This window comes from Myxocyprinus asiaticus, chromosome 28, assembly GCF_019703515.2.
Source record: "Myxocyprinus asiaticus isolate MX2 ecotype Aquarium Trade chromosome 28, UBuf_Myxa_2, whole genome shotgun sequence".
In the NCBI taxonomy this organism is placed as follows: Eukaryota; Metazoa; Chordata; class Actinopteri; order Cypriniformes; family Catostomidae; genus Myxocyprinus; species Myxocyprinus asiaticus.
Window position 1 is genome coordinate 13,992,791 of NC_059371.1, and position 144,179 is coordinate 14,136,969.

Sequence of the window (144,179 nt, forward strand, 5' to 3'; positions counted from 1 at the left end):
AGCATTCCACAGAAGTTAGAGATAAAGTAGTAAAAATGCATAGATTAGGGAAAGGGTACAAAATAAAAAAAAGAATATCCAAATGTTTGGATATCCCAGTGAGCACAGTTGGTTCACTAATCAGGAAGTGGAAGCTGCACCACACCACCCAGGAACTGCCAAGAAAAGGCCGTCCCTCAAAACTCAGCACTCTAACAAAAAGGAGACTTGTGAGAGAAGCCACAGAGAGGCCAACAATCAATTTGAAGGAGCTACAGAGTTTAATGGCTGGGAGTGGAGTAATGGTGCACCAATCAACCATATCAAGAGTACTGCATAACTCTGGCCTGTATGGGAGGGTGCCAAGAAAGAAGCCGTTTCTCAAAAAGTACCATCTGAAAGCATGTCTGGAGTTTGCCAGAAAGCATATGAGTGACCCAGCTGTGATGTGGGAGAAGGTTTTGTGGTCAGATGAGACCAAGATAGAGTTTTTTGGCCAAAACTCAAAGCGCTATGTGTGGCACTAACCTAACACTTCCTATGCCTCAAGACACTATCCCTACAGTGAAGTACGGTGGTGGCAGCATCATGCTGCGGGGATGCTTCTCATCAGCAGGGACTGGGAATCTTGTTAGAATTGAAGGAAGAATGGATGGAGCAAAATATAGGGAAATACTGAGAGAATCTGCTTCAGTCTGCTAAAAAACTGAAGCTTGGGAGGAAATTCACCTTTCAACATTGGAGTGGCTCAAGAACAAAAAGACAAATGTCCTACAGTGGCCCAGTCAAAGTCCTGATCTCAATCCTATTGAAAATCTGTGGTACTAATTGAAAATTGCAGTCCACAAGCGTCACCCAACCAACCTGAACAACCTGGAGCAAATCTGCTGAGAAGAATGTGCCAAAATCACTTTGTCACTGTGTGCAAAGCTGGTACATATGTACCCCAAAAGACTTAAAGCAGCTCGACCAAATATTAATATGTGGGGGTTGAATACTTATGCAAGCAAGATATTTCAGTTTTTTTATTTTTCATAAAAATATTTCCCAACAAAAAAAAACAATGTCACCTTACAAAAACTGATTTTGAGTTTCAATGTTTTAAAATAAAATATCAATCAGAATGAAATTTCAATGTACCATTTGTAATTCGGTAATATGAGAGAATTGGTCAGGGGTCTGAATACTTTTGCAAGGCACTGTATATATATATTGTGTTGTTTGTTGGAGAATAAATGCAACATTACTGAATAGTGCAATATTGTTTGACATACAGGTTTGAAAGTGGCATGAGGTGGATTTGTAAGTCTAGCAGGCCAAGCCATGGAAAAGGGCTCAAATCTAATCTAAATTATTTTATTTTTTTTATTTTCATGGGAAAATATAGATATTGTGTTGTTCGTTGTTAACTTGAAACAAAAACTGCTAAATTTTTATACAGTATATTGTTTGATGTACAGCGGCCCCTGGGAATGCGTGTCAAAGGGAAACAGATCCTGCGATTTCGTCATGGGGCAGTCGTGTTTCAGTCTTTGAATAAACACCAACCACTAATGGTTAAGTCCAGGGGACTGCAACCTATGTCATGCGTGTCACCATTGGCACATGGAGGGGTAATCACTGGCAGGCGACAAACAGCGAGAGAGAAGAGTATGTACTTTATTTATTTGAAGCATGCATGCCAATCAACCCCTTGATGCAATCCTACCTCTGAGTGCTTTTACATGCACTTTAAAGGTGTGATTTCAGTAAAACTAAAGCAATAATTCGTCTTTTTAAAATGTCATGTAAACGCGTTAGTCAGACTGAAATCGTACTGAAATCAGTCCGTTTTTTGCCAAATGGAACTAAGAGACCAAGATAATGCAATTGTAGATTGCAATTGTAGATCTGTCTAGCATGTATACACGTCAGTCAGACAGCAATAGGCCTCGACAGCATTATGCGCATGTTCTGAGAAACAGCTGTGCCGCGCAACGTGTATGTAACCTGGAAGTTGAGCTAAACACAAACAGAGAAGAGGAAGAGCAACAACAACAACAACAACAACAGTGTGTGTGTTTCATTCAGAAGTGATCATCCCTATGCCCTATCCCTTTCGCAAACTTTTCAAGCCACTGTGAGAGCTTTGGGGGGCTGAAAGGTTTGGGGCTCAAAAATAAAGTTTTTAATAAAGGAAATTCAGTTTGAAGCGAACTTACAGAATGGCTACTACGACTGTTCTCCCTTCCAAGTGCCCTCCGGAGGCTGATTTATCTCGTTTGTAATGCAGAGACACATGGTGAATGCTAGAAATTTTCATTTTTGGACAGATCAGCAGTCTGTAAACCATTCACACCTGTGACACATTGATGTGCCTCTGATTACTTCTCTTTCGTCCATTGACTAATCCTTCTATCTGTCTGCCATAGTAACACTCATATCACACATGTAAATGTATATCACCCAACACCAATCTTTGCTGTAGCAATAAATGTCTTTCTTTAATAAAACAAGTATATACAGTATATATATATATATATATATATATATATATATATATATATATATATATATATATATATAATATAAATTTCATGATCTTTCGTGGAATATTTTCACACATTCCATTGTAAAATAACAATAAAAAAGGGTCACAGATCAGATGCATACTATGGCCAAGGATAGCATGCTAGCATTAGTGCCATGAAAGCAGGATGTAAACATTATAAATTACATATATCTTACTTTCAATTATCATCGAGTGGTTATAAAAGCTTCTTTTACTGATCTCATATGGATTCCGTTCATAGAATGAGGCAGAAAGCATAATTTTTATTTCATATGCAGCCTGAAGCAACTATCAGGTACAGATGAAGAACTGTTTAAGTATACAAACAACAAGTACCAGCGATCACTAGGAAAATATAGACAAACCATATATTTTCTTAACTGTGTATTTATTCACAACATCTCTCCTCAGTCTAAACTTTATTATGCTTAACACAGAGTTTTTAAGGATGAAAGTGAAACAAAGCAGAGCTCGTATAGTTAGAACCAGCACCATTGAAAAAGAGAGTAGACTTCTGTTGTAATAGGAGAATGCTGAAGTGACGCTTGTCGTGGGGCAACCGATAGTTTCAAACACTGAATAGTTCCAGCACTGAATCCCCATTCATTTCAGTGTTTCTCTAGCACACTCGCTGGTAAGTTGATGAAATGACTGCATTTTATTTTATTTTATTTTTTGACATTTTAATGCATTAGCTGACCTATCATGAATCTAGTCAATAGTGGTATTTTATGTAGCCAGCTCTAGTTAATGTTTATCGTTAGATAATAGCTAGTTAGATTCTAATTGCAGTTAGCTAACGTGAGCAACACTTCACTAGCTACCATAACCATAACTCAGTTGGCCTACATTTACCTCAAATTAATTGCAGTTATTGGCGTTCGTTAACATACAAAGACAAGACCGTACCCTATTAGTACACCTAATTTCAATTAATGGTAGCTAGCTCAACAAGATAACATGGCTAGCTTGTATCTAGCAAGGTTGTTCCTTGGTTAATTCAGTCATTACAAACATCGTTTGTTAGACAGTGTATCAGTGATGGTGATGATCTTATCACATAAATGTGGATGATCATAGTAAAAAGAAAGTACAACTGCAGATAGCTAGTTACTTTACATATTTTTCTGTTGAAGAGCTGACATGCGAAACCATAGGAGACTGATTTTGATAACCTAGCAAGCCAGTTATCTACAAATGATCCAAAAAGCTGTAAGATATGTAATTGTCAGAAACAGCTCTCTGTATCCTCCAAAATAATCATAGAGTTGAATCAGTGCCTCTAAACAACAAAAACTGAACATTATAAATTTGATGAAGGCAGGATTTATTGCAGGACTGTTAGACTTGCATAAAAGTGTCCCATATTTGACTGAATTTATTTAATTTCCCTCTGACCACATAGGTTAATTTCTCCAAAGCAAGGCAGATCGATCTATAAAAGTTAGATGTTATGAATACTTCAGTTTCCAGAGAAGTGGTGCCAATTAACCCCTCCCTGCCTTACATTAATTCTAGGGCGAGTTTTTCCCTATATCTTCATGCTAAAATCGACTGTAAATCCACATTTTAAAGCTGATATTTAAAAAAGTTTCTTCCCAGGGGACCATGCCCCCGGACCCCTGATGAGTTTGCACCCCTGATAATGAATTGTTTCTGTGTTGTTACTTTTGTGATTAGGGAGATTGCTTGTCACAAGGCACATCCACATGGTGTTGCCTAGCAGTGGTCAGGAGTAGAGGGAACTGCTGAAATGTTGCCAGGGATTAATTGATTCCTGATGGTGAGGAACACACCCCATGTCCACAATCTCTGAACCCTTGTAGTTGTAGGAAGGAGAAGTTTAGGTGTTGGGCTAGCCTACAGGTGTAAGTTTTGTTTGGGATTTATATAGATTGGTATAATTATTTGGACAATCACACAATTTTTGGTTATTTTGGCTCTGTCCTACAGCACATTGGATTTGAAATTAAACAATAATTAAGAGTTTCAAATGCAGACTTTCAGCTTTAGTATGAGGGTATTATTTGGTCATCAAATTCAAAGAATCTGCAACCAAGTACTAAATATGATCCTTTTATTTAGGTGTATAGGAACTTGTACAATAACTTTTGATCCTCTGAAATTGGCAGTCTGTCAAATGACTATAATTAGTACATGGTTAATTTGATACATCTGAAAATACCCACAAATTTAAGCTGAGAGTTTGCACTTGAAGGCCATAGTTATTTAATTTCAGATTCAATGTATTGGACAGAAATCATGACAATGTCCAAAATTTGAGGTACTTTACTTGAGTATTTCCATTTAATGCAACTTTATTATATTACTCCACTACATCTCAGAGGCAAATATTGTACTTTTTACTCCACTACATTTGTCTAACAGCTTTAGTTTCTACAGTAGTTACTTTTCAATTTACAATTTTTCATACCCTTCCTGTCCAGTGAAAACAATGTATCTCCAAATGTGGTGATTTTGAATGTTTGTGATAAACTGAAAGATTAAGTGTTCCTTTATGGGTTGAGAAAATTCTCCTACTTCTTAAACTAAATAAACTATTTTAAACCCCCACTGGATTAGCTAGAAAAGATGAAAACAGGGCTGTTTTACTTTTTAGATACAAGTTTACTTTTTAGATACATGGTTCTCACAGGACAGCAAAGCTACAAACATATAATGATAGGATATGATGATAGAATATGATGCATTGCTGTAGATTAATCTACCCATCAGTATATAACAGATAAAATTAGCTCAAGCTTAAACATCTACAGCAGTAAAATGCAAGATACACATTAATGCAGCAGTAATATTAATCCAAAAACATCATATATAAAAGTAAAACACTGACAGTACTTTTACTTTTGGTACATTAAGTAAATTTTGCTGATAATACTGACATACTTTTACTTAAGTAAGGTTTTGAATGCAGGACTTTTACATGTAGTGGAGTATTTTCACAGTGTGGTATTAGTACTTTATTACTTAATTAAAAGATCTGAATACATCTTCCACCACTGTCTGCTTCTGGCAGTGTAATGCCCTTACCCAAAAATTCAAGTAACCGTAGCATTACTTGTGGCATGGAGATTGAATGTTTTTGCTATCATTGTAATGATAAGAATTTGACTCTGTTGTTCTTGCATGTGTGTCTGGAGATGTTTTGAGCAGTCATCATCTGGTGAAGTTTATTGAGCACTCATGGCCATGTGTCCAGATCTCCTTTTCTTCCTACTCTTGCAGTGAAAGAAATAATGCAATGGCTATTTTGAACAATTTTATGCCTTTCCTGGCCTGCTTTCTGCCACGTTTCTCTCCCTGTAGGAGGTCGAATGAGTTTCAATGAAAACTGCCCATTAAAGGAAAAACTTATCTACCCTCTCCCTGGATGTATTATATAATACAATGTTTTGTTAAATGCAGTTGGTTGCCTTGTTTATTTTGCACTATTGACCAAACTTCTTTCTTGGGTTAAATTGAGCAGTTACTTGTATTCATTGATATTCACTTGTTGTGCATGCTTATGTGAATGTCTTAACATAAGATAACATTAGGATGTGAGTAATTATGACCATAGAAGCACAAGAAAAATATTAATACTGTACATACATACTGTAAATGTATTCTATGTTATGGGAGCAATCCCCCTTCCCTGCAAAATGAAACACAGAAAAACGGATTAATGCTGTCTCTCCATCACGCCCCAGAAAAATGTAGTCAACGTAGTAATCATCAATGCACATTATGCGTTAATATTTACTGAAAATTGCTACAAATATAGTCGCTTATGCTGTCTGTCCCGCTTAAACCCATTCAAACATGTTGACAGCACGGATTTGTTTGGAACTATTGAGAGCTACATGAGCTGTGTGGTGGCGAGTTCAGTGTTGTAACTCTCTTTTTCAACGGCGCTGGTTAGAACAATCCAGTAGCAAATAGCGTCATCTTCAGCCTTCGGACATCACCATAAACACAACGGATAATGTCCATCTGATATGCACCAAAATCAACGAGTAAATAACATAAGAAATGCATGTGGCTGTTTTGCATGTTGTTGTCCTGCTTGTTGTGTGGGTCTCGCTGTAGTGGACTTCTTCGATGTGCTACTATGATGCAAAAGGTCAACCAGAAAATGTCTACGTCACTTCCTCAGCTAACGTCCTTTCTTCAGCTATTCAATTGCACATGGTTTCATGTATACTTGGACAGAGAGATGAACATAGTAGTAGCTTGACAACGCGAAAACCTGCGGTAATTTGATTATAACTGCCCATGTTTTATTTAGTTTTGAACTGATTGGGAAGCTGAGGTGTAATCAAACTGCATCAATACAGGCAGCACTTCACTTTTGGTTAATTGCTCAAGTATATGCATCCGCATTGTGCCAGTTGTGCTGTGCAGTTGAGCAGATGACTGCAAACATTCTCTTGTTTTATTTACTGCTTTTTGCTTTCAGAACAACATTTAATGAAAATTAGAATATACCATTATAAATGTTAAATCATATAAATAATCCCAGCACACACGTTTTTTTTTCTACAGAAATACTGTAGTATACAGTAACTATGGTTCTACTATAGTAATATTGTAGTAACCATGGCTGCAGTAACTAAAGTTTAAAGGACATTCTAAAATGCTTAATGTGGCTTAATTCTACTTAAAACATCGACCAGGAAGAGAACAAATTTGACCACACTTTCCTTGTCTTATGCACTATTTACTGTCAAAAAAATGACACCGTAATGTAAGGAGAAAGGAATTTTTTTTGTTAAGCTTCCCCATGGAATATTAAGTCATGTTAAGTTTTCTCTACCATAGAAACCCATTAAAAGCTTTCTTACGCAGTGGTCGGGGAAGACACCTTTTTTGCACCTTATTACTGTATACCAAGACAAAGAGCCCATGATCTTAATGAAAAGTGCAAAGTATTACATCAAGCTTTTTTTCATAGAAAACCGTTATAATAAAAAGGCTTAACATACTAATACAGTGGACTATTTACGTGTAAATATTTTTTTCCTTCAAAGAGAAACGTTAAACCACGTTAAATGTTTCCCTTGTGGACTAGGAATGAAAGGGATTAACGTTAAAAAAAATATTGTCTTTCTCCTTGAATTATTGTGTAATTCTTTTAGTGGTAGATAGTGTTTATATCAAGTGAAGTAAGAGAAATTTGGTTCTTGCTGGTCATTGTATTAGTCCATTAAGCTATGTTAAGTATATTTCACAATAAGCGTTTTAGTGTGTCCTAGATTAGTGTGATAGTGTTTACATATAGTAATTTGTCCTAAAAAAATAGGCTTCATTTAAAGAGAAAAAAACTTTTATGGAAAGTACTTATTTATTTCTTTTTTTCTTTTGATTTTGGGGTGAAATGTGACAGACATTTCTTGACAGTTTTCATGAGATTCGCCCAGTTACATTTTAATAAAAGATAAGAGAAAAATCCAAGGCACTCACGTGTTGAAGATAAAAAAGCTTTTATACATATAGCCTTTAACATATACGCAAATTATAACACTAGACATTTCAAGATGCATCACAATTCAACTTTTAAGTAATTTATATTTTAGGTATTTAAATTAATATAGCAACAATTTTTCCATATGTAGGCTACGTTTTTCACTTCTTGCAGCAGCAAGAATTTGTTCTGAATCACAGTTTTGTAACTCACAACACAATGTATTAATGTTCATAGTGACAAACAGCTCACTGTTCATGAGTTCTACAGTTTTCATGAGTTTAAGAAATATCATCCTCAGATTTATACAAGATCTGATTGTGAAGTGGTGGGGGGAGAAAAAAAAAACGCTGATATTTGAAAGGTAGATCTTTGAACTAGTGACTCGTAAAACCAATTTAATGTCAGAAACTCAGCTAGTGAGCAGTGAGATCGTCTTCTGAGATGCTGATCCCAATGAAGGAACATCCTCATGTATGTATGTGTAAATCTCTCCAGTGATTGCTGGTTGAGAGCAGACGAAGCACATATATGTATAAGCATCACCCAAGTCTCCACGGCCTGATGGCGAATGGCCTTCTTGGGCAGGATGACAACAAGGAGACAGTGAACCCTTGAATATCTGTCAACTTTTTGCAAAATCGAACCAAATTCCTGGTGAAGAACTACACTACCCACAATCTCCATTTGTTCAGGGATACATTTTTTTTTTTTAAGCATTCCAGAAAGTTTATAAACCTTAAAAAAAAATTAACCAGCTTTGAAATGAGTCACTTTAAAATATTAAGCCTAATTCCTAGCAAAAAATATTTGAAAATGGAAATAATAGCCTACAAAACCACAGTATGTGATTAGCATCTTTAATGAGGGAATGAACTATATACAAAAACAGAATGAAATGTGAAACAGAATACTTTACTGTTCTTTAAAGGCTTTAAATAGCAGCATCATATAAGCAGTCTTTTCTATTGTAATTTTATAGGTAAATGTATTCATTACAGTTGAAATAAAATGGGCATAAGTGTTGTCAATTAAATTAGTGTGTAATGTGGGTACGTATTTGAACACATAGATACCGCAAGATAGTGGCCCATTTTATCTAATGGTGGTTTGCTAAAATGGGCCAGCAACTAAATCGTCTTTTTCATCAAATAATGAGGTTGTTTTGCAAATCACATTTTTTTGTCTAATAGAGACTATTATGACACCTTTCATGCCTATGTTTTCCCATCCAGCCTCTGTAAAATTATTTGCCCTGCATATCTTTTATTCTTAGACTGATATCTCCCTAACATATTCTGATCGGTAAAACTATTAGGCTATCTTTTCAACCTCAGTTACATGTTTTTAAAATTCTTGATTGATGTAGTGCAGACGAGGGCCGCTTGTCACTATTCATTTCTTTAGGAGTATGGAGTGCCACAGGGATCAGTTTTAGGGCCTCTCCTTTTCTTTTTATATATGCTTCCCCTGGGAGATATTATCAGGAATCGTGGAATAAGTTTCCACTGTTATGCCGACGATACCCAACTTCTTCTTTCTTCGAAACCCAATGAAATTTCGCAATTCTCCAAATTAGCAGAGTGTATAAATGAAATCAAAGATTGGATGGCCATAAATTTCCTTCTACTCAATTTCGACAAAACAGAGGTACTAATTATTGGACCAAAAACCTCTAATAATAAGATGCTAAAATATAATTTGACTCTCGATGGATGTACTGTTACATCATCTTCTACAGCAAAGAACTTAGTTGTTATATCTGATACCAATCTGTCCTTTTGAAAATCAATTTTCCAATGTTTGTAGAACAGCATTCTTCCACCTCAGAAATACTGCCAAGATGCTCTCTGTTTCTAATGCCGAAAAACTAACTAATGTGTTCATGACCTCAAGACTAGACTATTGTAATGTATTACTGGGAGAATGTCCTGCAAGATCAATAAATAAACTTCAATTGGTTCAAAATGCAGCAGCCAGAGAGCTGACTAGAACCAAGAAATATGATCATATTAGCCCCATTTTATTGTCATTACATTGGCTACCTGTTCAATTTCGTATTCATTTTAAAATTTTGTTAACGTACAAAGTTTTGAATGGTCTAGCTTTGTAATACTTAAGTGACATTCTACCATGCTATATTCAATCACGTTCATTACGATTGCACAATTCTGGCCTGTTAATAGTTCCTAGAATATCAAAATCCACAAAAGGAGGTAGATCCTTTTCCTATTTGGCTCCTAAACTATGGAATGGTCTCCCTAACAGTTGACAAGGGCGGATTTAGGCATGGGCGACATGGGCAGCCGCCCAGAGTGGCATCTTGCTGGGGGCGGCACAAGGCGCCCGTGCCCGCAACCCCCGTATTTGTTTAAACACTGACCCTTAACACTTAGTTTAATAATATTAAACCATGACTTGCTCTATACATAAGTAATATTGACATTATATTCATGTTGTTTAGCCAGAGGGGAACTGGCCCCCACAGAGAGCCTGGTTTCTCCCAAGGTTATTTTTCTCCATTAACCAACATCTTATGGAGTTTTGTGTGCCTTGCCAGTCGCCTTCGGCTTGCTTCTAGAACTTCACGTAGCAAAAAGTGCTCTCATATATTAGCGTGTTTTGACAACCGTCAAACTGACCGCGGCCCGCGTCCAATGTTTTTCCACTGTTCACAGAGACTACAGCTGTCACAGAGGTGTGATATTTAATTTCAACTATTTCATTGATATCTTTTATCAGTGCTGGTCCTCCCTATAGGCAAACTAAGCAAGTTTCTTAGGGCCCCCACACTGTCAAAGACATTATAAGTTGTGTTATGAGCATACTGACGGCCCCCCATACACAATTTGTTGCTTAGGGCCCCCAAAAGGCTAGGACCTTTCATAGGGACATTTTCTGCTTGTCATTTCACAACACCTTTAGCGATGTAGAAGCCTTTTTCTTACGCTCTCCCTCTTCCTGTGCGTCTCTCCAAAGATTGAAGACCGGACCACAAAAAAGTCCTATTCAAACCTTAAGATGAAGCGTTCATCTTCATCAACCGTACCTTGGTGGCAGTATTGCTCTGCGCTCGATCCTCTCCAGTGATCGTTCGTCACGGTCAGAGCCGCTATCTGGGCGGGGAGAAAGAAACCCAGCCAACACTCGAGCCAACACTCGCCAGAGAGAGAAGCTGCAATTCCAAACTGAGGACGCATACGGGGGAATATTCAGAAAGAAAAGAAGATATAAGCAGCGCAACTAAGGCAACCTTTGTTTTTCCTCTGGGATTCGACTAACTCAGACGGTTTTATTGTAGGTTGAAGCTCCGGTGTGAAGCTGTTTCCAGTTCAACTTCTGTGTTTTGGAGAGAGGCGATACATTTCTGCTTCATTCGTGGCTTGTAAACGGAATGAATGACCAAGACAAAGGTTGACACCGGTTCCCCGACGCATTTTGTCTCGAGGCAAAAGCAGAAAATGGAGAGCTGCACCGGCGCACGAGCGCAGCCCGAGCAGCAGCCGCCCGAACAACCGTTACAAGTCAACGACAAAAAGAAAACACACAGGGCACCGTCTCCTGCGAGACCCAGAGATGTGCACGGATGGTCCCTAACTAAAATCCGCGGCGGTATCGGCACGCCGACGCTGAGCGTTAAACCGGGAGCCATATATTTAGGCGGTCGCGTGTCCAGGCGCAGCCCGGTCGCCGGGAAAGAAACGAAAGCGGAGAAGAGTAGTAAACCGACCGGCAAACCCGGGCCATCGGCGTCCGGTGCACAGAAGAGCAGCGCGAATCCTAATAAAAGCAGTCGGAGGAAAGTTTCGGACGCCAGCATCGGATCGGATGATTTGAGCAAAGACTCCGGCTGCGCTCCGGGGAAACTCTCACCCACGGACAGCAGCTCGGAGCTCTCGGATTGCGCCTCGGAGGAAAACAAAGTCTCCACCGACGCGCTGAGCAGTGACACTGAGACCAGCAGCCGTGGCGGGATTGAGGGGGACAAAGCGGGTGCAGAGCATGGACTACCGGACAAGCGCGCTCGAGCCAAGACCAGCGAGGAGAAGGACCGGCTCTCGCTGGGAATGGAGACCGGGGAGGGGCGCATCTCTCCCGGTGACGAGCGCTCACTCACCTCGTTCGATAGCAGGATGCCTGCCAGCACGTCCTTGGCGTTTTCAGACCTGACTGAGGAGTTAATGGACGGGATGCATGAGGAATTAGTCAGGGAAATCGACGAACTAAGATCGGAGAATGATTATTTAAAGGTGAGATTCTTAATTTAGCCTTTTAATGTAGATTAATTGACTATAAACCACTCAGATTTCACTATTTCAGGATAAAGTCTTAATAGATTTAGATTCCCACAGCGCAGATGACTTATTATTGGCAAAAGTCATTAGTTAAATGTTTTCCAGTTTGCTTTAGTGGAATTTAATCGTGCAGTTGACAGTGCTGACAGTGCAATGAAACATCGCCACCATTGAAACACACCATGTTGTGACCAGTGCATTCCAATGCCAAATAATCACAGATATTTAATACCGTTTCCAGGTACTGCTTTGCTTTGTTTTCCATTTATCCCCTTCAACGGTAGGTTACTGGGTTCGTGTTGCAAGTCAGAATTTTTGTGAAATATGAATTATGCAGAGACAAACAGTGATTCTTTTGTGGTCTTTCTTTCATGTAGAAATGATCACACGGCCATGCACGACTAAACCTATCTAAATATAAGGTGTTAAAAAAAACAGGCCAGTGGTTTGACTGGCTGCATGAACTCATCAGGTGTTTTTCTCTCGTGGACTCCTGTGATTCCCGTGTGCTTGAATAATGCAGTCGTTTGTACAGATGCTGCAGCAGTGCGCCCGCGCCCACTTCTCACTCCATTGTTTATCCGCGCGCTGAGCACGTGACGCTCGCTGCAGTAGTTGACCTATATTCACCAGAAATGTGTGGCAGCACGCGGTGGCCCACAGCATCCCTCTGTCTCTGTGAGCGGGATGCATTTTTTATCCCGTTTGAGGTATAAATAGCTTATTAGAAGTGTAAGTGTGGCTGCGACGGGATTTGAAGGATTTAGAGTTACACAACTGCTTCATAAACGTTGTTTTATTATGGAAACTCTGCAGAAGAAATGAAATTGATGCAGATATAGATGCCATCCCAAATATTCCACACACACTCTGTGTCTCAGCAACCTTGTGGACCATTAGCTTTCTCACACTAGGCTTAACCCTGTGTTAATGTGTCTTTAAACCTTCTTGGGTTATTGCTCAGCAATGGGTTATAAGGCCAAGAATCGGAGTGCAAAAGATATATAATGTGGATTACTAACAAAAGGTAAAATATGAACGTTGTGCAGCCTATCATGTAGCAACAAAACACAGAATTGCATTATTTCAGTGTAAAAATGATCCTGTAAGTAAATGTAATGTGCTTTCCACAAAGTGGCTTAACCCTTAGTTTAAAAAAATCATGAACCCAGGGTTAAAGGAATAGTTCACACAAAAATGATAATTCTGTCATAATTAACTCAGCCTTCTAAAACTTGTATGACATTTTTTTTTCTTTGCGGGTAATGCAGAACACAAACAAAGACATTTTGAAAGATATATGATGTGAATTTATCCATTCAATGCAAGTCAATGGGGTCCAAACTTTCAAGCTTAAAAAAGGGGCATAAAGGCAGCATAAAGGCAATCCATACAACTCGAGTTGGTTAATCTATGTCTTTTGAAGAGATATGATCCTTTTTCACTGTAATTCGTGACATCTGCAGACTCCTTGGTGCGATCATGATTTAAAGCTCGATTACACTTCCTAGCAATTGGCTTGACACATGCGCAGGGCGCTGTGAACAGATTTATAGTCAAAAAGGAGTTACATTTTGGTCTGTTCTCACCCAAAACAATTGTATTGCTTCAGAAGACATGGATTAAACCATATGAGTTGATTGGATTACCTTTATGCTGCCTTTATGGGTGTGTTCACACTTGTAGTTTGGTTCTATTGGTCCTCTTGGTCTGGACCAAAAAAGAAAATGATACATTTAGTCCTGGTTTGCTTAGCGTTCACACTGCCATTTTTAACACTGAACCTAACGATACAAAACCAAAGGCATCAGGAAAAAGTCAAGACCTGATTGGACAGCTTTTATGACGTATATTTTTTTTACGGAACTTGCCGATCATCCAAAACAATGCTGGCTGCTGGGCAAAATGCGCTCGTTAGATTTATATATGTATATATGGTGGTATTTTTAATAGCTGAGAACAAACAAAGAGCTAATAAAATGTGTAAAGGAGTCAAAACAACACCAGGAATTCCTCCGTTGCACACACAAACTAAGATATGCTGCAAGGATGGCTGACGGCGGTTCCGACGCCTATACCGAACTGTAATGGGCAACATAGCTCCTATGATGAGAAGAACCAGGTATGCTTGAGGTCAGTATTAGGCAAATTACTTTATGTTTTTGGTCCGTTTAGACGTCTTTGGTCCATGTTGCATTCATATATCAAATGAACTGCACCAGAGTTTGTTAGGAAGCGGACCGAGACCCACTATTCAGGTGGTCTCGGTCCGCTTGTTTGGTGCGCACCAAGGTTCGGATGGCAGTGTTCACACTTATTCAAATGAACCGCACTAACACAGCAATCGCACCAGAGTTCGTTTTAATCGAACCAAACCTGCCAAGTGTGAACACACCCTATGTCCTTTTTGAAGCTTTAAAGCTTGGACCCCATTGACTTTTATTGTATGGATATATTTACATCATATATCCTTCAAAATATTTTTGTGTTACATGGAAGAAAGAAAGTCATACGAGTCTGAGACGGCATAATAGTGAGTAAATGATGAGAGAATTATCATTTTGGGGTAAACTATACCTTTTTAGCACAGTGTGAAAAGGTAGGTTTATGTGTGATAAGCCCAAAAATGTGTATAAAGCTTACCAAATGAATTGGCATTTCTAGCTTTATACACTGCTTGTGCGTGTATGTGTATCAGGACGAAATGGAGGAGCTCCGGTCTGAGATGCTGGAGATGAGGGACATGTACATGGAGGAGGATGTTTATCAGCTTCAGGAGCTCAGACAGCAGTTGGATCAGGCAAACAAGAACTGCCGCATCCTGCAGTACCGCCTCAAGAAGGCCGAGAGACGCAGCATCCGCGTGGCCCAGACTGGACAGGTGGATGGGGAGCTTATTCGCACACTGGAGCAAGATGTCAAGGTAAGAGAGAGAGAGAATGTGTTACATATGTTTCAGTAATTCCTGCTTGTGTTCCCCATAAAATATCAAACCCCGCCGAACAATTCTGTCCTCTGACTGTTGAACCAAGTAGTTCAGTATTTACAGGAATTGTCATAGATTGTTCCTTAGGCTGAGTTTTGGTTTATAGGTAATGTGGGGATTATCTGTTTGTCAAAGAGTGGAAAACGGGAGTATTCAGGAAGCCTGTTTGAAAACATTCATTAGTTTTGCAAATGCATTTAGTGATACTAATGGCGCAGAAATTACACACTTCACTTTTAAGACTGACTACTCTCTGAATCTCAAGAAAATAAGCAGTGGTGGAATTTTTGTGGTAATCTGTAAGGTCATGCTTTGGTCTGCTTGTCATGCACTTAGAGTGGTGACACACAGGCAACTGTCTCACATGGCTGAGGACACAATACTTATTTTCTCTGTTCTGTCATTGAGAAGAGAAATAACCATGATGTCATTCCCTTCGGCAATGGCCTGCTGTCTGCATTCCTCTTTTTTACGATGGCTGATTTGTATACAGTAACAGAGAGAGGAAAAAAGAGGGTGAGAGTGATTTCCTCTGCCAAGAAAATGTTGTGACTCTTCATGCCACTGCAAATTAAAGGAATAGTTAGTCACACTATATTTTACAGTATTCTTGTTACAGTGTATTAACATAAGTAATTACAGAGTAATAATTATGAACTACATGTACTTACATATTGTTATTACTGTAATAGTTAAGAATCGTAACATGTACTGTAATATGTGTAACATGGACACTGTAAAATAAAGTGTTACCCAAAAATCAGAATTGGAGATTAGTGTTGTCACGGTACCAGCATTTCAGTAGTTGGTACCGTTACCAGTGAAATTTCACGGTTCTCGATACCAGTTTCGATACCACAGCAAAAATATGCTAATATGATAATGTGCTATTGAACACACCAGTTTAGTTATTTTTTATAATATAATAATTATTTTAATAATTATAGTTTAATAATTATTATTATTTTCCAGAACATTTTTTAAAGTTTAATTTCATCATCAAAATGGTGTCTAATCAATAAAGTCTTAAGTTTTAACAAGTGGAAATAGAACTTTTCAACATGTCATTGCATTTTTGTTTTGCCAAACATTTATTCAGCAGCAGTCTCCTTGTGATATATTGCTTAGTTGTTATTATTATAATTATTTTTATTATTATTACAGTGAATATTACATTTTACTATACAGTAAATTGTTATTGAAATTTTTATTAAATTTCTTCAATTTCAGGCATCTAGATATTATTTTGAATCATGCTTTTATTATGACGTGTGTTTTTTGCCGGAAGATTCACTTTTCCGGAAAAGCAATTCGCGACACAGCCCAGTGTGATCGTTGAAGACTTTTAAGTAACGCCTGAAATCTCATCTCTTTACAATGGCCTTTGAGTCTGACAAATGAAATGTAGGACACAGTTTTGGAGTGTTTGGATTTTAGATTACTTTGTGTATGTGGTAATTTTTAAATGTTATGTTTTACATTTTATTACTGTGAAGCACTTTGGTCAACTCTGTTGTTTAAATGCTATATAAATAAAGCTGAGCTGAGAATAAAGCGCAAATGCTGTGATTTAATTATATAAATAAATAGTTTACATGTGCTGCGTTGTTCACAGTGGATTAGTGCTCTGCTATGTCATCTGATACAACGTGAATGATTCTCAGTGTCTGTGGAGTTTCTAGTGGATGAGCGGTTGGATTTATTTAAAGTACGCAGCTCTTCCACAGTAAGATTGCAGCCTTTAGCAGTTTAATAAATCAGACTACGACATGTCACGATTTTAATTTAATTAATTGTCCGTTTCAGTGTACAAGGAGTAACAGAGCATGCCTTCATATTAAGTCCGTGAGCATTTTAAAGCTGTCATATGTCAGTCATACTGCGTGCTGCTACCGGATAGAGTTGGTGCTCGGTAGTACTGGAACTGCAGAAACACTGGTATCGTTACATCTTTTTTATTTTAGTATCGACTTGGTTCCCGAAAGTACCGGTACTTTTGACAACGCTATTGGAGATGTTAAGTAGAATAAAAGTGAATGGTGACTGAGGCGATCATTCTGCCTAACAGCTCATTTTGTGTTCCACAGAAGAAAAAGAGGGTGAGTGAATGATTGCAGAATTTTCATTTATGTGTGAACTGTACCTTTAATATACAATGGTCTTTAACAAGTAATGTTGTCACATACTTAAATTTTGCCAGTCAGAACACAGCTGGTGGGGCTTAACCTCCTGAGACCCGAGCGTGACTGCTGTGCGCATTTTCCATTTCACTTTTTGATTTGTAACCAGAAGCAAGTAATAAACAAGCAAAAAAAAAATAAAAAAAATAAAAATTGTATGTATTACATTTTTGTAATTTATGTAATCCTAAAAATGTATGTCCAAATAGGTGGACAGCGGGACTAAATTGTGAAAATGTAAATAATACCAAGTTATAGAAAGTCAGATTTTTTTAATGAAATTGTTTATTATGTTTCCAGGAGTGTTGGTTATTCATGTTTTTGAGACGTTACAGACATTACAGCTGATTTTCTGTAAAGCTGAATAAATAATTCTGATTCAAAGTAATGGTCAGCATCATCCAATCACTGCCAACCATGTTAAAATAAAATTTAGCATAAAAAATTCTGAATCTAAGTTCTGATCACCATTGTCCAATGTCTGCCAAACATGTTGAGTGGTCCAAATGTCCTCTGCAGCCTGAAAGTGAACTTTTGGTCAGATGTTGGGAGTCAATGCTCTTAGCGGCATAGAAAGCTATAGGATGTCCCCTTGCTCCCTATTTAGTGAGTGACTTAACCTCCAGTCTGCTGTCTGTCTGCACTGGTCTCGGAACATTTCGAAATGCACCTTATTTTCATCCTTACTCCATATAAAGCCTCTGAAAACAAAAATTTTCAGCTTTTGGATGAAATCATTGATTCATCATTGATTAATGTGAATATTCACAGTAAATATAGGAATGCATTTTCTAATGTTAATGAATAGAATCGTTTTGTACAGTGAAAACAAAATAAAATATAAAAAATGTATATTAAAATGCAGTGAAATGATAGTTATTCAAAATAACTAACATGCTTTTTCAACTTTTAAAGGAATAATGTCCCAAAATCCATACATGTGGACATCATGTTTATCTGACACGCTGACATGCAAAAAATGAATGAATTTTTAAAGCGAAATATCAAACGAAACTAGAGATGCTACACTTTACACCCAAACAGGTTTCAATGAAAAAACTTAAAGAGGTTACCAGAGGCATTTTTGTTGGCTCTGTGCCCGTAGACGTGCTTCACGGAAATCTACACCATGCTGTTGTATCATTTGACTCGGTGCACCTGAAGTTTAACCCTTAAATTACAGTCTAGTGTTGTGAACAGTATTCAGTCGATTTAAGTTCATTTAAATTATGCATTGCATATAGCAAAGCCAAAATACAACGTCCATCCAGGGTTTTTGCTGAAAGTGGCATTCTGAAATTTCATGTAAACGAGAACCGTTTGCTGTATAGCACTTAAGGGATTAAGAGAAAGTGGTTTAACACACTCAGGTTTCTTCTGGAGAATGCAGCTTGTGTGGCCATGTAAACGCATAAGTAGCATCCTTACAGGTTTTTGAGTCCACATATGCATGAACAGACCAGATAACAAACATCATAGGAGCCCAGCAACAAGTCAACACAGTGGAAAGAATTCAACATTTCTGGGACTACAGTGGGAAAAGCACATACACTATAAACTATACCCATTTAAACACACTAATGTAAAATATTGACTGTCCCTCATGTTCACGTATATGCGCTCGTACATTGGGGGAATCGTGGAATTTCATGTAAGAGGGAAACCCCACCATTGCAGTGCAATTCCACTGCATGTTGTGATGGAAAGTGAAGGAAACAAACAGCAACAACTCTGGAATATATGGAAATAAAACGAAGCATTGGAGAATAAAACAGTTAAGTCTTCCTCAGATGCCTTGTTTGTTATTTACACAAGCGTTATGGGGAAATTACATTGCTGTGGAGAAAGCTGCTTACTGACCGAGCCGCATGTATATGGGAGTAAAGAGTATGCCTTTTATAAAGAGCATGTAAACAGGAATGCCACTTTCTCTCATTAAGCCGCTTTCTGGTGTCCATGTAAACATAGACACAGAAGGGGGATGGTATCTGCAGGAAAACATCTCAGTCTCTGCTGAATTCTTAAACTGCTAACAGGAGTCTCCTAACACTGGGTCAATTGTCTCCCCATGTTACCGGCACAGCCATGTCAAATTACACTGCTCTCCTCAGCACTTGTGCATTCAGCTGATTTAAATGCTCCATTGCGGCCGCTGTGACATGCGTGCTACAGCTTAAGGAAGAAGGACATTGTTTCTTTACATTAAGCTTAACATAGAAACAAAGCACCACACAGAGCTAAGTGCTAACTCAGGCATATTTGCTTGTAGCCTTACAGGGTTACGAAGATACCTAGTATGATGATCAATCAAAGCACTAAGAGTTACACTTTGAATAATTGCATAACATGCCGAAATGCATAGAATAGTGGTAGACCAATATTGAATTTTTAATAGCCGATAACAATATCTGAGCAGAGTTGCCAATGGCCTATACAATACCATTATATAAAATATGTAAGGGATAATAATGATTGGTAGACAGTACATTATTCCACTTATTATCTGGATAATTACCAAATAAATAAATGGACATTAAATATTGATTTGAGTTAAAGAGCACCTATTATGGTTTTTTAAATATTACCTTTCATGTAGTGTGTTATATAGCTGTTTGTGAATGTAAAAAAGTCTGCAAAGTTTCAAAAATCAAAGTGCACGAAATATGGAGTTATTGACACCCAAAAGAAAGAACAGATTCTGAACACCTGAAACATGTTGTTAGTAATTCCAGACTTACTTCCTGTAGTAGCCTATGTAATTTGGTAACAAAAAACCCACCTCTAGTCTGTTAACATTTACAGCCAGTGCAAGCTGTTAGCCTGTTAGCTGTTAGCCTCTGCTAACCGGCTAACTCACGTTATTGTCAAACTACATATAAACTTACCACTGAGAAACGTCCTATTCTCGTTGTGCTTGCGACGGTGGTTCGGGTTGATCTTCCGATGTATCACTATCGTACTCGGGCTCAAATTGGTAAGGTAAAACAGACATTTTTTCAGACGGAGCTGAAACTCGGATATGGCAGTGGCCATTTCCTTTCTGACATGCGCTGTAAGCGGTAGACCAATCATAACAGACTGGGACATCTGACAAATCAGAGCAGAGTAGGCTCTCTGAAAGGAGGAGTTTAGAATGAATCCTTTAGAATGGATCACTGAAGGAGTCGTTTTTGACACTGGGAAAAAAAGGTAATGCTGCAATTTAAATTATGAGCAAATTAAAGTGTTTTTTGACCTTGGATGCATGTAAATCTATTGTATGAGACCTTTAAAAAAAATTAGGCACGTTTAAAAATCACAATAGGTGCACTTTAAAATTATTTTACTAAATGAGAAAAGAGAGACCAGAGTGACACTAGTGACATGAAACTATGTAGAAAATTGGTTGCCTAGGAAAATGTTTAATTTCACAGTTGTCTTACAATGGTCTTACAAAATATTGGACCTCAGAATGCCGTAATGGACCTAACCCTAACCCTACAAGTCCTCAGTCCAGCCTCTCTCAGCCTATTGCGGACAGTCTGAGCACTGATGAAGGGATTGTGCATTCCTGGTGTAACTCGGGCAGTTGTTGTTGCCATCCTGTACCTGTCCCGCAGGTGTGATATTCAGATGTACCGATCCTGTGCAGGTGTTTTTACACGTGGTCTGCCACTGCGAGGATGATCAGCTGTCCTTCCTGTCTCCCTGTAGCGCTGTCTTAGGTGTCTCACAGTACGGACATTGCAGTTTATTGCCATGGCCACATCTGCATTCCTCATGCCTCCATGCAGCATGCCTAAGGCATGTTCACACAGATGAGCAGGGACCCTGGGCATCTTTCTTTTGGTGTTTTTCAGAGTCAGTAGAAAGGTCTCTTTAGTGTCCTAAGTTTTTATAACTGTGACCTTAGTTGCCTACCGTCTGTAAGCTTAACGACCGTTCCACAGGTGCATGTTCATTAATTGTTTATGATTTATTGAACAAGCATGGAAAACATTGTTTAAACCCTTTACAATAAAGACCAGTAAAGAGTTAATAATTTTTACAAAATTATCTTTAAAATACAGTGTCCTGAAAATGGGACGTTTCTTTTTTTGCTGAGTTTATGTGTGGCAAAACCTTTAATTATAATTTTTTTTTTTTTTTTGATGTGTATGACCCACTTATTGCTTGTTCTGTACTTTCCAAAGGAATGAACACATTCAGAGGTCAGTAATATTCTAAATAAGAGGCAGTGCAAGACAAATATTTTTCCCCTTTGACTCTTCCTCTCATAGAAGAGTTTCCCATGTCCAATTTCCTCCCATCTTGTTCTGATCTCTCGGGACAGGGGGGAGGAGATGATGTCATGGTCAGAAGGGGATGGGGGTTAAAGAGTTGAAGGGAAAATCTGTATGTTTGTGGGATCTCTGCACCATTTCCTGCTCTCTAAAGCACTGGCCTCATTTCTCAACCAATGAGAATAGCCTCTCCCAGATCTGTTAGGGGAAGGACAAGAGCTCCACACCTCATCAGCTGCTTTGGCTTATTAAATTGTGTTGGAAAAACAGTGTAAGATCCTCTCTCCCTTTGTTACCCATGTGCAACATCTGAGGAACAGTTGAAAAATTGGACCTGCTTTATATTAGGTGGCCTTAAAGGTGCTATATGTAAGATTGACAACAAGCATTTGAAATGGGCACTGCAGTCCAAATTCAAAATATTGGACAGTTGTCTGCCCCGCCACAGACTTGAAGCTCATGCGGGTTGCCAGAATGTTGACAAGCAAATTAGCCAACTCAGCATCCGTTTTAAAGGATTTCTGGGCTTTAAGCTGTCTCCATCTTCCAAAGGCATCAAAGGTCATGGTGGTTTTTAGATGGATGGCGAGGCTTTTTAGGTCAGGTGGAATCTGTTATCTCTGATCCAGTTTGTTTGCTGGCTTCCATGGTTGCAGCACGCAGTGTTGTTTGCCTGCAAACTTGTTCAAATCTGGCAACCCGGCATTGTCGAAATACTATTGGTGAGTGGGCAGTGGGCGGGATCAAACAGGCCAAGACATAAACAGAAATTCCAGCTAGGAATGGAAACTCAAAGTAGAATATACTGGCTGTAGCATTGTTATAGGAGAAGCCAGTATTTCAGCTTAGCATGTTTCCTAATTCTCTAATGACATATTATGGTCTTTTTATGATTTAGTACAGTAAAAATATTAAATATAGCACCTTTAACCATTTGATACAATGTACTTATTATGTACATACATATTGTTGCATTGTAATTACATTTAAAGTACCTGCATTTAATTACATTTGTAGTCACACTGTTAAATTTACCCCGAACCCAACCCTTACCCCAAAACCTAACTCTAACCCCTAATCCTAACCCTGTCCTTACTCCTGCACCTACCCATACCTTAATCTCAGTAGCAGCAAATGTGAATATTTAGCAGAACAACATGTAGTTACACAGTAAATATATAGTCTTGTATGTATTTAATGTTACTACATAGTAGTTAAGGCCACCTGATTTAAAGTGTGACCGAAAAATATTCAGATCTCAGTCATAGGGGAAATTAAAGTTTTTGCTATTCAGCCGCAATGGCTAGTTAATGCCCAATGCTACCAGCCATTTTTATATATCCAATTCAATTATATAAAGTTACTCACTCTATATATGTATGCAATTGAACAAATGCAAAACAAAGTTCTCTTTGCATTTGCACTGTCACTGGATTTGAAAGTGGACTTGGATCTGTATTTGGTTTTTCACACTTTCAGTTGTGATCTCAGTTAACATTCCATTTACATTGTTATGTTTCATCTGTTCTCAAAAATGTAATTACATGTGTTACTTTAAGGGAATGTTGTCTAAGCAACTCCATTTAAAATGCCAATTGGATGCATCTTATGGTTTGCCTGTACTGATGTCCAAAACTACCTGCCAATTGAGTAAATAGTACCTGCATTTGGCTGGTGTGTGGTGTTAATTTCACACCCTGATCTTAAAGGCCCCGTGAAGTGCTTTGACGAGCACGGTTCGATTTGGTGTTTTGACGTATTTCCTATTGAAACGGGAAGTGGGGGCAGGACATGTAAAACGACTTGTCCCAATTTAAATAGCCAATAGGCTTTAGTTTACAGACACCCACACACAGACACACACAGAGCCCTTTCCACCATGCTGCTAATGTCAGACCGGCTTACAGGGGAAACTTGAGAAGCGATATCAATACCGGACAGCTTTTCCACTGACTTTTAGAACCAAACAATGATCTGATAGCATTAATCCATAACCAGCCCACAAATACACATCACAGTCTTTGCTTTCGACGAGGCTGGAGCCATTTTGCAAGATGATTAAAAAAAAAAGTAAAAGATAATATATCTATGTTTTGAATCACAATATACTAAACATAAAGAATAAAGAACACTTAATGGTGCTGTTCATCCCAAGATACATCCGGCTGCACACAAAATTTAATTAAACTCAAGCAACGTCTCTCGCGTCCAGCTCCCACGTTGCAGCGTCCAGTTCACAAGTGATCATCCCTGTGCCCCATGAAGACAATTACCCTCCACTATGAGAGCTTTAGATGGCTAGAAAAGTGAAAACAGTCAGTCAAAACTCACTTTTTAAGTGATTCTTATTGGGAAATCTGTTTACAACAACCCTAAAGCATGGAATGTGTTCCTTTCGAAGTGCCCTGCAAAGGCATGATCAGCACCAGTTAGAACACAGCCGGGTGCGATGAACAGATGTAGGAGGAGGGTCCATTTTAGTTCTAGAAAGCATTTGATTGGACAAGGTTTCTGAACCTCTATGTGACATCATGGGTGTTGCTGCGTCTGTTTAGCCGGAAGAGAGAGACGGCAGAATTGAAATGCTTATAACTTCTGAAAACTAATTTTGTTAATGTTTAGAAGTACACTAGCATAAAGATGACCTTAAAGCCTGTAGATATGGACTAAAACCAGAAAAACTTTAATTTTGATTTCATGGGGCCTTTAATTGTTTTTTTTTTCTTTTACATGAATGAAATTAAAAGGAGAGCAAATGGAGACCTGCATCTCTGATTTTACTCCTGAAAAAGCAGTCTTGCATGTTTCTCTTCTAGCATTTCAGAAGAGATCTCAACAATGTCACAAACTGATTCGATACAATTCAAAACAACATTTTTCATTAAGTTCTTCAAAGTCTAATCTATTTGACCTATGCTATCTACATAATTTTTTTTATTTCTATACTCTTATGGTATATCAGTAATTGTCTCATTATCTGTCTCTATTTTTGTTCACATTTTTTTTATTTTTTTGTAACTTTAAGAGAAACATCTAAGACGAAGCTAATTCTTAAATGTAACACAACTGAAATCTCCTGAGCTATGGAAGTGCAAGCTCTGAGCAATAAAATTCTCTTCTGGGCAGAATGAGAGTAAAAAAGGGTAAGGGAGGATGACAGATGTTGATAAGGAAGGGAAAATACTGTTTGGTCAGTTTGGTTCAGACATCAGCTTAGCATTAGCATCCTGGAGATAAGAAGAGAGAAAGAGAGGTATAGTAATGCACCTCCTCCTAGTGTAGCTGGCTCTTTTCCCTCCACCTCTAACTGCTCTGGGGATTCCAGGAAAACTCACTCCCTTCATTATTGTCCATGCGAGGAGTGCACATGCATAATCACCCATTCACATGTCAAAATAAACTCAAATAGCCAGCAATGGAGCAAGACAAAGCCCCTGTCTCTGAAACACTGAGAGGATAGACAACACATGGCCCCAGAAAATGCAGAACAGATCGACAAATAGTGCTAATACTTAAAGGGATAGTTCACCCAAAATTAAAGATTCTATTATCATTTACTCACCCTCATATTCCAAAGTATGACTTTTTTCTTATGTGGAACACACACAAAAAAGTGGTTTTAATGAATATCTCCATCCATTTTTTCAATATAATGGCAGTTGATAGTGCCTCACTTTAAAGCTTAAAAAGGTAGTCCATGCAATTCATGTGTCATATTCTGAGTCTTCAGATGGGATACAATAGAATTTGGTGAGAAACGACTTGAAATGTAAGTTATTTTTCAGTGAAAATCTTGATGTACTTTACGTGTTCATGAGGGAATGAGAGAAGATTGTTCACAGTGGCATGCATGTTCACGTGAGCAATTGCATTGTTTTTAGTGCTATACAACCAGAGACTTTGCAAACAATACAAGTTCTTGTTTGAATAACAAAATGAAATTACATCTTTAATTTTTTGTTGTTACGAGACCTAGGCTGGAATTAATGGAGGTCATAAAACAAAATTTCCTTTTTATAGATTGTTTTAAACTCGCATTACAGTTAGGCCCTACATTTTTTAAATCTGAAATATGACTTTAAGATTCTTACTTGTGAGTCACAAAGACAGGATTTAGAAGATGAACAGAGTGACATGGGCGGAAGCTGAGATGGACTGACAGATAAAATAAAAGTGTCAGGCTGTTTAAAGAACCTGTAAAAGTGTGCTAATTGGTTTCTTTCAACACAATACTATTTGCTGCCCTTGAGCTGTCTTCATATGTCTGATCTGAGCTGCATGAGTGTAGTAGAGGTTAACTGAAGGGCAGCTTGCTTTTTCCAGGCAGAGCAAAGTTGAGTTTACAGTGTTATTAGATCTGGGCTCCCGTCCTGCAGATGCAACCAGATACAATTGGTAGTGAAGTCATTAAAACCGCCGTTTTCCTAACGTGGAGGAGGAGCAATCCTGAAAAGCAGGATGAGAGAGGAGTCTCACTCACAAACACACACACACAATCAAGCGTAAATACAAACAAATTGCACAGAGCCATTTACATATTTGACCAAGTACTGCCGACAAACAATTATGGTCACTTGCAAACACTCTTTGATGTGTAATTGCACTCCTTTGATTTCAGTGCTTGGTCAAATGTTGCAGATATGGCAGCTTGTTCCACATCAGGCTGTGGGGAGTGGGTGGACAACAAGACACATAAAAATGTAATACCTCTTAGCACACACACAGTTTTGCATACAAACAATGCCACTGTGCATCATCAGCGAGGTGCCCACCATCTTTGGCTTGTAAAAGCGTCAACAGGCTGTGACATTGTCATGCAAAAGCATCTGGATGGTGTCCAGACAGAATTGGGGGAGGAGTGGATTCAAATGATCTTGCAGTAACAGACACATTTGAAGCTCTGATAAAGCTTTTGTAGGAAAAAACAGATGCCCAATTACCATAAAACATTCACCCATGGTTTGGAAATTTTCACTATCACTAATGATGACATTAATTTATACAGCATTGCAGTCTGCCTATAGACAGATTAATTTATAGATCGATTAGTTAACTTATATTATGACACAAATTAAGTACACATTTCTTTTGATGGGACTTCAGTAGGGTTGTAATTATAAAGTGAACTAGCTATACCTGTGGGTGATAAAAGTATTGCGTTAATGGAATATGGGAGACATTCCTCCTGTTCCAACACCAGCCAACTCTCCCCTATCATAGTGAAATCTATCCATGAAGTCAGAGCTCTCAGGTTCGCAGCCCAATAGTAATAAAGAAAATTAGGTAGGGCGAGCCCATCCTGTATTTTGGGTTTACATAGGTGCTGTTTAGAAATCCTATGGACTTTATAGTTCCAGACAAAAGGAACCAGGATAGAGTCCAATTTTTTGAAAAAAGATTTGGGCAGAAATACGGGAATGTTCTGCACCATGTACAAACATTGTGGGAGAAATATTATCTTAATTGCATTTACCCTACCCAGAAGAGGAATATAAAGCATTCTCCAGAAACTGATCATGGATTTAAGTTTAACCAACAGGGGTTGAAAATTAGCCTTAACCAAATTGGAAAACGTTTTTGTCACCTCTATTCCTAGGTATGTGAATTGTTCTGAGGCAATCTTAAAGGGCAAGTGATGAAGCCAAGAAGAACCTCTGATAGTGACTGTCATCAACACACTCTTGTCCCAATTAATTTTATACCCTGCAAACGTACCACAGAAATTAATCAAATTAAGGATATTTGGAATGCTGCTATTCGGCTCAGAAATAAATAAAATGATATCATCTGCATATAACGCTAATTTATTATCAGTATTTCTGGTTTTATAGCCTTTTATACCAGAATGGGCTCTAATGGCTTCAGCTAAATGCTCAATCGCTAAAGCAAACAAAAGTGATGACAGCGAGCAACCCTGACTTGTACCTCTATGTAAATCAAAATGAGAGGATATTGTTTGATTTGTGAGAATTCTTGCGCACGGACTTGAGTACAACAATTTAATCCATGAAATGAAATTTTCTCCAAGATTAAACTTCTTCAATACCACAAATAGGTAAGGCCACTCAATTTGATTGAATGCCTTCTCCGCATCCAATAACAGAATGGCTAAATCTTGCGCCAGGCCTCTGGAAGAGTACATGATGTTGAAAAGATGCCGAAGATTAGAAGAACAGTTACGTTTTGGTATGAAGCCGGTTTGATCTGGGTGCACCAAGTTTCTGATTACAGTATTTAGTCTACGTGCCAAAGTTTTTGCCAGAATTTTTTGATCTGTATTTAGGAGTGAGATCGGCCTATAAGAACCCAGTTCCTCTGGGTTCCTTCCTTTTTTTGGGACTACAATAATAATTGCCTCATCTAGGGAGGGCGGCAGGGACTGATCTATAAATGCCTGTTTGTAAACCCTATATAAATATGGTGAAAGTAGTTCGTTATAGGCTTTATAGAGTTCATTACAAAATCCATCTGGACCAGGAATTTTACAGCCTTTTAGAGATTTTATAGTATCTGATATTTCTTTAATAGTAATTTCTGCACCTAACTCGTCAAATTGTTCTTGATTTAATGAGGGAAGATTTTGATGGTCTAGAAACTGAGCCATAGACAAAGGATCTATACTTCCTTTAGACGAGTATAGTGCCTCATATAATGTCTGGAACCTACTGTTTATATCCCTAGAGGAAGAGAGAATTTCTCCTGTGTCTGATTTAATTTTGTGTATTGTACGTTCAGACGCTGTTTTACGGAGTTGTCGAGCTAAAAGTTTCTGAGGTTTATCACCGAATTCGAAGTATTTTTGCTTTACATACTGAAAGGATTTTGAAATTTTAGAAGAGAGAATTTGATTCAGTTTGTATTTAAGTGCACAATTTTTTTTTTTCAATACATGGCTGTTTAGCATTTTCCATATCTAATTCTCGAATTTGAATTTCCAATACCTCTAATTCAACCCTACATCTTCTTCTTTGAGATGCTTGATAGGAGATAATACAACCCCTAATGTATGCTTTAAATGTGTCCCTTAGCACCCTTATAGACATGTCAGGCTTGTCATTGAAATCGAAAAAGGTTTTTATCTCCTGTTTTAAGTGATTAATAAAGACTTCATTTGTAAGTAAATGAGAATTAAGCCTCCAATTTATTTGTGGTTTCTCCATATTATCTATTTTAATAGAAAAAGTCACTGAACTGTGATCGGAGATGACAATATTATGATATTTAGCCGTTCAGACCTGGGGCATAAGTTTACCATCCAGAATGAAATAATCTATTCGGGTGTAGACATTATGGACTTGAGAATGAAAAGAGTATTCCCTAGCCGTCGGATAAAGAATTCTCCACACATCAAACATATTAGAATTGCTTATATATGCATTCAAAAATTTACTGGAATTGGAACTAACGTATTTTTGTCCAAATACGGGTCTAGGACACAATTAAAATTGCCACCAATTATGAGATTTGTATCTGAAATATCAGAAATTAGGTCAAACAATTTTAAAAAAAACTCAGGTTTGTCACAGTTTGGTCCGTTGCACAGAAAATACCTCTCCAACAACTATCACATATCTCCCTTCTTTATCTGAAATAGTCAGAGTATTTTTAAATGGAACTCCTTTGCGGATAAGGATAGCTGTGCCTCTAGATTTGGCAGAGAAATTTGAATGATATATTTCTCCAATTCATTTGCACCTCTGTCTAACGTGGGCAGTACGTTTCAAATGAGTCTCTTGAAGGAACATAATATCCGAAGACAGCGATTTTAAATGAGATAGTATTTTCCCCCTCTTAACTGGTTCATTCAGACCTTTAACATTCCAAGTTGAAAAATTTTATGAAGCCCCCTTTGCATTTAGATTATTAAACATAAACAGTGATTATAACACATCTCTGCTCCAACCAATTACCTACACACCGGTAGTTGTTACCATGGAAACCTTTAGCACCCACCTTTCCAATAGAACATTAGATAACAGAACAAGTTTAGCTGTTACAGGAACAAATATACAGCACAACTTATCACGAAGTAGAAGGCAAGTAAAGCATAAAATAAAAGACAAAAAGTAGAAAAGAAAAGCCAACCTCCGCATATTACCTTTCAAAGACTTCACAAAGGTCCAGCATTGAGTCCACTAAATAAAAGAAACTTCAACAAAACAACAGGCATTCTTCTCGAATTATTGTTCAACATCTACTTTTCTGCCCCAAACTGTTCGATTGCAAATTTCCATGGTTCGTTCGCATCGGTGAAAAGCTTTTCTCCCTCGCTGTATGTCACCCGCAGCTTCGCAGGATACCGAATGCCAAACTTGTCTCTGAAGATCTGGATGGGGCGACCGTTAAAGGTTAGCTTTCTTTGTGATGACACTTTGCGCATGATGTTTTCCATGATATAGCCATGGTGCACTCGAGCGATGAACTAATGCGGCGGGTCACTGTCCTCAGGCCGGGAGCGAAGAGCTCGGTGCGCTCGGTCCAGAACAGGAAGCTCATCTTGTCCAAGCACCTCCATGAGCAGCTTAGCTACAAATTCTCTAGCACCTTGACCGCTTTCCAATCCTTCTCGGTCTCCAGCGATTCTTCGATTTTGCCTCTTAGAACGGCCTTCCAGATCTATGCATTTCTCCGTTAATTCTGACACTTCCTCAGACAGACTTTTAACTTGAGCTTGTAGTTTCGTAATAGCATCTGACAAGGCCGTAGAGGTCTGTTCAAGATGTTCGAGAGTTGTACGGTGGTCATTTATAGTTAACTGCATTGCATCAAACTTCGCATCAATTTTCCTCTCCAGCGTCGCCATCTCTCCTTTCAAGCTCTCTGTAATATCAGTTTTAATCTTGCCCAAATCCACTTGGAGAGATTCAATTGCAAGCAGCACCGGGTCGTTATTCGCTGTTGAGCTGGCCTCTTCCAGGGAGCCCGCGGTCTCGGCCAAACTTTCTCCCTCAGCAACATCTTTCTTCCCTTGTTACTTCGACAGCATTTAAACAAGCAAATTACAATTGGTGTTGAACATATGCAACACTATAAAGGTTTCGAGATCACTAGCGAACTTTATGTTGTCTTGTTTTAATGAAATTTGAGTGAGAGTCAGCGGAGCTACAAGAAACACGTCTTACTCCATCCTCAACCCAGAAGTCCCCCCTGAAGTTACAATTCTGTATCTTGCTTGCCATCGAATTTCAAATTCAATTAAAATTCAGAAATTTGATTGGAATGTAAAAGTAATCTCAATTCAAATCTGAATGGTCCTGATGGATGTATGTATGGATGGCTGTATGGGTAGATGGATGGATGGATGATGGGCAGATTGGAATGATGGATAGATGGATGGATGATAGATAGATAGATGGATGGATGGATGGATGGATGTATAGATGGATGGGTTGACGGATGGATAGATGGATGGATGGATGATGGGTAGATGGATGGATAGATAAATGGATGATAGATGGATGATAGATGGATGAATAGATGGATGGATGGATGATGGATAGATTGAAGGTTAGATGGATAGATAGATGGATGGAATTGAGTCAAAGCACACAGAGATGTTTACAGTCCCCCACAAAGAGAGGAGTACTTGGAAAGAGTGATGGAACTAGACAGAGAGGATGCCTGAGGGAGAGAGAGGGAAAGAATGAGAGAAGGAGGCTTCTGATATGAATTAGAGCATGGTGGTGGTACAGAGAGTCATTGTGGATACCAGCTGCACTCTGGCTGTGGTTCAGACACAAAAAGAGAGGAGGACCCACTCTCACGTAGCACAACTCACAAACAGGGTCTGTGTTCTCTGTTGACTCTCACAGTCCCCATGTACCTCTTTCAGTGACTGTTGCCCTCTCTCTTCTTCATTCCCCTCACACAACCCTACATCCTTCCGTTAAACATCCCCTAAGGAAACATGTAAATGTTGTCAGCAATAAATGATCAAAAGTGGAACCATTGATAGAACTGTAGAATGTAGTTTTTGTAAGCAGGACTTTTAGGTTTAATATGTTTGTTTGTTGTTTGACAGACATTACTGAAGCAAAGTTAATGTAATGTAAGAAGTATGCCTACATGAGTTGCCGAAATAGTTTTGTCTGTGATCACCATTACATGCCATTGTGTATGTGTGTGTGTGTGTGACAGATTTGTGCATTTCTGTCTTTGTTTGCTCAACACCAGCACGAGCACCAGTCCCGATCCAAATGCTTACTGTGCCACCATTACTGGAGTCTATATTACCGCTCAAACAAAGAAATTGCAATTCTGTTTGGTGTCACTGCACCTTAAAAACACATAGCTGATCACCCTCCCTGGTCACTGTGGTTTTTAGGTGGCGAAGGACGTGTCCATCCGTGTCCACAACGAGCTGGATGCTGTGGAGAAGAAGAGATCTCGTCTGGAGCAGGAGAATGAGGAGCTGAGGGTGAAGCTACAGGATCTGGAGGTGGCCAAACAGGTCCTGCAGGCAGAGATGGAGAAGACCAGAGAGGTGAGAGAAAACACAGATCATTGTAGAAACTGTCGCAACTCCTCTGCCAAGTCATCTAGTTTATTAGCCAAAAGCCAGGTGCACACTGTATGATTTTGTATGGTCCTTTATGATTGTTGCTTGTCAGACTGAATTATATTATCCCAGTGAGGTCTTGGATAAACGCTATGGCACACTGAGTGACTTTATGTCAGACTTTGCGATGCACATTGAAGCCAAAACTTTGGTTCCAAATTTTCCTGATTTTGACACTGCCAGAACATTGTATGAGGCTAAGATTCACCGTAAAGTCAATTAATCAGCTGCTGGTCAACATGTCACACTAATCGATCAAAGACTGACGATTTTGCCCTATGACAGGAGAAATCAGGAGAAATCACTGAAATTTGTCTCAGATGGCAAAACTGTGGCCAAAATCTTACATTATGTAAGCTTATAGCTTTTTTAAATTATTTTTTTTATATAGAATTGAAAGGATGTGCAGTCTCAGTTTTTGTGCGTAGTTTGGCTATTTTACAACATCTTCGAATATGGCTTAGCCAATACAATTTTTGAGCCATTTTATAAGCCATTTTATGTGTACTATTTTGCCATTTTATCTTGAGTAAGAGAAACTAATGAGAGTTCTCCAGGTAATGTTGGGACAATTGGAACAATTAATTAATTCCATATGCTCTGAAATTCTGCATGGCTTCATTAGGAGCTCCTGGGAATAATTCTAAAAGGAATGTGTTTATATTTTACTTGATTGGCTAGGGGCAGAACTCAATGTTGACACTGTAGTTTATCTTGAAGCACAGAGCACCACTATAGTCCAAGCTCTATCTGTGTTCCGGCAGGAGCTGAGAGCCCTGGGATGGTACTGATCTGTTGACTCTCTCCCTGTAAATGTCAGCTTGGCTGGGTGGGTTGGGTGGTGGAAGGGGAGCACATGAATGTATCATTAGATTTTTCTTTAGTGACAGTTTAACAAGGAGGAACATAAAGCAGGCTTCTTGTGTTTGGTTAATTCTGTTTTTTTTTTGGCCTGCATTCTTTCCTTCTCTCTTGCTAATACAAGTTTCTTTGTCTTATGAGTAATAGATTGTTGGCTGAATTGTTTGCAGTGGTTCAATGGTTCTTCTGTAATCTATTAACCATGTCTGTTGCATGACAGAAAGTGATGATGAATGCATTATTGTATAAATTAACTGTCACTATTTAATGGTCAACGGTTTACTCATTGCTTTAAAAATAATTTTACAGGGTGTTTTATGCTGCTGTAATAGTCAGTGCCAGCGTGCTGATTTGCTCTGCTGCACTGCTATGGGTGGGTCACATGTCTGTTCTGCGTTCTTATTGGCTGAATGCCCAGGGCAGGTTGTGTGGCATTCTCTGTTGTTGAGGGCTGAATTCTTGACATAACAGGCACTTATGATACAAAGTAAAAGAGTGAGAGGTTTCATACTAAACTGAAATTACAGAAAAGATTCAATAGAACTTTGCAGACAACAGATCACTCAAAGAAAGAACGAAAGGATGGATCATCGCAGGCATGTAAAAAAGGTGAGAAAGAGAGGGTTGGGTCTGAGTTATTGATTTTGAAGTGCAAAACATTTGTTGCAAAGCAGCAGATGTTGGTTAGATGATCTCACTCAACATGATATCTTCCAATTACACACACAAACTCAGTTCCCTATCTGTCACTCACTCAACGTTGTGTTGATGTAGTGACACTAGGGGTCACTCTTGGGAACCCGAGACACCTCTGGTCTTTGATAAAAGGCCAGTGAAAATTGGCAAGTGGTATTTGCATACCACTCCCCCGGACATACGGGTATAAAAGGAGCTGGTATGCAACCACTCATTCAGATTTTCTCTTTGGAGCCGAATGGTCGATGTTTACTGAGCTGACTGTTCATTCGCCTCTGCTGGATCTGACGGCGCATTTCAGCGGCTTCTCCCTCCTCTGCACTGGTGCACTGCAGAGAACTCCCCTGGGCGCTTCAGCAGAAAAAAGAGAGTATATTTTTATAAAAGAGTATATTTCTCTAAAAGAGCGGCACACATGGAACGTCTTTTTAAAGACGCGTCTTTTTAAAGACATGTCTTTTTAAAGGTGCCTTTCCGTTTGTGTGTTATTCCTGGTTGCAGTCGTTACCTCTCAACTTCTGACGGTCACGATCACTGTCTTTCGTGTCTGGGCATGACCCACGTGGAGACAGCATTCGTGGATGGATCATGTACTCACTGTGAGAACATGACCATGGCAACGTTGCGGTCGTGGATTGCTTTCGTCCTTCTACCTACGGGTATGAGGCAAGCGTGGCTAGCACTAGGGGCGATTTGGGGACCCCAATGGGACCATCTCCACCGGGTATCCCCCCATGGACCTCCCATTCCCCAGCACGCTTGTCTGTCCCGATCGGGCTTCCGGATGAGTATGCCGGCTCGTCTCATGGCGAGTTCGACCTCTTGTTTGGAGCCCGTGAAGCTGATGAGCTCTCGAGCGCAGCATCGGAGAGCGGGCTCATCCAGTCGGACGCAGAAGCCTCAGCTGGGCTCCCCCCCTCAGGTACGGTTGCCCAGTCACAGGCTGATGCGGAAATGATGGACATGCTTTCCCTCCGCTCTCCCCTGAACCCTCGCAGCTCGATGATTGGTTCCTGGGCTCGCGGCGCCGCTCAAAGCAGCCACGCCCCGCTCCAGTCCCTTTCTTCCTGGAAGTGCATGAGGAGCTGACAAGATTGTGGGAGGCACCTTTTACTGCCCATTCCTGATCTTTCAGCTCCCCCGCCCTCACTACCCTCGATGGTGGGGCGTCCAGGGCTATTCGGCAATTCCCCTGGTGGATAAGGTGCTCACGGTGCACCTATGCCGCAGAGCGCCGCCACCTGGCGCAGACGCCCAAAGCTCCCGTCCAAGGCCTGTAGGTTTACATCATCCCTGACGGCCAAATCCTACAGTGCCGCTGGACAAGCCGCCTCTGCCCTGCATGCCATGGCTCTCCTGCAAGTCCACCAAGCCAAGGCGCTAAAGGAACTGCATGAGGGTAGTTCCACCCCAGATTTGATGCAGGAGCTGTGCTCGGCAACCGACCTCGCTCTCCGGGCGACGAAGGTCATGGTGCAGTTTCTCGGGCGGGCGATGTCCACCTTAGTGGTCCAGGAGTGCCAACTTTGGCTCAACCTGGTCGAGATGGGAGAGGCCGACAAGGCACGGTTCCTTGCTGCCCCCATTTTCCAGGTTGGCCTATTCGGCGACACCGTCAAGGACTTTGCCCAGCAGTTCTCGACGGTGAAGCAGCAGACGGAGGCTATCTGGCACATCCTGCCCTGGCGCGGCTCAAGATCCCGCACCCCGCCTGCTCGTCCCAAGGGCGTCCCCCTGCGGTGACTGCACCGGCTCTGCCGCAGCCCGCCCCTTCGGCCTGGCCCCGGCGTGGAGCCCACCGTAGGAAGCAGACGCCACCTGTCTCACGGCTGGCTGCCAAGAACCCATGGAAGGCTTCGAAGCACCCCTGAGACGGGCGACCCAGGGACGACGAAACCCACCTTGGAGCTGGTAAGTAGACCACTCCATCCCCTGGTGGAGGGCCGGGAGGAGAATCTTTTGTTGCCTTTTCATATAATTTAGCCGCATGCCCTAGTGGCTGTGGTACCCAACAGTTCAGAAAAAGAGCGGTTTCCTCATTCCCTGGGTCATGTACCCGGTGTGCACGGCCGTCATCACGACCACCGTCCACCTTTTCATCCTTGCAGATTTGATGCTCCAGCGGCGGTCTCCCCGCCCCTGCGTGCCCTGCTGTGGCACAAATCCGCCCCCGATGTGACAGTCTCCACGGGTCACGAGGACAGGCCTCTTCCTCCCCAGTCCCAGGCTGTTCTGGGGGTGGTCACAAGGAGCCAGGTAAGTGCTTCGATGTCCCTGAACTCAGCATGGCCACAACATGGTGTGGCAACTCGGGCTCTGCCCTGCTGCGTGGCCCCACCTGCCGGTACGTCCGACGAGATGCGATTCAGTTCGCCAGGCATCCGCCCAGGTTCAGTGGCATCCACTTCACCTCGGTGAAGGGCGAGAACGCTGGTACCTTGCGCGTGGAGATTGCTACCCTCCTACGGAACGATGCGATAGAGACTGTCCCTCCGACCGAGATGAAGAAGGGATTTTACAGCCCCTACTTCATTGTACCGTAAAAAATGTTGTGGGTTGCGGCCAATCTTGGACCTGTGAATACTGAACCGGGCTTTACACAGACTCCCGTTCAAGATGCTGATGCAAAAACGCATTCTGCCGAGCGCCGGCATAAAGATTGGTTCGCGGCGGTAGACCTGAAGGACTTGTACTTCCACGTCTTGATTCTACCTTGACACAGACCCTTCCTGCGGTTTGCATTCGAAGTTCGGGCGTATCAGTACAAGGTCCTCCCTTTCGGTCTGTCCTTGTCCCCTCGTGTCTTCACGAAGGTCGCAGAGGCAGCTCTTGCCCCGTTAAGGGAAGTGGGCATTCGCATTCTCAACTATCTCGACGATTGGCTAATTCTAGCTCACTCTCGGGATATGTTGTGTGCACACAGGGACCTGGTGCTCTCGCACCTCAGCCAACTAGGGCTTCAGGTCAACTGGGAAAAGAGCAAGCTCCTCCCGGTTCAGAGCATCTCTTTTCTCGGTTTGGAGTTGGACTTAGTCTCATTGACGACGCGCCTCACGAACGAGTGCGCACAGTCGGTGCTGACCTCTTTGAAGGCGTTCAAACAGAAAACAGCGGTTCCACTGAAACTCTTTCAGAGGCTCCTGGGGCATATGGCATCCTCAGCGGTGGTCACTCCTCTCGGGTTGATGCATATCAGACCGCTTCAGCACTGGCTTCAGACTCAAGTCCCGAGATGGGCATGGTGCCGCGGGACACATTGCGTGGCCATCACGCTGATCTGTCACCGCCTCTTCAGCCCTTGGACCGACCTCATGTTTCTACGGGCAGGTGTTCCCCTAGAGCAGGTCTCCAGGTGCGTCGTGGTTATGACAGACGCCTCCAAAACGGGCTGGGGCGCTGTTTGCAAGAGGCACACAGCCGCTGGCTTATGGACGGGCCCGCGGCTGCGTTGGCACATCAACTGCCTCGAGTTGCTGGCAAATCTGCTCGCCCTGCGGAGGTTCTGGCCGTTGATTCAGGGCAAGCACGTGTTAGTTCGGACAGAGAACACGGCAACGGTAGCATATGTCAACCGTCAAGGCGTGCTGCGCTCCTGTTGTATGTCACAACTCACCCGCTGTCTCCTCCTCTGGAGTCAGCAGCACCTCAAGTCGCTGCGAGCCACTCACATCCCGGACGATCTCAACACTGCAGCGGACGCGCTGTCACAGCAGGTTACCCTCAGGGGAGAGTGGAGACTCCACCCTCAGGTGGTCCAGCTGATCTGGAGTCGATTCGAACAGGCACAGGTAGACCTGTTCACCTCCCAAGAATCCTCCCACTGCCCGCTCTGTAACGCCCTGACCGAGGCACCTCTCGGTATAGACGCGCTGGCACTTCGCAAATATGCGTTTCCCCCAGTGAGCCTACTTGCACAGACCCTGTGCAAGGTCAGGGAGGACGAGGAGCACGTTGTCCTGGTAGCACCCTACTGGCCCACCCAGACGAGGTTCTCGGACCTCACGCTCCTCGTGACAGCCCCCCCCCCCAGCAAATTCTCCTGAGGAAGGACCTTCTTTCTCAGGAACGGGGCACCATCTGGCACCCGTGACCAGACCTCTGGAATCTCCATATCTGCCCCCTGGACAGACGCGGAAGACTTAAGCGGTCTACCACCCGCAGTGGTAGACATGATCACTCAGGCAAGGGCCCCCTCTACGAGGCGCCTGTATGCCTTTAAGTGGCTTCTGTTCGCTAAGTGGTGTTCTTCCCAACGCGAAGACCCCCAGAGATGCGCAGTCGGATCGGTGCTTTCCTTCCTGCAGGAGAGGTTGGAAGGGAGGCTTTCCCCTTCCACCTTGAAGGTGTATGTAGCCGCTATAGCAGCACACCACGACACAGTGGACGGTAAGTCCTTAGGGAAGCACGACCTGATCATCAGGTTCCTGAGAGGCGCCAGGATGTTGAATCCCTTCAGACCGCGCCTCGTTCCCTCATGGGACCTCTCTGTAGTTCTTCAGGGTCTACAGAGAGCCCCCTTTGAGCCCTTGGGAGGGACACCCCCCCGACAAGACCTGATGGCCCCAGTCGGTTAAACCCCTTTTTTGGGGAGAAGAAAAAAAGGGGATAAGAGGAAACGACGGGACTAGCCCGTCTCTATCTTTTGGGTAGTCAACTTGTCCCCAAAGTGCCGTTCGACACTCATAACAGTGTTGGGGGAGGTTTAAATTTAAATTTCTCTAAATGACAGAAAGAAGAGCTAGATGGATGGGGAATAGCTCCTTGTTTGTATTATTCAAACAGAGCATGTATAAAAATGTATTGGGATCATGTGTATGCAGCTTGTTTGTTGACACAACAATCTTTACTCTTTGAGGCTTTAAATTCTAGACTGTATTAGAGGAAGCAGTCCTATAAGACTGACTGGATCTGTAGTTATATTTTTCAGGAAGCTTTGTTTTGCTCTGAGGGGAGAAACCCTGAGAAAGGAAGGAAGTGCGAGGTCACTGGGTCTGTGTTCACTAACTTACTCTCATCGTCAGCCACTTTGATCGAAACAAAGCGACAAACACATCAGCTTAGAGATAGCACAGCCAGCAAAGTCATGCACCAGGGCTATTTAAACTTTAAAACACCCGCTTACTATAAGTTCAAGGAATGGAGCATTTGAGGAGAATATTCGTAGCATTCCGAGAACTCCCTGAAAGTTTGAGGAATGATATAGGATTCATATGGTGGTCATGTAGGTCTGTATTTTAAGACCTAGAGCAATGAAATGCTGATTGGTAGTCAGGGCTGATTCACGGAACAGTCATAGGTCAGTAAAAACAGCCCTGTGAGCTTTTATAAGAAACTGTTTCCAGGTAGTTGAGCCATGTCATTGTTTTACAAAAGGTTTTATATTCCTCTGTGGCAGGCCAGGCGGGGCGGGGTGGGGTGGAGTGAGGACGGAGAGGAGCGAGGCCGAGGTGTGCACCTGGGGCGAATGATCTCGCCCAGCTGTGAGTGATGATGCCGTGAGTAGGCGGGGGATAAAGCCTGTAGCAGAGTTGCAGTCGAGAGAGAAAGAGACGCAGAGAGAGAGACACCTTGAAGCTGTGTGTATGTGTCGTTATGTTTCAGTTTTATGTTGTGTCTGATTAAAGTTAGTTGAATGTGCATCCGGCTCCAGCTCTGCTCCCAGCTTTATCCCCCACCTACTCACGCCGTCATCACTCACAGCTGGGTGAGATCATTCGCCCCAGGTGCTCACCTCGGCCTCGCTCCTCTCCGTCCTCACTCCGCCCCGCCTGGCCTGCCACATCCTCTTATATTTCACTTACAAAAAATTACTGTGATGGAATCATGTTATAGTAATGGAATCAGTTGATAATACAATGGTATTGAATGATTACTTCTATATTCATGTATGATTACTATGGTATTCACAGATAACAATGGTATAGGGCTGTTCAATACAGAGAAAAAAAAAAAAAAAAAAATACCTAGATATAGCCATATGAACCATATGAAGTTTATAATGTATGGTAAGGTGTTTGTTTAAATTCCCTACCCCAATCATTAATTATCCCTACAATCAGAGGAAAATGAAAGCTCTAAACTTAACCCTAAAATCTGATCGGTTGATTGGAATGTTGCTCCAAGACCAACAAGAATGTTGATGCCGGAACACGTCCTACTTGGCGAAATCACAGAAAGCATCCCATTACACACACGTTTTATTTCAGTGCTTGTAACACCTCTAGACATCCATTGTTCCCAGCAGACTGTCAAATCATGTAAGCACAAACATCCCCAATCCTTTTAAAAATCCCCTGTTCTCCGACCAACATGTCACACTGGGTCTGGTGATCTGACATTCAAAAATAGCTCAAAAACAGACTGAATAAAAGAGGAAGAGTTGATGAATGGCAAAAAGCACCAGTCGCGTGTTAGACCAGTCAATGAGTCGAGTCCACTGTGTGCATGTTAGAGAAGCACAAGTAGATATCAGGCACACACATATGTGTTAGTGCATTTGGTTTGCACAAAGACTATACAAGTGTGCAGTATAAGATAGAAAACTGTGTTAAAACTGTTGGTTTAGAGATATCAAGGCTGTAGTTTAACCTATTAGCCTATGTGATGCAGTCCAGCCTGTGTGCAGGAGTGTTGAGTTTTGCATGCTTGAGTCTTATGTGTCTTGTTAAGTTTGTTACCCTATTTTTCATTTTTCATGCAGACCTTTTCTGGAGCATGAAATCAACTCTCACTCCCTAAGAGAACAACATGTATCTGGATGTGTGACACATTAAACCAGTGTTTGGCTGGACCTAATGTAATGAAGGACTGGTGTAGGTAATAGATTATTTGTGGTGTTGGCAAGTGGAAGCATCACTGTTGCAATAGCTCATACTTGGGGGATGGATTGGGATAAGGTTAGAACCAGGGTCAAAAGTTAGCTTTGGCCAATGACAATTTAACTGAGAAAATGTGGCCCTATGACAACGGAATTATCTAACTATTTTTTCCTTGTATGTCTGTCTCCTTCTTGTTCACAAAAACATAACAAGACCTGTGATTTTGTTGCTTTTATTTTTGTTTTGGTGGCTTAAAGTGTCATGAAACCCCCTTAGTTCAGAACCAATCATTCACACCTCAGACTGAAAAAAGACTCATCAAATAGGCAGGAAAATGTAAAAATGTGGGAGGGGAAATGGGTGGGAAGTGGGAGGACGGGAATTAGAATGAAGTCCGCTGTAATGTGAGCTCATGCATGAGGCAGCACTGTGATTGGATGGAAGCGTTCCTTCTCATGAATAATATGGATAAACGCTCAGAATCTACTGAAGTACATGTTTACTGTCCTAACAGTCATAACTGGATCTGTTAACCTTTTAACTGGATCTGTTAAAGGTTTTGTGATATTGCTTCAACTATTGTTTTTAAACCGGAAGAACGAAATGGCTCAATAATCCGAAAAAATAACCAGTTTCCGCTGAACAATAAACATAATGAGTGATATCATTGTTTTCAATTATGCGCAACCTTTACATGTCTGTTAACATCTCCAAAAATGTGCTTTGGGCTCCATGCCCCTTTAATAAGAGGAAATACTTGGTCATAGATCAGGGGTCGGCAACATTTTTGACATGGAGTGCCATTTTTATTTTTATTTTCAATGGCTGTGTCCTACCCCAAAACCCCCACCCCCCACCCTCTCGCCGAAAAACAAAACAAAAATAAACAACATGTAACTTTCAAAAGTTTTAGTCCACTTGTGAAAATTTTTCTGTTTTGCATTTTTCTATTTTTTCTAATTTAATAGTTTATTTTCCATTACAAATTATATTATCAGCATAACAGTTTAAATGAAAAGTTTGTGCAAAACCCAATGATTGTGATATAATCATGAATTAGCAGTGCTGGGCGGGTTACTTGTGAATTGTAATCCGGTACTGATTACAAATTACATGACAAAAATGCAATCAGTAATCATTTTAACATAAAAGTACAAAGAGGGAGAAAATGTATTCCATTCTTTATTAACAACAAAAAGAGTCTCACAAAAAGAGCACATTATGACATTTTTAAAAAGTGCATTAAACATTGCATGAATGAAATAAACATTAAATCTCACAGCAATGACAGTGAATGGCCAAAGTTTATAATTCAAAACACTGAGACATCAAGTTCATTTTTTAAGTGCATAAAACAATAGTATAAATAAAACTACTCCTTTCTCGCTGTTGCTTGCGTGCCAATGATTACCCCTCGTGCCGTAGGTTGCCGATCCCTGTCCTAGATAATTTTCTAATGGTAAATTTTCCACTGAGGTAAAAGTTAAGTTGCCACAAATGTTTTCTGTATTAAACCGTTTGTATATCTTTGATTTGAATTGCAAACAGCACTTACATCAGCAAGGGTCAGATCATCAGACTTACAATTTAACGTAAACCATGTACCATTCTGGTTCCTAATTAACTTAGTGGCCAGCTGGCTAGTAACTTTTATATACTTGCAACTTACTATTTACAAACACATTTTATTTGCATTTAGCAAGTGTTATTTTGGACCTAAACGATGCTGATTCAAGAGTATGACATACTGTATAATCATGGTCACTGTGTGATATTTAGGTGTGCACCTTTAAATCAAAGGTGGCTATTTGTCTAAAACCAAGGCTTTGATGTCTTAACCAGAACTGCTCTGTTTGGGCCACCTAATAGCTCGTGTCTGTTTGTACAGATTAGAGAGAGAGTGTGTGTAATCTCCAACAGCTTCCACTTGACAATAACATGACTGAACAAATGGCACAGGCAAAACAAACAATAAGAGGATGTTTGGGAGGGAGTGAATATGCCGCAAGCAGTTTTTCTTTTTTATGGAGCTCAATGCTCTGCAGAACTGACAGACAAAGAAAAAGCAGAAAGAGAAATGTGTGTATGACTGATGACCCTGTATTCTGAAACACACACACACACACACACACACACACACACACACACACACACACACACACACACACACACACACAGGGCAGAGGTTAGTAGATCTGATAGTGACAACGCACTTGTCCTTGCAGGTCATTTATAAAACCCATGCACACAGGTACACAACACACACATACACACATCTCATGTTTGGCAACAGCCTGTTCTATTTCTGGTTTTGATGGTGATCTAATTGTGTTGTCTCCTGGATACGTCTCCACACAAACTCCATTACGTGAACATCATGTCACGTATTGAGATTGTGACCATGGAAACCAGCAGAGCTCAACTCTTTGACAAAGTTTTGGTACGTCTGACAAAAATAGATCTGTCGAGGTTGACTTGAATCAATTTAACTTGTTAAATGAGCAAGTAATCTTGACTTTCTCAGTTCAATCAGCTTCATTCTAATTCAATTCAAACTGTGTAGTTCAGTTACTTATGTATATTATCATTTTACTTTGTTGATTACCATAAAAGTTGGTAGGGCTATCCCATTGTCAGAGGTAAAATAAACTGCCATTTGATGGTAAATTAAGCAACCAAGCGTAAATTCCACCAATGATGGTGACAACCATCAAATGCATTTTTGAGTAAAAAGATGAGCTTTGAATTATTGCTACATGACAAATAACTGAACGTAACAACAAACACAACAACCAACAGCATAAATAAAAGGAGCAAACAGCAAAAAAATTAAAAGACAGTAACACTGCAATTTGCCTAATTTATTCATGTCGCAGTGCATGCTGGGAATCTGTATACATGAGTGTGAGGTGCGTAGATCTCTTGACTTATATTTTTCATTTCATTTAAATAGTTTTTCTAAGTTCAATAACTTATCACAATTTCAGTCAACAAACTTGGATAATTGAGTTATCTCAACAAGAGAGAAGTTATTCTAACTGTACATTTTAAGTTATGATAACAAAAAGGCAAAATCAGTTAGTTGTTACACAGTAGTGATCTTTTTTTTTTTTTCTGGCAGTATTTTACAACCTTAAACAGTAGCTATAGGATTTATAATCAAGTCAGCAGAATATAATTTAACATTTAATATAACATGTGACTTTGTATCAGTATAAAGTCTGGCATCAACTCACAGTCTTTATCGAAAAGTAAAAAGTCAGCATTTTTTGAGAAGGCAGCTGACCTTGAGGCAAGTGCTCCTATCTTTTCAATTCTATTATCATGATTTCTACAAGCTATAAAATCAGTGCTCGAACTGAGGGGGGGCTGGGGGGATATAACCCCCATAAGAAATAAAAAATAGACTTTGGGGGGTCCCCAAATATTTTTATTTTAGTAAAGATAATAATGACAAGTAAAAATGTAAATGCCCCTATGTCACAAGATCGCTAAGCGCCCCCCCAAACAACAAATATGAGGGGTGGGGACCCCCCATAAAACAGTACAAAACATAGATTGCAACCTATGTAGTCCGCTTCCTGAAGGAATAACTCTTACGAGCCGGTTCTTTTGAATCTACAGCACGAAACATGAAGCGCGTCCAGTGTAGTCCGATTCCTGACCAAATGACTTATGAGCCGGTTCTTTTGAGTCAGCAGCACGAAATATACAGTGCGTCCAGTGCTGTCCGATTCCTGAACAAATGACTCTTATGTGTCGGTTCTTTTGTATCTACAATGCAAAACATACAGCGTTTACTAACAAATGTCTTGTATCAGCTGGTTCTTTCTAGTGAATCAAAAACTTGCTGAACCACAAGGCATTCATTTTGTTTTCTGTGTTATATTTACTTAATTGGGGTTGGGAATCGAGAACCATTCTTAAAAAATATGTAATCGTATGTAGAGCCCGACCGATATGGGATTTTTGAGACCGATACCGATTTTAGAGAGGGAAAATTCACAGATTACCGATTTGGTTGCTGATATATATAATTTTTGAGCTGGAATGAAAACAGACCTTTTCTATGTGGATTTTTCACCGATATGACTATGCAAAGGTACTCAGAAGGCTGATTTCTTAAACAAATATTTTTTTATCAAAGAATATTTGACATTATTATTATACATTGTCAACAAATTCTAGAAATGAACACTGAGAAAATAAAGAATAAATAAAAATACAATAAATAGCTAAATAAACATCAGTACTGTTTATTTAGTATCAGTCAAATGCTGACCATTAAAAAAAAGAATAAATAAAAATAAAATAAATAGCTAAATAAACATCAGTACTGTTTAGTATCGGTCAAATGCTGACCATTAAAAAAAAGAATAAATACAAATAAAATAAATAGCTAAATAAACATCAGTGTTACTGTTTAGTATCAGTCAAATGCTGACTATATTAATACTGCTGAGTCAAGATAAACAGATAACAGTGGTGTTACACCATATTCTGCTATACAAGTTCAGGGGAAACTTTCAATGGTGGAAAACCAGACTTTTAAATATTACATTTTGTATATGCAATGACTGGAATTGTTTGGCTGAAGGGGGTACCAAACTGTGAATCCTGAACAAAACAGTTTGGTGAATACATGGTTACTCATTAGCTTCCACTCCGCTGATAACAATAGCCTTGTTTCCATCCAGTTTTCACGCTATTTTGTTATCGACAGACATGAGTGACATGGTTGTCAGGGACAAGGTTAATGTTATATTAGTTACGGTATATTGAAAAGGGAAAATGATGGAGTCATTGTTTATTACGTTTCCAGTATGTATTTCACAAACTAGTTAACTTACCGAGACACCGCTTAACTCCGCCCTGTCTGCAGAGCCACCCTCAGCTCAGCTCTGTAAACAATGGAGTCGGAGCACGCTCTGCTGGACAAACTATGCTATGACACAAATTGTAACGCATTGTTTTCTGCATCATATGTTCTGAAAAAAGTTTTCATATTAGCACATATCGGTCAAATATATGCCGATACCGATATATCGGTGAAAGGCTAATATCGGCCGATAATATCGGCCGGCCGATATATCGGTCGGGCACTAAACGTATGATCTTCGTGACTTTCAGTTCCATTAATGGTTCCATAACGTGCAATTTCCCGCAGATGTGGATAAAACACTGTACTAACTGCAGTGTTTCCAGCAGCGCATTTCAGCCGCAGTGCTGCCCTCTACTGAATCTACAGCACAAAACACACAGCGCTACCAGTGTATTTTGATTCCCAAATGATTGACTCTTATGAGACGGCTCTTTGAATCTACAGCGTGAGGCATACGGCTCTTCCGGTATAGTCCCGAAAGAATGATTCAAAGGAACTGAAGCCTGAAGTACAACATTAGGCTACATAACAGAGTCTATCTTTCTCTTGTACTGTTAATGTTGTGTAATGTTTCTTCAGACCTGTGAGACTTTAATCAAGCTGATTCAAGCCATCACATTTCTTGTTTGTTTAGATTTTTTTTTATATTTAAAATATAATTAGGATCAATTATTGGATTGTATGTGTGTCTCAAAGTTTGCAAACACTCCTTTTACAAGAATCGTATTGAAGTTATTCCTGATTTGTTATATCTGCTTTGTTGAAATCTGAAACGAACACATCATTTTGCAATAGACTGCAGAGGGCAGTAAATACAATAAGAATTATATTTCTCTCCTCAAAAGTACTAAAAGAATGACTGGAATCGTGACTGGAACCGTCAAGGAACCGGAATTGTTAAGAGGAATCTGAATTGTAACCGGAATCATTACATTTCTTACGATTTCCATTCCTTAAGGCTCGTCGTGAAACTTAAATCAGAGTTATTACTGGATGGTTGCTGATATGACAATGTGTAGTTACATATAGGCTACACATTATGAGTTTTGCCTGTGTAAACACCTTTTCCAAGAATTGACATATCGGGGCACTCAAAAGTGCAAAAAAGAGCAATGGTTAGAAAGCATCAGAATGTTTATGCTTACAACTTACGAATGGCTTACTTTCCATTGTCTTTCTACATTATCACACTGTTGCATGACATGTGCTACAAAGTCGGGTTTTGTTCTTACAAAAGACATGCTCTCAGAAGAGTCCTTACTCCGGTTAACCAGATTTACAAGCATGTTCTGGTCTCTGCACTGCACAACACGGCTAGCGCCTTTTACCCTCTAATCGAATTCACAAGTCTCTTAGGTGAAGCTAATTGGTTGGCTTGGATCAGAAGCTTTTTCCTTAATCAGATCAGTGAACTGTTGCTTTGATTTTGTGTATTAGACAGCTCTTATTTAAGACATGTCTCCTCACACCCAGGCTCTTGGGAACTCCATGTCTCCTCAACTTTATCTGTGTCAAAACAGCAAACAGTTATACACACACACAGAGCACTAGAAAAGTGTGTGCATGCTCTCTGGTACATTGATTTATATAGAGCATGGATAACACTCTTCGCTTCATTGCCTCTGCATAAGAGCAACTATCAATATTAATTTTCTGCTCTACACCTCAATGACTTGTTAAAGGCTTATTCATTATGGGTTGTTGGAATCTGTAGACTCTTATTATTTTAGCAGGGTTAAAAAATGGGAATCACTAGACTGAAAGATAGATTAATAAGTCATCTTCAAAATTTGAAGGGCTCATTACAAACGGAGCTCCTAAATTGCTTTTGGGGAAGTGCCCTGTGTGGGAAATGTTATTACAGTCAAGATCTGCAGTTTTAAAGATAATTGGGGTGAGAACTAAGTTGAAAGTGAGATTGATCACTTAATCACATGAGAATCACATCTTCAGTGACTCTCTTCTGCAAAATGATACTGCAGCCCAGTGACCTGCCCACCCGAGAGAGAATAAGAGATCAATGTAATCTGTCTAGAATAGCCTGAGCTGATATGGCCAGCAGAGACTTGCTGCACAGTATATACAGTACAGTATACTGGCTACTATTTTCATATACAGTACTCAAAAATAGTGTCTGAAACGGTATTCAGTATGCAATGATATACTTGTATACTGCACATTTTGGCAAATCTTGTAGGTTGTGCATATCGAAAACGTACTATGCACAGTACGCATGCAGGATACATAAGAAATAGGGTAACTCTTTAAAATAAGGTTACATTTGTTAACATTAGTTATTATTTAATTAACATGAACTAACAATAATTTTAAAGCATTTATTCATCTTGGTTAATGTTAATTTCAACATATAGCCTGCTAACACATTTTTCAAAAGCTTTGAATTAACATTAGTTAATGCACTATGTATTAACAATATCTAGCAATGAACAATTGTATTTTTGTTAACTAATATTTACAAAGATTAATAAATACTGTAAAAAATATATTCATGCAATGTTTCCTATTAATTACTTAGACTATGTCTAATTTGTCCCGCCACAGTTTCATAATGAACCGAAAATATTTTTACACTTCTCATAATAACATGAAGATCTCTAACATTGTGTTTTGTGCCGCCAAAGCATCTCTCACTCTCAGTCAGTGCTCGACATTAACACTTGTCAGTGAAAAGTGCATTTTTGAAGGGGCAAGTGAAAGAGAATTTGACTTGCCCGACCAGACAAGCAGACTGATTAAAACGTCAATAACAGAAAAATAACTGGCTATATTTGTGATAGCCTAGGCCTGTGTCACTTATTAGAAAGTTCATATTTTTATTCTGCTGTTGAAAGTAATCCAGAGCACGTCATTTTATAATTCGCTAGCGATCTAGCTGCGCCCTGTTTGACTGACAGGCGGTGTATGTGTGTGTGCTGAACATGCGTGTGTTCTGAAAATGCTCGCGCTAATGCGCACCTGAACAGTCAAATACATTTGAAATTTCCGCCAAGATGAAATTTTGGTATTGTGATAATGTATATCCTTTATTGAACATGGTAGATTTTGCTGCAATAACATGATGAAAAAGTAGATCTCAATCCATAGAAGTGTGAGCACCCCTGCTGTAAATGGTGGCAATGGAGGCTTTCCTTTATTTGACTACCATACGTGACATAAAATAATTATCATATGACAATAGCCTCCTCCCCTACTCAGTGCAGTTTACATTTCTGTCACAGAGAATTGAGTTGATTGCATAGGTACACTATTAGGTTGGGCATCGGTCATAATTTTAGAAAAATATACAACATTAACCATGACATGCTATTTGAGCTATGTAATTTAAATGTCCTTTTTTCTCTCCGGACAAGTATTTGTTTTACTCGGACTAACAAATTGAATGACAAATTCACTTGTCCGGAGGACAAGCATATGACAATGCTTAATATCGACCCCTGACTCAAATGTATTCTCTAGCTGATTTTGTGTTTTGACCATTTGTGAACTGCGTTAAACTCCGTCTCATTTATGCTTTGTGGGTGTGACTTTTTTGCCGTGTCATCACCATTCATTTCTATACAACCAATGTGTTTATGATTAAATTACTACTAGAGAACAAATTGTTTACAAGAGCACATATTTCTTCATAGATCTAGCCTCTTAATTTTGCTCTCAAAGTGCACCAGACTGATGTATTTAACTTTAAAATGTACAATATTTTCTTACGGGCTCACCTAGAGGGTCTGAGGTCCACCCACCACAGTCTCACAAAATCCTGTGGGAAACACTGTTCATAGTACGTAATAGTGGTCGACCGATATATCGCCAAGGCCGATAAACCGGCTGATATTAGGAATTTTTTAATTATCGGCATCGGATGAAAAAATGTCCCATTTGTCCAATTTGTTTTTTGAGGGCGCTGAGAATCGCCTGCTTTTATGTGAAGTGACTGAGACATGTAAACGACCAGTCATGGTTTGTTTTGTTGTTATTTGCCATCGTGTCACTACAATAATAGGTCGGTGTGCAACACAGTCTCATTTAAACAGTCCACATATCAGAGACGCAGCAGATGCGTTTGAGCTCATAATGTTTGAGTCATAAGTGCTCACCTGTTTCATTCTCCCTCTCTCTCCTCAACAGTTCCTTGTAACTTTTAACTGTCTTGTCTAATGATAAAAAGCAGTGGCGGGCCATGCATTTTAAGTCTAGGCCTTCAGTGTGATTTATGCCATTGTTTCACAGTGAATAAGACACCCTATGCCTTTGGGCATCATACATTATGTCACAGCTAACTAGTACCAATTGACATTTTAAAAACACATCCATGCATGAAAGCCAGAACTTGAAAAGACACTTAATGCTCAAGCAAGCATCATTTTAACTTCAGCATGACATTTGTGAAATGAACGTCTCCCGAACAGACATTCAAAAATCATAATTTTTCATATGAATCTACCAAGGAGGTCTATAATACATGGAAAAATGTATCTAATAATATCTGCGATTTAAATGTTGCTTGCAATAAATTTAGTTTCATCAGGGTACACGGTTATGCTGCATTCCATTCAAGTTGGATGTGGGATATTCCTACTTGATATCTCCGACCATAAATGCATTCCATTCCCTGATATTCGGAACTGCAAGGCTCCCGTTAGTTTAGCAGGGGTTTGACTCTCATTAGAGATGTCTCCTAGTAACCCAACTGATAAACAATGCTGCAGCGCTAGCATTTGTGCTTCAGGTGTACGATTATCAAAAGAGATTATAATGTTTAATACACCTGTTTATGCAGGCGTTTGTTAAACAAGCTTTAATATCATGTAATGTGGAAACAAACTCATTTATCGATATTATTTAATAAAGTGAATGTTTATCACTTACTTTGTATATTTCCCTGAGTGTTGACATGTTTGTGTGACATCATGCCCCTGCATCTTGGCGAAAGCGGAGTTGAGAATTTCTGCACGAGCCTACAAGTTGTAATTCTGACTTCAAGATGCATTCCATTGCACTTTTCCTAGTAGGAAGTTGTAAAATCCGACTTTCCGAGTTGAATGGAACGCAGCACTACTTTTCAAAACTTGATCCGACACTGAATTCTCAAGCAGCCTAATTTACACATAGAAAACTCCTAATGTTGCTATAACAATGCAAAAAGCACTTACCAATTTGCTTGAAGTGAAAATCAGTCCTCCTTTCCTGTTTAATTAATCAATTGCATGACAATGCAGAACATCTCAGGTTTTTAAAACTATAAGGATCTCTTTCTCAACGGCATTACCAGCAGTGATGACAGCCGACTCGTCAGACAGCTTAACCTTACTCTTTTCGCTCTTGAATTACGTACATCACTTAAAGCGATATTGCGTCACTCAAGGCCAGCTAGAAGGCCTCGACCAGGACATATCCTAAAGATCACACCCACCAAGAACAAAAAAATTAATCTAATTGGCTGATGAATCTGACAGTCTGACTTTAGTTGCCCATTCATTTGCACTGTTGAGGGATTCTGAAGAAATTCTGAAGGCCTGACAGGGTGGAGTCACTGTTAAACAGTTGTCACACTTTGCTTGTAAGTATCAAGGAATAAATTCTGACTGGATAAACTTTTAGTTTTTCTCTATTTGTTTGTAGAATAATTAAGAGTGGAAAGCGATTAGAAATATATAGGCAAAAAGGTGACTGAGAATGAAAGGATGAAAAATATTTATTTATTTGATATGTTAGGCCAGCAGAGAAGGCTTTGCTGGCCCTGACAAAACGCCACTGAAAAAAAGTCAGTTCCCTATCTGTCACTCACTCGACGTTGGTGTCGATGTAGTGACACTAGGGGTCACTCTTGGGAGCCCGAGACACCTCTGGTCTTTGATAAAAGGCCAATGAAAATTGGCGAGTGGTATTTGCATGCCACTCCCCCGAACATACGGGTATAAAAGGAGCTGGTATGCAACCACTCATTCAGATTTTCTCTTTGGAGCCGAACGGTCATGCTCATTGAGCTGAATACTACTGTTCATTCATCTGCTGGATCTGACGGCGCATTTCAGCGGCTTCTCCCCCCTCTGCACTGGTGCACTGCAGAGAATGCCCCTGGGCGCTTCGGCAGAAAAACTAGAGAGTATATTTTCTGAAAGAGCATTTTTCCCCTCTAAAAGAGTATATATTTCTCTAAAAGAGCGCACACACGGAACGTCTTTTTAAAGATGCGTTTTTTTAAAGATGCTTTTCCGATTGTGTGTTATTCCTGGTTGTGCTCGTTATCTCTCGCCTTCTAACGGTCACGATCACTGTCTTTCGTGTCTGGGCACTGCTCACGCGGAGACAGCGTTCGTGGATGGTCACATTCTCATTGCGAGAATGTGTCCATGGCAACGTTGCGGTCGCGGCTCGCCTTCGTAAGGAAGCGAGCCACCCCAGAGGCTCCCGCCTCGGTCCTTTTACCCACGGGTTTGAGGCCAGCGCGGCTAGCACTGGGGGCGATTTGGGGACCCCAATGGGACCGCCTCCGCCGGGTATCCCCCCGCGGACCTCCCATTCCCCAGCACGCTCGTCTGCCCCGATCGGGCTTCCGGGTGAGTCCGCCGGCTCGTCTCACGGCGAGTTCGACCTCTTATTCGGAGCCCGCGAAAGTGATGAGCTCTTGAGCGCAGCATTGGAGAGCGGGCTCGTCCAGTCGGAAGCCTCAGCTGGGCTCCTCCCTTCGGGGTCGTTCGCCCAGTCACAGGCTGATGCGGAGATGACGACATGCTTTCCCCGACAGCCGCGAGCGTCGGTTAGAGTGGATTTCACCGCTCTTCCCTGAACCCTCGCGGCTCGGTGATTGGTTCCTGGGCTCGCGGCGCCGCTCAAAGCCACGCCCCGCCCCGTTCCTTTCTTCCCGGAAGTGCATGAAGAGCTGACAAGGTCGCGGGAGGCACCTTTTACTGCCCGGTCCCGATCTTTTCAGCTTCCCCGCTCTCACTACCCTCGATGGTGGGGCGGCCAAGGGTTATTCGGCAATCCCCCGGTGGATAAAGGCGCTCGCGGTGCACCTATGCCCGCAGAGCGCCGCCACCTGGCGCGGGTGCCCAAAGCCCCCGTCCAAGGCCTGTAGGTTTACGTCGTCTCTGACGGTCAAAGCCTACGGCGCTGCTGGACGAGCCGCCTCCGCCCTGCATGCCATGGCTCTCCTGCAAGTCCGCCAAGGCGCTAAAGGAACTGCACGAGGGTAGTTCCGCCCCGGGATTGATGCAGGAACTGTGCTCGGCGACCGACCTCGCTCTCCGAGCGACGGAGGTCACGGCGCGGTCTCTCGGGCGGACGATGGCCACACTAGTGGTCCAGGAGCGCCACCTTTGGCTCAACCTGGTCGAGATGGGTGAGGCCGACAGGACACGATTCCTTGCTGCCCCCATTTCCCAGGCGGGCCTATTCGGCGACACCGTCGAGGACTTTGCCCAGCAGTTCTCGATGGTAGAGCAGTAGATGGATGCTAGCCGGCTTGTCCTGCCCCGGCGTGGCTCAAGATCCTGCACCCCATCTACTCATCGCCGAGGGCGTCCCCCTGCGGTGACTGCACCGGCTCCGCCGCAGCTCGCCCCCCGGCCCAGCCCCGGCGTGGAGCCCACCGCAGGAAGCCGACGCCACCCGTCTCACAGCCGGCACCGAAGAACCCACGGAGGTCTTCGAAGCGCCCCTGAGATGGGCGACCCAGGGACAACGAAACCCACTGCTCTGGAGCTGGTAAGCAGATCTTCTTTTTGTTACCTTTTGCATTTAAATTGCGCTGCATGCCCAAGTGGCTGCAGTACTCAAGAGCTCCGCAAGAGTGGTTTCCTTGTTCCCTGGGTCACATATTCGGTGTGTACGGCTGGCATCACGACCACCGTCCACCACTCCATTTGGCAGGTTGGTGCTCCAGCGGCGGTCTCCCGCCCCTGAGCGCCCAGCTGTGGCACAAATCCGCCCCCGATGTGACAGTCTCCACGGGTCATGAGGACGGGCCTCTTCCTCCCCCGTCCCAGGCTGTTCCAGGGGTGGTCACAAGGAGCCAGGTAAGTGCTTCGATGTCCTCGGACTCAGCACGGCCACGATGTGGTGTGGCACCTCAAGCTCCGCCCCGCCGCGAGGCCCCACCCGCCGGTACATCCGATGACGTTGTCCCTTTGGTCCCCCTTGCGCGGAACTCGGACGCATGGCTTGCGCTTTCCAGTCCGTCGCGAGGGCTGGTCCGGACCGTCCGACTCGGCTGCACGATTCACTTCGCTGGGCATCCGCCCAGGTCCAGCGGTGTCCACTTCACCTTGGTGAAAGATGGAAACGCTGCTACCTTGCGCGGAGATCGCTACCCTCCTACGGAAGGACGCGATAGAACCTGTCCCTCCAGCCGAGATGAAGAAGGGGTTTTACAGCCCCTACTTCATTGTACCGAAAAAAGGCTGTGGGTTGCGGCCAATCTTGGACCTGCGAGTACTGAACCGGGCCTTACACAGACTCCCGTTCAAGATGCTGACGCAAAGACGCATTCTAGCGAGCGTCCGGCATCAAGATTGGTTCGCGGCGGTAGACCCGAAGGATGCGTACTTTCACGTCTCGATCCTTCCTCGACACAGACCCTTCCTGCGGTTTGCGTTCGAGGGTCAGGCGTATCGGTACAAGTCCTCCCTTTCGGCCTGTCCCTGTCTCCTCGCATCTTTACGAAGATCGCAGAGGCTGCCCTTGCCCCGTTAAGGGAGGTGAGCATTCGCATTCTCAACTATCTCGACGATTGGCTAATCCTAGCTCACTCTCGAGACGGGTTATGCGCACACAGGAACCTGGTGCTCTCACACCTCAGCCGACTAGGGCTTCGGGTCAGCTGGGAAAAGAGCAAGCTCCTCCCGGTTCAGAGCATCTCTTTTCTTGGTTTGGAGTTGGACTCAGTCTCCTTAACGGCGCACCTTACGAACGAGCGCGCCCAGTCGGTGCTGGCCTGTTTGAAGGCGTTCAAACAGAAAACAGCGGTTCCACTGAAACATTTTCAGAGGCTCCTGGGGCATATGGCGTCCTCGGCGGTGGCCACCCCGCTCGGGTTGATGCATATGAGGCCGCTTCAGCACTGGCTCCAGACTCGAGTCCCGAGACGGGCATGGCGCCACGGGACACACCGCGTGGCCATTACGTCGGTCTGTCACCGTCTTTTCAGCCCTTGGACCGACCTCTCGTTTCCACGAGCAGGTGTTCCGCTAGAACTGGTCTCCAGGCGCGTCGTGGTCACGACAGACGCCTCAAAAATGGGCTGGGGCGCTGTTGGCAACGGGCATGCAGCCGCCGGCCTCTAGACGGATCCGTGGCTGCGTTGGCACATCAACTGCCTCGAGTTACTGGCAATTCTGCTCGCCCTGCGGAGGTTCCGGCCGTTGATCCAGGGCAAGCACGTGCTAGTTCGGACAGACAGCACGGCAGCGGTAGCATATGTCAACCGCCAAGGCGGTCTGCGCTCCCGCTGTATGTCATAACTCGCCTGCCGTCTCCTCCAACGGAGTTAGCAGCACCAAGTCGCTGCAAGCCACTCACATCCCGGGCAACCTCAACACTTCGGTGGACGCGCCGTAACAACAGGTTACCCTCAAGGGAGAGTGGAGACTCCACCTTCAGGTGGTCCAGCTGATTTGGAGTCGATTCAGTCAGGCACAGGTGCACCTGTTCGCCTCCCAAGAATCCTCCCACTGCCCGCTCTGGTACGCCCTCACCGAGGCCTTCCTCGGCATAGACGCGCTGGCACACAGCTGGTCCCCTGGCATTCGCAAATATGCGTTTTCCCCAGTGAGCCTGTTCGCACAGACCCTGTGCAAGGTCAGGGAGGACGAGGAGAAGGTCGTCCTGGTAAGCACCCTACTGGCCCGCCCAGACGTGGTGCTCGGACCTCACGCTCATCGTGACAGCTCCCCCCGGGCAAATTCCCCTGAGGAAGGACCTTCTTTCTCAGGGAAGGGGCACCATCGGGAACCCGCGCCCAGACCTCTGGAATCTCCATGTCTGGCCCCTGGACGGGACGCGGAAGACCTAAGCTGTCTCCCACCTGCAGTGGTAGACACGTTCACTCAGGCTAGGGCTCCCTCTACGAGGCGCCTGTATGCCTTTAAGTGGTGTCTGTTCGCTAAGTGGTGTTCTTCCCATCAGGAAGACCCCCAGAGGTGCGCAGTCAGATCAGTGCTTTCCTTCCTGCAAGAGAGGTTGGAAGGGAGGCTGTCCCCTTCCACCTTGAAGGTGTACGTTGCTGCCATAGCAGCACACCATGACGCAGTCGACGTGTAGTCTTTAGGGAAGCATGATCTGATCATCAGGTTCCTAAGAGGCGCCAGGAGGCTGAATCCCTCCAGGCCGCGCCTTGTTCCCTCATCGGACCTCTGTAGTTTTTCAGGGTCTACAGAGAGCCCCCTTTGAGTTTTGCAGTCAGCCGGGCTTAAGGCACTCTCCTTGAAGACTGCCCTCCTGACTGCGCTCACTTCCATCAAGAGGGTAGGTGACCTGCATGCGTTCTCTGTCAGCGAAATGTGCCTGGAGTTCGGTCCGGGCTATTCTCACATGATCCTGAGACCCCCGACCGGGCTATGTGGCCAATGTTCCCAACACTCCTTTTAGGGTCCAGGTGGTGAACCTGCAAGCGCTGCCCCAGGAGGAGGCAGACCCAGCCCTGTCGTCGCTGTGTCCGGTGCACGCTTTACGCATCTATTTGGATCGCACGCAGAGCTTTAGAATCTCTGAGCAGCTCTTTGTCTGCTTTGGTGTACAGCGGAAAGGAAACGCTGTCTCCAAGCAGAGGATCGCCCACTGGCTCATTGACGCCATAACTATGGCATGTCTCGCCCAAAACATGCCGCCCCCTGTAGGGCTACGAGCCCATTCTACCCGTGGTGTAGCGGCTTCTTGGGCCCTGGCCAGAGGTGCCTCTCTAATAGACATTGCAGAGCAGCGGGCTGGGCAACACCCAACACCTTTGCAAGGTTCTACAACCTCCGGGTGGAACCGGTTTCGTCCCAGGTAGTGGCACGCAACACAAGCGGATAAGCCCGGGATAGCCGGCCGGGTGTATCGCTTGCACATAGCGCCTTCCACCTCCTTTTGAGCTGAAGACGTGCGCTGTTAATTCCCAGTAGTGTTCACAAAAGTTGTTCCCTGGTTGACTTCCTCCGAGCCCTGTGGCAGTCGAGTTTTCGGAGAGACTCGCTGCCGGCCCAGTACATGCGCTAACTAAGAGCCCGGTTCTGGGGTAGGTGCTCCGCATGTGGCGGTTCCCTGTAAGGCTAACCCCATGCGATCTATATCTTCCGCTAGTTCGTTTCCCTACTGGCAAACTGCGTCTTCCTTAGGCAGAGCCCCTCAGTCTCCATGTTGTAGTAACTCCTCCCCCATTGGGCAGGATCTACCTTGAAGGCTCTCCACATGGTTGGAAAGACCATGTGATGTATTCTTCCACTTAAATATCCCCCCCTCTCTTGGGGCGAGGTGTGGTCTCCGCAGTGTCCTCCCCTTGGGAGGGACACCCCCCGACTAGACCTGGCGGCCCAGTCAGATAATCCCCCTTCTTTTTTAGGGAGTGGAAAAAGAGAAGGGGAAAGAGGCCACGACTGCGTTAAGCCTGTCTCTATCTCTGGGTAGTCGACTTGTCCCCAAAAAGAGCCGTTTGACACTCATAACTGTGTTGGGGGAGGTTACGTGTCGACCTGGTGCGCTGGCTATGAGGCACACAGCAAGTCTGCCCACCACACACCGCCAGTTCACGTAACACAGTTCAGCTTTGTGGCGTTTTGTATAGGGACCCCTAGTGTCACTACATCGACACCAACTTCGAGTGAGTGACAGATAGGGAACGTCATGGTTACTGGTGTAACCTCCGTTCCCTGATGGAGGGAACGAGACGTTGGTCCCTCCTGCCACAACGCTGAACTACCCGCTGAAATGGCTGGACCTTATATCGGCTCCTCAGCGTAAAACCTGAATGAGTGGTTGCATACCAGCTCCTTTTATACCCGTATGTTCGGGGGTGTGGCATGCAAATACCACTCGCCAATTTTCATTGGCCTTTTTTCAAAGACCAGAGGTGTCTCGGGCTCCCAAGAGTGACCCCTAGTGTCACTACATCGACACCAACGTCTCGTTCCCTCCATCAGGGAACAGAGGTTACACCAGTAACCATGACGATATCAGTAAAACTAATATCATATACCGTGTGCAAATATGTGCATATTTCATTTAAACAGATATAATAAACCTACCTCACACAACTTCAGCAGAACCAGCATCCTGTGGAGCATCATCAGCCTCTCCTCAGAAGTTCCCTGTAACTTTTCTAATGATAAAAGGAAAATATCAATAAAACTTGTATAATATACCATCTGCAAATATGCAGATATCTCGTTTAAAAAGATGTAATTCACGAACCTCGTAAAAATCCAGCATTTTCTTCCCATCGAGCGCTCATCTAATATCTTCCTCTGAAGTGCGTATTCCATCAGCCAGAATTTTGCAATTTTATGTTTGTTATTTACTATATTATATTGTGTGATGTATCAGCATTGTATCGGCCTATCGGCCACCCTGCTCTCTGGATATCGGCATCGGCCATTAAAAATCCCACATCAGTCGATCACTAGTACCTAATGCATTTAACTAATGTTAACAAATGTAACCTTATTACAAAGTGCTACTAGAAATGGTTCTAAATGTATACTTGGATCTGTTAAACGTAGCAGCTAAGTAGTATTTGGAACCACATCCAGTCAATACTGTGTCAAAATGGTGTATGTGTGTTTTCTAATGTACTTAAGACTAATATTTTCATTAATAGATTAAGGAGAATGATTAAAAAGTTATTAAACACCACAATCTAATTATACCGCACTCGGCCAAATAATCCAGTTTACATTTTTATCCGATATTGACATGGATGCACTGTAGATTGGTGATCGTTGTTCCATAATGATCTAAATCTTTGACCATTACAGTAATATAATAATGATTTTCAGTGGCTTGCTGGAACATTGTCTAAAGCATTTCTTTCTGCAAATTAGGTCATAAATGAGGATTCACAAATGATTGATCAGTTTATTCTAATGTGAATAGTCTCTTGATGTTTTTAAGCATGACCCCATTTTTCACTTCTCCTCTCTGTCTGTCTTTACCCATCACCAACTCTGTAGACCTCTCAGTGTCCATGTAACGATCAATGACTTCTTTGCATCCGTGATCTAATTTGAGTTCTTGAGTTAGTGAACCACAGAAAAAATTATATATATGCACACTACCGTCTCCTTTGATATAAGAGTGCTGTCATGTGTAATACTTGTCCATCAAATTATTTTCAGTCTTTCACTCACATTCAATCACTCTCTCTCTCTCGTCTGCTTGCTCAGATTTGTTCCGTAGCCTCCCAGCGATTGAGAGGCTCTCCTGATGTATTTTGCAGCAAAATGGAAATAAAATAAAATTGAGTATGTGGTGTATGTACTAGTTCAGGAGTAATGTAGACTGAGAAGGTTGTCATGAGAATAGTGAAGTTAAGAATAGACCCTTCTGAAATCAACAAACCACCATACTTAGGATTGGGAATCTGCAGAGACCTGCCGATTCAATATTATATTGATATCAGGGTTGCGATATGATAATACTGTGATTCTTTGTGTTAAGTGTATTGCGATTGCAATAGGTCTTCATTCTTTGTTAGGCATGAAGGTTCTCGCTCACCATTTCAATCTTTTTCACAGATTCCAAAATCCAAATTTGGCCCCCAATCTGCTCTGAATGTCAAATGTCGTCCTTAGTACGAATGAGAGTACAAAGTGAACAACGAGTGGAATGTTTGGAGTGTTTTTCAGCCGTCAGGGCGCATACGGCTCACAACCCAACACAGTAATGAGCGTCAAGTGCTTACTATTCTCTTTAATGAGCGCATGGGCTCCCTGATTGAATTCCACTAAAAGGGGACAACACAATACAAAGACAAAGAGCAGTTTATGTGGCAGTGGGGAGTCGGATGCAGTCAGTTAGCTTCTCCTGTAGACATTTTGCTCCCACTATGATGTCGCAGTCTGTCTTTCATGCAGTAAATGAAAAAGTACAACAAACCGTGACTGCTTTTGATAGCTGTGTTAGTGGTGTTAATGTGGAACAGACTGCTATAGTTAGATTTGATTGGACTACACCTGGGAGCCATTACCTCATGCTCATTACAGTTGTGATTCACCTCACTTTCCTCTTTGTTTCTTAGTCATTAAGCTTTTGAACTTTAACAAATGGCACACTGCACGCACTGTTTCAAGTGACTGCATGTTATCAACATTTCTCAGTCTTATGGGGCTTTTCCACTGCACGGTACAGCTCGACTTGACTCGACTCTGCTCACTTTTTGGGGGTTTTCCACTCTGGATAGTACCTGGTGCCTGATACTTTTTTTAGTACCACCTTGGTCGAGGTTCCAAGCAAACCGAGCCAATACTGATTGGTCAGAGAGAATCGTTACTACCAGCTTCACTGGATTTGCGACACGGGACATCAACCCGCTAGTTTTAAAGTTAGCAACAGCAATAGCAGTATCATTTGTTCATGCGACTTTCGAATTGTAAAAAGAAATGGCTGTGCGCAAAACTACGCTGTGGTCAATAAACAAGGTGCAGATGTTCCTCTCCTTAGCGACGAACGAAACGACACAAAACAAAAAAGTTTTTCAGGAAGTGTCTCATCTGTTGGCTGCACACGGCTACCACCGGACCTACCAACAGTGTAGGGAAAAGTTAAAAAAACTTAAAAGTGACTACAGAACCATCAAGGACAACAACAGCCAGAGTGGTTCAAACAGAAGAAAGTGGAAGTGGTACGACCAATTGGACGCTATCTATGGCAATAGACCGGAGAGCAATGGGAGGAGTTGGAGTTTACGATGGAGGATTGTACATTTTGTTACGTTAACTCTATATTCTGCTTGAAAGCTTCACTTTATTTAGTTGACCAGCTACTGGAAAGCTTGCTTCTAAAACAAACAGGCCAATTTAACTGTTACACTCGTGTAAAATCACCATGCAACAACTGCTTTATACAGCACAATGAACTAGTAGCTAACAGCTAACTGTCATGTTATTGTTTATGGTCAGTAATGTTTGTGTAGCACTTAAGATGATGTCACGGCAGTAGAGGCGGTGCAGCTATGACGATCAGCCTATAATCCCACCCACGTTGAGGCGGCACTAAACTGCAGTGGAAAAGCAAGCTCAGAAAAGTAATGCGAGCAGAGTCGAGTCGAGTCGAACTGTAACGTGCAGTGGAAAAGTGCCATTAGAACCAGTGTTGGGCAAGCTACTTACTAAATGTAGCTAGCTAAGTTGTTAACTATACTACGGAAAAATTAGTTAAGCTAAGATGAAAGCAACAGTTCAGAAAAAGTAGCAAGTTACACAACAAGCTACACGCCAGAAGTAGCTTGCTACATTTAAGCTACTTCAATTTTTTCAACCAGATGCATGAAGCATACTGTCAGACAAACTAATGCATCTATAAAGCATTGTAACAAAGCTAAAGATGGGCAAAGAGGAGGTGGGAACTGGCTGAACAGTCAAAATAATATTTAATGAAACAAAAAGACACTTAACACAAATGCACACATGGTAGCTGCGTGTGGCTCTCTCTCTCCCGAACTGCTGCAACCCGCTGCACGTATCCTTCTCCTCGGCTGATTAGCCCAATTGATGGCCGGGCTTGCGTAGTCATGGCCCGTCCCACCCTCCTCCTCGTCACAAACGAATTCACATAAAGTTTATCAAAGCCATGGTACAGTATACTACAATACAGTATACAAGTATACATGGTGCAATATTGAATGGATGTGCATGTAAAAACAACATGTAAATTCATTTTTATTATGTTAAACCACAATTTTCACATTGTATTTTTCATATTTATACTACTACCTGTACAAACCCACTTGAACATATTTTTAACAGAATTCTGTGTCTAGCTGTTGTATTTCTGCATTTACTGAAACTTCTGTTCAGAGGCCAAATTCCTTGTGTGTGGGGGCACATCTGGGCAAAAACACTCCACTACTGATGGTATCAGATGGTACTACCATGGCATTTTGATATACAGTATGGTTACCATATTCATATAGCCATTAGTGTATATACATGATGCTTCAAAGTAGTTCAAAGAATACCATGCTAATACGGTATTTTGATATATGGTTACCATAATCATATACTACTGAATTTACGTGGTGCTTTAAGGTAATTCAAAGAATACAATGGTACTGCCATTGTACTTTGATATATGATTACCATATTGTTAGACCATTGTATTGACATGGTGCTCTTAGGTAATGGTAAATGTGCAAAAAAACATGGTAATGCAATGGTATTTTTTAATGCATTTCCATGTAGGCTACAAAGTGTTTTAATATGTTTGTGGTTGGAAAATGTCCTGCAGAAGCAGTTCACAAGCTGCACATGTGTTGAACTTAATAAAGTCCTTCATCACTGGCAAACGATATGACACATTAGCAGGTTTGGTTTCCATTGACTGTAGATAAATATCCACTGCAACAAGCATTATCTTTATTTTCCATGTTGTGAAGTATTCCATTAGTGTGTTGGCGACCCTCCAAATGATTCAGCAGCGCACAAACCAATTCAGACCACTTTGCTATCACATGTGACCAATTCACTGTAAAGATCTGACTCAAATGAACGATTCTTTTGTGAATCAGACATCTTTATTTCTGATTTAATACTGCCAACAATAATCACTGTGTACATGGCGTGATGTAGCTGTGTAGCTTTTGTCAACACTACGCTGCTACCTAATTAAAAATATAGCTTTGCTACCGAAAAGCAACTTGATTTAAAAACTAGCGAAGCTACCACCTCGCTACTGAGAAATATAGTTAAGCAAATAGCTTCGCTATTTGTAGCGAAGTTACTGCCAATGACTGCTTAGATCCTGTTATATTCATGTTTTATTCATTTAAACAGGTCAGCATTGAGGTTGAATAGTTTTAATAAATGCTTTCATTTTTGTATATGAATTGTGGAACAATTCACATTTTGACAGACGAGGATAGTGGCATTGGTTTGCACTTATAGAGGAAAAAGGATGGAAAGATGGAGGGATGAAAGAAAAAGAGGGAGGTGTCCTCTGCTTGTATGGCGCCAAAGGTTTTATGTGAAGAGCATGCACACAATGGACACTCTACAGAAGCTCAGGGATTAACCTCTCTCAAGCCAGAAGAAAAGAAAGAGGCAAAACAGACCTTTTCATACACTCCACCATCTCCATTAATTATCTGTTTATGTAGAGGGAGGTGCAAAGACACAATGTTCCTCATTCCATACAACCCTTATTTGACCTGTGTAGGTCAAAAAACACAAGGCAGTTACTTATCAAGACTTCTAAGCAAATTGCTGCTTCATTTTCTATACAACAGATCGTGCAAAAAAAACGATTTTCTCCCACAGAATCCTCCAAGAAGTAGCTGTTTGTAATGCCTGTTCAAAATTGTATTGTATTGTATTATTGCGTTTATGTTGTTCTAGATAATCAAAATAGCCTTCCCAGTTATCTGCTTTACTGCTAATTTTGTATAGGATTTCTATAACAGGAACTGAATAAAGGACACATTAAAAGTTCTTTCAACCAGTAGATTTGCTTTGGGGTCTGAGGGGGTATAGAAACACTGCTGGTTGCTAGAATCTTGCATAATATGGTCATATTTAGACGTTTCTTTCATTTGTACAATCACTTTCTTGTTTTATTGTACCTCCCATTTTCAGTGAACAGTATCCAACAATCACCTCTCACTTTTTCTCCATATCCCACACATACTCATATCTGCTCTTCCCTCAAGGCCTCAAGCCTTTACATGTAATTATAAAAGTGTTTTCCAGCTCTAATTAACACTCGAGTCTGATAAGCATGAAAAAGAACTGTCCTGCTTATGCGTGGACAGAAGCATATGTCATTCATGAGTGCGAGAAAGCTGGAGGCAAACCCTGCCAAAACAATGAATATCAATGCACAGAGAGAGCCCAAAATGGGAAACATGGGGTTTGTTCACATTATGTTTTTCTCACAATGATTTGCTGATGATTTACAAGGTAGGCACAGAACCTGCATGCACTTTAATTTGAGTGCATGTGCATATTTTGAATTTATTAAAGGGGACATATCTTGTAAAAGAGGATTTTCTTTTCAATTAAGGGTTTGATGTGTAATGTTGACATACTGCAACTTTAAACTATGCTGGAGGTTATTCAATTATAACAGAAGTAATTTACAAACAAAGTCTTATAGGTACAGTATCAAAAAGTAACTCTAAGGTGCTGTTAACATGGCGTTTGAAAACTGCTAGATGCATTGCAGCCAAATTGAACAGAGCACAGGTATCAAGACGCATTTTTACAAGTTCTTTTTACTAGAAACGACATTAAAAACGCAGCATTCATAGTGTGAGGTGCTGAAAAAATTTGACAAGTTTCAGTGGTCGAAGAACGTAAGAATGCATCCTGTGTGAATGGCCTTTAAGTGTCAGATAGGGGATGGAAAATAGTCATGTTAAACTAAATTTTGAATGAAGCATATCTTATGATGCAAAAAAACTTTAATTGTAAGTGGGTTTCAAGAAGAAACTGAAATGCTACAAAAGTGCAGAATATGGCCCCTTTAATACTTGCCACTATATCAAATCAGTGTATGGGTGTTGGGAGATGAGCAAAAGTAGATTGGATTATGGCCAATGAGAATTCATCTGAATTCATATGGACAGAAAAACTGTCCAATAAGGCTCTTGGATGAAAAGGAGAATGGAAATGTATGTTTGCTTAGAGGGGTGAAGGGTTTTTGGGGGAAGAATCAGCAGTCATTTCAGCTCTTTGTGTAAGGCATGTTGTTTATCACTGCCATCATGTTGCTGTAAACTAATTAACATACTGTTGTTGTGGATCAAAGAGCCAGAATATCTCATTTCCAAACCGTGTGCAGAGTGGAGGCTGTGCAGAGGTGTAAACGTGTGTGGGATCTTTGCTGCTTAATTTGTTGCACATGCAGGCACTCAGTTGCTATACAAATCCTTTATGAAACATATTATGCAAATATTCTGGCACTTAGCTTCCTAATGTTTCAGTGCAATTAATAGGAGAGAAAGAGAGGGGAATGTGGTCATCTTCTGCAGTTGTTTTGCCTGTTTGTGTAAGATGAGAGAGGCCTGCTAATGTCAGAAGCATTTGAAAGGTTGTGATTTCCTGTTTTCCTCTCCTAACTTCCTCCCCCCTTTTATTCATCAATTTGTTCCATTGAACTCTACAGGGGAACTGCTCACAAAAGCCGTCATCATGGGAACCCATTATAGTCTGGAGCGGTTGGTGCACTCATGTCCCTACTGTCTGGGAATTGAGAGAAAAAAACACACTGCGAAAATGAATTTACTACGGCCTCTCTCTCTCTCTGGTTATGTTCATAATGGAGTGCTAGCCTACTGCTTACTGAATACTGTGCAGTATAGGCTGCACTTTATACTGGCTACCATAAAAAAAGTATGTGAATCAGAATGCATAATGCAATGATAAATGTTTCAAAACAGTTGTATGCTATGCATTGTTTTCACATTGCCACACCTTGTTGGTTTGATTCAGCAAATCTGAATGATGCTACTTGATCAGTGATTCTTTAGAATTCCCTGCTCTTTTGTCTGACTGCATCACCGGCATTACAGAATTCTATTTGATTCATGCTCACATTCACACCTGCTAGGAGAGAAAAGAGTCTGCTGTATTGAAGGTGTTAGTTGTAGTCTCAATAATCTAAACACAAGAGGCCTTGACTATCCTCCTGTATAAACAGAGAGAGAGAATTATCTCTCTCTCTCTCTCTCTCTCTCTCTCTCTCTCTCTCTGTCTCTGTCTCTGTATGTAGACTCACTAAGACTTCTAAGCTCAGAGTGTCCCGTATCTAGGCTGAGTGTCTCTTATGCAACAGGCCCTGCTCATCAATGTAATTTGTTTTTGGGGAACAAAGTGTGTGAAGTGGAGCGTGACTCAGAGAGTCTCTCAATTTCACACACTCCATTAACTCGTGTATTCATAATTCAGGTGAAACGAGCGAAAAGAGAGAGAAATAAAACAAGAGGAGTTTTCGATTGTTCCTTAGGATGGACTTTATTAATACAGTGAAGCTGGTTATTCATTCATGCTTATCAGTTCCATGACATCATGAGGTTACTTACATCCTGTGTTTGAGGAAGAGTGTATTTCATAAGAGCAAGTCAAGCAGGCACAAGATCAGGGCACGGCTCAATAGACCACTGTGTCTCTCTTTCTATTCTCCTTCGAGTGTGTGCTTGTTCTCTGATTTCTGTACCCTCATTAGGTTTCATGGTGTTGAAATTGAGGTAGCTGATAAGCAATGCAGGAATCAAATGACAGCAAACTACTTGGATGAGAATTACAACATGTTAGCTGCTCAGAATTATGCAACAATGGATATACTTTATTTTTTCTGCAGTAGTGTATGGAGTCAGAATTATCTCAAAATTAATTCTGATTGGCTAAAGAGGATGTACTTACTGTAAAAAAAAAAAAAAAAGTACTGTATTTGTGAATCAAAACTTGTTAGAATAGTCTCAAAATGTCCACACACAAATTCGAGCACAAAGTTGGTCGATGCACTGCTAAATCAATATTTCCATTTTCTTTTAGCACAAGTCTATTGATTTTAATGAAGTTTAGTGCAATTAAAAGCTGTTCTACCATTAAACTCTTCCATTCTGTCAGCCCACATATGATAGGAGGGGAAAATTGGATTTATTTAGCAGAGTAATTTACAATTATTCACTGTATCTGTTGTTGTTGTTGTTTTTTTTTTACATGAAGATAAACATGATTGCAGTTACATGGATTTGGAATTTGTTTTACTATCAGTGAAGTAATCCTATATGATTTGTTTTAAGCAAAAAAGTATGAGAGGCCATGCTATATTATGAAAAGGTACATATTATTGTGAGTCATATATGGACCCATGATTCATTTTAATGAAAAACGTTAAAGCAAATTTATTAAGTGAATGTATATGTAAATAATAGCAGAACGTTATTCTGTGGGTGCTGTGCAGTAATATGCACAACACCTAAGTGAACAGGTGTTTTGTGAATAGCCGTTAATGTGTAGTGTATTTTAGCATGGCTGGAAGGCTGTATTTATTAGTCAGTATCCAGAATTGAAACTATCAGTTTTATAATTTATTTTATTATTATGAGAGGTGTGTTCCCTTGTTGTCTCTCTCTTTCTCTTTATTTCTCTTTATTTTTTGCAGCGGAGCAGGTTTGTATTTCATGCAAACAATGAGATAGCTCACCCTGCAATCTGTATCAGTTTATTTCCCCCCTAATTTGCTGCCAAATTATGATTTATGAGTGTTTAGTACCACAGCTGAAGGGAGATAGAGGGGTTGGTGTCATATCAGAGTGGATGTGGATTGGCTGGTAATGGGTGTTAACAAGAGTTACTTATTTATATTTTTACATGTTTTAATTAATTTAAACGATCTCCCTTTTCCCCCCTAGAATGCTTTGAAGAAGAGGGCTGCCAGGCCAAACAACAAACCTGATAAAAAAGCATCACCTCAGGTAATAAACAGCAATTCTAGAAAACACTTGATTGATAACTACATTTTTCTCTCTTCTACTCTTAATAATAACAGCCTGAAACAAATTAACAACGTTCAGCACTGATAGGGATCATTATATATTTATGTTCCTGGATGTATTATGCCTTCAGAGTTTGACATTTTTTAGTTGGTAGAAAATGGGTACAACAGCACAAACAGTTGTCTGGTGTCTGCGATTGTTTCCCTTCAGCCTCCAGAGGACAGTTCCGACCTAAAATGCCAGCTCCATTTCGCCAAGGAGGAGTCAGCCCTCATGTGCAAGAAGCTCACCAAAATGGTTAAAGACAACGAGGCCATGAGGGAGGAACTGGCAAAGTATCGCTCTCTTTACGGTGAGGTTGATGCCTCATTGACCATTGAAGAGGTTGCTGACTCTCCTCACACTCGTGAGGCAGAAGTCAGAGTTCACCTAAAACTAGTTGAAGAAGAGGCAAACTTACTGAGCCGACGAATTGTAGAGCTAGAGGTGGAGAACCGCGGGCTTCGTGCCGAAATGGACGATATGAAGATCCAGGAATCCCCGGGTGGGGTTGGCATCTCAGGAGGAGTCGGAGGTCATCTACTGCTTTCCTCGTCAACTGAGAATGTGATGGAGCTACAGCGTCACCTACAGTTCGTGGAAGAAGAGGCGGATCTGTTGCGGCGATCGCTGATTGAAATGGAAGAGCAGAACAAGCTCTTGATGAACGAGCTCAATCACTACAAATCCGAGCTTCCAGCTGTCACTGAGATTGAGCCAACTGCAACCATAAATTCACCCACAATAATTTATGGTGTTTCTGAAGATGGAGGATCTGGTCCAAATGAAGCTGCCAATAAAGAATTGCTGGCTGCCAGGCTGCAGATTGCAGAGCTGAATGGCAAAGTAAAGAAGCTCCAGTATGAGAACAGAGTGCTTCTCTCTAACCTCCAACGATGTGACTTGGCCTCCAACCAGGGCTCTACACGTCCAGCACTGGAGACCGATGCTGAAGCAGGGGACTCGGCTGAGTGCGTCCCCATCCAAACACATCGCGAGTGGCCAGTTGGGCATGAGCAAATCGATATCCTGGAGGAGAAGGATCAGAAAGTTTCAGGAATAAGTCATATTCATACTTCTCAGTGCCTCAGCTTTAAGGACCTTCTCATTATTCGTGACCAGGCGCAACTCGTTACCTCAGCCATTCAGCTTTTTACTTCGCCTGACTCCACCTGCCTCTCAGCAGATGCCATCTATCGCAAGACCTCAGCCAATGAGTCTGGAGAACCAGTTTTTCTGGAGAAGAGCCAGACACAGGGCTCAACGCTGCCCTTGGTGGAGGCCCTTCATGGTAGACTGCAGTCCCTTCAGGCTCAGCTACAGGCCCTCAGTGAGAGGGTGGATACACTGGGGCAATCCCCTGAGAGGGAGCGTGTGGAAGGGATGTCCCCGCTGCCTCTGCTTTCCGAGTTGGGAGACTCTGCAGCAAATTTCTCATGCCCTGCAGATGATCAGGTTGACCAGATCACAACCCAGCAGAAGGTATACACGCCCTCTTTCAGTCAAATTATCCCTTGCTTTTTTTGTTCTTTCCTTTTTGTTTTAGTTTTGTTTTTCTTTTGCCAGCATATTTTTATTTTTTGTTGCTTTGCTTGGTAGGTCATTGATGAGTTGTATTAACACTTCCCTTACCCATAGAACGATTTGCCAACCACTACAACAATGCATGCTTGTAGTTTATTATAAGGTCTCGTAGTGGATAAAAATTAGGCCTCTAATGGAGTTAATTATTATGATTATGTTAAAAGGTTTGGGTCCAATGCCTCTTGTGAGCTGCCAAGTTTATTTAAAATGGATAGTTCTCCCAAAAATGAAATTTGTGTCATCATCCACTCCAGGGGTCAGCAACATATGGCAGCATTGGCACACGGAGGCGTAATCACTGGCACGCCAGCAACGGCAGGAGAGAAGTAGACTATTTTTATATATAAATTCTGCACCTGCATTCCAATCTACATCTTGATGTAATCCTTCCTCATGATCACGCAGCGTGTTTTCAAGAGCTGAATGGGAGGCTAAACAAAGAGTTAAAATGTGATGAGACTGCAGTATACCCAACAGACTCATGCAGCACATGCAAGCCATTCACGCATCACGAGCCGGCAGCGCTTCACGTTTGGTTAATCATGCGAGTAAACGTGCCTGCTTTGCTTCGGCCAGGCTGCGTGGATGAGAGCCTACATTCCGTGTTTCATTTGTTTCTTTTTGCTTTCAGAACAACACGTGATGTAATAAGGAAAACACCACTATTAATCCTTGAGATTTCCAACCCAGCATACAGGTACACCCTCCTTAAACCATAGTCACATGCAAGACTACATTACACGATTAAAAGAGAAAACATAAACCCACATCGTTCAAAGTCTATTCAAAATATAAATTGAACCTGGAAATAAAGTTTTAGGATTTTGCAGGTGCGATTCACCGAAAAGTGCTAAAAAGTTGATCGGCTTGTGATGCGCGAATGGCTTGCATGCGCAGTGCGAGTCTCGTCACACTTTAATAGTGTATAGCCTCCCATTCAGCTGATGAAAACACACTGCGTGATCATGAGGGAGGATTACATCAAAATGTAGATTGGAATGCAGGTGCGAAAAACTTCATATAAGTAAAATAGCCTGCAACTCTCTCACTATTGCTTACGTGCTAGTGATTACCCCCTGCGTGATTTTGGCACAGTCATTGACCAGGAAAATAAAAAATGGCACTCCATGTCAAAAAGGTTGCCAACCCCTGATCTACTCCCTCTTATGGCACTCCAAACCCATGTGATGTTTTCTGTGGAGCACAAAAGGAGAAATTTGGTGGAATGTCCAAGCTAGTCCTATTCCAACAAAAGTGAACCAGAACTGAGTCTGTCAAGCTCCAAAAATGACAAAGAGGCAAGATTTTCTGTGAATAGTGACTTAATTTTTGGCCATTTTATGACATTAGAAGACTTAGAAGCACATGAGCTGTGTAGACTTCTTAAAATGTACTTTTTGTCCTTTCTGAAGCTTGACATTAGGGTGATTAAATGACACAAATTTCTTTTTTGGGTAAACTATCCTTTTAAAAGTCTTAATTCTTTGGTATTGACTAAGCATGTTATGTCTACATTCAAATGAGACCAAAGTGGCCACAGTAGAAGTTTATGAGTAGTTGTATTGGTAACATATAATGAAATTTGTACCTTGATACCTAAAATACTTTACGTTTCAAGGAAATCATAATAAGCTGATGGCTGATGCTTGCATGTATCAAATAATTTATTATTAGATATTTTCAAAGCAAGGTGACATTGCTTAGCCTCCTAATTAAAAAAGCTAATATCTTGACATTTCAAGGTCTTGGTCTTGCCAGGCTATATTTTATTTAAAAACATTGATTACTTAGAAAACATTGAATACTTAAATGTTATGATACTATTAAGGTGTAGACAAGAATTAATTTATCTAGGTTCCATCAGAGGCCTAACTCTTGAGATCCAATCCAGACTCTCCCTTCCTCCTTCTCTCCTTCTTTTTTCCTCGCTGCATGGGCACCATGACCTGTGGTCACTGCTACATTTCTTTCTTTTTTCTTTCCACTATTTTTTGTATTATTTTGTCGCCCTCATTTCCTGTTTTCTCCTCAAACCAAAGATTATGCTTTCACTCATCATTCTTCTGTTTCTGTTTGCCATTTTGTCCTATTCCACAATGACTAAACTGTTTTTCCTTTACATACTTTTCATTGTCTTATGAAATTTTATTTGTTGGCTATATATAGATTTTACCATTGTTTTTTGATGGCCACATTTTTACGTCTCACTCACTCCAACAGTCTTATATACCCACACTACACAATCTTTTATTCCTTCATCATATTCCTCTTGATCTTGTCTGTCCTCTGTCATGCTCTTCTTTATTGTTGTCTTTTGTTTTTCTTCATTAACTTGCCCATGCATGCATGCAACAGCCTGACTCTAGAGACCAGCCAGACTGTGAGATCAAAGTTCACCCGTGCAGTGAAGAGGAGGAGAGCAGCAGCCACAAAGACAGCAATAAAGATGAGGAGTCTGACTTGAAGGAAACAAACACTGATTTGGTGAGGTGCTATATGCACAAAAAGTGTTCTGTTATTATACAGTAGTTAGTACATGTGATGGCTCAGTTCCAAACCCTTGAGCTGCCTACCTTGACAGAATTTTTAGACATCATAAGCATGTTCCCTATGCGAAGGCTGTTCCAAACAGTAGGCATCAAAATTATGCTCCCTTAAAATATATCTTGTACATACAAAAGCTCTGTTCCAAACCCTAGTGAGCTGCCTGTCTAGTCAACATTTTTACGCATCATATATTTGAATGTATCTATATTTTATTCAGGACTGAATTATTGGTAGAAAATGTTCCATCTAATGAAAAACTATTTCACCCAATATTTCAGTATATTTGAGTAAATTTGCTGTTTATGTAGAGTATTTAAAATCAGTCACTTATAAGGTTACATGCTGCTTAGGATGCTGCTTTAGAAGGTTGCTGCCTATGTAGACTGTAGGCAGCAAGGCAGCTCGCTTAGGTTTAAAAGAGAACCAGTGGAAAAGAAAAATACTGAACAATTCTGATATTGTAAAATTGTTTGTAAATTGTTGTAAAATATTGTATAAAGATTTTATTGCTGTTGATGTTATTATCTGTAGATGTTACAGACACTTAAGGAGTTTTGAAGGTTTTAATTAGTGTTTAACTTTAGAACAGCACTGGGAGGTTTTTATGGTTAAGTCAATTGAGAGTATTGCTCTATTACAGTTTCGTCCTCTCTTAGTGTTGGAAATCACAGTCAAATTCAGACTCATAGGTTCATAGGTTATTGGGAAATTAGGGTTCATGACCACATAACTATTTAATGGGACATTCATAGACCCTGCAGAGTTTTTATGTACATAAAATATAAAAAGACAATAGAAGTTCACAATGATCTATTAAACTGGCACAAAGATTATACCTCCTGGGAAATACAATCTTTACTTTAAAGTAGAAAATATGGACATTATGATTAAAAACACATATGATTAAATCATGAGAGAATGCACTGTGACTTGGCATCCTCCTGCACATTGTGCCAGACACCCTTACAGCATTCCAGAAAATTAATGAAACATCCATCCATGTTTACTTCAAGCCATTTAATGGTCAACATTTAACTGGCTGGTAAATGTGAAGAAGGAAGAAAAAGGGATAACAGAGAACTTGTGATCATAAACTCTGGTCTCATGTTTTGAATTATAGGGAGGGCATGCTGGACTGTTTGTGTTTGGTTAGAAATCTATTAGTGTCAGGTTCAATGTCTTTAACTTACAAAAATTTACAAATATAGTCTATATTCTCTGCGCTGATGACTGAATATAAGCTGATTAAAAGCTGTTGACTGATATTAGCCTCTGTTTTGGCATTGAGGTGCTGCAACATTTTGACAATTTCAAGGCTGTTTTGACAGCAAGTCTTGCCAGGGGGTCATTTTATTGTCCCTATGTGTTTTTACTTACAGCTGCAGTATTTACCAGTTATGAGTGACTCATAATCTGCTTCTCTTCTCTCTTGTCATTGTCTTCTGCAGCTGTCAGAGCAGGTTGGTGAGCTGAAAGCTCTGTTGTCTGAAGCAAGGGAAAAGAATCAAGGAGTACAAGAAGCGCTGAAACAGGAGAGACAGGCACGCCACACTGACACACATAAACTCTCTCAGGTGCCAGATACATGCTCACACAAGTTGTGCTAATATAGATCTTCCAGATACACTTATGATACTACAGTGGTTCTCAACGTTTTGGACTTTTAGTGGTGATTCAACACTGTAACATAGTTGTATTTATTTTCGTCTTTCATAGTTTTGTTCATGGTTTTTTCGATGCATGAGGTGCTTTCACGCGACCTGCCCAAGTTTGCATCTCACAAATTTGGCTACCTTCTGCTAAGTGGCATGAATTTGCACCAGTATACTGTAGAATTTAATGGGATGCATGGCTTTTGATGTCAACAACAAAAGATATGGGAAGCGTTTTCTCCTCACTTTTAAAAGTTGATAACCCTGTTTTTGCTATTCTAACTATGCACAATTATTTAGTTAGTTGCATTTTATTATTTGCATTTTACCTTCAACCAGTTTTTGTGTTGCAACTCGCAACCCACCAGTTGAGAATCACTGGCCACTAAATACACTAGTATATATATAGGAGATAACCATGAGTTTACCAAGTAGGAGGTGTTCTTGGATCAACCTCCTTGGTTGGTCCAATCCCAAATCTTGACCATGACCATGAGCTACCTTGAAAATCAGAGGGAAATAAAAAATTGATAAGAATGTTGTTCAAGCCCCAACTACAGCCCTACAATAAATCATAACCCTATCCCTAAAACCTGATTGTTTAGGAACATGTTGTTCCATGACTGACAAGGATATTGATCCAGGAACTTTTCCTACTTGGCAAAAATCCCTGTAAGCATAAACATAGTATATACCAACTAGATACACTATACTACAACTACACTATAACTACAAAAAAATGTACATATGGCAAACTGCAAAGGTGCTTTGCAAATCTCAGCAATAAATCTTAGTATCATCGTTCACACGTTTCCCTGTCCAAATACAATAATACAGTGCTTGCGAACACAAGACCAGAAATATAGTAGGTATTGACTCATCCTGCTTCCAGGCATCTCTCTTGTCAAATACCTTGTTATGATCTCTCTCTCTTTCTCTCTAGCTTCATGAAGAGCATCAGAAGGCCCTCCTCCTTCGAGACTTCCAGCTGCAGAGTCTGAGTCTACAGACGCGTCTACAGCAGAAGTTGTGGAGTCAGGAGAGGAACCTACTGGTGCAGGAGTCACAGCAGCTCAAAGACAGTCTACTGCTCATCAGCCTCAAACTGCGCTGGCTCCTAAAACAGTGGAGACTTGGCAAGAAACTAGAAATAGAGGGCAAAGATATCCTGGAGGTATGGAGACATTTTTAAACAACAGAGTACTCATCTCTGTGATGGAGAATGATCCTTGAGCCCACTGGTTCAAATGGTTTGGCAGGACCCAGAAATAGGCCACAGTTGTGTTCTGATATGGTCGAGAGGCTGTCACATAATTTTGTAGAGTTTAGCCAAAAAGGAAGATGCCAACATGAACAGATTATCTTGAATAAACCATGAAAAAATCTATATATGGCAGTGTTTCTCAACTAGTGGTTCGTGACCCAAAAGTGTGTCGCAGGTCCATTCAGACTGGGTCACGGACAGCAGGGAAAGAACAGTGTCATAGTTTTTCTATTGAAAACTTTTTGGCGGCTGTCCAAGTGAAACTTAGGACTGCCAAGGCAAATTTAATGATAATTTCATGTTCAGCACTTTATACATGGCTTCTCATTTGCAATGCGTTGTTTTTATGGTGCGTTTAAAGCTTAGTTTCCGTGCAAGTGTAACTGAACCACTCGCCAATGATCCGAGCTTCAACCCTCGATTTTGCGGCACGCAGACCACAAAACTGATGTGATCCATTTGAATTCTATTGAGAATTTTCTAGTTTAATGTGCTATTGAGGAAGTCAAATACCTCTCAAACAGTAGGCAGCCCCGAAATGCCAAACAGCACTGAGGAAAAGAGCAACACTGTGCTATGCGGCAAAATAAAGTTGTTGTTTTTAATTACACATCATCACCTTTACAAAACTGTTTCATGATTTTACATAAGTAACAGTAACTGCAATATTTTTATAAAAATGTTATAATTCCATATTAAACAATCTAGGTATCTATTAGACCTCATTTTTTATTAGCATACAACAGTGGCAGATGTAGTTTCAAATGTGTGTTTCGGGTACAATTCTTTTTCTTTTTTTTTTATTTCAATTATTTCTTTTTCATAAATAATATATTGTTGTTGTTGTTATTATTATTTGAAAGACTAGCTACACTGACCTAACCATTGTAATGAGGAGCCATCCATGGTCTTACCTGTACTTATATGTCGTTGCACTCTAAATATAAGGGCAAATACATGAAGGGCTTTAAAGTCTGGACCTCCAAGACTTATGGAAAAAAGGAAAAGAAGTTTTCCTTCTGTGTAATTTATGTTTTGTTTGAATAATTTTTGATATTAGGAAATAAACAGGATAATAAATATAATTGGCTCATATAAATAAATACAGTCATCAACTTTTAAAAAGGGTGAGAGAAAACTTGTTGTTGTTGTTGTCATCGAAAACAAAAATAATGTCAAATGATACATGCCCATATACTTGAAAACCATGAACAAATCTATGCAAGATAAAAGAAAATCTGACCCAGGATGCATTAAATACAGGTTGTCTTTTACTATGGTGGGTCACCACTTGATGTCCAATGTAAAATCAGGGTCACAAAGCAAAACCAGTTGAGAACCACTGATCTAAGGTAAAGGTTGGAATATAAAAAATAAATAAAAAAACAATCAAGTTCAGCCCATGTTGTGTTGATTATTTTGTATATTGTTGGGCCTATGCAGCTCATGGTAATTTTAATAAATAAAATAAATTAGTAAATGTTTTATTTTACAGAAATTTGTGTTTACTTTTGTATACCACTTGATTTCCAATGTAAATCGGGGTCCTGAAACAAAATCAGTTCAAACTTGAAAGTATAGGCATTATAGGCGCTATTATGAAAATGTAGGCAATTTCATGTGTTCCTCCAGGTAAACAGTGTCAAGGATCTCTGTCTCCTGCTTGAGGAAGATGGACTTTCTTCTCACTATGGAGACAACAAGATGTCTGCTGCTGAGGAGCAACCACACAACCCTTTGCCCAAAGAGCACACCATCGCAGAGAAAACCTGCCTACAGGTATGCTAAACCATAGACTGACTAAACATCTTTCATCTGTAGGAAAGCAATTTGAATTAGATTTGTATTGCCCTGTAATAAAGCATTTACAGCTACATCTCATGTTGCCCCATCAGCAGCCTAACGGGTTTGGCAGTACTCTGTCGGACCTGAAGATGGCGTTACAGGATCTTAGCGCCGAGCTGCGTGAGGAGTGTCAGAGTTCACAGGAGTTAACGCAGCAGTTCGCCCGTGCAAAAGCATCATGGGAAGTTGAGCGGATGGAACTCAAGAGCATCATCACTCAGGTAAAATGCTCTCAGAAAGGTCTATATAGCTTAGAGGCAACATACAGTTAGATTGACATCTTAAACAGTTAAGGCAAATGTTGGATCCTGGCTTATTTGGCTAAATTAGTATATGTACAGTACAGGTGCATCTCAATAAATTAGAATGTCGTGGAAAAGTTCATTTATTTCAGTAATTCAACTCAAATTGTGAAACTCGTGTATTAAATAAATTCAATGCACACAGACTGAAGTAGTTTAAGTCTTTGGTTCTTTTAATTGTGATGATTTTGGCTCACATTTAACAAAAACCCACCAATTCACTATCTCAAAAAATTAGAATACATCATAAGACCAATAAAAAAACATTTTTAGTGAATTGTTGGCCTTCTGGAAAGTATGTTCATTTACTGTATATGTACTCAATACTTGTTAGGGGCTCCTTTTGCTTTAATTACTGACTCAATTCGGCGTGGCATGGAGGTGATCAGTTTGTGGCACTGCTGAGGTGGTATGGAAGCCCAGGTTTCTTTGACAGTGGCCTTCAGCTCATCTGCATTTTTTGGTCTCTTGTTTCTCATTTTCCTCTTGACAATACCCCATAGAGTCTCTATGGGGTTCAGGTCTGGTGAGTTTACTGGCCAGTCAAGCACACCAACACCATGGTCATTTAACCAACTTTTGGTGCTTTTGGCAGTGTGGGCAGGTGCCAAATCCTGCTGGAAAATGAAATCAGCATCTTTAAAAAGCTGGTCAGCAGAAGGAAGCATGAAGTGCTCCAAAATGTCTTGGTAAACGGGTGCAGTGACTTTGGTTTTCAAAAAACACAATGGACCAACACCAGCAGATGACATTGCACCCCAAATCATCACAGACTGTGGAAACTTAACACTGGACTTCAAGCAACTTGGGCTATGAGCTTCTCCACCCTTCCTCCAGACTCTAGGCCCTTGGTTTCCAAATGAAATACAAAACTTGCTCTCATCTGAAAAGAGGACTTTGGAACACTGGGCAACAGTCCAGTTCTTCTTCTCCTTAGCCCAGGTAAGACGCCTTTGACGTTGTCTGTGTTTCAGGAGTGGCTTAACAAGAGGAATACGACAACTGTAGCCAAATTCCTTGACATGTCTGTGTGTGATGCCTTGACCCCAGCCTCAGTCCATTCCTTGTGAAGTTCACCCAAATTCTTGAATCGATTTTGCTTGACAATCATAAGGCTGCTGTTCTCTCGGTTGGTTGTGCATCTTTTTCTTCCACACTTTTTCCTTCCACTCAACTTTCTGTTAACATGCTTGGATACAGCACTCTGTGAACAGCCAGCTTCTTTGGCAATGAATGTTTGTGGCTTACCCTCCTTGTGAAGGGTGTCAATGATTGTCTTCTGGACAACTGTCAGATCAGCAGTCTTCCCCATGATTGTGTAGCCTAGTGAACCAAACTGAGAGACCATTTTGAAGGCTCAGGAAACCTTTGCAGGTGTTTTGAGTTGATTAGCTGATTGGCATGTCACCATATTCTAATTTTTTGAGATAGTGAATTGGTGGGTTTTTGTTAAATGTGAGCCAAAATCATCACAATTAAAAGAACCAAAGACTTAAACTACTTCAGTCTGTGTGCATTGAATTTATTTAATACACGAGTTTCACAATTTGAGTTGAATTACTGAAATAAATGAACTTTTCCATGACATTCTAATTTATTGAGATGCACCTGTATATAAAGACTTTAACAACCTTATCTGACTCATGCAGGCATGAGTTGGTAATGCCTGAGAATAAAGTTTGTTCCCTACCTTGGAGCCTGAAACATAAAGATCAATTTGTAAAAAAGACTTATAGTGACTTTTCAGTTAATACATTTCTGAAGCCACTGGTAATGGCATGTTTAAATTAATTTTATTTCAGCAGAATCATGCCCTGATGTTACAGTGTTAATAATAGTATTCACCCCCTGGACAATTGTTCAAAACTTATCTTTGCTGGAGTTTTCCTACACTCAAAAAAAAAAAAAAAAAAAAAACTCTTTGGCTTAACTTGATTCGGTCACGGACAGTGGTTCCATGTGATTGAAATTAGTTTTCTTAAATTAACATTTCCATGGAAATTCAACTTAAATACTGTCCCAATGCAAATGGATTAAGTGAAGCTGACGTTTTACTTTTTTTTAGTTGAATCAACAAAATTATTATTATTATTATTATTTATTTTTTTGAGTGTATAGGGATTTAAAATACAAATACATTTGGAGGAAGATTCTATGGTATAATGGGACCACAACTGAACTTTTGGGCACCAAAGATAAGAGCTGAATGTTTAGCGCAAACATGGCACAACATCCCTCCGAGAACACCATTCCTAAAGTGGAGCTCAGTGATGGCAGCTTTTTGTTTTATAAATTCTTAGCAGCAGTGACTAGAAAAGTTGGGAAGTGCAAAAGAAAAAATACATAAAGTATGCCCCGATTTGTTGATAAAATCACTGGGATTTGGAGAACAGAAACAAAAAGAATGACCAGAAACATAAAAACAGTGGTGTGGCTTAACATACCTAAAGGTTCATGTCCTGAAATGAGCCAATCAAATATCTCAGACCTCAATCTAATTGCGAATCTAAGAAATGGTTTAAAAATAGCTGATAAACATTTCCAATAAATGAATGGGGCTTGAGCATTTTTTTAAGAAGAAATCATTCAAATGTTAAGATGTTACATAGTGATCTTTACTGTACATACAGTTGAAGTCAGAAGTTTACATACACCTTAGCCAAATACATGTAAACTCAGTTTTTCACAATTCCTAACATTTAATCGTAGAAAACATTCCCTGTCTTAGGTCGGTTCGGATCACTACTTTATTTTAAGAATGTGAAATGTCAGAATAATATTATAGAGAATGATTTATTTCAGCTTTTATTTCTTTCATCACATTCCCAGTGGGTCAGAAGTTTACATACACTTTGTAAGTATATGGCAGCATTGCCTTTAAATTGTTTAACTTGGGTCAAATGTTTTGGGTAGCCTTCCACAAGCTTCTCAAAATAAGTTGCTGGAATTTTGGCCCATTCCTCCAGACAGAACTGGTGTATCTGAGTCAGGTTTGTAGGCCTCCTTGCTCGCACAAGGTTTTTCAGTTCTGCCCACAAATTTTCTATCGGATTGAGGTCAGGGCTTTGTGATGGCCACTCCAATATCTTGACTTTTTTCCACAACTTTGGAGGAATGCTTGGGGTCATTGTCCATTTGGATGACCCATTTGCGACCGAATTTTAACTTCCTAGTTGATGTCTTGAGATGTTGCTTCAGTATATCCACATAATTTTCCTTCCTCATGATGCCATCTATTTTGTGAAGTGCACCAGTCCCTCCTGCAGCAAAGCACCTCCACAACATGATGCTGCCACCCCCATGCTTCACGGTTGAGATGGTGTTCTTCGGCTTGCAAGCCTCACCCTTTTTCCTCCAAACATAACGATGGTCATTATGGCCAAACAGTTAAATTTTTGTTTCATCAGACCAGAGGACATTTCTCCAAAAAGTAAGATCTATGTCCCCATGTGCACTTGCAAATTGTAGTCTGTCTTTTTGTATGGTGGTTTTGGAGCAGTGGCTTCATCCTTGCTGAGCAGCCTTTCAGGTTGTGTTGATATAGGACTCGTTTTACTGTGGATATAGATACTTGTCTACCTGTTTCCTCCAGCATCTTCACAAGGTCCTTTGCTGTTATTCTGGGATTGATCTGCACATTTCACACCAAACTACGTTCATCTCTAGGAGACAGAATGCGTCTCCTTCCTGAGCGGTTTGATGGCTGCATGGTCCCATGGTGTTTATACTTGCGTACTATTGTTTGTACAGATGAACGTGGTACCTTCAGGTGTTTGGAAATTGCTCCCGGAGGTGAACCAGACTTGTGGAGGTCCACAATTTTTTTTTTCTGAGGTCTTGGCTGATTTATTTTGATTTTTCCATGATGTCAAACAAAGAGGCACTGAGTTTGAAGGTAGGCCTTAAAATACATCCACAGGTACACCTCCAATTGACGCCAATTAGCCTATCAGAAGCTAACTGGCTAATTGTCTAAAGGCTTGACATCATTTTCTGGAATTTTCCAAGCTGCTTAAAGGCACAGTTAACTTAGTGAATGTAAACTTCTGACCCACTGGAATTGAGATATAGTCAATTAAAAGTGAAACATCTGTCTGTAAACAATTGTTGGAAAAATTACTCATGTCATGCACAAAGTAGATGTCCTAAAAGGCCTGCCAAAACTATAGTTTGCTAATATTAATTCTGTGGAGTGTTTAAAAAATGAGGTTTAATGACTTCAACCTAAGTGTATGTAAAATTCTGACTTCAACTGTACCCAAAGAGTTACAGTATTTTCTTCCAAATATGGTCTTATCAAATATTAACTGTGATGAAATAATAATTAGGTGAAGAATAACGCATGTAATCCTTTGCTTTTGTAATGCTCGCATTTTCTTATACCTTTAAAATTATAGAGTAGTCAATGGGATGAAATCTTTGTTAAATACATGTACATTGTGGCCTGTTATGTAATAAATCTGAAAGAGTACACAAAGGTGAACTATTTTACAGGTCTTTACACTGTAGGTGTAAAGTAATTACTTTAGCATTGATCTCAAAGCCTCACTACACTGAGCAATTTTAAATACTACACTTCAGGGATGTAGTCATCAATTAAACATACACAGATTACGGTAATTCCTCTTGGGTGCTTTATTCTAAATACCTGAAGCAGGTTAAATTTCCCTAGTTATTGTCAGATAAGCTTGCGATCAATTATCTGTGAGACAAGCTGAAAAATGCTGGATGTCAGCTGTAATTTTGTTATTTGATATTCACTTGATCTCCTGTTAGTTTTGACATGCACCAGTAGTCTTAGAATAGAGCTGTGTAAGGTGTGGTACCACAATGTGGTGGTATCATTGGGGTGAGATGGAGTTTGTGTGAGCGCTTACAGCGTTGTTGCTGGCCGTGATGATGAAAGATGAGTTTAATATCTCTGCTCTGAGACGCATTCCTAACTGCAGTCTTCTTAATGACTTAATTAATGAGCTCGGGGAGAAATAGGACCGAGACACATTTGGTGGATCAGAAGAAATAGAGAGACAGAGGGCACAAAAAAGACACAAGGCTAAAGATAATAAACTAATAAGGAACAAAGCTGTTTTATGATTGAAAATCACTCAGCTTATACAGTAGCTGCTTTGTACACAGCATAAAGATCAATTTCGATGTAAAAAGCCAGTTTAATGTGCAGAGACAACTATAAATAATCCATTTGTGGCATGATTTTCCCAGAGTGTAAACACTGGCTCTGTGGCACTTGGAACTACCAATATGGGTTTTTAAATATCCAATACTAATATCTCATGAGCAGGGTGGCTGAAATAATGCTTATATACACAATACAAATGATACACACAATATTTACTCAAAAATCAGTATATAGAGTCATTAAATAAATAATAATAAATATTTTTTTCACAAGGTATACAATATTTGGGTCTGAAATAAGGGGGAAACTACCAAGTTGTTAATCATTCATGCGGGCAGCGTTATCAGATGCTGATATTAAAACAGATAATTGCACACTGTAGTTTTAAATCAGACATGTTTACACTGTAGATGTCTTAAACAATGCATAGAGAGCTAGGGCTTGTGTGCTGTCTTGTTTAGATTAGTTAAAATGCTCACCATCCTCCCTTCCTTGTTATAGAAGTCCTGGCAGAAAAAAACAACCTTCCAAAAATGTACACATGCACACAGATAGATTGCACCTAAAGCAATACCCAAATGAGCACCTAATGTCTCTAGACTGCTGCTTTCGCCATTACTGCTCTGATTGCTCGATATTACTGAGATGCCTTCCTCTCTGCCACGCCCCCTTTTATCTGCATTTCCTTTGTTTTCCTAAGACTTTGGTGCAGAGAATGAGCCAAGTGATAAAGAAAGGAGTGGGAGAGGTGGGACCTAACACCCTAGTTTTAGCTGTGACCTCTGTGGCTCTAATTAAACCTGTCACAGACAAATTATTTATCACTTTATTAATGAGACACTTACCGATAGCAGAAGGGGAACCTTATGCTGTTACTATATTACTATGAAGTCTTCTCTTGATGCATATATTATTACCTATTATTCATTTATGAAGCAAGTCTGAGAAAAAAGAAAAAAAAAAAGAAAAATCCACAAAGCTTTTGTGGAGTATTTTTCTGCCAGTCTGCTTGTCACAGCTGGTAACATTGCCCACCCTAGTATGAAAGTGCCTGTCTGGAGGATTGGCAATGTGGCATTGTGTTACAAGCTGCTTTTTTGCCATGCTGTGTGGTTGATGCTTCCCCATAGACCTTATTCACACTAGCGCCATCTTTGATATTTAATGGGAATGACAACGATGCTGTGAGGGATAGACTTAGTCTCGTCAATGGGCTGTACTGCAGTTTAAAGTGTTTTTAGATCAGTCTGCGGACAAAACATTGATAAAATATCTGTCCAAGAACATTCAGCGTACAAAGAATTCCAGACAACATGAGTTTTTGCAATAAATATCTTTTACCCTTTATAGTAAATCACAACAAACTATTAACCTCGTCGTGCCATCCAAAACAAAACTCATTAGGCATTATCACTGTGACAAGCTGGTCACATGATTGTCTGATGAGTTCCCAGCAGGCTGTGTGTTTTAATAACCTGACTCGCGTAATCTCATGGAATTTATGAGTTCAGATGATTTACAGATCCAATTGATAGAGCAGAAGGAATTTAAATGAGGATGGGGTATAAAGAGTAGGCTAGCTTAATACTAACTGTCACTGGAAACATAATCTTAGGTTTAAAGTTAAAATTAAAAAAAATTCCATGCCCTTTCCCAACTTATTAGATAAGGAATTAAAAAACTAGACATTTCTACTCTAGTTTCTAATCTAAATTCTGATTGGATGAGCAACGTTCGAAACCATTGTAAAGAAAAGCCAATGTAAGCAAACTTGTTTGATCAGTTCATACAACTTGTCATGCATCAATTGAATTCTAACGCCAAGTTGCTTGCTACATTGCTTGGCAATGTAGCAGCGTACAGTTAGGCTAATAAACTATATTACTTTGCTGAAGAATTGTTTATTATGATGTTTTTTTTTAATAATAAATATAACTATTTATTTAACATTGTTTTCTTTAGCATATTGCACTTAAGCAATAAGCCAATTGAAGCAGCAAGTTACCATGATTTTACCATGGATAAAGGGGTTTTAGACACTGTGCTTTACAATGTGCCTAAGAACAGACTTTATCCATGGTAAAATTGCTGTAACGCACGACGTTGAGTGGCTTATTGTTTTTGTTCTATTAAGTATGTTTCCTAACTGCACTTAGAGGCTCATTAAATGGTGGAAGGCAAATACGTTAATATCCACAAAATGTCTTTATGATGTCTGGGTTGTTTTTGCTGTCAAGATCTGAATGAAGAGGCTTACTTTGCATTATCTCCATGGTTACTGTTCCTCCTTGGAAAGATCAAGTGTTCTCTTTTGATCTCACTCACTCCCATTTTGTCTTCCTCTTTCTCTCATCAGCTGGAGGGGAAGGTGGGGAAGGCGTCTGTGACTGGGGGTGAAAAGGATTCTCCAGATCTCAAGGGAGCGTTGAAAAAGGAGCGAGAGGAGCATCAACACCTGCTGGCGGACTCTTATGCTGCCGTGATGGACCTCACCAAACAGCTGCAGATCAGTGAGAGAAACTGGAGTCGAGAAAGACTAGAGCTTCTGGAGCACTTCAACCAGGAAAGAAGTCAATGGGAACAGCATTTAAGAGACGCCCAGAGCAAAAGCACACTGGTGAGAAGTTTAGCAGGAGTTCACGCTGCTCTTTGCCATGCAACAAATGCATACAGTAACCAGGAGCTTTTGAAACTCCTTTAAAGTACCATAAAAGTAGTCATATATCTTGTGCACTATTTTCCTAGCCATCTGAAGCCATATAATAGCTTTTTGTGTGGAACAGATGAAATTAAACAGTTATTCATTTTTATTCTTTACCCCGGTGTAGCTCTTAAATATCATTTGCATGTCTACATATTTAAAAATATGGCATCACAATAAGTCACAAGACATGCAAGAAGCAATGATGTTTTTGTTTTTAATGATATCAAAACAACCTTAAAGGTGCACTCAGTAACTTTTTGCTCATGTCATCTTGGACTTACAGTGACACCTAGTGGTGTGGATGCAGCGTAATTCAAAATCAGTTTTCAGTTTTCAGTTTCAGATGCCATTGCAGAATTTCACTAGTCACAATCAGCCATGATAAATTTAATCTAAGAGTGAAAGTGTCCAATAACAAGACGGTTACTGAGATTAAGCGAGTAGTATTCAGCTGGTCATGTGATTCTAAAATAGGGCTGCAACTAACGATTGTTTTGATGATCAATTAATCTAACGATTATTAGGATGATTATTTGACTATTCGGCAAATATTGCAATGATTAATAATTAGCTCTTAACTGATTATTCAGCTTGTGCCCGATTTAAAAGGTTGTATTAAACGTGTTTACTAACAATAAAGAGAACAAAATCATCTTTTAAAAATACCTCTAAATGACATTCACTGAATTAAAGGGAAAATACTTTTTATTAATGACGCGGAAGACCGCTTAGGTCTTCCGCGTCATGGAGATTCCAGAGGTCTGGGTGTGGGTGCCAGATGGTGCCCCGTCCCTGAGAAAGAAGGTCCTTCCTCAGGGGAATTCACCAGGGGGGAGCTGTCACGAGGAGCGTGAGGTCCGAGCACCACGTCTGGGCGGGCCAGTAGGGTGTTACCAGGACGACCTGCTCCTCGTCCTCCCTGACCTTGGGAGGGGGAAACGCATATTTGCACATGCCAGGGGGCCAGCTGTGTGCCAGCGTGTCTATGCCAAGGGGGGCCTGCAAAAAATCCTGTTGTTATCAAGTGTTTTTGTCTTGTTTTCCATTTAATATACATACATTACTTGAGAAGCAACAAATAAGATAGTTAGACTTGCTTTAAGAGACTGTATCTTACATATAAGTGTATTTTGTATACAAGTGTATTTTTTCACTTGGTTGTTCTTCTGCAAGTGCAGTAAAGACAAAATATGGTTATATTCAAGATCTGTTCTCTAAAAGCAAGTCTAAATATCTTATATGCTGCTTCTCAGGTGAATGCATCTTTTTTTAAAGGATTTTTAGATATTTTAAAATATTTGTATTTGTAATATTATATTCAACATTCTCAGATACCACATTTTTCTTCTGCAGTATAGCTGCTAAAGAAAATGTACATTGTTTCAATATTTATATTGGAAAACGTCATGGTTACTGGTGTAACCTCCGTTCCCCGATGGAGGGAACGAGACGTTGTGTCGATGTAGTGACACTAGGGGTCACTCTTGGGAGCCCGAGACACCTCTGGTCTTTGATAAAAGGCCAATGAAAATTGGCGAGTGGTATTTACATGCCACTCCCCCGGACATACGGGTATAAAAGGAGCTGGTATGCAACCACTCATTCAGGTTTTATGCTGAGGAGCCGATATAAGGTCCGGCCATTTCAGCGGGTAGTTCAGTGTTGTGGCAGGAGGGACACAATGTCTCGTTCCCTCCATCAGGGAACGGAGGTTACACCAGTAACCATGACATTCCCTATCTGTCACTCACTCGACGTTGTGTCGATGTAGTGACACTAGGGGTCCCTATACGAAATGCCACAACTGGCTGAAATGTGTTACGTGAACTGGCGGTGTGTGGTGGGCAGACTGCTGTGTGCCTCATAGCCAGCACACCAGGTCAACACATAACCTCCCCCAACATAGTTATGAGTGTCGAACGGTCCTTTTTGTGGACAAGTCGACTACCCAAAGATAGAGACAGGCTTAACCCAGTCGTGGCCTCTTTTCCCCTTCTCTTTTTCCACTCCCTAAAAAAGAAGGGGGATTATCCGACTGGGCCACCAGGTCTAGTCGGGGGGTGTCCCTCCCAAGGGGAAGACACCGCAGAGACCACACCTCGCCCAAAGAAAGGGGGGGATATTTAAGTCGAAGAATACGTCACACGGTCTTTCCAACCATGTGGAGAGCCTTCAAGGTAGATCCTACCCAATGGGGGAGGAGTTACTACAAACATGGAGACTGGGCCAGAGGGGCTCTGCCCAAGGAAGGCGCAGTTTGCCAGCAGGGAAATGAACTAGTGGAAGATATATATCGCATGGGGTTAGCCTTACAGGGAACCGCCACATGCAGAGCACCTACCCAAGAACAGGGCTCTTAGTTAGCGCATGTACTGGGCCGGCAGCGAGTCTCTCCGAAAACTCGACTGCCACAGGGCTCGGAGGAAGTCAACCAGGGAACAAAGTTTGTGAACGCTACTGGGAATTAATGGTGCACGTCTTCAGCTCCAAGGGAGGTGGAAGGCGCTATGTGCAAGCGATACACCCAGCCAGCTATCCCGGGCTTATCCGCTTGTGTTGCGTGCCACTACCTGGGATGAAACCGGTTCCACCTGGAGGTTATAGAACCTTGCACAGGTGTTGGGTGTTGCCCAGCCCTCTGCTCTGCAAATGTCTGTTAGAGAGGCACCCCTGGCCAGGGCCCAGGGAGCCGCTACACCCCTGGTAGAATGGGCTGGTAGCCCTACCAGGGGCGGCATGTCCTTGGCGACATATGCCATAGTTATGGCATCAAAGAGCCAGTGGGCGATCCTCTGCTTGGAGACAGCGCTTCCTTTCCGCTGTGCACCAAAGTAGACAAAGAGCTGCTCAGAGATTCTAAAGCTCTGCGTGCGATCCAAATAGATGCGTAAAGCGCACACCGGACACAGCAACGACAGGGCTGGGTGTGCCTCCTCCTGGGGCAGCGCTTGCAGGTTCACCACCTGGTCCCTAAAGGGGTGGTGGGAACCTTGGGCACATAGCCCGGTCAGGGTCTCAGGATCATGTGAGAGTAACCTGGACTGAACTCCAGGCACGTTTCGCTGACAGAGAACGCTTGCAGGTCACCTACCCTCTTGATGGAAGTGAGCGCAGTCAGGAGGGCAGTCTTCAAGGAGAGTGCCTTAAGCTCGGCTGACTGCAAAGGCTCAAAGGGGGCTCTCTGTAGACCCTGAAGAACTACAGAGGTCCAGTGAGGGAACGAGGCGCGGTCTGGAGGGATTCAGCCTCCTGGCACCTATTAGGAACCTGATGATCAGGTCGTGCTTCCCTAAGGACTTACCGTTGACTGCGTCATGGTGTGCTGCTATGGCGGCAATGTACACCTTCAAGGTGGAAGGGGACAGCCTCCCTTCCAACCTCTCCTGCAGGAAGGAAAGCACTGATTTGACTGCGCATCTCTGGGGGTCTTCCCGATGGGAAGAACACCACTTAGCGAACAGACGCCACTTAAAGGCATACAGGAGCCTCGTAGAGGGGGCCCTAGCCTGAGTGATTGTGTCTACCACCGCAGGTGGTAGACCGCTTAGGTCTTCCGCATCATGGAGATTCCAGAGGTCTGGGTGTGGGTGCCAGATGGTGCCCCGTCCCTGAGAAAGAAGGTCCTTCCTTAGGGGAATTCACCAGGGGGGAGCTGTCACGAGGAGCGTGAGGTCCGTGCACCACGTCTGGGCGGGCCAGTAGGGTGTTACCAGGACGACCTGCTCCTCGTCCTCCCTGACCTTGGGAGGGGGAAACGCATATTTGCACATGCCAGGGGGCCAGCTGTGTGCCAGCGCGTCTATGCCAAGGGGGGCCTCGGTCAGGGCGTACCAGAGCGGGCAGTGGGGAGGATTCTTGGGAGGCGAACAGGTGCACTTGTGCCTGTCGAATCGACTCCAAATCAGCTGGACCACCTGAGGGTGGAGTCTCCACTCTCCCCTGAGGGTAACCTGTCGTGACAGCACGTCCGCTGTAGTGTTGAGGTTGCCCGGGATGTGAGTGGCTTGCAGCGACTTGAAGTGCTGCTGACTCCAGAGGAGGAGACGGCGGGCGAGTTGTGACATACAATAAGAGCGCAAACCGCCTTGGCGGTTTGACATATGCTACCATTGTCGTGTTGTCTGTCTGAACTAACACGTGCTTGCCCTGGATCAACGGCCGAAACCTCCACAGGGCAAGCAGAATTGCCAACAACTCGAGGCAGTTGATGTGCCAATGCAGTCACGGACCCGTCCAGAGGCTGGCGGCTGCGTGCCTGTTGCAAACAGTGCCCCAGCCCATTTTGGAGCCATCTGTCGTGACCACGACGCGCCTGGGGACCAGTTCTAGACGAACACCTGCCCGTAAAAACGAGATGTCGGTCCAAGGGCTGAAAAGATGGTGACAGACCGGCGTGATGACCACGCGACGTGTCCCGTAGCGCCATGCCCATCTCGGGACTCAAGTCTGGAGCCAGTGCTGAAGCGGCCTCATATGCATCAACCCGAGCGGGGTGGCCACCGCCGAGGATGCCATATGCCTCAGGAGCCTCTGAAAAAGTTTCAGTGGAACCGCTGTTTTCTGTTTGAACGCCTTCAAACTGGCCAGCACCGACTGGGCGCGCTCGTTCGTAAGGTGCACCGTCAAGGAGACTGAGTCCACCTCCAAACTGAGAAAAGAGATGCTCTGAACCGGGAGGAGCTTGCTCTTTTCCTAGTTGACCCGAAGCCCTAGTCAGCTGAGGTTTGAGAGCACCAGGTCCCAGTGTGCACACAACATGTCTCGAGAATGAGCTAGGATTAGCCAGTCGTCGAGATAGTTGAGAACGTGAATGCCCACCTCCCTTAACGAGGCAATGCCCACCTCCCGCGACCTTGTCAGCTCTTCATGCCCTTCCGGGAAGAAAGGAACGGGGGCGGGGCGTGGCTTTGAGCGGCACCGCGAGCCCAGGAACCAATCACCGAGCCGCGAGGGTTCAGGGAAAAGCAGTGAGTTCCACTCTAGCCAACGCTCGCGGCTGCCCGGGAAAGCATGTCGTCATCTCCGCGTCAGCCTGTGACTGGGCAATCGACCCCGAAGGGAGGAGCCCAGCTGAGGCTTCTGACTGGACGAGCCCGTTCTCCAATGCTGCGCTCGAGAGCTCATCACTGTCGCGGGCTCCGAATAAGAGGTCGAACTCGCCGTGAGACAAGCCGGCGGACTCATCCGGAAGCCCGATCGGGGCAGACGAGCGTGCTGGGGAATGGGAGGTCCGCGGGGGGATACCCGATGGAGGCGGTCCCATTGGGGTCCCCAAATCGCCCCCAGTGCTAGCCGCGCTGGCCTCATACCCCGTGGGTAAAAGGACCGAGGCGGGAGCCTCTGAGGTGGCTCGCTTTCTTATGAAGGCAAGCCACGACCGCAACATTGCCATGGACATATTCTGGCAATGAGAACATGACCATCCACGAACGCTGTCTCCACGTGAGCAGTGCCCAGACACGAAAGACAGTGATCGTGATCGTCAGAAGGCGAGAGATAACGAGCGCAACCAGGAATAACACACAAACGGAAAAGCATCTTTAAAAAGACGCGTCTTTAAAAAGACGTTTCGTGTGTGCCACTCTTTTAGAGAAATATACTCTTTTATTTCTGCCGAAGCGCCCAGGGGCATTCTCTGCAGTGCACCAGTGCAGAGGGGGGAGAAGCCGCTGAAATGTGCCGTCAGATCCAGCAGAGGTGAATGAACAGTTCAGCTCAGTGAGCATGACCGTTCAGCTCTGAAGAGAAAATCTGAATGAGTGGTTGCATACCAGCTCCTTTTATACCCTTATGTCCGGGGGAGTGGCATGCAAATACCACTCGCCAATTTTCATTGGCCTTTTATCAAAGACCAGAGGTGTCTCGGGCTCCCAAGAGTGACCCCTAGTGTCACTACATCGACACAACGTCGAGTGAGTGACAGATAGGGAACAATCCAAAACAAATCAAAAACGTATTTTGTTGTAGTGTATAATGGGGCAAAGACAATCTCTCTCACCTTTTTGTTCACTTCAGTACATCTTTCAAACTCTCTCTTCACGATAAGAAATGCACAGTGACACATATATTATGATTCAATAAGTTGTGAGCCATCACGTTATAATCTAGCTGCATTAAGCGTGTGCGCTCTAGGGATGAGTATCCCCGCGACAGAGTGTGCCTCAGCCGAGTGCAGTTTCAATCTCTCCCCCTTAGATCGGGCCGCTTCACGCAACTCATAGAAGAGGCACTGACCACACAGAGAAATACCAGTTTCGGAGTTTGTAGATATTTACATGATCTGCTTCCGTATTATTTGAACTTTAATAAAGCTATAATGCATTAAATATAACTGCATTTAAGATGTAACGCTGGGGTGTTTCTTTAAAGAGCTCCGGCTCCAATTATTCCACAACGAGAGTGCTTCTGTATTTATTTATTTTGTATTTATGTATAATTCCCTCAAACTTTGCGATGTACATCACCTGAAGCTCTTTGGAAAGTTTAGAATGCATTTGGACTGTGAGCTGAGTAATTCTTCCTCTCCTCAGTCAGGCGCGAACTGCAATGCTGCTCTCTCACATCATCATTAGAGTTTAATGTGATGTCATGTTACGTTAAATGAGATCAAACGACCATTCGACAATTAACATTTTTGTTGACAATTTTTTATTGCCGATAACGTCGACTAATCGTTTCAGCCCTCTTCTAAAATGGCAGCCCCCATGAGGGCGCCTCTGCCCCATGTAGAATAAAACAGCTTTTATAAGGTTACTGATATGACTAGAGTCCTCATCTAGAGTCCCCCACTCATGTGAGTGGTCATGATTTTATGCATATGTTTCAAAATTACAATTCATTTCTTTAGGAGTAAAACTTTTTGAATGGGGAAAAAATTACTGAGAGCACCTTTAAAGCACAATGTTTAAAGATGTTAAAGTTCCAAGCGCTTTAAACAGCTAAGGAAACCACTTTTACATATTATCTACCTTTTTTCTGGGTCTGGGTTTAATCTGTTGTTTTATTTGGGTTGCTGAGGATGTGCCACCATTTATTGCGTTTTCGGCACAAGTTTTGAGAAGGATATAGCTGCAGGCAGAGCTCCAAAAAGGGGCTGGAGCTCCAAACCACCAGCCAAAGCATAGTGAGCCCCTAACCTAACCCATTCCCTAACACTAACTGTGTGGGGAGGTATCACCACCTTTTGGAGTTGGCCCAGCCCCCTTTTGGTGTAACCCCCCTGTTTTAGAGATCTCACCCCCATTTGGAGATCTCCAACCTGCAGCTATATCTACTTGCATATTTTACCCCCACATTTCCTCCACTGGCTCAGTGTTCCCTCCACATAATTGCCGGATATGACATCTTTGAACACTTCCACAGAGAGCCTGCAGACAGACTCAATGTATGTTGCATCACTTAACTAGAACTACTTGTTTTGCAAATCCATGTGGCTGCTCACAACATGTGTTCAAATTGGAGACTGTGTGGTCAGTGTGTCTGCACTAACCACACCATAAGTATTAAGACTGGAAAAAGAAATGAGACCATAGCTGTAGTCTCTCCTCTTTGTGTCAGTCAAGATCAGTGCTCTACTTTCTTTGTTTCACATGATATCTTAAATTAAAAAGTCTGATACCATGCCTCATTGAGAGGAATTGGGTCATTTAAATATCTGTGATGAGCCGTACCACTATTATTAACCCCGCAGAGGAAACTAGCTATATTGAATTACTTCATTTCCTAAAGAGAGAATAAGCTGACTCAGTAATACCACATGAATGAATGGGAATACTGCGGTGTGTGAATGACCAAGGCATGCCACACTTTAAAACTTTACTAAAACAGTTCATTTCCTTTTTAGGCTCTTCAGGATAAAACCTCAGACAAGGAAACATCAGCAGATGCAGCCACCAACAGTTCTGCCCTACAAAGGTAACATGACTTACATGATGTGTAAATTGCATCACGTTGTCATCAGACATTTGATTATTTTAGAATAATCTCCATTATTTCCTTATAGGACCAAATCAGTTTCCACCCTCTCAGAATTTAAGAGTTTACTGGACACCAGTCTCTTCCTTCCTGGTCATAATGTTAATGGAGTACCAGATGGGAATGTTGGGCAGCCCCAATCCACCACCCATACATCCCTGCTGGCTCGCACTGACCTGAGTGACCTTAACAAGAAGAATTGGAAGTACCTGACCAGCGATTCTGCTGTATTGGAGAAGGGTGACCAATTTAAGACATGGGACTGCCCAAGCACCAACTCCAACAGCAGCTTTCCAGGACTGGAGCTCAGCAAAGAGTACATCCAAAGGAGCTACACCGCTCCAGATAAGACAGGCATTCGCATCTATTATAGTCCTCCTACAGTGAGGAGAATGGAGAGGAGGCCAGTCAATGAAAAGGCCCAGCAGGAGCCCAGGCAAGGAATTTCATCTAGAGACAGATCCAGAGATCATCTGGATCTATCAGGTCAGATCTCTGCATCTGCACCCTTATCAACCACTTCCTCATTGTCTTATGAGCAATGGTTGAGTTCACTTTCACAGCAGCATAGAGACCTACTTGAGGGACGAACGGGAGGTTCTGCTCCATTCCATGGACTGGAGATTTCAGGCAACCTTAGTGATGACATGAAAGAGATGACAAACTGCGTGCGACAGGCCATTCGCTCCAGTTCCCTGGAGAGAAAGTGCAGCAAAGATACTGGGAGCCAGACTGTGGGTGTTTCCAGCACAGGAACGCAAACGGCACAGTTGGTCAGCATTGGCCTACAAACGGATAGCCCTATTCCATCCATTAGAGGCCTTCAAGGGAAAGCATGGTCTCCTCGTCCATACACCTCACTTGCATCAGCACGTTCCAGACAAATCTCTTCATCACTGGAGAAAGTTCAGAGTCGCATAGATAGACCCTGTTGCTCACCCAAATATGGCTCACCCAAGCTAAGCCGCAGGGTCTCCACCTCCTCCTCCAAACTTGAGACATCCTCCACATCCTCAAGGGAACGCAGTGTCTGGAATCTCCAAAACCGCAGTGGATCACAGAATGGTTCTGCATGGGCACGTTCCACCACCACCCGTGACAGTCCAGTGCTTAGCGGCCTCAATGATGGCTTGTCCAGTCTCTTCAGTGTGGTGGAACACTCCGGAAGTGTTGAATCCTTATGGAAAGCAGATCCGTGTCCAGGAAGACAAGCCGCTGGGAAACCCTCCTGTCCTAGCATAGGTATTGGCCTGGGAGAAGCTGGAGCTCAGAAATATGGCATGGTCCAGGAGTTTTTCCGCAATGTTTGCAGTAGGACAGCACCAGTGGGCACCATGGATGAACCAAAACCTGAATGCCTCCCTGGATCCTTGATTGGGACGGACAACATCACGAAAATCGTCAATAAGCGGTTTATGAAAACTCAAAGAGACGAGTTGGTAGCCACTGGAAAGGACACAACGAGCACAAGCTCTAATACCCTGGAGGTAAGACACTGGTTGACAATGTGTGATTGTGTTTAATCATGAACAGCTGAATGAGTTATTCACTTGCTCCAAAAGGGGTGGTTGAAGTGGTTGGAAAACAAATGTACCTAAGATTTTTTGCCTGTTGGATGATCAAATAGACTAAAAATCCCATTGACTTACACTGAAGAAGGGACCCAAGCCATATCTAGGGAACAGAATATTGCAGATGCACAGAAATCACTTTAGAATCTAGTCATGAAGTTGTTATGAAGGGTAATTACTCACTATCTCAATGTTTTTAGAGATTCATTTTAATATTTTGCTTTCCTTTTTCAGGATTCCATTTGTGACTGCACCACTCAAACCCTCACTACCTGTGTTGCCCACCACTCTCGCTCTACCACACGACATGCCAATGGTCAGTGTGGGCACCATGTGCAAGAGTCATCAATCACGACTGAAGAACGATTCGAAACCAGTAACGAGTGATGGGAATGGGGGTGGCCTCTGTTGACGCTTCCCAACAAGTATACAGCAAAAAAAAAACACTTAATACTCACAAAACACTCTGCCTCACCCGCTGATACACAAACACACTTCCACATACGCCAAAACACAGAGACACACCCTAAACCAAACACATACATATTACTTCACAATTTTCAAAATCCACAAACTTTCAGGATTACAATAACAGGACACTGAAGAATTTCTGCATCTAGAGAGTTTCAGATCCAGACCTCAGTCTAACCAGCACACCTTAATGCCAAGGAAGGGGAGATAGCTTTGACCTCCCCTTTAGGTCCACCATTCCACTGTCAACCAGCCCGATTCCCCTAGTTAATCCATCATTCCAGAGTAAATCAGCCAGTCCTGCCTTTGAAGTCCACTATCCCATTCCACCATCGACCAGCTAGACCTCTCCTTAAACTCTGCCATTCCACTGTTCTACATCCAGCCAACAGGACAGCTTGCCTCCACCATTCGAGTCAACTTGACTACCCCAACATGTCACCAGGGATCATGTAGATATAACGGGAAATACAGCATGCAGCTGAACTACAAAAACCAAGAACCTCAACATGGCCAGCAGGATAAGGGGAAAAGCTCCTTCATAACTGCCTAACGACCCATATTCCTGCCCACTGATAGCTGTATAATTGTCCTGTACCCAGCCTTTGATGGATTCTACAAGTTCATATACAACTCAGCATTTCAAACATCTAAAATGGATTGCTTTTGCTTTTGATGGTCAAAAAGAAAGTTTCTTCTTTGCAAGTGTTATCAATATGATCTGAATTTGGTCTTAATCCTACTGTCCATGTTCACTCAACTGACAATCATCAACCATTGAAGCCTGTTTCAACTTTTGTACAAACTACCTGGGACCTCCTTCCATTTTCAAACCAGCCAAATTTGAAACTCTTTATCCACGCCTAGACCAGATAATATGATTGATCATATTGCATTGGGAATCCTTCCTTTTTAAAGACTTGGTATTCTTATCATGCTCTCTGAAGATGTCTACGGAGAGCATTTGGTAGCTGTAGAGTAGGAAGATCAGTTGTTATATTTGCTTTGGTTCTTTGTACTGCAAGTGTGTGAACATTAGAGCACTAACACTGAAATATCCATTCCCTGGCTAGGATGTCCACAAAAAATAAAAAATTTAAAGGCAATTGTTATGTTCACCCCCCTCTTCTATGGAAGACATTTTGCTGGGTCAGTGTTTTGTAAGCTTCTTTATTTTCTCTGTGCCTACCTCTCCTTTCTCTGCCATCACACTGAAATAATCCTAATAGACCTTAGTCAGGGTAGATGCCTTATTTGATATAAATGAAAAAGCTGTGACTGATATGTTTGAAATTATTTAAACTCATGAGACAAAGACTTAAGTCAATCTTAGAGAAAAAGCTGCTTTGTTTCTACATATGGTGCTGGGTACACATTCATGAGTGCCGCCATGTTGAGATCATTATGCGGTCTTTCCTGACTAAGGTCCATAATCCTATTTCCTTCCTTCTAGACCCCATTTGAAAGCCTCATACTTAGTGACAAAATACTAATTACACAGATATCAGATACATAAACAGATATGTTTAAGACTGAAACATTTAATGGTAATTGGCCATAGTGAGATTTTGAGATTAGTGAGATTTAATCAGATAATCCAAAAATATAATCCATAATCTGATTGTTTGTTCATGTAGCTATGCAGTTACTATGAGTGTGTGCCTCCCTGTAACTGCCCCTAAATCAGAGTCTCTGTGAGTATGTTTGTAATGTGTTTTCTCCAATCTCCAGTGAGTGGTGCTGCAAAAACTAAAGTTTAGTCCATTTTAAGTGCTTTTTTTGGCTTTGATGACAGCACATTAGAGGAAACATTCTTGTATGCATCTCTCAAGCCATACAGACTTGATGACTCAGCTTTTTTATAAATAGGGCATTAGTGGATATTTAGAATATTATCACTTTCTCAATTGTTTAACATCTGGCCTTGTCAAAAAAAAAAAAAAAAAGAAAGAAAAAAAAAAGGGTCAGCCATTATAAACCCAGCCTGTAATATCCCAGTGTCGCCTCTTTATCTGTCAAAGCCTTGCCATATATCCCACAGCTACCTCTTAACTCAAAACTGTATCTTACATTTAGCCCATTTATCATTTCAAAGGTCACTAGAGTGCCTTTTGTAAAATTAAAGCAACAAGATATCTGTTAGGAGTAAGTCTTTGAGGAACTGCCTATTGACAGCAATGAAATAACAGATGTGCTATTAGCTACTGAATCCGATTTCTTTAGTAATACATAATATAAGGCAAACTCTGTTTTTGCTATATGTATTGAAGTTGAAATGCATTTTTTTTATTATTATTATTGTTTTTGATTATGGATGCCAAAATAAATTTTAGAGCATGAACTTTTAATATTGATCACTCATGAATTATAAGTGAGATCTGACGTTAATGTGATCAGTCCTACCTTTCTTTATAAGCCATTTTTAACCTGTTTGAATGTTCCATGAATTGAGTCTGAAGTTGAGTTTTTGTTTATGGTACAAATCAGACGAAAGATGTACCTTCCCATAAAGTGTCGCTTAACTGACCAGTCATTGTATTCATGTGTCTGAGCTTGGTCAGATGATCTCTAAATAACTCAAACAGGAGGAATGACCATAGCTTATGAGTCCAACTCTGAGTGCTTCCAACCACAGTCTTATTTTAAACCCCACTGATAGGTTGAGAAAGGAAAATAGTTATTTTCCCCAAATTTACAAGAGGAATGTATATAGTGACAATTGTATACACTTTAAGAGCAATTCTTAAACCATTAACAGCTCTCTGGTTGGCCTTCCCATTCACCATATTGATATTCATCACCCTTTTACCCTGTTCTAATGCCTAGCAATATATAAAACACCTTGTCGCTTATCGTTGTTAATATTGTTTGCTAAATTATTTTAAAGAGAATGCGTGTATATTTCTTTTTTGTCTCCCATTTGAAATCTTTCATTTTATGAAAAGATGATAACGACAGGTAGAAAATGAGAAAACAGAAACCTTCCTAAATGTTTTATCTTGAAATCAAATATACTGTATATAAACACTTTCTACTCTTTCTATCCTCATATAAGAAACATTGAATGTCTCTGCCAACTTTGAGCTTGAATTCTGTACCTTTCCTCCCCTGAATTAAAACTTGGGAAGATTTTGTGTAAATAGAAACATTTTGAAGATAAAATAAAAGTGCTGAAATTTCTTGGTAGACTGTTATGTCTTTATTTTGCATCTGGTAGGGAACAAACATTCATATAGTTCTGTTGTCACAACTTACAAATTAACATTTTCTGATAATTAAAGTGCACAACTGTTCATACGTTATATGAAAAAAAAACTTTTCTAACCCAACATGTCACCAGGGATCATGTAGATATAAAGGGAAATATAGCATGCAGCTGAACTACACAAACCAAGAACCTCAACATGACCAGCAGGATAAGGGGAAAGGCTCCTTCATAACTGCCCAATGACCCATATTCCTGACCACTGTTAGCTGTAAAATTGTCCTGTACCCAGCCTTTGATGGATTCTACAAGTTCATATACAACTCAGCAATTCAAACATCTAAAATGGATTGCTTTTGCATTTGATGGTCAAAAACAAAGTTTCTTCTTTGCAAATGTTATCATGTAAACCCAATATGGTCTGAATTTGGACTTAATCCTACTCTTATACACTTTAAGAGCAATTCTTAAACCATTAACAGCTCTCTGATTGGCATTCCCATTCACCATATTGATATTCATCACCCTTTTACCCTGTTCTAATGCCTAGCAATATATAAAACACCTTGTCGCTTATCGTTGTTTGCTAAATTATTATAAAGAGAATGCGTGTATATTTCTTTTTTGTCTCCCATTTGAAATCTTTCATTTTATGAAAAGATGATAACTACAGATAGAAAATGATAAAACAAAAAAGTGATGAACATTTCTTGGTAGACTGTTTTGTCTTTCTTTTGCGAGCAAAAGAATCTATTTTAAAATACAGCCTTCAGCACATTCTTTAAATGTATGCAGAATTTTGTCAAAGACAGTGCATCAACTATAACAGTATGGAGGTTTATACTATAAAAGAGAGTAATTTCATTCTTTTCCATTTGGCATAAAGAGTGAGGGAAAAAGAGAGTGAAGGAAGAGAATAAAATACTGTGCAAATTAAGAGGTAGAGAGAGTGACAGAGTTGTGGGGTTTTCTGTCCTTTCTATAGCTTGACAGACTCGTTGATTCTTCAAAAAATGTATTCTTTTGTGTTCCACAGAAGAAGAAAAAACAGCATACAGGTGCAAATAAATAATGACCGAATTTTAATTTTCCTTTCAAAATAGCTCTTGGTTGTAATGAATGCATGTCCAGCAGTGGTCTATCAGTCTCAGTCCAGCTGGATTTCTACTTTACACATCACACACAGACAAGACCAGCTGACAAAGGAACCATGCAAGTCAAATTCATGTTAATTGGTGTGTGGTGTCGGGTTCACTTGGGAACATCTGTGATTTTCTTCAGAGTCATTTTCCTGTCTGCCAATATTCTCCCCTTTTTTGAAAATGAACTAGTTTACATTTGAATCTGAGGCCAGAGAGAGAGAGAGAGAGAGAGAGAGGATATGACCAAACACTTGCAACCTTAAAAAAAATGAGACACTTCCAGTCACACTGGGATGGCATGGCACTGACATCAACATTCATGGCGATTCAGAGTGGGAGGGAGAGAAGGACAGAAAGAGAGAGGGAAAGAGGAAATGCAGGGAAAAGATGTGGCTCTGAATGTCATCTGATGGGTTTGCCTTTCGAGCTGTGCTGCACAGCAATAATACATTCCATTTCATTCTCTGCTGAGCATAAACACACACACACACTTTTGTGCAAGTGTACTTTCTCGACCACTGCTGTCATGTCCATATAAATAGGCAAGATACACTCCAACTTTTTAATCTAGTGATTTTTCTCCCCTTTTCTCCCCAATTTGGCATGCCCAATTCCCAATGCGCTCTAGGTCCTCGTGGTGGCGTAGTGACATGCCTCAATCCGGGTGGTGGAGGATGAATCTCAGTTGCCTCCGCGTCTGAGACAGTCAATCCATGCATCTTATCATGTGGCTTGTTGAGCGCATTACTGCGGAGACATAGCGTGTGTGGAGGCTCACGCTATTCTCCGTGGCATACGCACAACTCACCACGTGATAAGATGCATGGATTGACTGTCTCAGACGTGGAGGCAACTGAGATTCGTCCTCCGAGAGTGAGAACCACATTATAGTGACCACAAGGAGGTTACCCCATGTGACTCTACCCACCCTAGCAACCGGGCCATTTGGTTGCTTAGGAAGCCTTACTGGAGTGATTTAGCACGCCCTGGATCCGAACTTGCGACTCCAGTTGTGGTAGTCAGCGTCTTTACTTGCTGAGCTACCCAGGCCCCCAGTGAGTTTGGTGTCTTGATCTTATGGTCTTGGTCTTGAGACTTCTTAAATGTGACAAATAAATGTAGTCTTAAAATTTCAAGTTTTGGTCTAGATTTGTGCCTCAGCTCGGACAAGGCCACAGTCTTTTTCCAATGGATTAAAGGTAAAAATTACCTCAAGATTTCCATACGATCCGCAGGATTTCTATGGCTCTGAATGGCTACTTAGACATTATACAAAATGACTTGTGTCTGAAATTCATGCTGCAATAAATTAGAATCTTTTCTATTTCATTTTGTAATTTATTTCACTGGTTCTTAGACTGACAGGTCTTGGTCTGGATCTGGGCCTCAAGGGATCTAGCTTTGGTTTGGGTTTTTATTCTTAGGGGGTCTGATATTGGTCTGGATCATAGGGGTCTGTTATTGGTCTGGGTCTCAGAGGGTCTGGTATTGGTCTGGCTCTTAGGGGGCCTGGTATTAATCTGGTATTGTTCTGGGTCTTAGGGGGTCTTGTATTAATCTGGTATTGCTCTGGGCCTTAGGGGGTCTGCTATTGGCCTGAGTCTGGGTTTTAGGGGTTATGGTATTGGTCTGGGTCTTCTTAGGTAGTTTGGTATTGGCCTGGGTCTTAGAGGTTCTGGTATTGATCTCTTTCTTCCTAGGGGGTCTGGTATTAGTCTGGGTCCTAAAGGGTCTGATTTTGCTTTAGCTCTTATTAGAGGGTCTGATATTGGTCTAGGTCTTCTTAGGGGGTCAGGTATTTGTCTAGGTCTGTGGTGGTAGGGGCGTGGTTGAGTGCCAGCTTATGAACGGAGAGCGAGATCAGGAGATGAGAACGGTAAGGATCATCACCTGGCAATGATTGTCTCTAACAGCTGTTTGTCATTGCAGTGAGAGTTGGAGATGGATTTAGGAGCGAGCCAGATGCCAGTAAGAGAGAGAGAGCTACGTACGTACACACCCGGAGACTGTGCTGTGCCTATGAGCCTCTTTAAGATTATGCTAAAAAGCGAGTTTGTTTATAAAAGTAAGTATTGTTTGTGTTTAATTTGATGACTCCTTTCCATTAAGAAGAAAACTTTTACAAGGTATTTTTAGGGGGTCTGGTATTGCTCTGGGTCTTAGAGTATCTAGTATTGATCTGGAATTGTTCTGTGTCTTGATTTCAACTCTGCTAGTGAGTGTCAGCAATTATTTGTTATTGTGCACATTTCTGCATTTCAGAAGACCCTAATCGATGCTGGTTGTCACATACAGCATCAGTGTCTGGTCTTTTTTCACAATTTGACCTTTCCTCCATCCCAAAACTCTTCAATGTCATTATACAAACTTGCAGTCCCAAGACAGGTCTCTCTAGTTTTTCTGTCAGAACGCAATACAACACTTCAGCATGGTCAGGCTCCATGCTACACAACCCCACAGCAGATTACTGGCTGATAGTCTTCGGTGCCACTGATGCAGAGTCAGCATTTCTCTAAGCTGATCCTGATTAGATGTAAATCAACAGCTTGGATGATGCTCTGTGCTGGAATCCATCCATTGCAGCTTTTATACTGTAGGTCAGTGAGGAAGATACTAATACTACTTATTTGCATATTTACTGTATAAGTTATAATGACTGGATGAATACAGCTCGCTACGGACACGCAAACTGTCAGAAGAGCTGTTCTTCTGTGGAAATGTTGCCAAGCAAATCAGCTACATTGGTCTTTCATCTTCTGAAACATACTACAAAAACGCATGTAAAAAGAATACTGTCTCTTCATCACACAAGTTATTGCGTTTGCCATCACTGTTCGATTACCGGTTTCTCGCAGATGGAGAATGTAAACAGCACGTTTTTGTGACTGCACAAAGCGCATGAATAGCACTGAGGCATTATGTAACATTCTAACACCATATCGTTTCACACTGTATACTTTGCACTGGCACTGCAAATACGGTGCTAACCTTGCTACGGAGCAGGATTTTATAACCTTGGTGCTATCCCCCTTTCAAAATTATAAGTGTGAAACATTGCTTTACCCAGGACTTAAAGCAGGCTTTCAAAAAACCCAGGGTTAAGCGCAGTGTGAAAAGGCCTAATGAATTAAAAATTGTGTCCTTTTTAGTCCATGTCTATTAGGTATCATGCCATTTATATGCTGTGGTACAATTAATTTTAACCAGATAAAGGCATTTAAAGTGCCTTTTATAGCCTTTCTCTTCTGAGAAAATGTACTGAAATACTGATGACATCATCTCCTCTGCTGGGCATATACCTTTATATGAACTTTTGTCTCTCTGTAATGAGAATGTCCCTCGCCGTTGTTTACATTGTTAATACCACCTGCCTCCAACTAGCAATGGGATGTCTGCATGTTGTTTCCGATACTTCCAGTACCCAAGGATTGGCCACATTATACCGACTCACTGTTGAGCATCATCTCCTATAAGACATGTTTGCATCATATGCATTCCTCTTCAGTGTATTACAGCCTGTACAGCTGAAAACAACTCGCTTCACAAATCTCTTTTGCTGCCCCTCCATGGACCCTCCTCCCCACCCTGAAAATGGAACTCACATGTGCACATACGCCAAACCATGCTTACCGCTTTGGCCACTGAGGCAGTGTTCAAATTTTGAAAAGCACAGACCGATTTTAGCTTAAGAAAAGTCAACCTACTGTTTCTGTTTTCACTGTGAGATCAGTCTGAAAATAAACCTAGAATTTATTCATTTTGAAAGTGTCTTCATTGCTTTCATCTTTAGGACAAATTGTCAAGTGTGGTTTTGCAAGGCTGTAATGTAAAATAGAACATGAGGTCACTGCTAATGTATGTGTGCATTTCTGTGTCCTTGTACATGCAAGAGACGGAAATATGGACAGAGAGAAACAGAAACAGTAAGGCACTCTTATAGAGAGAGAGAAAAAAAGCTGAATATTTATAATTTCTTCTGAAAGATAATTGATTTCAGACTGCAGTAGGCCTAATTTAAATCCCAGTTTGCTGAGCCAATAAGCCCCCCATAAGAGCTAACCCAATTCTGTAGCTTAGAGCAGGGGTACTCAATAGGCAGACTCCGGTCCAGATCCGGACCTAAGGACAATTCAATCCGTACCTAGATCTAAATCTTTGTGCTAGTTATCTAAAACCTGGCTAAGTGATTGTGTAAGCATACATGTACAATATATGACCGCGGAGCAGGAATAGCGTGTTCAGCGCTAGAGAGAAGTATTTCTCTCTAGAGTGGGAATAAAGCGTATCCAGCACTACGCGCTTAATTACCTAGCGCTGAACGCACTTTTTCCTGCTCCGCGCATAGACATGAGGCGCAGCATAAAGCCTAATTTACTGTACGTATGAGTACGAGAGAAACATTTCAGGCAAGTGACCCCAGACTTTTGAATGGTAGTGTATATTATATAATTCCAAAGCCATATGAATATTGACACCATGTAAGCTAGGTATTATTATCCGGACCTTTGCTGGGAAGGAAATGTAGAGACCAGACCTCTTGGAACTTTAATTGAATACCTCTGGCTTAGAGCTTCTACTGTGCTTTTGCATGGTAAGCAGAAATCTCTGGAGACTAAAGCCCTCAGTCCAAATCAATCATACTCTGGGCTAATGTAGAGGTCATTCCAGATGAGGACAACTGGGAATGGGGTGTCTCCCTGTTGACTGCAGTAAACTCACCGGGAAAGTGCCAATGAAAGCATGCGCAGGTCTGAAGTCTGTTTTACATATGAGGCTTATGTATGTTTGTAAGCAAACCAATAATAAGGTGAACAAATCAGCAAATACAGAATGCCAGCCCTCAAATGATGCCAGCATTGTGTGTAAGCATGTGTTTATTAAACAGTTCCAGCCCACTCTAATTACTCTGCCAGATCATATCAGTCAGACATCAGAGCGACGGCAGGCGGATAAAATACAAACACAGGATGCAGGCGAGAAGTCGTTGTTAAGAGTGAACCTGCATTCTCTATTGTCCATCGCTCTGAGAAGGAGAGGGGAAATTGTTTTGAGGTGTTGTTTGGCCGTGGTGCCCTATGTGAAGGAAGGGTGTGTGTTTCCTATGGGTGAAAGTGGGAAAGCACAATCATTATGTGTAGGCATAGTGCAACAAGAGGAGAAGAGTTGAGTATGAAAGCTAAATCAAACCCACTTTGAGTAAACAAAAGCTTTATAGCCACACAACCAGTATGAAACACTTTTGTTAAGTAAAAGTGTAACAGAAAATTCCCAGAGGGACTGTTTGCCCTTCATTTGCTTCATTTCAGTATCAGCTTTGTCTCAGAAATGTCTCGTAAGGACATTTGTAACTGAGGGTGGTAAAACTCAAATTGAAAATCAGGTCAAATGAGTTGATAATTTAGACAGTGGAAAAACAAACAAGAATAAAAAGGACAAGGAGAAACCCATAGAGTCCCAGACAGGAACAAGCACTCATTCCACACCACAAGACAAAATAGAATCATTGTAATTAAAGTCAACCCATAATTAGAGTGCAGATTGTGTGATTACAGTGTAGCAGCTACACAACCAGTCCTTTCTCAGGCTAAACTCAACTAACCCCCAGTGTTTAGAGTATAGAGATAAACTATATATAAAGGAGACACCTTTTGGGATTTAACTAGCCAGAACTCCACTCAACATCTACTAAGTCGTTGATGTAAGCCACTCTCCCTCTCCTTTCTTGCCAAAACACCATTGTGTTGTTGTTCCAAGAAATCTGGGTCAGTGGAAGAAGTAGATGAAGGAAAAAAGACGTGCCAGCGATAAACAGATTCTCTTCACTCCAGGGCACTTTAAGTAATAATAGGGTTCAAAACAGTGTTACTATGAATGCAAACTTTAATAGAGTGAAAAAGACATTCTATAAGCATAACATAAATATATATATATATATATATATATATATATATATATATATATATATAAATAAATAAAAATTTCCAACATTCTTTTGAATGTCCATGTACTAAAATAAAATATTTGATGCTATGAGTGTACCTTCATTTACTATTACTATTATTTTGAATAGCCATTGAAAATGAAGCAATGTGATAACAATTTTACCTGGTCGTAAAAAGTAGTCCGTTAATGTACCTGATGAACTTTCACCTTTTGCTGACCCTTCATGCTTCATAGAGCTAATGTGTGTGCTTCTAAATCACTTGCACCTTTATTAGCAACTGACACATAAGTGCCAGCTTTACATGTCATACATTCTGCTTCCCACGGATCTCGACCTGGACGAAAGCATGGGAATTTTTTGTGCAAATCTTCTGTAAATTTGCACTTGGTTTTGGGCATTGTTTCCACTCAGCTGTCATTTGCTGCTACTGTCAAGCAACTGTTTGATGCCGAACACAACAGCGCTTCACGCGTTCGCGGAGAGATTGACAGGCAGGAATTTGGCCAATAGTTGCTGCAAGCCTATTAAAATCGACCAATTGTTGTGCGAGAAGGCGGGACTTACAAAGAGGGGTTAAAGCAATGCAAGTATGCGCACACACAATGAAGTATTAGACCAGATGCACATCGTAATGCAACTAAAGCCGAATCCCGGACATTTTCGCAAATGTAGAAATCCCGGCTGAACGCTTTTTTAAGGTCCGAAAAAGAGGACATGTCCAGGAAAAAGAGGACGTATGGTCACCCTACTAGTGCTAAGCGCAGCATTATCCTTTAAGTCATAAGTGTAAAATCAGAGGGCATTGCCATGAAGTTTTCAGTATTTTCATGCAAGCATGCTCTAATTCTAGGTGCAAATGGGTTTGCCGAAATTTCACGCGCAACACACTAATGGGCTGGGTCAAGTGTAATTTAATTCTGAGGTTCCCTTTCGTAGGAACTTGAGCTGCGTAATCGCATTGGGACATGCCCTCAGTGTCACGTGGTCTGAAGCCCTTGTATAATCACACCAATTTTTTGTCTGGTTGCACTTAAACAACGCCCCTAGGGAGCTACTTCACGGGCTCCATAAAAGCACTCACTTTCGCGCCATCGAATCATATTTTCTGTTTTTCTGTGCACGATCTCGTCTGGCCTGTGTTGTACCAACGACTCACATCAAAGCGAGGATCATTATTACTCTCCCTTTTGAGTGGCAACACAGGGTGGAATTTAAAATGTGCTTACCTTCATGCAAGCAGTTCATCGTCGGTGAAGATTCCCACGATATGTGTGTTACCTGTCTGGGGTTTTTCCATGTGGAGGCCGCATTGGAGGGTTCAGATTTCCCACAGTGTGATTTAACGAATGTCAGGACATTCCATGAAAGTCTTGCCTCTTTCAGAAATTCTGGTGCAGGCTGCATGTCTGCCAGCAGCACGTGGCCGTTTGACTTGTGGGAGGCTGGCGTGGACACCTCCTAGCGGTCGGATTTCCAGACCCTCTGTAACTTATTTGGAGTTGCTGGAGGTTATTACATGTGCAGTGGAAAAATTGCACCTGGATTGGCCGGATGAAGCACAGTCAGAGAATCGTAAATCTTTATTGGATGACTGTTTTTTAGCGGGCCAACATGCAGCAACGCCTTGTAGGCCACTCCCTTTACCCTCAGACCTCAATCGTGAGATTTCGAAGTCCTGGGATCAACCTTACTCGGCCAGGATCACAAATCAATAGGCCTCTGAATTTTCTAATGTGTGTCGAGCTTCCGTCCATGGATATACTTCGGTTCCGGTGATGGAAGAGCTGCTCATCTCTGCTCATCTCTCTCCATCTTTGGCAACCACATGGAAATCGAGGCCTACTCTTTCCTCGAAGCTGTGCATTATCCTTGTTGAGCAAGACCTACCAGGCTTTGGGCCAGGCGGTTTTGGCTTTGCACACGCTGGCAGTTTTGCAAGCCTACCAGGCCCATTGTATGAGGGATTTAGATGAAGGAGCTGGACTGGATGCTGAGGCCATCATGGAATTGCACTGAGCTTCTGATTTGGGGCTAAGAGCAACCAAACATATTGCTCGTGCTGTTGGTCGGAATACGGCGGGCCTTGTGGCAGTGGAACGCCATCTGTGGCTTACGCTCACATATATTCGTGACAAGGACAAGGCATTTGTCTAATGAATGCCCCTGTGTCATAATCTGTTCTTTAACCTGTTTATGTTTGTTTTAATTGTTCTGTATCTTCTCCCAGAAGGGAGAGGGGAGAACAGGCAATGTCCAGGGTGGGATGGGTCCTTTATAATACAGCTGGCTTTCTTTGTAAGTCGGCAAGTGTATAGGTCTGTCAGTGGTGTGAGGTGGGTCCCAATCACTCAAGGTGCTACCTTCACCACCCGTTGTAGGTCCCTCCTGTTTTCTGCAGTGCAGCTGCCATCCCACTCTGTACAACAGTATGTCAGGAGACTCTCAATGGTGGCCCAGTAGAAATTAACCGCAATTTTTGTGGAAGTCTGAGCTGCTTCAACTTCCTGAAGAAGTAGAGTCTCTGCTGGGCCCTCTACACCTGATGGGAGATGTTAACAGACCATGTAAGATCTGTTGAGATATGAACTCCCAGGAACTTAAAGCTCTCCACTCTCTCCACCTCCTCTACTAGTACTCGGAGGGCAAAGTGCTCAGTGCATCTGGATCTTCTAAAGTCTATTATCATCTCTTTAGCTTTTGAGATGTTAAGATCCAGGTTGCTATTGGTACACCACTCCACCAAATGTTGAACCTCTTCCCTATAGGCTGTTTCATTGTTATGTGTTATCAGTCCTATAATGGTGGTGTCGTCCGCAAATTTGACAATGGTATTGGAGGGATGAATGGGGGAGCAGTAATGTGTAAAGAATGTGTAGAGGGCTGAGGACACACCCCTGTGGTGTTCCCGTATTCAGGACCAAAGTTGACAAGATGCGGCCTCCCATCCTGACAGTTTGAGGTCTGTTGCTTAAGAAGTCCAGTATCCATAAGCTCAGTAAACTGTCCAAGCCCAGGTGCATCAGTTTTTGGACTAGTTTGTGAGGAACAATGTTATTAAAAGCTGAACTAAAATCAACAAACAGCATCCTCACATATGTGTTTGGCTGGTCCAAATGTGTGAGGGCTGTGTGAACAGATTTTATGACTGCATCGTCTGTTGATATGTTGGTCCGATATGCAAACTGATGTTGATCCAGTCCAGCAGGGATGACAGCCTTGATGTGAGTAAGAATCAGCCTCTCAAAACATTTCATGATAATGAGAGTTAGAGCCACTGGATGATAATAATTCAGATAATTCACTGCTGTTTTCTTAGGGATTGGTTCAATTATGGCTGACTTTAGGCAAGTGGGAACCACAGCTTGCTCTAATGAGAGATTAAAAATGTCAGTAAATACCTCTGCTAGCTGGTCTGCACAGGCCTTCAGTACCCATCCGGAGACCCCATCTGGTCCAGCCGCTTTATGAGTGTCAACTGCACGCAGGGTGGATCTGACCTGATGTTGATATAGCATTATGGACTGTACCATCTCTGGACACAGAACAGACATTTTCTCTCTTTTGGTAGTCAAAGCGAGCAAAGAACTGTTTCAATGTGTCTGGGAATGTGCTGTCATTGTAACTTAAGACCGGATAGCTGCATCTCTAATGCCCCTCTTCAAATTGCCTCGTGCCTCATTGTAAGCCTGTAAGTCTCCAGTTTTGAATGCAGATTCCTGTACCCTGAGGAGCCTACGTACCTCATTGTTAAACCATGGTTTCTGATTGGGAAACATTTTAACATTTCCTTTGTTGTTGTCAAACTTGCAGCGCAAAAGTTTATGTAGGAAAGGACAGCTGATGTATACTCCTCTAGATTCACATAATCTGCAAATATATTCCAGTCAGTAGTATCAAAACAATCCTGCAATTCTGAGGTGGCTTCCTCAGTCCAAACTTGGATTGTTTTTAGTGTTGGTTTCTGCCTGCAAACTGCTGGTTTGTATGTAGGGATGAGAAGCAAGGATACATGGTCCGAAAGTCCAAGGTGTGGCAGTGCAGCAGCTTTATATGCCCCTGTTATGGTGGTGTACACCTGATCGAGTGTATTCTTCTCTCATGTGTGAATGTTAATATTTAAAAAAAAATGTTTGGCATAACTGACTGTAAATTGGCATGATATAAAATCCCCTGCTACTATAGCAATACTGTCCAGATGTGCTGACAGGTGACAATTGATAGTGTCCTGCAGCTCCTCTAATGTTAACATAGCATTAGCTTGTGGTGGAACATAAACAGCAGTAATAGTGACTGATGTAAGCTCCCTCGGCAGGTAAAAAGTCCACAGTCCAGCATCAAGTATTCAACATTCGAGTCCACGGACGCCATGCGAGAAGCAGACGTGTGAGACACAAGCTCTGCGAACTTTGCTAGTTTTTTAATTATTTTCATGTTATAATCTGGTGAGATTCGATACACCCAGTTACATACTTACTCTTTGCGGTAAACATGGCAAAGAAGTCAAAATCCTCAGACTCTGGAGACATTAAAAGACACTTACGTGTTCAAGCTGAGGCTTCTGACGGGCCTGCGGACCGGGGACTCGATTTGGACAGCACGTCGGTAGACGAAATTCAGTGTCAACTGTCCAACATTTCGTGGTGCTGACGAAGGTTGTTGCTGACTTGGAGGATCTCGCTGTAATACGTCGATTGATTACGGTGATGGAAACAAAATTCTCTGAGTTGTTTACAAGAATGACAGCAGCTGAAAGACGTATCGATTATCTTGAGTCATCGGAAAGGGAATTATCCGCTAATCCGCCAGTGTCCAAAACAGATTTGGAATTAATTTTGGAAAAACTGGAATATTTCGAAAATATGAGCTGAAGGAATAACATATGAATTGTTGAAATTCCTGAGCATGAAGAGGGCAGAGATATGGTGAAATTCCTGGACGAGCTCTTCCCGAGTCTGCTCGACATAACAGGTTATAAACTGGAAATCGAGCGAGCTCACAGAGTCCCAGCTCACAGAACTGCTGAGGCAGACAAGCCCCGATTGATTCTGGCCAAATTTCTGAAATCATTCGATAAAGATCTCGTGTTACGCCAGGCAAGGAGCAAAAGAAAGCTTTCTTGGAGGAATCACAATGTTTTCTTGTTCCCGGACTTTGCGAATTCGACAAGAGAGAAACGCGATCGGTTCAACGAATGTAAGAAACTCTTACACCAACAGAAGATCACTTTTGCACTGATGTTCCCGGCCAAACTGAGATTAGAAACGAAGAATGGTCCAAAACAGACACTCTCCTTCATAAATACATTGGAGTAAGCCATTTGATGTTTCTTATATTAGTGGACTGACACGCGTGTCAGGGACTCTATTATCTGAAGAAGCTGGGTGCCATTTTTGTTTCTTTTTGTGCTGGCTCCGCCTAGCGGCTGGAGTTTTTTTTGTGGCATGACTCCAAGAAACTTTTGCTTTGATGGAAGGAGCAGTGGTGGTTTAACAGTTAAGGCTCTGGGTTACTGATCAGAAGGTTGGGGGTTCAAGCCCAGCACTGCCAAGATACCACTGTTGGGCCATTGAGAAAGGCCCTTGACCCTATCTGCTCCAGAGGCACTGTATCATGGCTGACTCTGCACTCTGACCCCAGCTTAGCTGGGATCTGTGAAAAAAAAAAAGAATTTCACTGTATATGTGCAAATGTGTGATAAATGAATACATTTATTTATTTATTTTTATTTTATTTATTTATTTATTTATAAGATCATTTTTTACACTGAAGTTCCCGGTCAGATTGAGAATGGACACTATGGATGACTGCAAAATATCTACATACTCACATAAAGGACATCTTTTATAAAGTTGACTGGGTGAGTAAGTTATGGTGTATTTTTCTTTTTTTTTTTTTTTTTTTTTTGCGGCCTCCAGTTAGTTTGGCTCTTGATCATCCGAGGAACTGGGATGCCGGTTTTGTTTTTCGTGCTGGCTCCGCCTAGTGGCTGGAGCTTGTTCTGTTGAATAACACTCCTTTGGAACAGCTGTGGATAAATCTGTTCGTTCTTTGTGCTTATGCCTCCTGTTGGCTGGAGTTTGTTTTTGTGGAGTATTTTTAAGGGACAGTAGAATGAATAAGTCATCTGCTGAACTCATAACAGCCGGCTCACTGAACAATTGTTTGTCTGTCCGAGGAAACTGAACAGCTTTATATCAGCTGGAGTTTGTTTTGCAGAGGATCACACCTTCGAGACGGTTCTGTGAATGAGCCTACATGTTTTTTCTGTTATTCCGCCTGTTGGCTGGGGTCTGTTTTACAAAGTATTTTCTATTATGTAATTTTGCCTCACAAAATTTGTGCAGAACTTGAGCAATCCGATGGCAGAGTTGTCGCAGGGGCTCTCGTAGGCGTTCATGGACTCTTTGAGTTTAGAGGGATTGACGCGGGTTGGCGCTATCGTGAGCGAGGTTAATGCGCACGTTTTTCTTTTTTTTTTTTTTTGGGGGGAAGCTCAGGGTGTGATTGTTACATTAATGGGGAATGTGGTCTGTGTAATCTTGTTTTTGACACAATTTATTTTTTTTATTATATCAATATGTCAAATGTTAATATGAATAAGTTGTCTCTCTCCACATGGAATGTGAATGGGATCGGGCATGCTATAAAAAGAAGGAAGGTTATTTATTTTCTTAAACGTAAGAAATATGATATAGTGTTTCTTCAAGAAACACATCTTTCCCCACAGGAAGCTGAACAATTTGATAAGATATGGGGTGGACATGTTTTCTTCAGTGCTGGCTCAAGTAAGAGCAGGGGGGTCATTACACTGATAAATAAACATCTACAATTCAAATTTCTCAAACAGATTAAAGATAAATTAGGAAGAGTCATTATTGTTTTAGCAGAAATTCAGGGGCAAAGGTTGATTTTGGCTAATATTTATGCGCCTAATGTTGATGATCAGGGTTTTTTATAGATCTTGAAGGGATGCTGCAAACCGCTGGCACCCCTCATGATATAATATTGGGAGGAGACTTTAATTGTTTGATGGACTCAGTTCTTGATCATAGTGAAGCAAAAGTGTGTAACCCCCTAGAGCAACAGTTACGCTTCACAGGATGTGTAAAAATCTTGGTCTTGTAGATATTTGGAGACTTCTGAACCCATCTGGGTTTGGAGACTATAAACCATGAACCCATCTGGGTTTGGAGACTATAAATTTTTTTCATCAGTCCATAAGATTTATTCTAGAATAGATTTTTTTTTATATCTAAGTCCCTCATTTCATCTGTTGTTGATTGCTCAATTGGAAACATCTTAGTCTCGGATCACGCCCTGGTGAGGTTGCCACATACGGAGAAAAATAAATCATATAGTTGGTGCTTTAATGTATCCCTTTTGCAAAATCCTGATTTCCAATAAATGTTAAAGACCGAAATCAATGTTTATATGGAGACCAACTGGTCCTCAGTATCTTCTGTGGGCGTGGCTTGGGAGGCACTTAAGGTGGTTCTTAGGGGTCGGATCATACAGTATGCCTCATTCACCAAAAAATCCAAAGCACGAGAACTTGTGGAGTTGGAGGGGAATATTAAAAGTGCAGAGGCAGAGCTGAAGCGCAGAATTTCGTCTGATGGCCTCAGAGAATTGACTCAGATATAATGCTATTTTGTCACGGAAAGTGGAGTTTTGGTTATTCAGGGCAAGACAGTCATATTTTGAGTCGGGGGACAAAGCAGTGAAGCTTTTGGCTAGATATATAAAGCAGAGAGAGTCTTTTTCTACCATTCCCTCAGTGAAATTTGCTGGTGGTGAAATATTTACCTCGGCCACTGATATTAATAATGCTATTAAAGAGTTCTATCTTGATCTTTATAGTTCTACGTCTTCGTCAACTGATGAAGATATTAGAAACTTTGTGGAACCATTAGAACTTCCTAAACTGACAACTGAGCAAAAAAAATTATCTTGGTTCTGAGACAAACTTGGAGGAACTTGATGAGGTAATTAAGGCCTTACCTACAGGCAAAGCTCCGGGGCCAGATGGTTTTGCTGCTGAATTTTTTAGATCTTATGCTACGGAACTGGCTTCACATTTGTTAGAAGTTTATACAGAATCATTAAAGAATTGAAAGCTTCCTCCAACTATGACACAAGCCCAGATCAGTCTGATTCTTAAAAAGGACAAAGATCCAAGCGAGTGTAAAAGTTACCGTCCAATTTCCCTGATCCAGCTAGATGTAAAAATTGTGTCAAAAATTTTGGCTAATCGTTTAAGTAAGGTTATAACATCTCTTATACATATAGATCAGGTGGGGTTTATTCGGGGCTGCAGCTCTTCTGATAACATTAGGCATATCATTAATATCATGTGGTCAGTAGCGAATGATCAGTCTCCGGTCGCTGCCATTTCACTTGACGCCGAAAAGGCATTTGATATGGTAGAATGGGATTATCTTTTTAAGATTTTAGAAATGTATGGGTTCGGAAGTACATTCATTGGTTGGATTAAGTTACTTTATAGACACCCTGTAGCAGTGGTACAAACAAATGGATTAATTTCAGATTATTTTACTCTGGATAGGGGCACTCGGCAGGGTTGCCCTCTTTCCCCATTATTGTTCTGTCTTGCCCTGGAACCATTAGCAGCTGCGATAAGAAAGGAGGATGATTTTCCAGGGGTGGTGGCGGGAGATGTGGCGCATAAACTTCTGCTTTACGCAGATGATATTTTATTATTTGTCTCTGACCCCACTAGATCTATGCCTTGCCTACACAAAATTATTAATTCCTTTTCCAAGTTCTCTGTATACAAAGTCAACTGGTCTAAATCTGAAGCTTTAGCTCTGACTGCGTACTGCCCAGTAACGGCCTTTCAGCCAGGCGCCTTTCAGTGGCCCAAACGGGGCATTAAGTATTTGGGTATTTTATTCCCAGCAAATTTGTCTGATTTAGTTAGAATTAATTTTGACCCTTTAATTAAAAAGTTTTCGAGCGATGTGGACAGATGGGCTTCATTACATTTATCGATGATTGGGAAGACTAATGTTATTAAAATGAACTGTATTCCAAAATTTAACTACCTGCTACAGTCACTCCCTATAGATATCCCCCTCTCTTATTTTAAGCAATTTGATAGAATTGTGAAGTCCTTCATTTGGAATGGTAAACATCCCAGACTACTTTCCAACATATTACATAGGCTGATTGACAAAGGTGGGTTAGACTACCCAAGATTTTGTTTTATTATTATGCGTTCGGTCTCAGGCATTTGGCTCATTGGTCGCTTCCACCTGAGAGAGCCCCTCCCTGGTTTTCTATTGAACAGGAAGTCCTTGCCCCTATTTCACCATTGCAAAGTCTTTCTATTAAACTAACCTGAGAAGTTAAGTCACACCCCGTTATTTCACATTTGCACATGATTTGGACAAGAGTGGCCAGAGAGTTTAATTCAGACATTTATTTAAATGTCGACTCGAGCATATGGCTGAACCCAAAATTAGGTATTGATAGGCCCCCTTTCTGCTGGTCGGAGTGGATTGTGAGGGGGGTTGCTACACTCGGCAACCTATATGAGAGCGGAGTGTTGAGACGTTTGAAAATATGGTTCAGCATTTTGGGATTTCCAGATCTCAGTTCTATAGGTATTTACAGCTGCGCCACCTGCTCTGTACTATTTTTGGGAGTAGCATACATCCACCTAAAGCAGCAGATACTCTGGGAGAGGTGATTAATGCTTTTGGGAAAGGTCATGAGGCATCAGTGTATTACTCACTGTTAATTCAGTGTCTGGGGAACGGAACTTCAACTTCTCTCAAGAGATTATGGGAGAAAGATTTGAACTTAGTATTGGAGGAGGGAGTGTGGACTAGGATCCTCAAAAACATCAATTCTACATCTAGAGATGCAAGGGTGCATCTGATGCAATTTAAGATTTTGCATCGATTATATTGGACCCCCTCTAGATTGTATAGGCTGGGTTTAAAAGACACACCCACCTGTTGGCGATGCTAGCTGGAGGATGGCAATTTAATATATGCCTTCTGGTATTGTTTGAGGATTCAGGAGTTTTGGTTGAGAGTCCAAAATTTTGTTTACGAGGTCCTGGGCACTCAGGTTCTGTTCTGTCCCAGACTTTGCGTGTTGGGTGATGGGGCGGTTATTGATATAGCCGATGGGTATGCAAAGAGCTGGATCCTCATTGGCGTGATGATCGGGAGACAGATAATTTCAGATAAATCTACGATCGCTCCCTCTTTTTATGAATGGTGCACTGAATTGGGCAAGGTAGCGTCTTTTGAAGAGATGTCGTATAGACGGCTTGGCAATTAGGCTGCATATTACAGAAAATGGGGCAGGTTTGTGGCCTTATTGGAGGGTGCTCAGTGACAGGCTATATAAGGGTGTGGTTACTTTCATTTTGTGTCAGACCACTGGATGTATATAGTGGGGGGGTTGTGTTGTTATTTTATAAATTGATTCAGTGTGTGTATGTTCTGTTTGTGTAATCCTGTTTTTTTGTTGTTTTTAATCAATAAAAATGTTAATATAAAAAAAAAGTATTCAACGTATCTCGACAACTGGTAGGTGCTAGCCCACTCTGAGACTTTGGCTGCCCAACACCGAGATGTCATTTCTAGCCATTTGAGCAATCTAGGGCAGTGTGTAAATCTACACAAGAGTGTCCTATTGCCAAGGCAACAAACTCTGTTTCTAGGGGTGGAGCTGAATTCACGGGTGATGCAGGTGCGTCTTTCTCCAGTTCACGTTCTGTTATTCCACCAGTATCTAGCTATGTTCAGAGTGGGACACTTTCTCCCTGTGAGAACATTTCACAGGCTTCTTGATTACAGCTTCCACTCTCATTCACCTGGGCCTTTTCAGTGCTGGATGAACTCCACAAAGGGACTTCAACCACTGAGGCATGCATTCTGTCTCTTTAAAGTCAACCTTTTGATGTTGGCTGTTCCGTTGGGACAGGTGTGTCGCCACAAAGTTAATATGACAAATGCCTCCTCCATGGGTTGGGGCACTGTATACGAGGGTCATCCAGCCTACGGAGTTTGGACGGGCCAGCTGCAATATTGGCACATAATTTGTCTGGAGATGTTCGCGATGCTGCTCGTGTTAAAGATTTTCCTCCCGGAGATTCAGGGCAGCCATGTCCTCATTCGGTCGGACAGCAAGCCGGTTGTGTCCTACATAAATTGCCAGGGAGGAGTGCGTTCTCATGCCATGCTGAGATTGGCACATCGCATTCTTCTGTGGGCACGGGAAAATGTGCTGTCTCTACGAGCAGTGCATGTCCCAGGCTGGTTGAATTTGGGGGCAGATCTCCTGTCCAGACAGGGCTTGATCCCTGGAGAGTGGACATTACATTCTCAGATTATGGAGCAAATCTGGAGAAGGTTCGGCAGAGCGGAAGTGGACCTGTTTGCTTCGAGCTAGACATCACACTGTCCCCTCTGGTTTTCCCTCTCGCCCCGGCACTGCTGGGCATCGATGCATTGGCGCATCTTTGGCCAACAACGCGTCTTTACACATTACCACCAATCAGTCTGCTGCACGCAGTTCTGCAGAGAGTTTGGGAAGATTGGGTTTGGCTTCTGTTAGTGGTGCCTTTCTTGGCCATCTCAAGCATGGGTTTCGACTCTGGTCTGTCTCTTGGAGGAAGTTCCTTGGGAGATTCCAGTCAGAATAGACATGTTGTCTCAGGCTCGGGGCAGCATTTGGGTGTGTTCCATCAATGTGGCACTCTTTTGAATGATGGGTTATCACCTGCTGTGACTGATACCATTCTGAATGCAAGTGCTCCATCAGTTAGGAAGCTTTATACGTTCAAGTGGCGTATTTTTGCTTTTTGGTGCACAGCACAAGGTGAAAATCCAGCTCACCACCCTGTCGGTACAGTGCAAGATTTTTTGCAAGAGCATTTTGGGGCTGGGGTTTCCCCGGCAATGCTTAAAGTCTATGTTGCTGCTATAGCGGCTAGGCATGCTTTTATCAATGGAGTCTCTGTCGGTAGACATTCTCCTTTCTCTTGTTTTATGCACAGGGTACGCAGGCTTAGACCTTTTCGTCCCATCCACGTTCCCTTATGGGATTTATCTGTTGTTTTTGAGGCACTTTCGGGTGCTCCATTTGAGTCCTTGGCAAAAGTCGCTGATACATTTCTGACTCTTAAAGCCCTACTAGTAGCATTGGCATCATTTAAAAGGGTTGGTGATTTGCATGCCCTGTCAATCAATCCCCTATGTATTGATTTTGCACCAGGGTGTTCAAGAGTGGTGCTAAGACCTCATTTGGGCTATTTGCCCAAGGTCGTTTCTACATCATGGATGGAGCAACGATGTTTTGGACTCGGACACAAACCAGCCTGCTAACTTAACGGGGCACTGAATTCAGTGTTGGGCCTCATGTATTCAGATAGAAGACAAAGGCAGGCCTAACACTGTCGTTAATTCTAACTCAGGCCCACATAACAAGTCATAAGTCTTACTGATAAAAACCGCACCAAAATCAAACAAAGGGAGTCCAAAACAGACTACAAATCCCATGAAGCCTTGCTCACTAAAGGATCGAACTCTCAACTCCTATTGGATGAGGCACACGACAGAACGCACCTCAACCATGACATCATCAGGAGTAGAAATACTTCTGAAATGCTTCCGAGATTTGCTTCCAGCAACTTTGCTCGCCGTGCGCAGACACAGCTCATCGCTGCTCTCAGGTGTAGCCTCGTGGCACAAGGAAGTAACGTCCGACTTGAAACTGTGGCCATACAATCTCCATCTCGCTGGACGAGTTGAGATTACTCTGTGTTCCACCGAACACTCTAACGGATCTGAAGGAGACCGCCGAGCAATCCGCATCTTCATCCGTTTGTCTGCAGAAGTGAAGAGAGAAAAGATTTCTCTTCCATCTTCAATCAAGTCGACGTCGCTAATTTCTCCGCCAGCCCGCCGAGAATCAGCAGCCATACCACCCACCGACAGAGTGAGGAAACGGCCTCCCGTCATCACCCGAGCCTCGAGGACCGAGTTGGCGTTAAAGGACAGATGAACACACATTCTGCATCCTCATGCGATTCAAGTAAGAGGTTTACGTCTGGGCAGAAATAGAATATTATAGTGTGTTATTCTTGTGTATCAAGGTTATTGCTTGTACAGTTTACGGACCACTGAGTCCGCTAATTGCGGCTAATACTCAGGTTATTAATTATCATGAATGAGATTTGCTGTATTGTAGTCCAACCACATTGGACTGTTGTGCATTTCCACCATCGCAGGTGAGACCGGCAAACTGAGTTTATCCACTAAAGAATCAAAGACTGTGGGACGGTTTACGAGCTGTCCACTGTGTCTCTGAGTGATAAACTAACAGCTGCTTTCTCTCCCACGATCGCGAAACCGGCTTTGGGGCCGTCACTTAATTCTCTCTCTCTCTCGTACTAACCACACACACACACACACACGACCCCTAAAAAAACATTCTCGCACACATTTTTGGCTAGTAGATAGCTTCGTGATAAAGCTCAGCTTTGTCCCTAAGCTATTGTACAAGCAGATACATGCGGTAAACTGGTAGACACCATTGACTGGTTTCTCTCCACCCACTTTCGTGGCCATATTCTCTGGCAGGAAGTCTCGCATGACATACTCTCCACGAGAGTCACGTCGCCATTTTGTGCTCGTCCCTCCTTACACACACACACACACTCTCACACACACACCCTCATGTGTTATAGGATTATTTTGATTTCCATATCTAATCATATCACTGTTTAGTTTGTAGTTGTAAGCCGGAAGTTTATTGACTGCATTGTATTAATTATTAATTGATATTACTGCATAAATAAACTTTGTTATACTTCAAAGAGAAGTGTTTTGGTTTGTTTTGCATACACCTGAGTCATGCTAACGGGATGTCAGTACTCGGATTCAAGCCTTCATTCATTGTTTTTTTCTCGAAAATCGATATTCTTTGGATGTCGATTTTCCTAAGAAAACAATCTAATATTGAGACTGTTATACTATCTGGTTATTTGTCCCTGATTCCAGGGTGATGCCCCAGCAATATTAATCCTTATTAATATTCTATTGATTTTTGATAATTGATAATTATCTTTGATGATTGTTGAATTTGAAGGATCAGTAAGCTTGTGTTCATTTTAATTAATGTTTCATCGATGTTAATGATTAGTGATTATCTTTGATAATTGTTGATTTAAAGGATTAAAAAAGCTAACATTGATTCTCATCAATGTTCTATTGATTTTAATAATTAATAATTATCTTTGATAATTATTAATTATTGCTAATAACCAAACCCGCTCCTAAACGTAGCGCACTGCATTTATTGGAGCCCCATATGAGGTTTTAATGATTTAGATTAAATTAATTAATTTAAATATTAATTAATAACTAAAGAAATAATTACCAATAATTTCTGATAGTAACACTGATCTAAACAACAAGTAAAGCCCTACATCAGCCAGTAACACTTGTGATAAATAGTGAATCACCGGTTTCCTCTGCAGCTGATCTCAGTAAGTTGTTATATTTGCCGACTTTGTTAGCTTTTCTTTCACTGTTGTCATCTTATTTTGTGCATTGGTTTGTTTTTGAAGATTGTGGTAATCTGTTAAGTAAAATGGTGGGATTATCAATCAATAATATTATATGCTATGGCAAAAATACAAATACAACTGTCACAGTTAATCTCCATTATGTTTTCAAGGACTCTTTGTTATGGTTTATATCCTCTGTCTTTAGTTTCCCCCGAACTATGTTTCCCATGATTCTTTGCCCTCATCACAGCCATGTGTTCCCCATCTTTGTTCCCAGGTGTTCTGTGTTTGGTCATTCCCCTAGTTTATATATGTACCCTTAGTTTCTATCACGCTTTGTCAGTTCTCGAATGTCTATTGGTTCCTGAATATATTTCAGTTAACTTGTATGTTAATGTGTAGTTAAGAGTTTATTTGTTTTTTGTGTTCTCCTCGTTGTTGATATCTTCATCATCACCTTCATTAAAAGCCTAAGAATAGATCCTTGCCTCTCCTCTCCTCTCTACTACACAACCATGAAAACAACCATCTGCTACACCAATTTAAATAATGATTTCACTGTAACAGTTTACAGAACTTAGCAAGTTTAGCCATAGTTCATACAATATAATGTAATTACACGTATACAAACACACTGTGACGCACCATGTTTGTTCATGTTTGAGGTAGTCAAGTGAAACTACCATGTAGACAGTAACACGTTACGTCACCGTCCAGCTCTCAGGTCAGTGGAAAAGCGTGGCCGGTTTACAATAGGCTCAAGATTGCCCCGGCCGTGAACCAGCGAAGCACAAGCTCAGCATGAGAACCATTGCAATATCGGTGGAAAAGGGCTATGAGATGGCCTGCATTGTGATAGATAGAACTTCTAATTATAACCTACCAAATTGGCTAGTGAGTTGACAGTGTTACCCGCCACGGTTGATTTTCACTCGCATTTGGATGGTTGGCTGGTGCTTCAAACCCGGCATACAAGACACCCACAATTTGAACACATACACCCACAGTTAGCGCAAACACTCCCACCCATGCCTACTTGTGCTTTGCGCTGGCACGAAAATTAATTTGCGCTTAGAATTAGCAGAGTAATTATCAGAGAAATTCGTGTTTCACAGGCATACTTTGTGATTTTAATCCCGTCCGAATCTGATAAATCTGTGTTTTTCTCTCACAACTTCTGTAAGAATTCCAGAGCAAATTACATAATGTTTTTCAGTTAACTCAATGGTCCTCAATGGTCAATCTAATGCAAATGTCTGTGATTGCTGATTACTGAATTTTCACAATGCTTTTCCTCATGTATTTTGACCTACTTGAACTACCATCTAGAATGCCTGCTGTGCGCCTTTCAATTTGCATATAGTTTATTTTTTTTCATCCGACAGAAAAATACGAAAATAAAATTATAAAGGAAAGCCAAATCGTGGAAACTGCTCAGGTTATGTAAGATACCCATGGCACTTCTCGTAAAGAGTAGGGGTGTAACCCCGGTGTCCTGGCCAAATTTCCCCCATGGGCCCTTATCAATCATGGCCTCCTAACAATCCCCTTCCATGAATTGGCGCTATCACTCTACCCTCTCCTCTACACCAATAGCTGGTGTGTGGTGAGTGTACTGGCACGCTATGGCTGCCATTGCATCATCCAGGTGGATGCTGCACACTGGTGGTGGTTGAGGCAATTCCCCCTATACTATGTAAAGCGCTTTGAGTGTCTAGCAAAGTGCTATATAAATGTAACGTTCATCATCATCATTCATCGTAATTTTTCCACGCAATTACCTAATGTTATAATTATATAATTCACAGATAAGTATTGTTTATTATTTCAGTGGATTTATTATAAGCAGCCACTTCTATAAACTCATGTGAAGTTTATTTTAATAGGCTTTTTAAAATAAGTAATTTATAATGCATAATTCATAAATTAAAATTAAATCAATAAATTCAATCATTAGTTATTTAAAATGTATATTTAAATGATAATTTAAAACTTAAACAGATAAAGTTTAAAATATCATTTAATTTTATCACCTAAATTAATTCAGTGTGTTCAACCTGCTGTAATGCCCACATCTTGAACTCTGTAATAAACACAGTGATCTTAGTCCCGTCCGAATCAGTACATGAAATCACAGACATCGGGTGATAATAATCGTAACTTAAACGTTGTTTAGAAAACGAATACGAATAATAAAAAACATGACTTTGAATTGAAAGTACTGAAATTATATATATATATATATATATATATATATATATATATATATATATATATATTTATTAAAAAAAGTTTTTAAAGGTAAATCAACTGAATACAATAACTGAACACAAATGTGTTTAAAATAAATTACAGAATTAATTTCAACAAGAATGTGTATTCATCTTAAATGTAATATTTCCAGTAATAAAATTAAATTATGAAGATAACGTATGAAATTATTCACATAAATATGTGAAATGTGGCATTTACTTATCCTAAAATCAAAATGAAAACGGAATACATTCACACCCACCCTCACATATACACACCCACTAAATGTGAAGGTCTGGTTCTGGAACTCAGTATTAAGTATGAAGAGCTAGTGATCTGGACATTAGACCTTCATATATAATGTACTTAGCACATCTGTGCTCTATCTAGTTACTGAAATGACATTATATAATGTAGACAGAAAACCTTATTACACATTTGATGAGTCCTGACAGGTGAAAGAAGGTGAGAATGAGAGGAAAGTGTGCAAGTCTCTTGTGAGAATATCTCTTGCTCAGAAACACCCGCCTTCATTCCCACAGTATCTACAGAAACCTCTCCTAATTAACTTGAAGAATCTCCCTCTTTCCTGCAATGTCTTATAGTAAATACATTTCTCTCACACATACATTGAGAGTGAGGGACTTTCAGGGAAACTCCTGCTGGATCCTTCTCAATGATCACATATTGATTCAGTTTCCTTTAAGTTGACAATCCTCAAAAGGTTCTTTGAAATTATACAACAGTTAGTTCTGTTTCTCGAATCTGATTGGACAAGAGACGTTCCAAGAGTGCTGATGTCTCAGAACATAAGCACTTGGATGCTTCACTGTTTGTATCACTCTGTTTGTGTTCGTGGTGTTCTAAACTAAAGTGTACGAGCAGTGCAGTCTTTTCATTTATCCCTGTGACATTAAAGATTTTAGCCAGCAGGTGGCGACAAAAGACCATGTTCATGTGTTATGAGCCAGTTGAGTTATTGAGTCAGGGCTGCCAGTCAGCAAGTGAGCAGTTTCTTTGAAGTCATTGACAGCTGAGAGACACAACACACTGAGTAATCACACATACTCAAGGAGCTTATTTTACTGGAGTTTCCACATTGGGAGAAGATGTAAACATTTAACATGGCGGAGAAGAGAATGGTTTCTATACTGAATGACTTTTGCACACCGGCTACCATGAAATACTCAGGGAGGACCCCTGCTCGGATGACTATTTTTGCACAGAGAAAATAGGATGTATTTGACCATCTTCAGCAAGCTGACTAACACTACACTACAGCTGAGGAATAGAGTTAAACACCAACAGCTTTACTGTTCATACTTGGGAGACAGATGCAGGTAATCGCACATGCTTAATTGCGCTTTCTCTCTCAAATACAATCACACACACATTCTTGTGTCTCCAGTAACTTGTTAGAAACAGCCCAAGCCGTCGTTACTAGTTCTAAAGTGGAGCTTTCAATTTAGTAACGGAGTCTTGTGCGCATCTTTTGAACTAGCAATGGCAGATCCTGATCCGTGGTGTTTTTTTATGACAATCCTCATCTTTTCCTAATTTTTTTGTTTTTGTTTATTTGTTCGTTGAACTGTTGTATAAAAGCAATATCACACTGGCAATCGTGCTGTATGGCCCTAAATCAGCACAGCTGTGATTAACTGCGGCACTCGGCTTACGGCCGAATCACAGCGGTGCTGATATAGGCCCATACAGCACGATTGCCAGTGTGATATTGCTTTATTATCATTATTGAACTTTTTTTTTTCATCGTTGTCATCATCATCAACAGAACACTCGAGGCTGCCTGAGGTAAGTCAGTATAATTAAGAGTAATTATCTTAAAGTTATTGCCTTTTCAGACAAAAGACAGGGAGGGTTTGAGACAGGGAGGGTTTTTTTTTTTGGCCGGAAACCTTGGATTACTGTAGTAATATTGTAGCAACAATGAATGTAGTAACCATGTTTTTTTGGTTGGTTAAACTATGGTTACTATAGTAAAACCATGGCAAATGATGTGATTACTATGGTTTTTACTACAAATACCTTAGTTCGACTATGGTTACTGTTGTAAAATCATTGTTAATTAATTGCAAGGGAAAAAAAACAATTCCTCCCTGTCTTATAAGAGGCTCCTTAGTGAGCAGAACAGTATAAGGCAGTTTGATCTTGGTTTAGCCCGTTCTTTAATTATATTATGTTTAATTGTACATTAGTTGTCAGGACGAAGTTATTCTAACCCGATTAAGGAATGACTTATATTTGTATGGATTTAGCAAATGAGAGTTCTGTCATTATTTACTTGTATGACCTTCTTCCATGGAACACAAAAGTCAGAATGTTATAATTCAGTTTCAGTACTTTTTTTTTAATACAATGAAAGTGAATGTAATTTTATAATTAATTTAATTGTAATTATAATTAATTTTCTTTATTTATCACACATTATACATTTGCACATATACAGTGAAATTCTTCTTTTTCACATATGTGAAAATGTGGACTGAGGCTATCAGTCCCAAACATTCTACATAAAAATTCATTTTGTGTTCTATGAAAGAAAGAAAGTCATACATATGGGCTTGAAATAAAATGAGGCTATGAGTAATGACATAAGCCATTTCTTTAATTTTTTAAGGGTAGCCACATCCACGTTCTAGAAATTGGTTTTAGAAGTAATCACAAAACTAATAAAATAAAATAAATTAATTAATAATTTAGATCAGCCATTTGTTACATTGGAGTTCAAAGCCGTTTGTTGTGTTTAACTATAATCTCTTTTCCTTTTCATTTAACAGCACAAACCAAATTCTTATGACCCAGATGATGGAGTGGTGGAACCAGAGATCCATTGCCCCTTATCAGACTAGAATCTTGCTATTCTGCATGGATAAATACATCCCCTGACATCATCTTTGAATGACCTGGAGCTCCAGGCTATATTATACTGTGATATTATAAGAAACAGAATCAGAATCAGCTTTATTGCCAAGTATGCTTACACATACAAGGAATTTGTCTTGGCGACAGGAGCTTGCAGTGTACAACAATACAAAAACAATACAAAAACAGCAGCAAGACATAGATAATAATAAAAAATAAAAAATAAAATGAATTATACACATACGTACAAACACACACATACATACATACACACACACATACACATACGTAGTGCAATCTAATACAAATCTGTTATACGTTATGTACAGTGCAAATACAAATCTGTTATGTACAGTGCAAATGTTTTTGTTTTTTTTCCCAGAGGAATGAAATGGCAGAAGAGGTTGGATGTGTTGGATAAATATAAAAAAGACTAAACTGTGTATTGCACATAGTTATTGCTCAATGGGGTAATTTAACTGTTCATAAGATGGATAGCCTGAGGGAAAAAACAGTTCCTGTGCCTGACAGTTCTGGTGCTCAGAGCTCTGAAGCGTCGGCCAGAAGGCAACAGTTCAAAAAGGTAGTGGGCAGGGTGAGTGGGGTCCAGAGTGATTTTTCCAGCCTTTTTCCTCATTCTTGAAGTGTATAATTCTTGAAGGAGGGGGGGGGGGCAACCAATAATCCTCTCAGCAGTCCGAACTGTCCTTTGTAGTCTTCTGATGTCTGATTTCGTAGCTGAACCAAACCAGACAGTTATTGAAGTGCAGAGGACATACTCAGTGACTGCTGAGTAGAACTGTATCAGCAGCGCCTGTGACAGGTTGAACTTCCTCAGCTGGCAAAGGAAGTACAACCTCTGCTGGGCCTTTTTCACAATGGGGTCAATGTGTGTCTCCCACTTCAGGTCCTGTGAGATGGTAGTGCCCAGGAACCTGAATGACTCCACTGCTGCCACAGTGCTGTTTAGAATGGTGAGTGGGGTCAGTGTTGGGGTGTTCCTCCTAAAGTCATCTCCACCGTTTTGAGCATGTTCAGCTCAAGGTTGTTTTGACTGCACCAGACAGCCAGCTGTTCAACCTCCCTTCTGCATGCAGGCTCATCGTCATCTTGGATGAGGCCAATGACAGTGGTGTCATCAGCAAACTTCAGGAGCTTGACAGAGGGGTCCTTGGCGATGCAGTCGTTGGTGTAGAGGGAGAAGAGTAGTGGGGAGAGCACACATCCCTGGGGGGCACCAGTGCTGATTGTACAGGTGCTGGAAGTGAGTTTCCCCTGTCTCAAGCTGCAGCCTGTCCGTCAGAAAGCTGGTAATCCACTGACAGATAGACATGGGAACAGAGGGTTGGTGTAGTTTAGTCCAGAGAATAGCTGGGATGATGGTGTTGAAAGCTGAACTGAAGTCCACAAAAAGGATCCTTGCATATGTCCCTGGTCTGTCCAGATGTTGCAGGATATGGTGCAATCCATGTTGACTGCATCATCCACAGACCTGTTTGCTCGATAAGCAAATTGAAGGGGATCTAGAAAGGGTCCAGTGATGTTCTTCAGGTGGGCCAACACCAGTCTCTCAAATGACTTCATGACCACAGACGTCAGGGCGACAGGTCTGTAGTCATTAAGTGCAGTCATATGCAGACTATGTTCTACTAAATTTGTTCTGCGTTCTAGATTCAAACAAACACAGTTCACAAGTACACAAACAGTTACACTTTATTAGACTACATTAGACACTTTATATACACTAGTCTCTGACTAGCATTCTGACAAACAAATGAATATTAATACCTGATATTGCACTCATTACCACGTACTATAGAATGCATACTTGGAAAGGAAAGCTTATGTTACAGATACATCACTAGGAAGGACCCTTGCATCAGGCACATTCCATGTCACATTCAGGCTTCATTATATTAACATCCTTTATGCTTATAAAAATACCTGAGACCACTTGAAGATTATAGACCAATTATAATAGTGTATTTGTACAGAACTTTATCTCTAGACCAGGAACAGGTGAGTTATATAGATGATAAATTATGACTGACATCTGATGTCTGAAAATAAACGTGAATGATCATTCTCTAGCTTGATTGTGCACTTATCGATGCTTGAGGTGAAGACATATAAAATGATATATGGTTTGTCCAGACTAATTAAATTGTACAGTAACAGTTAAATCTACAGTACAGGAACACTGAATAAATAAAAAGAAACAAGCCTCTAATGTGTTGGCATCCTCATGAGTGTTAAATTATAAATGGTGTAACACATAAAAAAATATGTATATTATTATTATTATTATTTGTCTATGTTATTTATTGTTTTATTGTCTGTATATTGTGTACAATGTGTGTATTATGTAATATGGATATTGTATACAACGTGTACACACGATGTGTATTCTGTATGTCTTCGGAGTGGTGGTGGTGTAGTGGACTAAAGCACTGAACTGGTAAGCTAAAAGGTTGTTGGTTCAATCCCCACAACCACCATCATTGTGTCCTTGAGCAAAGCACTTTGTTTGTTTGTCCCTGTAATAAGGCCACTGTAAGTCACTTTGGATAAAAGCATCTGCCAGATGCATAAATGTAAATATCTTATAATTACATGACTGCAATGTTGACGGAACTGCACTAATAAAGTGATTTGATTTCCACAACAATTTTAATCGTTTTATCCATTCAAACTTTAAAATCAACCACTAAGCTGGTTTGTTAAAAGTCACATTTTGAAGCACTATTTAAAATGTCTTTCAACAAAAACATTTGGATTGAATACCCATGCAATGCAATATCCTTAAAGATTTACATCATGTGAAACCAAGCTCCATGCTTGATTGTGATTTTCATAATCTGTTTAAATTCTTCAGAATTAATAATAATAAAGTGGGAACTGTGATGGTTTGAGTGCATGTGCTGGGTAATTAAGTGTTTTCTTGGTGATGGCATTCGTTATTGCTGCTCCTGAAAGCTTATCGCAACAAAGTATTAGGAGAGAAAAAAACTACAGATATAATACAAAAGCAAACGCCTAAATATACATCACTAAACATTAATGAATTATGAAGACGCTTGCAGATTCTCGCACTTTTACATGCAAAACTGAACCAGAGCCCCTTCCACTGACTAACCTCTACTTCCAGGTCAAAGAGCTGTCAATCAAAAAATCAATAGCCAATGAGAACTCATCTCAGTTAGCCCCGCCCACACGAGAGTTTTGTGCCAGAACTGCAAACGAAAATTCAGAGAGCCTAACTGAAAACTTTGGACTCGTGACTGAAAACTCGAGCAGCGCATTCGTAAATCCTGATCAGCAAACGCAAACAGAGAATATCGTTAACAAATGATGCTGTTTATTTGAAGACTGAGTTTCAGTTTTGCCTTTGATTTTATTTTTATTTTCTTTATTATCTTATTTTATATTTTTATTCGTTTCTTGAAAAGTTACGTTCAAAACAATTGGCACAAATATAATCCCATAGATGTCGACCCAAAATGACCACCCTCAACCACTGAATCAGCCAATAGTGAGCCTGCAAGGGTAATATGTCCCAGCTGGTATGACATCATTAAATCACTCATGATTTAATACAACACATTATAAAACAATGTTTTGATAATAGGTTATTTTCTGTTGATTAATTCTTTGGTTAATCAAATGAGAAAGCCAAATTGAATTTCCTGTATTTTAAAACATTATTCCACATTTTGCCGAATGGTGTCCTCAAACAATGTGCAAATTGAAGGCTACAAAAAACCCAAATGCAAAATCTTGCAATATAAATATAAATTAAAGAAATGTAACAAATATAAAAAGAAGGACAATTAAATATTGGGGTTAAATATCTCTCAAGAACATTGAACAGCAGAAGGAATCTGTTATAGCACCTGACAACCCACACAAAACTATGAGCTTATCAAACATTTTATATAGTGCTTGGTTTGGGCTCTTTTCAGATGCAGCTCTGTACCATTTTTAAAAGTCTTTTTTCCTATCAAAATACGTTTTCACTACTGTAAAGTGGCGTCACAGATGGAGGTTTGTCATGCAAGTGCAAAGACCTTCAACTAATCATAACTGAATTCATTGTAGATTATTTTCATAATTGATTTTTTTATCATTTTAGTGATATTTAGATTATATTAATTAGTTGCTGCAGCCCGCTGAAAGCTTAGACAGTTAACCCATCAAATTTTTCAAATGCTTAATTCACAACAATGAGTTTCATTGTATTCATTAAATGAAAAAATGTGCTGCAACTAAATATACGGTGTGTGTGTATGGATGGATGGATTTAATTTTGCTTAACTACGAAACACATTTGCCCAATTTCCACTGTCATGAGTCCAACACATTCTTTCTTTATTGTAGAGTGTGTTGTGCTGATCTGTTTTGTGATCTGATCACTCAAACCACACAGGTAGTCAGAAACACATGTAACCACATCACATTTGTACTATAAACACAAATGCTTATCGGAGACGGCACATCACATTTGTGGCAAAATTAAAATAAATCTATTTTTGGAAGCAACACATTTTGTGCTTTAAAACCTCCAGTATCAAACTGATGCATATAGTCACAAAATCAGAGACCCATCCCTAAATATATCCAATCACAATTATTCACAGGAAACACATTTGAGATTACTGTTACTACGAGGTGTAAACAGCTCTCAGTGCTGAACACTTTTGTTTGGATCACGCCAAATGGAAGTTAATACCAGATGTAAACAGGGCCAGAGTGTAGCAGCCTCTGGCACTGAGCCATTGAGATGCCCGTGCATGATGAATATCCCTGTCTTTACAAGGTAAGATAAGAAGAGGGGAAGGTTAAGGGTTGAGAAAGGACAGGGGGTTATTTCCTGCTAAAAAGATGAAGGAAATTTTTAATCCCCCCTCCCTTGACCTCACGCTCTCCTCATCCACCACAAAACCACCTGCTATGAAATTGCTTGCGTGACATGTCCATATCTCTGTCCACTCCATGCTGTGGTCTGTTGAATTACACAAGTTTGATCATTCAAAGTCATTAATTCTAAACGTACATGAATCATAACCTAAACTGTACACGTAAAAAAAAAAAAAGAATATATATATATATATATATATATATATATATATATATATATTACAACTGACATTATTAAATACTTTAAAATAATTAAAAATAGTACGATGCTTCGTTAGAGAAACTAACTAGCTAGTCACGACTGTTTCCTGAAACCCTAGTAACTATGTTGCATATATATCCAATCACAAGTATTCACAGGAAACACATTTGAGATTAATGTTACTACGAGGTGTAAACACTTTGTAAGTGGTGTACTCTTTACTACAGTAGGCTATACAAGCGGTTTGGTTAGTAAGCAGCTCCACAGTGACTTTATTTCCCCGCGACGCTGCTGTAAATAGCGAACATGGCATCTGAGGACTACTGTTATATTCTGTTCTCCGTTGTTTCTCTTTATTTTCACATGCCCCTCTGCTGCTGGTGTGTTTGTTTTCATCACAACCTCTCACAGCATTGAGCTGCAATAGTGGGGTTTCCCTCTTACCTCACTTTACCACACTTGAGCACATACATATGCACACTTTTCAAAAACAATAAGAATGCAACTTTTATTCCTGACACAATGAAAGATATAGAAATAAATATATTGGAGTGAAAGATACAGGCTGGGTCTGGCAAATGGGGCTCTAGTGAAGCTGTTTGGTGCTGCATGGCAACAAACATATGACTTTCAACTTGCTTTTCAGTGACAGAGAAGTTAAAACCTTCACAATCTGAATTTAAATACAAAATATAATACCCCATTTGATGACCAAAAATACTCATTATTTTAACATGTGTTTTGAGTTAGTGCTTTTCTAATACACTGGGAATTCATTCATTCAGTAGAAATGAGCACATAATAGGTGATACTTGTGACTTGGTGCATCACAGAAGCATTGGAATGCCAGATCAAATGTAAGCAATTATTGTGTGAATCATGTCATGCAATGTCATTACTTCATGATCAACTACCAGAATAATATCATTAATAAATGATATACTGTAAGTGTGATTAAGAATCCTATGTATGGAATGAAATACAAACCTTTATTGTTTTGCAGTGATGACCCACCATCACACACTACAACAGTCAAGTAACTAAAGCTGGCTATGTAAAGATTTTCTCAATACACAAGATAATAGCCATGATAATATAAGCCAAACATGACACAAAACACATCCTTTATTTAAATCTTCAGACAATTCTAAAGAGAAGCCTTCTCATTTATCCCAAGCCACAGCATGAAAACTATGGGGGAAAAAACAGCATGTAAGCTTTGATGAAACATTCACATTTAGCTAGTTAATTTAGATGATTATTAGCCACCAAGGTGTTTCTATCCATTCCTCAGGTGCATCAGTAGCAGGTGTATTAATGACTCTCCTAACAAATACAGTATCTATTTGTGTATCAAATGCTCAACAATGGCGGCTTTACAAAGAATCCTACAGCTTGAGCACAGAAGGCGATTCAGAAGTCAGGTAGTGTATATACATAAGGACAAATTTCTCCCCATTTGACCCTCTATCTGATGACAACATCCTAAGAAAATTCTGGATTCCAAGGACCAAGATCCTTGAATTATTGTGCTGTGGGAAGTTTTATGGAGGTGGTTGGTGATGGCCTGTAGCTCAGCAAGTCAGCAGTAACACCTTTGCTATTACAGATTATGAACACCATACTGACTTTCCCCAAAACTCCTCAAAAAATCCAGTCACAACATTGCAGTCACGGAACTTTGTTCAACTTCCTGAGGAGGAATAGGGGGTCATGCTGGTGCTGATGATGATGAAGATATTGCTGCTACTGATGATGATGATCCACTGAACCCACATCAAGGCAGAATGCATCTTGCAGGAGCAGAAGTCAGAGAACATTTAATTCAGAAAATGTTTGGTTACTTTTTCATTTTTGATTACAGTTTGGTTAATGTATTTTCTATTATTTCATCTGACTGACATAACTTTTTTACCCCCTACAAACATTAATTGAAAGACAACTGCAAACAAGAAGTATACATTTGTTTTCTATAACATAGCCTGTTGAGAATATTCCATATTGTATTATATTCTACTTCTGTGAACACCTTACAATAAACACAAAACCACATACAAAGACATGCTATCCCATACAGAAATCAGATATATGGCCATACATGTACAGTATATTTCTACAATTATTGTTCATTTATTTGGGCATATTGTCTATATACAATTACACTGTGATTTAGGAAATTATGTTTTACATATATGAAAGTGTTATATTGAAATTGAGGTTATTGCGGTTCCTCTGAGTTTCTGAGTCAGAACTCTGACTTGAGGGGGCGTTCCAGTTAAAAGTTCCTACTGGGAACTCGGAATTTCCAACTTCCAAGTACAAATGGAACACACCATTACTCTGAATAGAACACACCCCAGCTGCTGCTAAATCAATGACGTCGACACCACAAACCAACAAGGAACTATGCTTCTAACCACAGGTGGATAGCCGTAGTTCCAACTACACAACTTTGCGACGCAATCTGCGATTGTTTGTTGGAACTACGGTTTCGGAAAACACCAAATCGTTGAACTATGTTGGTAACGATAGAACTTGCGGCCATAGTTGGCTAATGATGCTTTTGGGAAACGCACCCCAGGATAGTTTCAATATTCAGGGCCATCACCAGGGATGGCCATTAGCGGGCAGTGCCTTCCCAAGTAATATATTTTCACCAAATTCACCCCCCCAAAATTGCTTGTCCAGCATGAGTGGAAAATCAATGGAATTATAAAAATCATAGTTTAATTTTCACTCGTATATAGCTCACTCAATCCACTGCTTATTGCATCCGATTGCAGCTCCGTGATAAAGTTGAAGTTTTTCTGTAACTGCTGGCTAGTTTCTCCTACCCAAATCCAAAAATTAACATTAGTGGGACGGGAGAAGCTTACTTTAGTCTAGATGGCTTCCATGCCGATCGCACATATTTTCTTGCTTGATTCACTTCAGTAACTATTAATAGGCTGTGATAGGATTGAGTTCAGGGGCAGTGGAGGAGTCAGGAGACAACGAAACAGGTTCAAGATCAGTCTTTATTATTAACTAAAACAAAAAGTCTGCTTTTCAGCTTAAATCAAAAACACTCGTTCTCTGTTAACAGACACGTAAACTCTGGTCTTTCTCTCTCTCTCCTCTGCCGCTCTGGCAAGCCTTATCAGGTCTCCCTCTGCCATTACTATAATGAGAGACAGGTGTTAGAGTAATTACAGCCCAGGTGACGAGCCTTACCGCTTTCTCTCTCTCCCACAGACAGACACATTGGTTCTTAAGAATGCCAATTCATTATTTTTAGCCAATCACAACGTCCTGTTCATAAAGTTACAGAGTCAAACACAAGAATCGATTCCTGTATCAGAGTCGACTCCGATTCTAGGACAAGTCAGAGTCGAGGAATTTACTCTTTTGGAGTCGACTCTCCATCACTATTTGCAATTAAATTCATCACTCAGTCTGAGGTAGACTTATTATAAGGGTTTTTCCAAGCTATTAGAGCATCTCAATTTGGTCACATTGCATCATAAACAGAGCATTTTTAGGACGCTGTGTGAAGTGAAATGTACTTTGAAACTCATAAAAACACGTCTCAAGAACCCTGCATTCCAAATGACACTTCCTCCAGCTGTATTGAACGCAAGAATGCAACCTTATCTTGTGCTGTCTGTTGTAGTTTGTGGTTGTTGCTTGTACAGCTAGAGTTGCGCTCACTGTCCCCTGTTGACTAAGACTCGTAAAAACATTAAGGTGGTACTTTAAGCTTGAATTTCTCAGATGGTAGGAATATTCATTATTACAGTCTGGGGCACGATTAATTGCGTACAATTCTTTAACGCATCATATATATATATATATATATATAATGTACAGATTTTGCTGTTTCAGAAGGAAATTGGTACTTCAATTCACAAAAGTGGCATTCAACTGATCACCAAGTATAGTCAGGACATTACTGATGTAAAAAACAGCACCATCACTATTTGAAAAAAGTCATTTTTGATCTAATCTAGACAGGCCCCATTTCCAGCAGCCATTACCAACACCTTATCCTTGAGTAATCATGTAAATTGCTAATTTCATACTAGAAAATCACTTGCCATTATATCAAACACAGTTGAAAGCTATTTGGTTCGTTAAATAAAGCCTTTGTGCTTGTTTTTGAGTTGCCACATTATGCAATAGACTGGCATGTCTTAAGGTCAATATTAGGTCAAAAACAGCTTTCTCTAGAAACTCATCAGTCAATCATTGTTTTGAGGAATGAAGGCTATACAATGCTTGAAACTGGCAAAAGAAAAAAAAATGAAGATTTTATTCAAAGATGTACAATACAGTCTTCAAAGACAAAGGACAACTGGCTCTAACAAGGACAGAAAGAGATGTGGAAGACCAGATGTACAACTAAACAAGAGGATAAGTACATCAGAGTCTCTAGTTTGAGTAATAGATGCCTCACATGTCCTCAGCTGACAGCTTCATTGAATTCTACCCGCTCAACACCAGTTTCTTGTACACCAATAAAAAGAAGACTCAGGAGTGCGGGCCTTATGGGAAGAATTGCAAAGAAAAAGCCACTTTAGAAACAGAAAAACTAAAAGAGAATGTTAAAGTGGGCAAAGGAACACAGACATTGGACAACAGATAATTGGAAAAGAGTGTTATGGATCTTAAACCCATTGAGCTTTTGTGGGATCAGCTAGACTGTAAGGTGTGTGAGAATTGCCAGACAAGACAGCCACATCTATGGCAAGTGCTACAGGAAGCGTGGAGAGGTATGTCACCTGAGTATCTGGACAAACTGACAGCTAGAATGTCAAGGATCTGCAAAGCTGTCAGTGCTGCAAGTGGAGGATTTTTTGATGAGAACTCTTTGAAGTAGTTTAAGACATTTTCTTTTCAAATTGTAATAGTAATTTTTCCATATCATTAATGTCCTGACTATACATTGCGATCAGTTGAATGCCACTTTGGTGAATAAAAGTACCAATTTATTTCCATAAGATCAAAATGTATACATTATTCCAAACTTTTGGCCGCCAGTGTATGTGTTATATATGCACAGCTCTGGAAAAAAATAAGAGACCACTGCAAAATTACTATTTAAATTTACAGATCAACACCGATCCTCCACCTGGTCGTCTAATGGTTACTAAAGCTTTTACAGAAACTCTGTGTGTTCCCACTGGGGTTGAATCATGCAAATGTTCACCAGCACATTAATGTTTTGCAGGTGTTATTGTGCTAAATAAGAACTGAATTCCAGAAGGAGAAAAAGATAGTAAACCTTGCCAAAGAGACCAGCTTAGAGCAGCAAAATTCAGACTGGTTTATTTTAGTTAGAGCTGGTTTGGTACAGGTTAGCTATGCTGTTCACCAGCAAACATACAGATCAACCAGCATGGTCTTTCTGATAAAACTGGTTGACCAACAAAGTCATGCTGGTTAAAGGGTTAGTTCACCCAAAAAAGAAAATTCTCTCATGATTTACTTACCTTTAATCCATCCCAGATGTGTATATTGTATGGACAAACTGAGCTGAAATCTGCTTATAAAAATCTCCACTTCGGTTCTGCTGAAGAAGGAAAGACACAAATAAATGGGTGGTATCAGGCTGCTGGCTGTTTGGCGGCCCAAAAGTTATATTTAGGCAGCATAAAAGTAATCTACACAACTCCAGTCGATCAGTTAATGTCTTCTGTAGCAAACCGATAGGTTGGTGTAAGAAACAAATCGATAATTAAAACGTTTTTAAACTTTAAATCATTGTTTCCGCCCAGCACTGTATTTCTGTTTGAAATGAACTAATTCTCATGTGACATTCATTCCTCTGCTGTATACAAAGCGTACACTTCCGACTTCTCGCATGAACGCGCCATAGCGCTTATGTCACTGATGCTTCGACTTCTGGCAGGAAGCGATTTTTTAAGTTAATAAAGTTTTAATTTTCTATTTATTTTTTACAGAAGACATTTCAGAAGATATTAATTGATCGAATGGAGTCATGTGGATTACTTTTATGCTGCCTAAATATTCCTTTTGGACCGTCAAACAGCCAGTAGGCTGGCACCCATTTACATGCATTGTATGGACAAACTGAGCTGAAATCTGGCCCACTATGGCTACAAAGGGAATAAAATATATCACCTTCCATATTTATCTATCATTTACATTATTATATCATATGTATAAATATGTTTTTCCAATTGCTAATATTCATATTCTACAAAGCACAGAGGTTCAGCCCTCATGAATGAATCACAGCAGGAGCCTCTAAAATACACCCTCTCATCCACATATACACAAATCTCTGTTTCATACTCTAGACATTGGACTTTTCTCACATTTAAAATTTCTCTCTCAGTCACATTTTCCTCCCTTCCTCGTCGTCTTGCACTCTGTTACCCCTTCAGCCACATACAGGCAGCAAGATGCCACAGTGAGCACATTTAGCTCGAAGCTTTATCATCTCCCATGCAGAGTGGCTGTTGACGGCACTCAGATTTCTCATCACTGTCTCAGCCCTGATGCATGCATGCATACACATTTTATGTGGTCGCCAATGTGTTCTTAAGTGGTACCTACTGTAAAAGCGCCAAAATCCAGTACTTTTAGTGAAATCGAAGAACGAGTGTCCTGTAATTTCCAACTAAATCTGGGCAAAAAGGAGGTGTTTTTGACATCTTTGCAATGTTTCGAAACAGCTTGCCGGTGCAAACTTTCAGGAAAAATTGGTACCGGCTGTTAGACACCTTCTTACTGCCATTGGTCAACATAATCGGTGGGTGTGACCTGGTTCTTCACCTACATCGACGCCAACATTTTTCCAGTTAATTTCTTCACTTAGTCAAGATTGGATCCAACCCAATCTCACGAGAATTCGATACAATACAATGAGGTGGTGAATTTGTACCAATTTGTATGAGTTCATTCATACGAGTTATACACTGACCAATGAGAGACACTTCCATTGTGCCCTTGTAGTCCATGATGTAGCATTTGTTCCTTGTTAATCCAAAACAGTTTTCGTACCTGTAACCCCTAATCCAAACACCATCCCTAAACCTAACCATAAAGTGTAACACTTTCCCTACCCAGAACGTAAACATTACCATGATATTAATGTTAAAAGCTCTGATGTGTAAGATGTATGAAAGCGACACTCAGTAGCGGATCCTGGCATTGGCAATATAGGCAGACGCCTAGGGCGGCAACGCTCTCTGGGGTGGTATGACAGGGTATCTGATTGGCCGCCCCCACACAGAGCCTACAAGATCGTGATGGGAGAAAGGTGCCCCGAATCGTGCCAACCCATCCCCGCTGAATTATTTTTTCCCCACATGTAATCTGGTTTGGATGATTGGATGGTTATCTTGCACAGTTAAGAACAAAAACAGTTGGAAGAAGATGCAGGGGAAAGACGGACAAAATAGGTAAATCTTTTTGCTGGTAATTTCATAACTGATAGCTCCATACAGAAAAAATAGCCACCTTCAAGATAAGTAATTAGGGTGATTCTATAACATAAGACACTTTGCCATTGTGACAGTAGAAAAACTTTGTGTTTTTCTTTTTATTAATAGTAAATGTCTGATACATGTACTGGAAAGAAAATAATTAGTTATATGTGACATCACTTTGTCCTGAACAATAATTAGTGAGACTACATGTACTGAAATTTATTTCATTTGTATTTGTTTTTTACTGAAAAGGTGGAGATTTATAGTAAAAGAAGTACTTAAATATTTATCTGTTTCTCACCCACACCTATTCATCACTTCTGAAGATATGGATTTAACAACTGGAGTCTTATGGATTACTTTTGAGCTGCCATATGTGAGCCAACTCTGCCCAAAAGTGACATTTACCATACCCACAAACTCATACTCAGACTGCACAACTTAAACCAGTACTCAACTGAACTACCACAGCAAACATAAGGGCCAAGATGTCCTGTAACCAGCCACCTTGAGGCAAACCCACAGCACCCCCGTTCATTACTGGAGGTGATCAGGCAAACATATGCCTCCGACTGACGTACATATGGTGCCAGAACCACTCGAGCAAATAGACTGCATTCTACTGAACAACCATCATGCAACACCAGCTCAACTCACTATGAAGAGTAGGAAATCAAGAACCCGAACTACACGACTCCAAACACGAGCAGCAAACAAGGGGTGCCCCAGCCATTAGCAAACACTGACATTGTTGCATGGTCTGCTTATATTGTAATTTAATCAAGCTAATTACTAGCAAGCCAGGTGAAAGCAATGTATGGCCACTCCAGCACGTTTAGGGACAAACCATTCAAGCTACCTAAAAAAGACTGCCTACCCTGCTACAATCTGCCCCATCCTTTTGCATAGTCATCCCGACGATGAACCAATAGCCACCAGGACTTGGCTCGAGAGCTTGAAAAACAGAAAAACCTTGGACATAACTAAGAAAACACTTGGTAACAACTTAAACACAAACCAATTACTTAATATTGGTTGTTGGACACAACAACTTAAAGTAGTTGTTGCAATAAATCTGGTACAGCTTAAGCACTGGTAACTTGACGTCATACCCAATCCTGACCCGGTATCAGAAAATGTCTCCAACAATTACAACTACTCAACATTGTCAGGTAGACACCAACCAAAGACAGAACATGAGACCTTCCCAACCCCACAGTGTAGGACATTTCAAGAGACAGCTATGATATGGCTAAAAGGCAGTGATTGCTTGATGCCAGACCCCATTCTGACCCCATACTTTACAGTGTACCAAGAATATACATTACAGTTAGACAATGGCTGCTTGACGCCACCACCAATGACCGAAATTAAGAGTAGCCCAACCCTGCCCCACAGAACATTAAAACAATACTATGGTACAGCTAAGGCATTGGCTGTTTGATGCCATCACCAATCCTGACCCCATTGTCCAGTATTGAAGAGCTGCACTCGGTAGTAGATGCAAATGAATAAAGAATCTTCCAAGCAGGGTACTTGAACTACTCCAGCTCCTAAAACATTAAATGCCACCTTTATGGACATATACAACACTTTCAGTAGTGGGGAGACTAATAGCAGAAAGGGCCCTGGAAGCAGGTGAACTGCTACTTGCAAGGCACATGACAGCTGCTTGATTCAGCCGCACTGTGTCTGCCTTTTACTGGGCTACCAGCTCTTGCAGTTGCTGCATGTCCCCTGCCTTGGTGCGACTGACAGGCAACCCAAAATAATAATACTTCTAATGGAGTCTACTGCTGTTTTGTCTTTAAAGATGCAACTTAAAATCAGTTAAAACATCTTGAAAAGATAAACACCTCCACTTCATCTGGGTATACCCTGCTGACTACGCCAGATTGTGGCAGGCATCAGGGACTTTGAAAGGGCAGACTTAAATGAGTTTGAATGTAGCCAACTACGCCACCTTGGGACTCTCACCCAAGGACTCAACGCTAAGAGGAAAACCACTTACTCACAAGGACACACATTCGTTATACCCAGTGAAGATGGAAACAGTTTTGCACATTAACATTTTTGTTTATTAATAAAAACATTTAGCAAGTGTCACTGATGAGAACACCATCAATTTACATACCTTTTAGTTACCTACCCACAAGCAGAATACCTCTTTTAAAAAGCTGGGAAGGCGGGGGCTGACCTCCAGGGAAGCCATGGCACTGGGAAGAAAGGGCCAACTCTCCCCAAAAGTGACATTTACCATACCCATAAATTCATTCTTACACTGCACAACTTAAACCAGTACTCAACTGAACTGCCACAGCAAACATAAGGGCCCAGATGTCCTGTAACCAGCCACCCTAAAGGCAAACCCACAGCACCCCCATTCACTACTAGAGGGGATCAGGCAGACATATGCCTCTGACCGATGCACAAACGGTGCCAGAACCACTCAAGCATATGAGCTGCATTCTACTGAACAACTGTCACGCAACTCCAGCTCAACTCACTATGAAGGCTATAAATACAGTATATATAACTACATATATATTCTTTGTAGGTCCATAAAATGCAAGTGAATGTTGGCCAGAACTTTGTAGCTCCAAAAAGCACATAAAGGCAGCAGAAAAGTAATCCATATGACTCCAGTGGTTAAATCCATGTCTTCAGAAGTGACATGATAGGTGTGGGTGAGAAACAGATCAATATTTAAGTCCCTTTTTAATCTAAGAGTGCTTTCACACTGGCAGTTTAGTTCGAATCAGAGCACGGTTCGCATGAAAACTTGGTAATGTGAAAGCTGTCATGCGGACCGGAGAGCGCACCGCGGTACCGAACCCGAGACTACCTATAGGAGGTGGTCTGAGTTCAGCTGCAATGGAACTGTAGCGTGATTCGCATGAATGTGAAAGCAACTCTGACTCGGGTGCGCACTCGTTCAGGAAGTAAAGTAACCTGCGCATGTGTTTTAGCCGATGACGACATCATTAGTTTCGACAACACACAAGGATCCACACATTCCTGAAAGTCCCAAAAAAGTAATGACACCACAATTACATACAAGTACAATCAACACTATAAATACTGTCTGTCTATCTATCTATACACCTTATAAATACTATATACAGTGCATCCGGAAAGTATTCACAGCGCTTCACTTTTTCCACATTTTGTTATGTTACAGCCTTATTCCAAAATTGATTAAATTCATTATTTTCCTCAAAATTCTACAAACAATATCCCATAATGACAACGTGAAAGAAGTTTGTTTGAAATCTTTGCAAATTTATTAAAAATAAAAAACGAAAAAAATCACATGTACATAAGTATTCACAGTCTTTGCTCAATACTTTGTTGAAGCACCTTTGGCACCAATTACAGCCTCAAGTCTTTTTGAGTATGATGCTACAAGCTTGGCACACCTATTTTTGGGCAGTTTCTCCCATTCTTCCTTGCAGGACCTCTCAAGCTCCATCAGGTTGGATGGGGAGCGTCGGTGTACAGCCATTTTCAGATCTCTCCAGAGATGTTCAGTCGGGTTCAAGTCTGGGCTCTGGCTGGGCCACTCAAGAACATTCACAGAGTTGTCCCAGAGCCACTCCTTTGTTATCTTGGCTGTGTGCTTAGGGTCGTTGTCCCGTTGGAAGATGAACCTTCGCCCCAGTCTGAGGTCCAGAGCGCTCTAGAGCAGGTTTTCATCAAGGATGTCTCTGTACATTGCTGCATTCATCTTTCCCTCGATCCTGACTAGTCTCCCAGTTCCTGCCGCTGAAAAACATCCCCACAGCATGATGCTGCCACCACCATGCTTCACTGTAGGGATGGTATTGGCCAGGTGATGAGCGGTGCCTGGTTTCCTCCAGACATGACGCTTGCCATTCAGGCCAAAGAGTTCAATCTTTGTTTCACATGGTCTGAGAGTCCTTCAGGTGCCTTTTACTGAGGAGTGGCTTACGTCTGGCCACTCTACCATACAGGCCTGATTGGTGGAGTGCTGCAGAGATGGTTGTTCTTCTGGAAGGTTCTCCTCTCTCCACAGAGAAATGCTGGAGCTCTGTCAGAGTGACCATCGGGTTCTTGGTCACCTCCCTGACTAAGGCCCTTCTCCCCCGATCGCTCAGTTTGGCTAGGCGGCCAGCTCTAGGAAGAGTCCTGGTGGTTGCAAACTTCTTCCATTTATGGATGATGGAGGCCACTGTGCTCATTGGGACCTTCAATGCTGCAGAAATTTTTCTGTACCCTTCCCCAGATCTGTGCCTTGATACAATCCTGTCTCGGAGGTCTACAGACAATTCCTTGGACTTCATGGCATGGTTTGTGCTCTGACATGCACTGTTAACTGTGGGACCTTATATAGACAGGTGTGTGCCTTTCCAAATCATGTCCAATCAACTGAATTTACCACAGGTGGACTCCAATCAAGTTGTAAAAACATCTCAAGGATGATCAGTGGAAACAGGATGCACCTGAGCACAATTTTGAGTGTCACGGCAAAGGCTGTGAATACTTATGTACATGTAATTTTTTTCGTTTTTTATTTTTAATACATTTGCAAAGATTTCAAACAAACTTCTTTCACGTTGTCATTATGGGATATTGTTTGTAGAATTTTGAGGAAAATAATGAATTTAATCCATTTTGGAATAAGGCTGTAACATAACAAAATGTGGAAAAAGTGAAGTGCTGTGAATACTTTCCGGATGCACTGTATAAATACTATTATAGGTTATAATATATAGGGTATAATAGGAGATGACAGTGGCGATAACTTCACCTTGGACACGAGCGTGAGTAAGCGTACAGTGTAAACAAAGATGCAAACAAATTCCTTGCAATCAGCTGTCTCCTCAAAAAACGCTGTTTGTGAGCAGCAGCAAGCCGCCTTCCCCTGGACATCTAATGAGTTACGCAATGAAGCGCAAATATATGCAGTTGTTGTTCACTCTGCTGTGCATAATGGCACCAAAATAACAAAAAAACAAAATGTATGATGAGTCGCGTTGTGTTCACCACGCGTGTTTGTGATGACATAAGATGAACGCAAATGGACCGGGGTTCGATAGAATCAAATGAGTGTGAAACCAGACCAACGCTGCGGGGGGAACAATTGCACTCAGAATTGAACCGCAGCAAACGTGCCCAGTGTGAAACGTGCCCTAAATCACCACTTACACTTTCAGATGTGAAAGTGAAACTAAACAGGCATCACATATGACTTTCAGATGTGAAAGTGGAGATTTAGAGTAAAAAAAAAGGACTTAAATATTTATCTGTTTCTTACCCACACCTATCATGTCGCTTCTGAAGACATGAATTTAACCACTGGACTCTTATTGATTACTTTTCTGCTGCCTTTATGTGATTTTTGGAGCTTCAAAGTTCTGGCCAACATTCACTTGCATTGAATGGACCTACAAAGCTGAGACAGTCTTCTAAAAACTAAAGTGTTCAGCAGAACGAACAAATTCATGGGATGTCATGAGGGTTAGTAAATGATGATAGAATGTTCTAAAATTCTAAAATGTATCTGTATGTTTCGCCTCTCTATATGTTATTATGTTAATTAAGTAATGATTTGTCAAAAAGTAATTTAATAGATTCAGCATGAAATAAAACACTGCAAGAGTGAAGGCAGTAGTAAACTCCCTGCTCTTAAGTCTTCTCTATGGGTAATTAACCATTGTGCATTGTGGGTAAGAATGAGTGAAAAAATTAGGGAACGAGTGGCTCACTCAGAATTCAGACACTCCTACAAAATGGAGGACACCTGAAATAGTGCACTACATAGTGGACAGGGGGCGGTTTCAGACACAGCAAGTGTTCCGCGACTGTGGTTGGTGCCCTACACAGGCTGCATACTATGTGTTTAGAGAGCGCCAGTACTGCTGTACAGAACTAATGATCTAAATTCTTTCGACACTGAAAACTGTAACTACACTGAAATAAGAATCCACACAGGAATTTAAAAGCTATGAAATAGCGAAAGTAGGCATTAATAAAACGTGATCTTGCTTTGGTTTATATTTCAGCATTATATATAATGTCCCTGTGGGACATTTTCACGTTTTCACCATAATGATTACTAGAAAGGTTTCCAAACCTCTCTTCTTATTGACAAATTCATCCAGATCTGACTAGAGCCCTTAAAGCAATAGTTCATCCAAAAATGAAAATTCTCTCATCATTTACTCACCCTCATGCCATCACAGATGTGTATGACTTTCTTTCATCTGCTGAACACAAATTAAGATTTTTAGAAGAATTTCTCAGCTCTTTTGGTCCATAAAATGCAAATGAATGGGTGCCAACATTTTAAAGCTAAAAAACCCCCAAATAAGTCAGCATAAAAGTAATCCATAAGACTCCAGTGGTTAAATCAATATCTTCAGAAGCGATTTGATATGAGAATGTGTGGATGAGAAACAGATCACTTTCACATTCTTCTTCTTGTGTTTTTGGTGATTCACATTCTTATCTGCATATCGCCCCCTGCTGGGCAGGGAGAAGAATGTCTAGTAAAAAATGACAAATATTGATCTGTTTCTCACCCACAGCTATCATATCATTTCTGAATATATGGATATAACTACTGGAGTCTTATGGATTACTTTTATGATTCCTTTATGTGCTTTTTGGAGCATCAACATTTTGGCACCCATTCACTTACATTGTACTGACCTACAGAGCTCAGATATTCTTCTAAAAATCTTAATTTGTGTTCTGCAGAAGAAAGGAAGTCATACACATCTGGGATGGCATGAGGGTCAGTAAATGATGAGAGAATTTTCATTTTTGGGTGAACTATCCCTTCAAAGTGATAGCTCAGCCATAATTTAATATTCTGACATCATTTCACTACCCTCATGTTGTTCCAAACCCTGTGACCTTCTGTTTTCTGTGGAACACAAAATATGTTAGACAGGATGTTAGGGACTGACAGTCTCGGTCACCATTCACTTTCAAAATATAGAAAAAAAAAAAAAAAAAAAGAAAAAAGAAAAGAAACAAAACATTCACTGAAAGTAAATAGTGACTCAGGCAAACATTCTGTCTCATATCTCCTTATTGTGTTACATAGAAGTCATATGGGTTTGGAACAACATGATGGTGAATGATGACAGAATTTCCATTAATAACAATAATAAAAATAATTCTGTAATACATGTTAAATGTGTATAATGTAATGGAATATTATGTCCATTATGTATTCTGTGTAAGTAACGAGTTACTCACAACTTGAGTACTCTTTTAATTGGATACTTTCTTACTCTTACTCAAGTAATTATTTATGTTAGTACTGTTACTTCTACTGGAGTAATTATTTTTTAAAGTAACTGTACTTTAAAAAATATAGTATAGTATATATTTGAGTATAGTTTTTGGC

The 144,179-nt window shown here is 41.1% G+C and overlaps 1 protein-coding gene and 1 long non-coding RNA gene across 3 annotated transcripts in view; one reads left to right on the forward strand and one right to left on the reverse strand.

Moving 5' to 3' along the window:
- The first annotated feature begins 11,158 nt into the window (after positions 1 to 11,158).
- On the forward strand, positions 11,159 to 97,448 carry LOC127419101 (protein SOGA1-like). 2 transcript variants are annotated; one of them, XM_051660220.1, is made up of 14 exons: positions 11,159 to 12,244; positions 14,988 to 15,212; positions 32,042 to 32,200; positions 67,095 to 67,157; positions 67,389 to 68,699; positions 71,157 to 71,285; positions 72,797 to 72,922; positions 73,944 to 74,174; positions 75,897 to 76,043; positions 76,160 to 76,330; positions 83,905 to 84,165; positions 92,096 to 92,166; positions 92,255 to 93,713; positions 94,032 to 97,448. In XM_051660220.1, the coding sequence occupies exons 1-14, from the start codon at positions 11,393 to 11,395 to the stop codon at positions 94,182 to 94,184; spliced, it is 5,358 nt and encodes a 1,785-aa protein (XP_051516180.1). In that variant the 5' UTR covers positions 11,159 to 11,392; the 3' UTR covers positions 94,185 to 97,448. The 2 variants fall into 2 exon arrangements, with proteins under 2 accessions (XP_051516180.1, XP_051516181.1); XM_051660221.1 differs by having other exon boundaries at positions 76,163 to 76,330.
- Positions 97,449 to 130,736: 33,288 nt separating this feature from the next.
- Positions 130,737 to 144,179, reverse strand: part of LOC127419124 (uncharacterized) — a 22,611-nt gene continuing 9,168 nt past the window's right edge. The window contains exons 2-3 of the long non-coding RNA XR_007893608.1: positions 134,834 to 134,910; positions 130,737 to 131,155 (exon numbers count right to left, since the gene is read on the reverse strand). This is a non-coding gene — a long non-coding RNA (uncharacterized LOC127419124). The remainder of the gene's footprint in view (positions 131,156 to 134,833; positions 134,911 to 144,179) is intronic.

Bases quoted from the DNA above. Each gene is read 5' to 3' on its own strand.
- LOC127419101 (XM_051660220.1), top strand. From the start codon at position 11,393: ATGACCAAGACAAAGGTTGACACCGGTTCCCCGACGCATTTTGTCTCG. The intron at 32,201-67,094 runs GTGAGAGAAAAC...TTTCCCCCCTAG, and splicing joins AGATGGAGAAGACCAGAGAG to AATGCTTTGAAGAAGAGGGC. The intron at 84,166-92,095 runs GTGAGAAGTTTA...TTTCCTTTTTAG, and splicing joins CCCAGAGCAAAAGCACACTG to GCTCTTCAGGATAAAACCTC.